The sequence below is a fragment of the Anopheles ziemanni genome, chromosome 3, assembly GCF_943734765.1.
Source record: "Anopheles ziemanni chromosome 3, idAnoZiCoDA_A2_x.2, whole genome shotgun sequence".
Taxonomy (NCBI): Eukaryota; Metazoa; Arthropoda; class Insecta; order Diptera; family Culicidae; genus Anopheles; species Anopheles ziemanni.
This window is the reverse complement of record NC_080706.1, coordinates 43,079,446-43,196,012: the sequence shown is the minus strand read 5'-3', so window position 1 is coordinate 43,196,012 and position 116,567 is coordinate 43,079,446. Positions and strand designations below refer to the sequence as shown.

Below are 116,567 nucleotides of genomic sequence, written 5' to 3'. Positions count from 1 at the left end.
TTTTAAACCCAACGATATTGGCAGGAGCAAAAGTGAAGATCCATTGCGTAACCACATCGGGACGACCAAGCATTGCACAAGACTGTGCAGTCCAGCCGTTAATGTGGAGCTATGTTCCTTTAACGAACGGGATTAAAAAAACTAAGATTCAAAAAGCAACTCGCCTGAAATGAGCTGAAGTTTGTGGCGCGCAAACTCGAGCCCCGTCTTCGAGCGGCGACATTCGTAGTGCGGAATGTCGGAAAGGTTATTTCCTGATTGATTAACCCTCCCGCAATGGAGGTGGCACAAATTTATGCGGTGAGAAAACGAGGTTTGTTCGGCAATGTTTACAAAGATCGTCTTCATAAGGAATTCGTTGCATCCACGGCGTTGCAAATACAACATGAGATATTGTGGAGATCATCATCTCGTTAGAGTTGCTTTGTAGAATTTTTTTGTAAGCATCATTTGGACGTCAAATACGTGGTCTACCTAACATAAAACATAAAATATGATTGTTAGCTCAACGTGCGCAAAATCCACAATTCACCAAAACGCTAACCAATATTGCACGGATATTCTCACGCTAATCATACACATTAAGGTTCAATCCTTCAAGCTTCGATTCATAGACACCGTGGCTAATTTTTGGCCCACCGGTCCGTGCTTTCTTGTGACCCGATTATTGTCCCCTGTACGCTCCAAACCAAGCCGATATCCAATGGGTCATTTTACGGCCCTCGGGCAAATTGTCCCATTGTAAACAGAGGCCCCAAAGCCCCCCTAATTTACGCCCAACCCGAGGGGGCCGTGTGTATGTGTGTGTTGTCCCTTGGACATAACCACCCCCCGTTCGATGAACTCGATACTGGCAGCGATGCTGTAGCGCAACGGTTGGTACTCCAGTTTTGTCGACTCCCCGATTGCTATTCATCAAACTTCCCCACGTCGTAGCTGATTCATGGCGAGAGCGATTTGGAACCTTGGAAGGCCGTCGGCAGCGCGAAAGGTCGGACGGTTCCGTTAATGAAGATGAAAAAGCTAAAGTCTCGTGCCAGATGGGTTGGTGGGTTGGGAAAAACAAACAACCATCGGAGACCCTACAAACAAACGACAGAAAGCAATGATCTTCATGCTGCATCAAATGGTTGATGCTCGAGCATAATTGGGGCAGTTTCATCTTGTTCCAAACAAATCCAGCTTTTTTAATTTAACTCACATTAAGACCAATCATTTCATTAACTTGTTTTCGATCTATGCTATTATTATACCAATTCCATGTTCAGGAAGTAATAATCTTAATCTGTGTAAATTAGTTTATTTTTGCTGAATGTAAACACTCCCCTGGCTCCATGTGTGGCGATCGATAATCGCAATGCACGGGTCGACCTTTACACGGATGACCTTCGTGTGCCCAACACACCTTAAGATGGGGCCACCACCAACAGAGCGCCATGGGCTGTGAACTGACATACGCTCGCAGGAAACCACGTGGAAAACCCATGTACTCCCATGCAGTTATTACTCGTTCAACGACAGTAGCGGCCGTCGTGTAATTGCCTCTTGAACTAAACCGACATCGCGAGCGGTGCATCGATGCATCCGATGCCATGCAGTTCCGCAAGTGAACCGAACCCAGCGGGGGGGGGCAGATTCTTCACCGACACATGAAAGTAATTTGCCCAAGATATTCATCTTGGTGTGTTTCGCGGCAGCAGCCACCGTCATGTTACATAACCGATCGAAGGCGAAACGGGTTGAAGAATGCTGAACTATTAATAAGCTGGGTGAGGATCGCTGAGTGTAAACAATTACAACTGAGTCGGTTCAAATGAATGCTGTAGCAAATATTTCTGGCATGCTATTGGCGCTCATGTAGGTGTGATGGTATCTCATGCATGTCAACCGTTTAACTTCTATTATTTTTTACTTTACTGTTACAAACTAAATATAAACAATAACCGATGAATAACATAATTAAAATGTTAATAACAAGCTCTTGGCTTTTCGACATTTATAAGTCAAGAATTCTAGGGTTGGGTGTGTTCGAGGACACACATCGCCATAATTCTCGAATCTGGCACCACACGATATTACGAACGACTGACCTCCAATGTATAATATACCGTCTTTTGCTGACAACTACTCTCTTCGAAAAGAGGCCTAGCCCCACTAGGAACGTCGTGCCAGTAAAAAGATAAAGATTTCTAAGAAAACTTCATTTTTTTTTAATAGTAAATTAAGTTGATTTCCAATTAAACTTTGTTGTCAATTAAGCTAGGATGAAGTTAAAAGTCAAAGCAGTAGAAACTAATTTTATAACACAGCTTTGAAGATGGAATTTAGTACAAACATGAGTTTTCTCACAAAAAGAGAATGATTAATGCTGTTATAAATAGCATTTAAAAATATGATTTGTCATCTGCATCTGCAAGTGTAGCATATCATGCGGGTTATATATCTTTTTGGCTTTTTCGTTTTACATCTGTTGGTGGAAATCTTCATCATTCAAAAATATGAAGAACTTGGTGTTAAAAATTCAAGCTAATCGGTGAATTACATTTAAATTTACACAACGTTCTTTAGCGTTTTGTTTTAGGCCTTTTCTGAAAGTTTGAGCTCCATATGTTACTTCAGGGTTCATTTAGAATTTGACTTTAACTGTGGGAGATTAAATTTTACTCTCTGATTCATAATTACGAACAAAATCTTTATTTTTCCAAAATGAAACCCTCTCCCAAACACGTCCAAAATACGATAAACTACTCTTGGAGCCCATCAAAAATAAACCGACGCCCAAACGATCCTGCCCCATCAAACGCCCGCCGGGAGAGATGCATATGCTGACATCGGCATAAAAGTCCACCCTCGCGTCAAACGCAAATGGTGCTCCGGGGCTCGTACCGGCTCGGTTCGCGAATGCTGGTGATTAATTAATGGATTACGGCAGGCAATAAAGATTAATAGCTGCGAAACGCCGCCCGAGACCGGACCCGAAGGCAGAAAGGTCACGTTGATTAGCACCGTTTATGGGCTAATCTTTTTTCGTTCAACTCCGGCCAACGGTGGGGGTGCCCCTCGGGGGTGGATTCCGTGCTCGACACGTGTTTTTGAACGGTGTGTGAGTAGGTTTTTTTTTTGCTTTGGTACTTTTCTTCGCATTGGTGAGTCACAGTGTTACGTAAAAATTTCTCCTTCAAAGGAGAAGTGGATCGATCGTGCGGCACATATCAATCAAAATAGAACACGATCTGAAAAAGGGACTTTCGAAGAACCAAAAGACTTCATTTGGTTATTTTATCATTTTTCGCAAACCATATAAATATTACATTTAATTTAAATTCGTATCGAAAAATACACCGTCAAAAGTAAATACACTTGAAAGGTTCGCCAATTGCATGAATGCGGGAGGCAAGAATGTAATGCAAATCATGCTGACCACTCAAAGAATTCCCCCCTGTCGTTTATGCGCACCAGGCGTAACCTAGTTTTAATCAAAGCCCGACAAAGGATCCAATTTGTACCCAAGTTCGAAAGACTTCTCAATTGTTGAATCGCAGCATTGGCCATTCATTGTTGATCGAGAATTTGCTCTAAAAAAACGGCACTCGATCTAGGGCGAATCCTTGCCTTGAGGACATTCCGCGCACGACCGCCAAAGGAGCACGGAATACGCTTTATTTGTCTTTCTTTTCTCCCCTTCTTGTGCAAACTGAGAAGCTTACAGTTTCATTTTGCTGTCAAGTTGACCAACCGTCCAAGATCATGCCATGATCGTCCGTAAATGCAGCAAGCTTTCGCCCGCGATGGCGACCGCATCGGCTAAATAGAGTATCGGTTTTTCACTTCATTGAAGACTACCATTTCCTCCCTTACCCCTTCTTTGCAACAATCTATCAAAGTCAAGCAGTCAGACCTTTGGAAGTCACTGTCGACCTTCCTCGTTATATTGCTATTCAAACGCAAACCGATTCTGATCGTTTGAAGAATGTCCAAGCATAATCATCGTCAATGAATGAAAGTAAATGATGTTCCCGGGTCTAGTTCTATCAAAATGGAGCATTATTCGTTTGATTATTTGTAGGTTAAGTAACACTTCGTTAATGGATGATTAATGGAAGACGATTTAAACGTTGAAACCAGCAACTGACGTACAAAGGGTGAAAGTATAATATACAGGTAAATAAAAAATCGTTTAATAACGTGAAGATATCATTATACTCTCCATTTTGAGTTGCATTCGTTTACTTCCGGTACATTGTACATATGGCAATCTTTAAAAATGTGTATTCATTTTTTTAAGCCAAGGCATGTAACCTAAGCTAAATACTGAAATGGGGATCCTTCCATTTATCCATTTTTATTTCTTCAAACAACTTTTTTAATATTTCTCTCTTATATACTGAAAATAAATCAGCTGTTTTCGGCGGAATCGAAATTGCTACTATTATCCTGTGTTTGAAATCGTGTAAAACAAACAAATCGTGTATAAAAATGCTTGAACAAACAACTAAAATGAGTACACATCCATTTTATTTTTTAACAAGTGAATAAAATAAAGATGAAAGTTTTTTTTTCCACCCATCCCGTTGAGGCGAAGGGAATCTTCATTATGCTACATTTTACTTAATGTTTAACTGTTGCATTTATACTGGCTTTTCTAGCACAAAATAATAGAATAAATAAAAGATGAAAACAAAACCTCCGTTACATAACTGAAAGCGCGGCTTTTAATGCAACCTAGTATAGGCCTAACGCCCGGAAACAGTAATTAACTATGTCGGGCACCTGCAGCTTCTTCGACTTGTTAAAGTCAAGTTCATGCGTTGAATCAATTCAAAGTGGTAATTAACGTAACGTGAGATAGTTTCCATTCGATCGTCGCCGGTTTGCTCTGTAATCCTGGGCAGACACTTGCATCGCAACCTGCGGCATATCATCAACAACATCACGATCTTCATTATGGCACGTTCATCGTCAAAATGTGCAGCCTTCCCTCAAATTGCCTAGTGGGCGCGAGTAAACTCTTCATTATGATATATTGAAAATGATTGCCCGTTTACCTACCGGCAGCACGTTTATGTGTATGACACAGCAGGTTGGCGGGGTTAATTCGATAGCTTTATTTATCAAGGATGTTACCATATCGAAACTACGGGTTTTCGAAGACCCGCAAGATGTCGGAATACCCAGTTCTGCAAGTACAGACTTCCCTTTATTGGCTCGAAAACAACGTGATGGCCGTTGCGTGGTGGTTCGTTCACTTGTCCTTTTTCATTCGTTGCTTTCTTGAATTTGAAGTTCACGAACAACGCCCCGGGGCAGAAGCGCGGACCATAATTATCACAATTATTATGCGTTGCGTGCCAGAAAAATTCAATGCCACACGGAAATCATGGGCTCGACAAATTGTTGGCAAGTGTATCGATTGGTTTGGCTTTCGGAGGAATTTTATATTGATTACCAATTTAATTTATTGTTGTTTCTTGATTTTAAAACACAAATTTCAGACTCCTGCGATACTTCGATTTGAATCAAACTATGTAGTTGCTAGAAAGACCACATCATAGTATCCTTCGCCTCTTTAAGGATGGTCTTATCCTCAAAAACCTTCAGTTCACAAAGCACCGTTATTGTCTCAGCAACCCTAGCAGTAAGTTGGAGCTCATTTATTCAGAAAATTTCAAATTGGAAGCATCCTCTTTTGGTTTATACGAATATGATTCATTTACTTCAGTTGATCGAAAGCATGAACTCCCCAGTACAGTGTGCGTGCAATCCGGTCGAAGCAGCACACCAATTCAATTCGGTTGGCCATATGCAGTTTGGAGATTTTGTAACCGAACCGAAAATTGTCACCGGAGCTGCGGAAAAACCATGCCCCTGCTGCACGATGGCGGAAAGTTCTGTGAGAAATTTACGAAATGTGTTTCAGCCAAAATCAGCAGCGGAAGGACAAGCGACGAACATGTCCAAGACGGCCCCGGTATCGAGACGAGATGTTCCGCCAGCCATCAGAAGTAAAGAACACCTTGAAGGGTAAGTTTGTTCCCGTGAGGGCAACTATGATCTCCTATTTGATTGCTTAAACGGTCGCTAACTAGCAGGTTGCCGGAAGTGGAGACAGAAGGATCAAAATCCGTGCAAGAGCTTCGGCAACTATACGAGGCGAAGATGAAAACGATGGCTGCTTGCTCCGGCAAAGATGGCGCTCCGGACTACACAGCAACGTGTACTTGCTCCAGGCCAACATCTGCCGGAACCGAAGTGCGACAGGACGCCAGGTAAGTACCACGCACACACATACATGCGATACTTGAAGAAAACTTCTAATGAATACCCTTCCTTTCTTCGTACATAGTTCGATGGAAACACCGCATCCAGACGGCAAGTACTTGAGTATGGAAGAGCCGAATGCCTGTAAGCCAACACCATCATGGTATGTGGCTAGCATGAACATCGAGAATATCCAGAATGGACTACAATTAAAATTGATTTTGAAGAACGATCATCTCCGTTGATGACAACAGGAAAAACACAAATGAATTCAAATTGTTTGTAAAAAACTTTTTTGTAATTGTTTAGTTTTGCTATGTTCATTTTTAAAGGAAAAAATGCTAAAAACTAAGTTGCACAAAACTTTTATTTAAGAAGTCTTCAGATCAGTTTACAAAAGGCGTCCAAAAAAGAGGTGAGTAAATTAAAAACGAAAGAGCGTTATCGAACGGAAAGAGTTCCCAACACCGGATTACTTGATCGCAGTATGAAGAACGCGGTGGTTTTATCCGAAAGCTCCGAAAGCTTTACTTGTACTCAACTTGCGCACAAGATCGTCGAAGCCGTTTTATAGGATGTTTTTACAAAATTTTGATTTTCTTAATAATAAAGCAAAAATCTGGAAAATTCATTTCTCTTCGAACTGTTTTGTATAAAGATTTTCACTAATGTTATTGCTTTGCTGATTTAAACTCAAAAATCATATTAAATTTTATCAACTTCAAAAATATCCATATAACTGCAATTTCTGCCCTGTTTAGAAAACTGTGCCTTATGCTTCAAAAGTATAATAAGATTTCTCTTGTTCAATATTTATTTTACATTATTATTTCTGTTTTTACAAAAAATGAAAATTTTCTCAAATATGGCATATCCCTGCATAATAGCATCTTGTCGGTTCAAAATTGTTAGCTTTTGAAGCACTAAAGGTACAGTTCTGAATTATTTTCTTTCGCAACAAATACACAGATCCAGCGTTGGGTTTAATTCTATAGTATCTATTTTTATTAAAAATAAATAATTTATATACACTATCAGCTACGCTCTCTACACGGTACGACTTCCTAGAGTAACAGTACGCCTTCCAATGCCCACTTCAAGCGGACGATTGCTGGAACACAAACATAAACACTAATCCCTTCCTCTGACACGGCACGCTAACTGCTACTCCTTGTCTAAGTGGTATTTTTGGGAGCGTGGGAACATTTCACTATGGCGGCCGCCGGGCCCCTGGCGTTCAGAAGTTCGGATCGTAGTCCCGGTAGTATCGCCGCGAACTGTTGCTAAAGTGGTGACTGTTTGGCGGGGCGGGAGCGTGATGGTACGGCGGGTACATGGCCATCACCGGCGGTGGCGGCGGTTCGTGCATCATGAACGCCGGATCGTGTAACCGGTGGTGTCCGCTCGGCGGATAGTGCGATCCCTTCAGACCGTACTCGTCGTAGAAGTAGTTCTCCGGATGGCGCTGCGATCGCCAGCTGTCGTAGATGTTCGAGGCGCTGCTACCGTGCATCGAGTTTGAGAATCGCTGCAAGGAAATTGGGGAAAAAACAAAACGGTAAGTTTTCGACATTCAGCGATTTTAACCTCCCAGCTCCCTAGCACGCTTTGGTACCTTTGGCTTGACGTCGTGCATACGATCGTCCCAGGCGTCGTCCATGTTGTACAGCTCCTCGGAGCCGAAGTTCTCGATACCGCCCATGTGGTTTTTGTTCAGTTCGTTCAACATGTCGGCCGTAAGAGGCGTGGGAGCCTTCTTCTTGGCTGCCTTTTGGCGGTTGATAAGCTGAGGATAAAAGGAAAGATAAATCACGTTATCGGAGTTGTTAAAAGAAGATCATAACGAACAGCGCATCCCAAAACTTACCACAGTGACGCCGAAGAGAATAACGAATAGAAGTGACGCCAAACCGATCACGATTCCTGCGATCGCCCATTGGGGCAAGAACAAATCATCCTCCATTCCCGGACCGGTAACGATGATTGGTTTCGGGATCACTGCAAGGAAAGCATGGAAATGGAAGAAACATTAGAAACTCGCATACGGAACTCAAAAAATAATCTGTTACCTGAAAAATCAGTGTAGACTGGATCCACCTTGAACTTGCCCAGCTGGAACACTTCCTTCACACGCGGAACCGGTGCCTGCAGGTTTTCGCGCTGCACCTTCTCCCGCGCCGCAGCTCCCTCACCATCGTCACCATCGTAATCGTCCACACTGGCGTCGGTCGTCGTCGTCGTCGTGGTCGGTTCCGGTACGGGCACGAGTGCCTCATGGAACATCTTCCGTATCTCGAGCGTGTTGACATCGCGCGACAAATCACTCAACTCCACGAAGTAATCGACCAGCACGCTGCCCTTGTTGAAGCTGTCGATGCGCACCTTCTTGTACCATTTGCTCAGGTTCTTTGCCTTGCTGTACACTTCGTTCAGCTCCGTCTCGACGTCACGGGCCAGCTTCTTCCACTCGGCCGTGTTGTGGTCGAGCAGTTCCGGCACCCAGGTCACCCCGTCGACGATACGTATCGTGCCCGCCAGGTCGCACTCCGAATGGCACAGGCCTGGTTCGGTTGGTCTAAAAGAACAAGGAAGGAGGTTATATTTGAGTAAAGAAATCGTAGTTTTCTGCGAGCGAACTGTGGCGAACATGGAATCTGAATGCGTGATGAGATATTTTATTATTGCACCGAAAGTGAGTTGCTTCGAATTATAACTCAATCTAACGCTTCAATTATTAAACACAGTTATGTTCAAGAATGGCCACCTTTAGTTTAAGAAAAAAATATCGAAAAAGTTTCATAATAAACGAGGAAATTGGCCATAGTAGAAATGTATCGATCAGAATAAACAATTAAGAGTGCACAAACGGAAGTCCAAGTGAATCCCCCAAAATTGAGGTCGGAAACCATACTATTAAAATTAAAATTGATAAAAAAAAACAAATTATACCAAAATGACTCCTCCCAAATTCCTGCATCGGAATCGTTGGATTAAACTCAAAACACACTGTCGCAACGGAACAGTAGAACAAACATCCATAAAACTAACCCACCGAAACGAAGCCGTAACGACCTTGCCGGGGCCGCGCCAGCTGCAAAGTGCCAGAAATTGCACTGGTAACGCTCTCATAATCCGAGCGCGCGCATGGCTTGAGCTCAATGACCGGAACGTCATAACCTACCTCGGCGTGGTGGTGGTGGTGGTCGTCGTCGTCGTCGTGCTCGTGGTCGTCGACGTGCTGCTCGATGAAGCGGCGAGCAGCTTCTCCAGCAGTTCCTGCTGCTTTTGCTGCTCCAACAGTTTCTCGATCGAGATGGGCGTCGTCGACGGTGTCGGCCAGCCGGTGAACTCGGTAGTAGCACGCGTCGGTGGACCCTTGCGGATGTGTATCTCGGGCACCTTGGGTCCTTCGGCGGCGTGGGCCGGCTTAGCGGTCGTACTCCGACCGGCGGCACCCGGTGCTGGCGGTTTCTTCACTCCGGGACGGCTGGCAAAGATCACACCACGGTTCGGTGCGGCCGTGCTCGTCGCCGCAACCGGTTCTTCCGCCTTGGACGCGTTGAAACCGGGTGGCAACAACGCCGACACGTCCTTAAACTGAATCTTCTTCAGCAGCTCGCTCGGATCGATCACCTCCGCCACGGGCTTTGCGTCGGGCTTCTCGGCCGGTGGCTTATAACCCGGCGGTAGGAATTTACTCAGGTCGTCGCTGAACACCAACTTCGGCTTTTCCGAGACCGTTTCAGTGTTCTCCTTCGGCAGCTTATAGCCCGGCGGAAGTAGCTTACTAATGTCGTCCTTTATCGTCACCGGGCTCGTGTTCGGTTTCTTCGTCGTCTTGAACGTTTTGTAGCCGGGCGGTAGGAACTTGCTCACGTCATCCTCGATCGACACCGGTGCCCTGCTCGTCGTGCTCGTCGCCTCCGGGGGTTTGTAGCCCGGCGGCAGGAACGCACTGACGTCCACCTTCTGCACCTTCTTGAGCACATCGAGCGTCACGTTCGGTTTGTCCGGCCCCCCGTTCACCTTCACCTTGCTGATCAGCTCCTTCAGGTTGTTGGTGCTCTTGATGTCCTCCTCGGTGCGGTTCAGCTTGTAGTCCTTGGGGAGCAGCGAGCTTAGCTCCTGGATCGGCACGTTGCTCTTGTACGAGCGGCTAATGTTGGCGCTACGGAATCGATTGACCAGCTCCGATCGTGCCGGTTCCTCCGCAGGCGTTTCCCGGGTGGTGGTGGTGGTGGTCGTCGTTGCCGGTTCTACGGTGACGTTGGGTTTCTTCAGCTTGAACCCGGCCTTTGCCTTGTAATCGGGCGGCAGCAGGGCCGATATATCGTCGACCGTTTCAAACTTGATCTTCTTCACCAGACCCTCCGTGGACGTTGTCGGTTTGGCCGTCGTCGTGGTCGTCGTGAGTCCGGGTCGTGGTTTCTTCGTCGTCGTAGCGCGTGCGTTCGGTTGGAACTTCCTGATCACCACCGGGGGCAGGGCGGTCGAACCCGGCACCTTCTGATCTTCCACCACGGTGGGATCCTTCAGGACGGGGAACTTCCCAGCGAACAGTCCACTCGATAGCTCCGACTGGACGCGATCCAGCTTATCGATGATGCTCTCGGTGGACTGTGCGAGTATCGTTTTCTCCGTCGTCACCGAATCGGCCACGTCCTGCGTGACGGCAATGACGGGCTCCTGAGGGGCCACCGTCGTCACTCCCTCCTGCTCGTCGTTTATCATCCCACTGGCCGTGGTAGCTTCCACATCGTCACTCTCATTGCTACCCTTGATCTCAAGGTCGGCCAATGGTTGTTTCTTTTCGTCCTGATTAACCTGCGGGAACGGAAGAAACCGGGCGCCGGAAACGCTACGGCTCGTCTGCACGGAAGCGACCACGACCCAGCTCTCCGTCGTCGCGTTGGTGGCACCGTCGAACTCGCTCGAACTCGCCACCCGTTCCGTGGTCGTGGATGGACTGGCCGACGATTCGGTCGACGATTCCGTGCTCACGCTCGAAGTCGGTGGAGCTGGACTGCCGTCGGCAAGCGTTTCTTTCGTGGCTTCCAGCACCCGCGCTTCCTCGACAACATCCTTGGCGTCCTCGTCGGAAAACTGTAGCATGTCGGCGGAATCGTCCTGCGTAACCGGCGGTGGTACCGGCACCGTCTTCACCGGCGTACGTACCGTCGTCGTCACTCCCGGTTCCTCATCCTCGTACACGTACTCCTCGTCGTAAGCCTTTTCCTGCGGATCGGTCGCACCCAGCTCGGCCGTACTGTTGATTTCCCGTTGCAAACTGGCCGGCTCTTCGCCACCTTCCTCTCCCTCCTCGCCCTCATCCTCGAATGTTTCCTCCGAGCCACCGGCCCCACCGGGGAGGTAGAAGTTGTCCGTCAGAATCACCGTATGGTCCTCCACGCCCACCGAATCGCCCGGTGCCGTGCCGGACTCGCGCACCGTATCGTAGTACTCGTTCTCGCTGATATTGTTCAACCGTCCGTCCGGATCTTCCAGCTCGTTCTGCGTGCCGCCGTTCGTCGCCACAGTGGTACTCGCACCCGGCAGCGTCTTTTGCTCATCCGTCGCATCTCCGCTGCCCAACGCGATCGAGTTGTTCTTGGCCACCGACGTCGGCTGGAAGTCGTTGATTTCCTGCTTCTCCCCGCCGAAGCCGGTCGATTCCTTCGACTCCGACTCGTAGTCTTCGTAGTCGTAGATCACCTCGGCCGATTTGGCGGAGCCGTTGTGCGTGATGTTGATGCTGGGGATGATCGGTTTGGCCGGCTGGTGGATGAACCGGGACAGCACGGGCAGCTTGCCGGTGGTCGTCGTGGTGCTGGTCGTGGTCGTAGGAGTGCTCGTGGTCGTCGTCGCTTTCGCCTTCGGGTTACTGTTGACGAAGGAACCGCGCGGCGCGATGGCGCTGTTTGTGGCCGACACACGCTTCGCTTCGAACGTTTGCCGGAAAGCGTTCGGGGCTGGCGTTCTGGAAGATTAAGAGAAGTTGTTGTAAAAGTTATCCAGTCGAGGGCATTCAAATCTATTTCCCTTCCCCAACAACTACACGATGTTTTACCAAAGCAAACGATCTACCTCTTAAGGCAATTAACCTAACCTCCGGTATATGAAGAATGAAAATGTTTAATGCAATCTCGAAGCGCCGATCGAATGGTCATCCGAATCCAATTTAATTACAACCCCTCCTGGCTAGTCCGGCATCCTTTCCAACCTTCCGAAAGGCAGTAAGAAGGGGGAAAGATTCTACCTAACCGATAGCCCACGTTGGTCGAGGGTGGGCCTTCCACATTACCATATTTCAAACCGCCTAGCTATTTGCAACTATTTTAGCCACCTATCATAGTAGCATTGCATTTAGGAATGCAAAAGTCTTGTAACGATCGCGCTTATCGGGATTGGTGGTGATAAGTCGGTTGTACGGCATGAAGAGCTTCAGGATGCTTGTTTGCATCGTTTCAACGATTGAGGTAAAGTAAGTTCTGGAGCTACAGCGTCCGCTTTGTTCTGGAAGCGCTTTGTTGGCGCCCGTCATCGTTTTAACCCTTACATGACATGCATTAAAAGCAGTACGAACAAAAAGTGTCTATTGTCTGGATAACTATTCTTTGTACCCTGTTTTCTTTAAGTCCTTTTATTGAACTTCCGTTTTCTAAATGAATTCCGTTTTCTAAATAAAAACAAATTATAAATCTTTAATAATCAATATAAAACAGGAGTTTCAAATGAACTGCTTTGCAATGGAGAAAGTTGATTTATTCAAGTCAAATGTCAAGTAAAAATAAAAATATTTTTTTATAAACGTAGATGCAATAAAAAAAAGGAAAATACATTTTTCTTCAACTGAAACAGTTTTGTCCAAATAGACAGGCTAAATTCCTAATTACAGTGCGACCTGAACCTTTGATGGTAATTTAAAAAGTAAAATGTCCAGCAAACAGTTTTTAATTTTTGTAAATGCATCCGAAAATGTGCAAGAAGAGTCAACTATTGAAGCGAACAGTCTCCGAACCAAATATAACTCCGCAGATGAGCATGATAAAATTAAATGACCGAACAATTCTTGCATTCTCTTGATTCGAGCTAGAGAACTTTCGAATGTTTCCTGCACTCAGCTGTTTTGCGATCGTGTGCACTTAAGGGTTCGCAACGTCCGAAGATGATGCGATAGAATATGCCGCTAGCCCTCGGGGCAAGAACACAAGGCGTCGTTAACCTACCTTCCACTGAAGCGATTCCGCACGGCAGCAGTATCGATGGCCGCGGTCGTGCGCTCGGTGGCCGCCTCCGTCGTCGTCGTTGTCGGCGTCGATCGATAACGATTCGGCCTCAGCGTGGTCCTACTGTTGCTGCTGCTACCGCTGCTCCCCTGCGTTCCCGTGCCACCGAGCCGGCTGCCGTTCTGAGCCGTGCCGACGTCCCGGCTCGCCGTCTGCCGCTGTCCCGACAACGTGGCCTGCGTGCTATCGGGCTGGCGCGATCGAGAGCTGGAGTAACTGTTCCGCGTGCCACCGGTCACTACCGCCGTGGCGGCCGGGCTTCGTGGGAGCTGCTGGCGGGCGGTGGCGCGCGTTGGCGTGCCGGACTGTTCGCCCCGGTCTTCGCTGGCGAACGGACGCGCCCGGTTCGAGATGTAGGAAAGCTGACGGTCGCGCACGGACGGTCCGTCGGATGCTGGCGCCGGTGGTGCGGCGGCGGGTGGTGGTGGTCGCTGGTGAAATGGAAAGAATAAAAACCGGACCGGATTAGTGTGCAATCGGTAACTCCGTATCATTCCTTCCGCACGCGGATAACCAAGTGAGATTGTTCTAGGAAGCAACGGAAGAAACGGTTAACGTGAACTATACGTGTCCGTGTCGTGTCGAGGCTTACCGGATTCTTCTCTTGAAGAGAAGCCATTCACACCCCTCTTGTTGCCTCTCCAAGAAAACGGTGCAATCCTTTCGCCCAGTTCGGTGGAAAATCGTGATAATCGCATAACCGTAAAAAGCCCTCATAAAAATTGTCCCATTGTCCCCCGCTGGCTGAGTTTTTGTCCCTCGAACGTCTTTTTCTTTGTGTCCTAAGTGCTTCCATTTGTGTGCCACGGAGTTAAGAAGACAAAGCCACAGATCGGAATGGTCTACATTCTCACGCGAAGCCTCGCGTTCGGAACGGATTCGATACCGTTCCGTTCCATGGCGTGACGTCAGCATTCCAACACCCGTTGGGAGTTCGTTGGGAGTGGATGCGGTTCTGACACTAGAAAATCCCCTCTAATGTTTTTTTTTTCTTACCGGTACACTTTACCCTTGAGCAACCGTAACGGATCAAATGGTGCGAAAGGTTCAAGTCTGCTTGAAAAACTTTGTCCTTCTGGCGAATTATGTTACGCGCTTTGGAAGGTGGGTTGTTTCCTTCTCCTTCTTCGCATTCTTCGCTGCACGCCCAAAATGATCTCGTTTCGCTTTGTCAGTGGTGAACTTCAACCCCCCCAAGCGATAGAGGGTGCAGCTGCCCAACCCAAACCCTGGCCAGGATTGATTTATGTCGTGTGGTCGTACTTGACGAATTTCGGGTACTTGAGCTCGCAACCCACTTGACGTATTCGAAACAGCGGTCAACCGAACGGGCGCGTGTGTGTCTCATTGCCTCGACAGAATTTGGAGGATTTCCACACCCCTTCCTTTTGCCGCTCACCCACAACCAAGCACTCGACACTGTAGCCGGCAGACATTTGGAGCATAAAGCTTTCGCTTTCGTGCGTGCTTTCATCGGTGGCCTTCGGTGGGCCACTTTCATTAATCAGAAATCATAAGCTCCAGTATGAGCGATGGGAGTTGAACGAACAACAACAACAACAGCAACCATTGGACACCGGGACCGAATTCGCCCCCGTTTGGAGAAGGTAGGTCTTGTGGCAAACTGGTGATTGAAGTGGAGTGAAATGCAGTGTAGGAGCTCGCGCACCACCACTTGATACCGAATCGTTAATTTTGTTTTGCTTGCACGCTCCACTTATGCCGCCCTTTCCTGCGGTCCAGGGCTCGCGTTACGTCATGCGTTCCTGCGCCAAAAACCGGAGCCGAGGGTTTCCACCGAACGAGGCGGTCAACGATCGTGATCGAACGATTTGCTCGAGGGGAAGTTTCGTTGTGGGAGTTGGACAAATTGAACGGCGCGACCATTTTCTTTGGCGCTTGTTTGTTTTGCCTCAATAACAACTGCCCCGGCAATTATACATTCTAATTTCCTGCGGCGCATAATCTGTCTCTTTGCTTCACCTTCGGCCGCCACGCAGTGCGAACATTCTAACGGAAACGGTCAAATAAAGGGAAATGAACGGGCCTAAAATTGATTGGCCATAATAATAGATTTATTGGTGGCGCAATAAAGCTAGCCAGACGGGAGACCAGAACGCGATCACCTCCCGCACCTGAGTCCTGAGTTGATTGTCCGGACGGAACTTTTGCTACAACACGCAGCGAAGTATCCACCTCGAGAGGTAGATTGAAAAATCATACTCGATCATTATTATTGTTATTGCTCAAGCAAACTCGGCGGCTTCTTGCGTCGCGACACTTTATGATCCCGCGGACGCTATTTACGGCGCTGAAGCGTGCCACAGTACCACCTCCTATTCCCCACCAGACCCACCGGACGGCAATAAACATACACTTAATGTCACTGGAAGCCACCGTTGCAAACCGAAGCCGTTCGCGATTCAGCTGAGCTGAGTCATACGGCCCCGTGCGCGAGTCACACCCGCTCCGCGAGAGTTTCAGAACTTGGCGAACAAAGTATCCTGCGTCTAAAGGAGGGAGGCGGCGTCGAGTACATTCACTTCGGGAATACTTTTGAGTTTAGCCATCTCCGGAGGGTAAGGTCCAGTTCTACGACGAGCGACACATAAAAGGACAAAGGCAATATAAAACCCGCCGATCCTGCGTCATAAACCGGGGCGGTGTTGACCGGTCTGGTCACTTTATGGCCGTGTTTCGCTCCCACACACACGCCCCGATATTGCGCCTATTACAAAATGCCTCCGCATGTTTGCTTTTCTACAGTTTTGCCAAAATGTCAAAATTATTAACAGCCTACTCTGCAACGCGGCCAGCTTGTGGCGTCCATTCTTCTTTGCATTTGTCTTTACCCTCCTTTGGTCTAGGGCTTCGATCGTACAGTTCCTGAAGTTCCAACCCTCTAGAAGTCCGATGACAGGGAAGTCACAGGCCGCAACGACACGCTTTCGATTCGTGGCGAGTTCCCCGTTCGATCCTACAATTAGACCACGGTACACGCCAACCGCGTTGCCCAACAAGCTTTCGATGTATCGCTCCGAGCCCCATTTGTCGTGGAATAGCCGCTTTTACCTGGACCAACGTCTAGCGGCTAACGTGTAAGCGCACATCTGAGTTTCTGGGCCATTTTAAGGTGGACCATTTCTTCACCTTCGTCATGCCGCCGCCACCGCCTACGTTGATCAGTTTCCTGACGCAATGTTTCGTGCGCGATGATTAAGAGTTTGCTCACGTAATCACGCCAGGAGACAGAGTGTGTGAGCCGCCCGTTGATAGAACGATTAGGAACCACACTCTTCTCTGCTGAAGGCTCTCCATCTCTAATGTCTGGGTTCCGTCGATTCGTCTACGGAAAGGAATCCCACAATTGTGAATTGCACCGTGATTAAATTCGAAACACAAATTCCATCCAAGTTCGAATGCAAAGCAAACAAACCCGCCTACTGATCACTCCCAACTGGATGCCCGCAGTAGTGGAGGACAATGTAGTGGTTCCTGGGGCAATATGCATCCCTTGAAGAAAACTATTGAGTTTAAAATGAATTTTACTAGTGATTATTGATATTATCAATTTATTTGGTTCATTCAGCTTCAAACCTATTAGAGAATTCATTTCTATTTTAGATAGATCTGTATTTGGTTGAGGGAAAATCCACTTGTTTTAAAATGCCCCGTAATAAAGGGACAGCACGTACCAAAAACCAAAAAAAACCAAGATTGAAATTATATCGAACGTGTCCTAACCGATGATGTTGTGTTTCATTTTTATTTCGCATTTCTAGCTTTTTTAGGTCACTCTTGCAGGGTGATTACAAAATGCACAACAAAAAATACGTTCATGACAAATTGAAAAAGATGCGTTTTGTCTCAGGGATGTATATTACCCCAGCCACCCCTACAAGCTCTTCTAACTCACAGCATTTAGCCAGCAGACTAACGAATTGATGGACATTTCGATTTGGAATTCGAGCACATTGCAACGTCTCCGAGACGCAACCCCCTTGTAAACGGAGTAATCGATACATTCTTCCATCGCTCTTGGGTGGGTGGGAGTGTTTCCTATATCTGGCTCCTTTCCTTTCGCTACAGAAAACCAAACCGTCCGTTATGTAACTGACCACCAAAAAACACCGTGCCGGAGGAATCGAGAGCTCGTGGGAACAGTCAAAGTCTGTGAGATGTGAAATAAAGAAAGCCCATCCAAGCAACGGACACTCCCTTTAGATGTTTTTCTTGGGATTGATGGAAAGGAAATTAAAATTCTGAAAGCCAACCGTGTCCTGCAGCACCTTGCCGCAATCCTCGTGAGAGCGATCGTGCAAATTGCTCAAGGTAAACAAGCTTTTGCAAACAATCGCTGCTAACATGGGAAATTGTGTGTGAGAGACGTGAGCATAAAGCACACATGTGCAGGGAATGATAAGTGGCTTGGGTTCGATAACAATGTAAAGTTTATTTGTATTGCAGAAACATGTTTCTTTTCCAATTGATTAAGCACATCAACCAGTGGAACTTTCTTGAAAGGATTTATTCAAACGGCGAAAGCTGCGAGGCTAGACACTAACGTCGGCCTGTACAGTTTCGCAAATCGTAATAACCTTATGGTTATACACGAACGGTTATTCCTCAACGTCCGCTACGCGAAAAAATAAACCGGATCGTTACCCAAAACCATGTTTCCTGCGAGCATCGTAACAGAACCCATGTAAAGCCACAACATATAAATCAATCATCCTTTTTTCGATAGGCCTGGTGGCTCGAGCTTGAGCAGGCAAATTTGGTAACCTAACCAAAACCGGCCACCACAGCCGCAAGGAAGTGGCGAAAATATGGAATGTAAACCAAATCGTACGCTTCAATGAACGGCCGGCCGCAAGCAAGGGCTTAGAGCTGGATTTGCATCTGGCCACCGGTTGGAAAACACGTCGCTTGCCGCAAACTAATGACCGCGAACCTAGACCGCCTCAGTAAGCAGTGCCTTGTAGTCGAAGTCGGTTTGGTTCGTAGGCGGATCCGAAAGCCGGCCGTTTCTTCCTTTTGCCAACCGCAGGTGTGCGGTCTAGATTTTGGGACCGAGCGATTCGTAACCTCGTTTCGCCCAACTAAGCACCCAACAGAACTGCCTCGATCGGCCATCGTGGATTGCGGAGTGTTTGTTTTCCTCCTTCCTTGTAGTATGCACTACCGTTGTCGATGTGGTTATCCTTTTCTCGACCGTGGTAGTTTGCGGCTTTGCTAACCTTCTCAAGGCTGTGGATGGGAAGATTTTCTAAATTTCCATCGCCTTACCCTTCGCGGATGGATGGAGCTCCAATGTACACCGTTACACCGCAGTGCTAACAACTCGTTCTACTGACTATGGACACTATGCACAAGACACCCACCAAAGTCCCAAACACCGTCGTGCCGTGAGCGAAACGTTGTGCCCGAAAGCACCGTTGTTCTTAACGATAGACTAACTATACACACGTATACACACCCTCAACCCCCAACTACCCTCCCACTCGCACTTACCTGCGGGGCTTCGGTGGTGCTGGGGTCTGCCGAGAAGCTGCCGAAGGGACTTTTGCGCTGCGAACCGGCGGGCTGGCGGCCCGTGGCCGGGAAGGTCCGGCTGGGCGTGAGTCCATTAGAGAAGAAGTCGCTTCTCAGTGGACTACGCGAGTACTGGAAGCCGGAGTTCGACGATGGCGTTGCGGAAAAGGGTCGCGGAGATATTTCGAAAATATCCGCACTCCGGGGGGTCTGTACATGAGGGGGAGGAAGAGGAATCGGGTGCGGACGCGATCGGGAGTCATTACGGGTACGGGAAACGGGAAAGGCCAGGAGTTCCACGGGATATTTGGAGCATTGTCGGAGGTTGGGAGTTTTAAAATAAGATAAAAGATAAATATCACACAAAATCAAAACACACACACACAAACACTACAAATAATATAGAATGATCTAATAATACTAACGGGAGGAAACGAAATCAAACTACATAAAAAATTACATATATAAAATCTAAAATGTATGATACATTCAAACAAAAACAAAATTACATCTATTTTATTGTAAATAAATAAATAAATAAAATATAAGTTTACTTTTCTGTACCACAACTACGTTCAAACCATTTCGTTACGACAGACTGAAGTGTATGCATCAAGTATGGTAGCACTTTTATAATAGTGTGTATTGTCACTTAAAAAAAATCAATAAGGAAAATACTTTGAAAGAGATAAAAACTTTGGCGCAAATTTAGTAGTAAGATTAACTTCTAAACATTATTATGAAATACTCACTGAAAAACAATAAGTCCATCTGACAATGGTCACCTTAGAACTCATATTAGACTTAAGAAGAGTTTTGGGAAACGTGAGTGGCGAGAAGAATTCTTTAGTATCTAGTATTGAGGTTTGTAGCATAGAATTCAAAACTAACCGACTGACTTTAGATTTCTAAGCAAGTTCAGACGATGACATAATTTTGACTAGTTTTCTCGCCTACAAGTCCTCCCAAATAAGATAATCTCTCCTTCACCATGTCAATATTTTACTATCAGCATGTGTGGCACCAGGATTTGATCCACGACAGCGAAATCGGACAGCTCGAAATCAAACCCTGGTGACCTAACCTTACCGCAAGCGGAGGAAGGCGAACAGAAACAGGCCACCGCCGGCCACTTATGGTATCGTGGCATAGTTCTTCGGTTAGTAATCGAAGGATGGAATGAGAAAAAAACAAATCAAAACGCACTGGACCTCCTACGTGAGTGGAATATCAATCACCCGCGTTAATACGGTTACTCCAAAAGCTCTAACCGTGGACTTGACTTGACCCACTTTGGCGCTACTTGTGACAACCATCGCTGCAGGGGTGTGTGCGTCTTTTGGGGGCGCCTGTTACTAAGGGTCATACCCGATGATGTCGCTCGAAAGCCGCCATCGACGTTCGGGTGCGTTTAATTACTTTCCTCGTAGCCTTTCCAACTGTACAGACCACAATGCAGACATTCGCTTGCACTAAACGATCGGCTGGTGGTAACCCACCCGAACCTCAAACATACCACCACGTCAACGGGGGGGCGCTTAGGAAAAACACAATGCCCGTCATTATGCTCGGATGGGTGTGAATTGATGGAAATAAAAGGGAGGAAAAACAACAACAACAGCTGATCGCCTACGGGAGATATGATCGGCTGTGTCGTCTCCGCGACCGCAATTAACGCCCAGAACGCCTGCTGTGAGCCGCGAAAATCTTTAGCATCGCTTGCATGCATGCCACGACGCGCCGGGCGCTGGGAAACTGCAGCCATGCGTTGAATGAGGCTCATTTTCCAATGAAGAAGATAATGAAGATGATGAACGTGGCATGGCCGATCGCTATCGATGGATTGTGTTGTGAAACATCGTGTGCTCGCGGGTCGTGCTGGGTGTGCGTTGACTTGAAAACCAAGCGGTCCGTCCCTAAATGGCTACAAATTGGTGAGCTTAGGAAATTCTTTGCAGTTTCTTTTTTCTATACGAGGAGCAAAACAAAAGTGAAGGCCACTCCTCCGCTGGTTGTTGTAACCACGGCATTCCATGAATAACGACGCGGTTTTGTTTAGAACTCCAACATATCCACGAACCTACTGAAGACACAACTTCCTGGAGACTCGCCTGTCGCCTGTCTATGTGACCAAGCAGCTGCCAATTAGGCTCCAAACCGGTTCAAATCGTTTGATTCTAATTGATTAGAACCAAAACATTGCCAATTATCGGTCGCGTAGATCGTAGACAAAACATACCCGTACCCGATTCGCTTGCTTCCTGGTGCGCCAAAAACTCCAACGAACAGAACGTCAACGGGTCGGGTGTCTCAATCTGGCGTCACGCTTAACTCCAAGAACAAATAAGCAAACACACTTAGCGTGGCACAATCCAAATGACTACAATTATCCCCATCGTTTGCGCTGGAATGCGTGTATGCAAAGTAATTGAGGCTTCCAATGCGAGAGCGCCCTAGGCAATATTGCGTCCAGTGGCGTCTCAGTGGTGAAGCCCGGGGGTGCGTACTAATCGCGACAAAGGAGGACTCAACGGTGAGGTCTAAAGAGAACGTCATTGATTTTCCAGCGGCCACGCGAATGGCCATCGGCTAATTGGACCGATTGGTGGGATTGGTTCCGAAAGGGTGGATTAAACGAGTACATCTCCTAACCACAACTAATTTGGATCATCCAGATCTCGGTCGATCGAGCGATCGAGACCATTTGCCCTTGGCAATCGGTGATCGTGGGGGTCGTGTATGTGCTTGGTTGGAGTTGTCAATCCGATGCACCTAGGCCCAAAGGATGCCCAAGCCCAAGAAGCCGACCGACAGTGAAGACGTCCGTCTGAACGATCCTTAAAAACCACACACCAGCCCTCTCTTCTGAGTGCTGCTCCGGTGTTTGCGTGGTCAATTGAGGCAAGATCGATCTTAATTCCGCTCGTTTCGCTCTGCGGTTCCACTTCGCGTCGACCGGATTGGATCGTTCGAGATCGTTCGGCCTTGAAATGGCCATCGGTAAACGTATCGACTGCCGGGGTTAAACTCGGCGCACTCGGGTTTGTCGGTAGTGAATGCCGTTTTACCTTCTCCTCGAGTGCGATTGGAGAATGCGAGTCGGTGAAGTAGTTCGAGGGGCACGTACGGGCGGAGCACCATGAGAGGGTGCGGTGGGCAATGGTACACCCCACCCAAATCGAGGCTTTACCGCAGCAAAGTGTAGAAGACGTGGGACAACAAGTTGTCCGGTAATGCCAACCACACAAAAGACACATCCGCCTCGCGGAGCTGATTTTAATCGATCGCCGCCACCTGGACGGCAAACCAGATCCCCTCCCCCTCACCCACGTTTTGGGTTGAACGACGGAAACAGGGAGCGCTTTCGGGGGCATGAAATATGCTCTTCCAACACCTATGCTGGAGCAGCTGCTGGACTCGATGGTTCCCAAGGACACGCCGCACCACGATTGCAGCTCAATTTGACTCGTTCAACAACCCACAATGACGCGTCCGGTAGCGTGGAGTGGCGTTTCTGTGTGTGAGTGTGTGTTTTTCTTAATGAATTCCCTCCGTTTTATATACCTTCGGTTCCATTTTAACTTTTGTCGCAATCAATCGTAAACCGGCGCATTTTATTATGCTGTGTGATTATTATTTTGCCCCACAAAGGAAAAATGAATGAAGAAAAATCTTATTTCGATTATTTATTTTGCTATCTCAGCTTAACATAGCTGCCTGCGTTGCTGTTTTATTGTTATTGTTCGTTGGCTTTCAAGTCGTCCCATAACTTAAGCGATAAGCCTTTCGGTTATTCATATTGAAACTTTTAACCCTTTTAATCAAAGCGAAAAATCAACGCACTAAACAGTGGAATGCAGTTTTATTATTTCTTCGTGCCGTCTTCCTTCTTCGGAGGACGACGTGGCTTATGATTTCAGGTCAAGAACGCTCGTTCGTTTGCGTGTCACTGAAAAAACACACCGATTGGATACACTCATAACTCTTGTCCGAACTCGTGACCCGATTCGGGGAAGGGAATAATTCTTCCCATATCCTGCTATTGGGTGGAAGCTTTTATTGGGTCACCGGTTAAAGGTAACGGGAAACAAGTGGCTTCTGTACGCGAGCAATTTAAATTAAACTCCTTACCGCAGTTCCGAGGGCCATTTCTTTTTGTTGCTCCGTCGACGGGATGTCTTTATTACTTCCCACAGGGGCAAACGCAACCAACTTGATCTCATGCTGTGTAACATAAATCGTTACATATTGTTTCTTGATTTGCTTTTATATTAATTTTTAATTTTACTGGCAGCAGAAAGTTTGCGGTTGCACAAACGAAGAAAATAAATAACCTACCGAGTTAAGTTGTGGTTCTGCCTCAAAACAATTATCCACAGTTGTCCTTGTTTTCTTTGTTACATTCCTTTTTAAATAGGACATGGAGCGATAAAAATAAGCAAAATGTGTTTTGTTAAATATGACTTGTTAAACATGAGCTTCAAAAGGACATACGCGAAAGTTGTTCCGTTAAACTCGTTTTTAATTTGTTCTTTTCGAACTGTTTGGCGCTTATTCCGGTCTGCGATAACAGGTGCGTCTTGGCCGCAGATTGACGCAAAAAGTCAATTAGACTCCACCGAAACCAAACCGTTTGCGTGTTGTTAAGTGCTCACAGTACCAAATAGCGTTGGTGCCTAGTATTCCGGTCTCGAAGAGTCGCCTTAGAAAAGGCTTCAGCCGAAACAGCTTTGACGCAGGAACATTCCGGCCGAGCCTGTTAGGTTCGGTCCCCACCGGAGCTGGCAGAACTCGCAGCGAAAGATCGGAGCCCCAACACCCGTGGGCATGCCCATACTCGCCTTACTAAGCCGTAGGATCGGTCTCTGTTTCCACTCGAATTTCATAATCTAGATCGCATTCCTGCATCTCGGCTGGCTCGGCCGTCACCGGGTCCGCCGTGGCCAGCACAGAACGCGAAACAAGCTGCCGCTGTGTTAAGTTACCAAGCAAAAAAACATAGCGAACAACGTGAGGTGTACTCAAGAATCTGGTAGTGGGAGCAGCCGCAGCGAGAACCGCATTAACCCGGCGAGCGGCACCCATGACTGTGGGGTTTGTCGCTTGTCGGAAATGGCGCGATCGTGTTTGGTAAGTAATAAATTAATCGAAGGGAGAGTGTTGGCAGTGGTGGTGGTGGGTAAAAACGCACCCAACCCTTCACAGGATTGTTCGCGAGCCGAAGTGGACCGCCGTGGGCTCATGGCGCAAGTTATGCCGCTCGATTTCGTTATCCACAAGCCCGACATTGTGGACGACCGATTAAGAGCCTCAGTTAGAGCCTATTTCTTTTTGTTTTCTTTCCATTTTTCTAGCGCAGTTAATCTTTCACCGATTCGTTCTGGTTTTTATGCAAATCATGTCCGATCGACAAGCGGGCAGGATTGACTCCCTGTAATCGATCCGATGCCGAAGGGGAAACGTTTCAATCACACAGGAAGAATGTTTTTCCCCGCATCAGCATAAGCGTCGAGAATTGCGACGTACATGTTTTCATTTTTTAACGCTAGAGTTGAAGCAGAGGTCACGTTCGAAAGCGTTTACTTTGCTCAATCAATGTCGAAAAAATGAGGGGCAAGGCAAAATTAAAGCATGAATTCCAATCAAGCATATGGATTCATATGATTGATCGGTGGAAAGCGAAGCGATCAAAAAAAGTGAACTAAGGCTAGGTGAACTCTAAAAATCGTGGCGCAGAAAAAAAAAACTATCAAAACGGTTGCCATATTGAAAGTGAAAAAAAAACATTATTTAGCTGTAAAACAAAAAGCAAAAGTATAACTGGTAAATAAATATGTGAGACTATAACAGAAGTTTAATATTGTTGTCTCATGTCGTTGATAAAATAACTTTCGAATAATTGATGCATTTCAACAAAATTTAGCTATGTTCCTAAGGTTAGTATTTTTCTAACAGGAAACCGAAGAGTATAAGATAATTTAACGTTAAATTGATCAAAACTAGCTAAAACTATGATATTAACAATCAAATTTACTAACTTATCATAAATTAAATCAACACGTTTCAATTTATTAATAACTTTTCTCCTGTTAGCAATTCAATGAGAAAAATGACGGACTTCTTATAATGGATGAAAAGGCTTAAATGGACGAACAAATATAGCAAATTCTTTATGCTTATATAGTTTCTTGAGTATTAATTAATCAATAAATTATGAAGCAAGCAAAATAAGTACGAGAAAACAGTTTTAGTCTTACAAACATCGATTTTTTTTGAATCACTTGCCCAAAATAGTACAAATTTCACCGACATATTAACAAAAAACATATCACTTCTAAATAAAATTTGATTAACATATTCACATAGGTTTCCTGCAAGCCTGATACGAAAATATTAGATTTCGTAAAAAATATCACAAATATAATGTTTGAAATGTTAAATTAACGATCATCTTTAGTTCCACACCAAACCATTGCTACACGTTCCAAGACATCAAAAACACCTTAAAAGATAAACAACAAATGTGCGCACATAGCAGCAAAAAGATAGTCATGTGCCATGGTGAATCTCGAGGGAGCGAATCGAGCGGCAACGGGTACAATTTCACCCGCAATCCATATCGTACCGAGCGTAAAAACTGCACTAATTGCCGGTGTCGGAAAAATGGTCCCCTCCCCCCTACGAACCGGTCTCGGATGCTGCGCTCGTTCCGTGCCTCTTCGGAACCGGCCGATAGAGAAGCGAATTGGAAATTGTACACCCTCTCGCTAGGCATCAATCAAGGATCATGGCGTTCGATGTTTCAAACCAGAAAAAAAGCCTCCGGAAAAGACAAGCAAAAGCACCCGGCTGGGAGCAGATCGTCTCCCTCACGCGTTCGGTCCCGGAGCGGGAAAATGATTTGGAGAGTTGGGGAAATTGTTCCACCGAGCAATGCTCCAACACCCGCCGCGATTGGCGTACTGCTTCGATCGGCTGCCGATGGTGAAGGCAAAGAAAGTTCATTGAATCACAGCACGGAACAAAGCGGAATGTTCGTCACACTGCACCGTCCCTCTTCCTCCCCCTCTCCCCTGAGGGTCCAACCGAGTATTAGAAGTGCGACGCCACCCTGCGCCAAGTGAGCGGATATCGCGGAAAAGTTTTCGGCCGATCCGCATAAATTGAGATAATGACACGAGGGCTGGAAAAAAAAGAAGGAGGAGAAGGGGTAAGCATGTTCACGTTGGAAAGGCACACGCTGTTCCTTATCTGGCAGGCGGACGGCGCTCTAGTATCTCTAGCAGATCGACCGGCGAAAGCAAACCGCCTCCGCACGAAGGAAAGAAAGTGAAACAGAAACTCGCCGCTGCGCGGTGCAGGGTGCTGCACCCGAGGAAAAAAGCCAATGGAAAAACAAAGGGAAATAAAAGAAAATGGTCAAACTCTGGTGCGCCTTTCCGCTTTCTGCGCGGATGTTTGCGCAGGCAAATTGGTCAAACGGAGATCCTGGGGCAGCACGAGAAACTGAGGAAATGTGAGGTGTGAATGCGAAAAAAGACCAACATTTTGCAACGAATTTCCATATCGAAAGGCCCATTTTCGTAGGCATATTAATGCCAATAGCACGGAATATACAGTCCATCTTGTTTGTAGGTTACTTTTTTCTGCTAACAATTGTTAGAGATTTATGAAAAAAATCAAAATAAGCGAACATTTTTCAAGAATTGAAGATCACACAAAAAGTTGCTTGAAAAGTAGCTAAAAATGCTAAAAAAGTTGGTAAGAAATTACTCATGAATTCTGAATAATGCATTGCAGAACGATTTTCCTCATTCGATTCCCAAATTCGAAAAGTTTCACCAACAAACTGATTCAAATAACCAAGTTGTAAATAACATACAACCAAAACAAAAATCTTGCGAGTTGCGTCTTATATTTTGTACCAAAGCTAGATATTATGTATTGACGCACCATATTGAACACTTTACTTCGAAATACGGTTTACTAGTTTGTTTGTAAACAATAAGCAACTTACTGAAGCTCACCAATAGCTTGCACTTGGAAAAACAAATATTGCAATTTTTTCCATCCACTTTCTCACCCTAAAACGAAACTTTACCATTGCACCTCGCGGTTCAACTTCTCTCCTTCGCGCTCAAAGTTCACCCTTTGGCAAACAGTGACCCGGCGATCGTTTCTGCAACAAACAAACGGACACCAACGACAACCGATCAAGCGTTACTTGGCTGTCTAATTATCCGCCCTTCGAACCGAACCGGTCTTTGTTTTATGAGCCACTCTAAAAGGGGTTGTTCCAAAGCCCGGCAGGGGGCTGACGAAACGATCTACCAGCTGGGCGATACAGCGAAAGGCAAACAAAGTTGGAGAACTTGGTTCTGCTAAGTGTGGTTTAAAAATAGCAAAAGGTAAAGAAGTGTCAGAATGAAATCCATAACATCGTGAAGCTCTCTATCGCTCCCTCATTACGTCAGAATCGATCGGCGCTTCTTCGGATCGGTGAATCACCGCTAACGGTATCCGGCGTGCCGTGTCGATGGAATGTGAAGACTTATTATTTACGTCTCTGATGGTTCGCTCCGTTCTCTGCCGGAATGATTATACGGTTCGAGCCCGCGATCGTTAGCGATTAGACGCGGAAACCTGATGCCGGAGCTGGTCGAAGGCAAACACCAGGTGAACGATAAGTCACGCCGTGACTTGCAGGAGGCGAAATGGAAGGATGATTTCACTTTCATTCTGCCTCTTCGCTGGGGCAGCATCATCTGATGAAGTTTCCGTACCGTTCGAGGGAGGTGTGTGAGTGTGTGTGGGCTTGTCTTTGGAGCCGGAGTTTGTCAGATTTAAAGGCGCGAGGTGGGATACCCAATTAGAGGAATATTTTGACAGGAAAACGGCCACCGAAACTGGCTGCCTAACCCTCAAACCCCACACCGCAAGGGACAAACCCAACCTGAGAGAGGCTGCTGCGACGTAACTGCTTCGCCTCGCAAATCACACAACCATCATCACGGCGGTGACGATTTACGACACCCATTATGGCCCACCCGGAAGCCTCGCCCGGAAATGGGCGGAATGTTTCGGGGCGGCTGCGCTGGCACTTACGCGGGGTCGCTATTTCGACGGTTATAAAACCACCCGGTGCCAGGAAAAATGCGGTCCCCCAGTCGGACCCCGTTTCCTTGTGCGACTTTGGTATGACAACAAAATGGCGACAGGGAACCAACGTCAGGTCCAGAGCCCGCAAGGGAGTAGCAGCCTCTGAAGGCTACACGCTTGAGGGCTACACCTTCGGACCACGCCAAGAAAGGTGTTCGTTGGCCGCGAAGGTCAACGGATGTCGCTAGCCGGCATTAACAGCAGCTGCTTCTCATCTGTCCGCGGCTGAACCTCGGGCGCCGGGCTGCGGAAAAACCCCAACCATTAGGAACGTTACATCCCTTTGTTGGTGGATCGTTTCATTTTCCTCACAAAAAAAAATGTTCAGAGGTCCACCCCAACCCCAGACGGTTCAACTCTTTTATGCGGCTGCATGAAAGCTTCAGCCGAAGTTCAGCGTCTTCCCTTTGAGCGCTGGCGCTTCCGAGCCACGGACAGATACGTCGAAAAAAAAAACGGCGATCATCTTCTATTCGTATGCTGCAAAGTTCAACGACCACCAGTGTCGGCTAAAGGACCGCTAAAGACCGTGCCGGTGGTCATCATCAATTTTCCTATTCAGAGGAGGCTGAAGAGCTCGACCCTCGATGGGTCGTCGGTAGAAGATAAAGCTGATCGGTGAAGCTGTATGCAGCGTACTTTCAATAGCATTGAAGCAATAGAAAGGCAATAAAAGTAGCACTTCTTTGATTGCGTTGCGATGCGCCAAACAGAAGAGTGTGTGCACCACACCAAGTGAAGGAAAAAATCGAAGATATACGCTTCTCTAACTTTATTATCAACAAGATTTATGGGTTCACGCCGATGAAAAGCTTTTCGAATTGATTTTCAATCACTTATTTGATCGTTGCAAGGTGATAAGATCCCAAATTAAATACAGTGCACGAGAGGCATTAAAACGGATCCAAATTAATTACCAACCGAGCTGATAAACTGTGTCTTCGGTGCGAAGAAAAAACTGAAAAAGTGTCTTCACGGTACACAAACTGAAATGATTTTATCTAACCCATTTAAAATACATATTCGATGAACATTAACACATTTACTATCGATCGAGAAAATTTATTTTAAAAAAATCGAAAGCTTGAAAAGACACATTGTATGTTCAATGAATAAGCAATAAATGTATACGGATGCTCGTCAACACTTAACGGACACGACATAAAGCGCAACTAACGCTTCTCGCGGGGAGGGTATCATCGTCCAATGGTTTATCTTCGACTGTAGTCGGTACAAGAAACTGCAAACCACTCGATGGCTAAGGCCACCACGATGAGCATCTTCGACGATGACGTATCTTTCCATCATCCGTCCGACGTTCGCAGTTCGCGAGTTCGCCAAAACGATGGCATGATGAACCCGCATGAAAACAAACACATCGAACCCATCACGAGCCGCGCCGGATCATCGCAATCGCAGCGCCCTCATCCATCAGCGAAAAATGCCGTGAATCACCCCACGGCGAGAGAGAGGGAGAGAAAGGAAGAGTGAGAGACGGAGCCACCCCGCAGCAAGGGGGCCAGTGTCGATGACCGACCTTTATGATCGGTACGTGTGTATTTTTTTTTGTTTACATTTTTCTAATGGTTAAACATAAACTCACCTCTAATTCCAACCTAATGTCCATAATGAACTGAACCGGTGGCATTCTGCCGCCTAACAAGATCGATCAAAACGAAGCACATTCAATAACTGCAGACTTAATTCGTCATTTGACCATCCTTTCTATTGTGCGTGTTACGATAAAAAATCGTTTAGTTCCACAAAAAATGGAAAAGTTCCATTTGAAAAGTAGCTTTTAACTTACATGTTTAGACATGGGAATAGCCGAAGGCGATCAAGTAAGAATAACACACTCACAAGTATGAAACTAACAAGTTACTTTAAAAAGGTTTGATAATACCCTACAGAGTTTAGTTTCTCAATAGTAAAATAATGTAATGAACGATTAACAAATTGGAAGTTCGAGTTCTTAAATATTTGTACATTCATTATAATGATTAGTAAATGGCCAATTATACTTAAATATCAATTTATCAGTGATAAGTAGATTCTTAAACAATAATTGTACAGACATGCGATTTTAATTTTACAAACGATTTCGTAAGCAAATTTGGTGAAAAATGTTATGCTAAATAAAATCGTATGGTTTGCAGCTAAGTTTTCTATTCAAACAAAATTTGTTAAAAATAGCATAAATTATGCAGCAGTTTAAAATTCTAAATTTTCAAAACTTCTCGTGACGTACTGCTTAACGTATTTCCTTATCAGTTATTAGACACATTTTCCTCAGACTTTTATCAATTAGATAGCAGGTTTTAAATAAATTATGCAAAAAACATTAGTATTTGGCATTTAAACCCTAATCCCTTGCGATGCAGAACAGCTTTACTTGACTGCCCAAAGAGATCACACACACCTAAAGACACATGCACGCCCTATCACCTCGATGGTGGAGAGCGGGTGATAAAATGCTTGAGTGCACCCTTTCGGTAGTGCACCGACGCCATTGCAACAAACGGGGCTGCAGCAAACGAACCGGCAAAGGCCTGGTGGGCTGCATTTGCGGCCGTCCGGCCGTATTGGGAAATGTATGACAAGGTCGCCATCTTTCTCTTTCACTGTTTCGTCGTCCTCGGTTGTGTACTTTTCGCGCTACTTCAACTTTCATACTTCTTTCGGTGTGTCGTAACGAATGGTGAACGTATCGCCGGAGTGTCGGTATTACTTGAATAAATAAAGCCAGCTAAAACTCAACAAAAACGGAGGCTACATTTTCACTACAACTACTAAGACTACTATTTCACACAAAGATTACTAAAAAATGCTAGAATCTACAAAGAAACGCAGAAAGCGAACAGCAAATTCGTACATGTCTCGCGAAAGTAGACAATAGAAAGGAGCTGAGGATAACATTTCGGTAAAAGCTACTAGCTAGTCATCTGCACAGGGAAGCTTGTTCGGAAAGGTAAAACCCTTCCGGTTGCACTTACCGTATAGGTAAATTGATAGTAGGACGGCGTTATACCGCGGGACCCGGTCCCTTCGCTGGCTCCGGTGCCCCGGTCCACGTTGTTGTTGTTCACGAAGAGTGTCTGCTCCTGGTAGGAGTCCGGTGGCGGTTGCTGTCGCTGAAGCGCCGAGGGAAAGAAACCATTGCGCGGGCTTTCGAACGAAGGCACAAAACGGCCCTGTGATTGCGCGAAGTAGAAATTGTTATCTGGAACGGAAGCGAAATGATACGAAATGTTATTGCTTGGTAGGTTGAGGTATTAGAAAGTTGATGTCGCTTATAAGAACTTAGGGGCATTTTTTCAATAAAAACCTTTTCAGATCTCAATCCTTCCCTGCTTTAATTCTATATCTACTTGAGACTTATCTTAAAAATGTTGTTAGAATTAACTCAAATCAATTTTGGTTTAATAAATTTCTTATTTTTGGCGAATTCAGTTCAAGCGCTTCTGCTGACAAGTCGTTTATTTCTTGCACCATTCACCTGTTCGGAAACCCCAAACTACCCCCACTATTTTCCCAGTCTCCAACCTAAAAATAACCCCAGCAACACCCCTCTTCCCACACATCAGCACGTTGCATAAATTAAGCTTCATCAAATGCCACCTTCTGATCCGAATGGCATCAGAAATGGATGTGAACTCATCTCCACCTTTTTTTTTCAATTTTTGCAACAAAATGACGGGAAAAATCAAACCCACCAGCATTGCTAAACATTAAAATACTACTTGACACATTCGAGAGGCGCTTTTCGGCAGGCAACAATTAACAGTATGCAGTGTTCGTGCCCGATTCGGCTCTGATTCGGCAGCAGCTGCCAATGCCGCTGAACAATGGTGATGGGATACGAAAAAAGATAACAATTTAATTTCCACATTCACCGAAAATTTTGCATTGCCTTTTTTTGCAGATGGATGGAAAGATGGCATCCGTCTCACGAGCGTGACAAGTAACAGCTAATGAAGCTGGGTAGTTCACTAAGAAGGATAGTTCAACCCACCCCGCCATACGTGATGATAGAATTACTCGTTTAATTAAATGCCATTTAATATAGAAGTGAAGACATTCGTCAAAAGCATATTTAAGGTGTCAAAAAGATTTTGACAAAAGGCTCGATTTGTAAATTAGATCTAAATTTTTTAACATATATATATCATTCCCGGGGATAATGTCGTGAGAAGCAATTTATTCAGAAAATTATAGCTCATTTTAGAAAATGCGCCTGTTTTATTAAAAAAAAATTACACTTGTGCTATTCAAATAAGCTTAAAAAAAGATGCAATTAAATAGAATGACTCTCAGTATATTTACCATTCAAGCTGGGCTTAAGCTTCTTGTCTTGGAAAATGCATAAAAATATATCGCGAAACAAGACGCCATCAGGTGCATACCAATTGCATTCACTCCCCCTCCCGAACCCCCGGACCAGGGTCACAATTTCATGCAACTTTATTCACATGCGCACAGCTTGAGCGGAGAAAAACGACCATTCGCGCACCGCACGACCGGAGGAAAACAAACTCCATTCCATTCTCTCCACCCTTCCAACCCAACCCCGGAGCGGGTGGTGACCCTATGTTTTCCCCCGCCGATCTTGTTGGTAGGAAAGAGCAAGGAACACGCGGCGGTGCGAACGTGCGAAAGCCCTCAGTTTTTCTTGAGCACCGGCTGGATGTGTCGAAATGAGTTCCCATGCCGGGCCCTGCCTTGCCTGCTGGGAATGGATCAGCCAGTCTTAGGCCCCGTCGTGCCCTGCACTCTGATCCCAAAATGTTCGCCGGCGTTGGCATTGCGCAAACATATAAAACGAAACAGAGAGATAGAGAGCAAAAATCCAACCACTATCGTAGTCCACACGGACGGGTTGACGAGTTGGTGGCAACGATCGGAAAAATGGCGACAAACGGCGCGATCGCGACTTTGGCGAAGGTTTTTGGAGCGAAGGGAAAAGCGGTTGGTTGCCAGAAAGCCGCGTGCACTAACGACGACAACGCAGCGGGAGGAAGGCGAATTCAACTGACAGATATGCAATTTCTCAAGACACCCCAAGGCAAGAGATATACGGCATCATTATTCTGCCAGTTCGCCAGTTCGACAACCAAACCGTCCACGCCACGCAAAACGGCCCGGGCTTGGACCGGGACGGGGCGAAAGTGCGTGGGCGCGAGAGGTTCGATGACTGCGATCCAGTAACCCAAGACTCCACACTCCGCCAGGGCGGCGTGTCTGTGTCGATTGTGAATTCTAGAATGTGCACACATGCTGTCGCTACATAAATATTCCTCTTCCGCAAAGCCTTGTTCGGGGGAGAGGGATCGTTCGGATGAAATAAAATTAATTATCCATTCATGCTGCAGAACCTAAACCGACCCTAAGCCCCCGACCGTTTGAAAGGCACCAGAATCCATCGCCGTCAACGGGCGGTGAAAAGGGACCGCAGCAAGAATGCGGCGAATGTCATCAGTTATTCTAATCGTGCGTGGACTTTCTCGGAAAAATGGCCAACCTCTGCGGGACTTCACAGAGATAGCTCCAACACAGACCGCTCCGAGCGTCGGTAGGAGTTGGACTGCACAGCAAAGCCGCCAGAGGGTCACGTTCGATCTTTTAAAGTTCGAGAGCGACGAGTTCATTCACACTTCACCACTTCCAAGACCGTCGCGACTCGTCAGCGCGACTCATCAGAAGTGTGGGCTGTTCCTACTTCCCGCAGAAAAATACCCCTGGTTCGGTATAGAACCGTTACTGTGTAGGTTTCTTCGTCTTATTACTTTTTTGGAGCATCTCAAGTGGGGAACTTTAGGATGCTGAGGCCGGCAACGAAGGAATGTCCAATGACTCACGCAACGTACGGTGGGCATTGCACAAACACCTTCCCTACTCCTGGTGAGCACAAACTTTTCTGAGCCCTCAAACGTACTCGATCCAGACGGTGAGCAACTCGATGTGGCGGCGAAACATAAATAAATAACCAAAGTTAACTCCAGCGAAGTTCAGTTGGGCCGATTCTCGAATCTCTCGCTCGAGGTACGAAAATAAAACGAACCCTCATATATTATCTGCGCGGCGCGGTCGCTTCTGGGCGATCGTTTACATGATGATTAAGGTCGCCGTGCGAACGCACATTCTTGGCGGACTGCGATATATTCTCGCGTGGGTGCGGACAGTTCCTTCTCCGCGATCCCGGATGTTGTGGCGTACCCGGGAGGGATAACATTTCAAGCCGTCCAAGTGCCTTGACCTTAATCGCCGGTGCGAGAGAAGAACGGGCCACACTCCATCAGTTGCTGGTTCTCGGGGTTTCGGCTGCAAAAGCGGGAAATAAACAACCCGGTTTATCTCAAGCAGTTGGTCGTTTGGAACTCTTACAAGCACTTTGGCTGTGATTGCCTGTTGTGTTCACTGCACGACATTTGATGGATAGGTAAAACCAATCTACGTCAACCATCGGACAGTTCGTTATTGCAAGTGCAGCAGGTAGTGAACGTGGTAAGGACGATATCCCGCCGACCTGAAAACGATTAGGATTCAGAATTTATTTATATTCACTTACTGTAGTACCTCACTGAATAACCTTTTTCGTCCGCTAATTGAGTTGTTGTACTGAAAGGATCAACTTGCGTGGCTGCTATTTGTATTAACATGGATGATAGTCATGCTTTTATGTTTTTGTACATTCAATTTTCTTTGGTTGGTATATTTTTCTTACCAAACTTATTTCTTTACTAGAAAGGAATGAAAAGTTTTGATTGTTCTCTCTTCTCGATCTTTCTTAATAGATTTGAGTTTTTTGAGAAATATTACTCTATATGTCAGTATCTTAGCATGTCTTTTAAATAATGATTTGGATCGAATATTTAAGAGTATAATTAGAAAGTTCCAACAAATGGCGGCAAAAAATTCGTAAAAACAAAATTCACGAATTGTTCGTAATTGAAACCAACCAGGGGATTCAAAAAATCATTTGAAAACGACCAACATGAACTATAATTACCAAAAAGGCTATTTAAGACACGACGCCACAAACCATCTCGAGGAAAAATCATACTGACGATAGTGAGAAAATGGCCGCGACAATGAAGAAAATCGTTACGCCACCGACAGACAATAGTTGGCCGGTGTCGATCAAGGATGCAACCTTTGTTCTTAATGCCCGGCCAGCAAACATCGGACCGACTGTCAAGTACGAATCAATTTACCAGTTTCGATTTTCGGCTGTGTGACCGCTGAGGGCAGGCGCATTGTTGTTTCGGACCGTGGGTTCTCCTAACCTTGCGCACTACTTTGGACGAGCCTACTGGTCGATGAAATTAACCGACAATGCCACCGCACGGAACCAAGCGGCGCATCTCGGACCGGAAACCGAACCGGTAGTGACCTTCGATTCGATGCTCGTAAAGAGAAATGATCGTTCCGATCGCACGGCCACTTCCGGCGTGCGAGTAATTTAAAAAAAAATCTACCGAAAGGAAAAAGGTTTAAAAGACTCCGAAAATTGGGTGAAAATCGTGCCGTTTTCGGTGGAAACCCCCCTCCGAATGTCGGTAGCCTCCATGCGATGGGTGAGAAAACCGGCACGTTGAGGCATTAGCGATGATGAGTTGGGCAGATAGGATAGAAACGGCAACGGCGTCGTCGTCCATGTTGAACAAGGCTTGCGTGTTTGGTCAAGATTGTTTCAAGCACCATCGGTCCACCATGAGACGCAGTTGTACCGAATCGATTCGCTTTTGAAGGTGAAAGAATTCCCATTCCGAGATAAAGTAAAGACGATTTTAAAACTGTGAGAGGCAAATGAGCGCCCGGACAAGGTCGCAGGCTTTTCTTCGGCTTCGGCTAAATTTGACAGCTTTTTCTCTCACAACGGAAAAAAGTCTATCATCTTCTGGTCAAGGTCGATCGTGCCAAGTTTCACGTGGAAGGTGTTGTAAACAAAGACGGTCATGATGCAAAGTTTGGAAAGGTCATGTGTAACGGGTAATATATGGAAAATTCCAATCTGATGGCGTTTTGCTGCACTTTCAATAAAGTTTAAGTCAAACTCCAGACAAGTCCCAACGTTCGTACGAAGGAATTCCGAAACGATCAGGTCGTTTTGTTCTGCTTTCAAAAGAATGAACCTCTCAACACTCGGAGCCATTTTTGCTTCCCATCGAACAGGCGCAATAAAATTTACAAAGTATCAACAGACACCCATAAATTCCCAATCGCTTACAAGCACCACGAACACGCCCGAGGCTCTGTCAGCTTCTAATTCGCCTTTAATCGCGAAGCCTATCGGTAAACAATTTTTCCCTTCGATGACCATTACCATAACCGATTGAGATTGTACGCATCCGAGGAATGGTCGAACCGTTTCGCCCACACACTTCCTAGCGACGGAACGCTCGACAGGACATTGCTGGGAAGAGTCGAACGCGAAGATGCGGTCGATGCGTTGCGCATTCCTTTTGCGCAGCACAATCAACATCTTCCCCCGGTCCTCTCCATGGAAAGCGTTTAAAGAGCGAGAGTCCAAAAGCGGATCAGCGATACGAAGCTAGTTTATCATAAATAATGCCAATAATAATAAATAAACTTGCAGCTTGTAGTTGGCGCAAGAAGGGGCCTGCCGATGGTACTCGAAACGCTACGCAACACATCGTTGCTGAGACATCTCTCTATCTTTCCCGTGGACCCTCGGAAACCCGTAAATCGCCACGGGACATCCGCGGGTGACTCGGCAACGAGGTTCTGATGCAATTAACGTTCGACAAGCGCGAGTCCGTGTCGTAGAAAAGAACTTTCCTTCGTTTCCGAAACCTGTACGGGCTGGAGTTTGCTACCTCGAGGCGAACAAGAACATAAAGGAGACGCTTGCTAAGTACATTCCAATTCTAAGCCAACATCGGTCTTGTATTTTCTCCCTCCATGGTGTACTTACATCCTATCGATCGGAAAAGCCATTTGTTATCCGACGCTGTTCGCTTTAAGGCATGCCTTGTTACTTTCATTTTCCTCCTCGAGGCAGTATTCTGCCCTCTTCCCTGTTGTCGCCTATTTGTCATCCATGGAAAATGATTTGTTACGGACCCGGTGCAAGCGTAATTGCGGTTTTATCGAGTTTTACTTTATGCTGAGTTTATTGCAAACCTTGCACGCCACTAACGTTCGCTAGTGAGTGGTGTCGCATTCCGAGCATGAAAAGAAAAACACTTTCCACTGACTTCGTTTTCCATTTTTAATGATTTTGTTTTTAAATCGATTCACTTTTCACTTGTTTCCGAAAAATTGACATTTTTTTTATTTCCCTCTCTTTTTCTGTCTCACGCATTTTTCCTTTGCCTCTCGTGATTTTCCCAGTGTCTTTCATTAGTACTCTATTGTTTGCGGTGAGCTTTTGCTTTTCGGTGGCTGTATGATATTTTTGTTTTTGTTTTGCTTTTCTCTTCGGTTGTTTTTCCAACCACATTCGCATCGATCGCTGCGGTCGAACGCGGAAGTCGGAAAGTTCCGGTGGCGTTTTCCACACCAGTGCGGCCGAAAAAGTTATCGAATTTATTGATTCAAACCTCCATCTCGCATCGGCTGCCGCGGCCGTAATGTAATAAATGTTGATGTTTTTCAAGCTTGTCTGTTGTTGCTTGCGTTTGATTTTCCACCACTTCGGCCCACAGTCACCCACACATGCCGGCACGCGATGGTATTGTTACGTTACGAAAGGTGGCGTTACGGCGCGGAGGGTGGCCTACCACCAGTGCCATCCCTTTACGGTTGCTCGATGGGTTTGGTCGTTTTTTCGTACTTTCTAAATTAGCCTCTTTTTGTGTGTTAGGAAAACCCCTCACCTCATGTCCGCGCGTTGATTGATTTTATTGGCCCATCGACATCGGTGCGCCGTTCCCGAGAGAAAGGGGAAAGGACGACACACGTACCACCACCACGCACCCACACCGACTAATTATGGCAAAATTTAGAGTCACCATTTAAGGAGGATGCTAGCGAAAGGCCACGGCCTAAGGCTTCGCCGTTCGCGGGTGGTCGCCGGCGGTTGGTTTTTGCTATTTTCCGACCTGGCCAAAACCTTGAACGAATGCCAAATGGCACACGCTGACAGACCGGGGGGACCCCAAATGGCTAATTAATGCCCGTGCGGGGTTTGAAGGGTTGCGCAATGCTCGGCGACCCGTTCGCGCGCCTGGGAATGGGCACATTTCTTCAACAATGAGCCCGAAAAAACGCCTCCCCCCGGCCACCCTGGTGCGAGTTGGGCGTAAAGTGCGACAAGTGCGCGCATGTCAAACGCCATCGGCTCGTGGAAACCCCCCACTCGGTTTGGGAAATTACACTTTTTTTTTTCTTAAATAGCAAGGCAAGCCGAGGAAAACCCCCGCGCCAACACGGCAAGGTGTTGATGTAAGGCTTGGTGTGGAAAAATAAATGGTGCAGAAACGGGGGAAAAATATGTGCGAAAAGCGCCCGCCTAAGTGGTTCGAATAAATCGTCCAACGACAAAGTGGGAAAGTTTCGCAAATTTAAAGTTTTATTCAAAACTGTCTACCTTCGCCGGAGTTATTCCTTTTGAACGATTTTTTGTTCAAGCAAATTTTCCAAAGCGAAGAAATTTGTCGTCGAAATGCAAAACCACACCGGGACGACACCAACTGAATCGGAAAATGAAGACAATTGCCACGCTTCGTGCTGCTTCTGCGAGCGTGGCTAAACGATTTCGGTGTCGTTTTAAAGCATTTTAGTGTTTTTGTTTTGTTCGTCACAAAGTTGGCCCTTCGCGACCATACACTCACGCACATTAGCAACGGAGAGGGGTAATGGGCGGGACCACGGTCGTTGCGCCAAACCCATTGTGCATTGTCAATTGTCGAATGCAAGAACTTCGAGAACGTCACAACGGATCCGCGGGTTTCATATTTCGATGCACATGAGAGTTTTTCACTTTTCACTTCGGGCGGGCCAAGGGTGGGTGAGATTTTCCTACCGGAGTGTGAACTAGAAAAACTTTGTCTCCGGTTGGTTTGCAAATTTGTCAAACTTGGGCTGCCGAGATTTACACGACCGAGTGTTCCAAGATGAAAGATAAGTTCGGTGTGGGTGAGTTTTATTTTTCTCATCTTTGAAACGAAAGACTTTGCGTAGAAGATTGATGCTTCGTTGCGTAGCGATCGATGCTATAATAGCAGCTCGGAACGACGGTGCTAGAAGCTTACCGGCAATTATTGTTTGGTTGGTATTGAACTTTAGAGCAATTGAAGGCAAAAGCTAAATATAGACTGGCCCTCTTTGAGCACCCGGTAGTATAATTTTGGACTCGACCTACGATTGTTCTTCTCTATTCTGTCTAATGTAAGTGAACGTCGTGTTCATTAAGAGCCCAGCAAGGTGACCAATATATCATTGAATTAAAATCTATGAAAAGAGGGGAAGGAAAATGATTCAAAATTGCAAACAAGTACACTACTTTGATCAAAGCATATGACGTCTGTGAAAAATAATTAACAACCATTAAAAAACAAATGGATTTATAAAACATTTGTACACTTACACCTAGCCTATAACTAGCCACCGAACACTTTGCTGTGAATCACAACCGCTCGTGAAGAGTTTCTCATCATCCTCTTGGTAAGTTGCATAAATTAATAGCAAAGTGCATCGCGCCGGCGCAACTTAGTCACACATTACCTTCACCTACATTAGCTGCACTCCAGCATCGGAGCGTCGAAAAAACCGGATGTGTTTGAACTTGAACGGCTAACCTATTCGCCTCCGCCACTGGCTTCCACGCTTCTTCATCCCAGCCGCTGACAAATCGCTGCAATCACCAATGATTCACACTCCCAAAGTTCTATGAAATTCCCAAACAAGGTACTTCTTCGCTTGCGAGAGAAGCAGCGGGCGTAGCTGTGACGGCATTACCATTCCTTTGCCGGAGACAATCTTCTCATCAACATCATCATCGCCATCATCATGGGTGTGGCGTGAAAAAAGGAACTGTTCTTTAGAGTTCTGCACATTTGTGTCCATTTTTGGAATGCTGCGGTTTCCGTATTCCGCAACCAGAACAGTCTTACTCGAGGAGTGGTTGCGCATCCGGTTGTGAGATTGTATCGTTCATCAACAGAAGTCAGACTCAGGTTTGTCTTGGAGACGGACAACATCACTGCCGAGCGGAGGTTTGACCTTGGACGCGTAGTTTAATATAAAATTAAATAAAATAAAGAATGCAATTTTATTGTCGCAGGTCACGCAAACAACGAGACAGTTGAACTTTGGAAAAATGCACTTTTACAAACAAAGTATAAAGAGAACCTACCAAACGGAAGGATAGAGCAGGGTTTTCTCACATCAAAAACCAACCCGTTGGCCGCCGTCGAAGTTCCCACAGAAATTAAACATAAAAGGCGCAGAAACCTTACACGAAATGAAGTACACAGCCTCCCATAAAGCTTATTAAAAATGATCTCAAGAACGGTGAGAGAACGCAAAACCCGTTCGTGTGGGTAGATGATCTCGGTTGGGGATTTCATTATTATTTATTTTTTGCTCAACCACGATTAACGCCCCGCTACGACCGCGATTAATGAGCTAAAGAAGCGGGTCCGGCAGCCTCCGGCGGAAGTGTTGATGGCGAAATGGCGGATTTCGTCGATTTTTCGGCACGTTAGTTCTGTCCGACGCCATTTAGCGCGGCCTGGCGCGCCCCGACCGTTCTGTCCCACCTGGTTTTCCATTGTTGAGCCGTTGATGGATCGTTTCGTCCGAACGAAGCTGTGTGGTAGCTTAAAGAGTGTGTGTGTACCTTGCGAAAATTGCAAACTACGACAAGGGTCGCTAGATACGATCATTGCCAAATCCCAGCCCAAACCCGACCGAGCTAGTTTTTAATCGTTTTCTTGTTTATTTATTTATTACGGTGTCATGGAGAGAAACTGAAACCTTTGCCATCCATCTCGGGTAAAGTGTTCGCTCCCGGCACCAAATTGGTCAATCGCTGCTGACGAAGATTGATGACGGCAAATCGGGCAGAAAGGCTGCCGGTTTTCGATACCCAAGCCAAACAAGCCGGTTGCGGTTGCGCAATGCTATGCGGATAACTATCTCATCAACAGCCAGGAACAATTTCCCCAAAACCACGAAACAAACGGCGCCGAAATTTCGAGAAGAGAAAACACGGCACAGGTCAGGTTGAACTCCTCCAAACACACCGGCCACACCAGCATTCGACCGGTGAACTTTCGTGGCAGGCGGATACGGGCGAGGGCAAACCACGCGGTGACACGCAGAAAGGTGCGCCGGTGTTGCATATTCATATCGGTTGCCTGGGAAAACGAGCCACTTCCGCATTGTCGGACACGAAAAACCGTCTCGTATCAAACCGGTTTGCTTGGGTCAAGCCATGGAGCACGGGAGGGGGGGAGGGGAGGGTCGTGGATCGATGGTTTCCTAAATTTCACCCCGAAATGATCCCACCTGAAGGCGATTATTTTTGCCGCTCCTAATTAATAGTCTCGTTCTCTGATAAAACGTTCCCATGCCGAGATGAACGAACTGAACTGGCTGTCCATAAGAAGAGACAACGTTTGGTAGCGATACCACCAAATTTGAAACGATCACAAAAATATGTTTTTATATAAATTAATAAGTCAAAAAAGGTGAGCTAAAAATCAAATGTGTGTAAACAGTAGAAATAAAAGAAAAATCATGCAAAATATTGTTGCACTAAAATAAAAAGATCATTTTACACTACTCTTAAAACACTTGGGTACAATGGTACAATATAAAACAAAAACAATTTCGTCAATATGCATGCATTTTCATGCAACTTAACCTTATGCAGAATCCTTTTGCATAACTTTTCTTGAATGAAAAATCCTTCCCAAAAGCAAAACAAATCTTTCGAATCCAAAATTAGTCCTTCTTCGAAAAATTTTTACTCTCTTTTAAGGAAAACAAATCTTAAAATCACACGCAAAACGTCCAACAAGCCAACATGAAAATACAACATTAAAACATGAACAAACTCAAAAGACTAAACATTTATTTTACAAAAACTACAGTGTTACCGAACATGTTCCGAATGAACAAGGGACAATTTAACCTCACCTTACTTTAGGAGTTTAATAAAATGAACATTTGTTTTGGTTTGCTGTCGTCTCAACAACTTGACATCATTTTCCGCTTTAAGCATCCTCTCTAGGCGGTGCTCTGCTAAGTGTGATCCACTCGCAGCTTCCGGCAACTAATCGCACGCTAATGGCCCGCCACAAACACTCCTCCATCGAGTGTCACAAGAAAGCGTAACATTTTCAACGCCAACAGGAAAAAATATGCGGATGGACAACGCACCAGGACAGGTCTGATCGATTATGCGCAATCGCTTACGCAACGCCTGCCGCCGGCTCGGGTCGGGTGTACGACAAGTTTCCGAACCTCGCATCCATCTGCATAATAAATTGTGACAACACAGCAGAAAGCATCATCCTCGAAAGCTCAAGCCCGGCGAGGTGTGGTCCGGTGTCGCCCGAAAAACTTTCGCTTTCGCCGACGCGTCGACCTTTTTTTGCGGTGCGTGTGCGGTCAGATCGGTCGTCTGTCTCAAGATCACGACGCTTCGTGTTGATAATATCAGGTGAAAAAAGAAAACCAAATTTCGCCAAACGAGATTCGCACGCGTGGGATCCACGGTGGAGGGGGAGGGGGGAGGGGGTCTCATTTTAGTTTTCAACAACCACCTATCGCCACCGGCTACGCTAAACGTCTTCTGAAGTGTCTCCTTGGGGCGAAGAGAAGATGGAAGAACCGGTGGAGAAAGCTTCCGAAAAAAGTGATCGAGAGTTTTCGGGTGAGCCGTTGAGTGTTTTGGGACATTTTTGTTGTTAAAGCCACGCCGGTAAAGATGACATAAGCCCCCCACCCCGTTCGCGGGGCCCTGTCCCCGGTGAAAAACCAAATAAACAACATCCTCTCTCGTTCGTGACCGTGCCTTGGGGCGGACTCGAAAGATTCAGTCATCTTGGGAACGCACTTTGGGTGCTAATGTCAATTGTTTAGATGAAGCACCTTTTGGCGTATTTTTGATGATCTTCCTTAATTGGGTAAATATGGAATGTATAATTAAGCAACGCGGTTCGCTAGGAATGAGCAAGGGTTTGACCATGTCCAAGCGCCTAATATCCCATTTTGGGACCACTTGATGAAGGTTATTATTTTATTGTACCATTCTTTGTTGTTGCGTCGGTTTGGGGCAACGGGTGGCTTCGGGCGAAGTAGTAGACCCTTACTACGCCACATCCTGACGGCGCTTCCGGTGGTTTGGGAGGTCGCGCACATATCGGAATTTTTCTTAGCACATCGGTCCACGAAGCTACCCGATGCACCTTTCTCAAACAAAAATGCACTAAGGGAGATTTATAATTTCCACCAACAATCGATGACTCCCCGCATCGAACAACGGCTCGAGCGGCTGATGATTGGTGGACAGTTAATGATATTTTATTCAAGCACAACAAAAAAAAAAGCGTGATTGATGAAGCACCAACCAACACCTGTATCCCTACCTAACCGAACACTGGTGCCATTTCCATCGTTTTCATCCAAACCGGACGCAACGGTCCCTGGACGGCTTGGTGTCGTAGCCGCCGATAATGTGAACATCGATCCGGAGAACCGCTCGCCACAGGAAGCAGCCCCAGCCCGGCCCGGGCATCATCTTTCATACATACATTTACATATTTACACATTCCGCTCGCTTGTCAACGCGCGGTATATGCGCTTGGAAATGAGCCGTATTATGTCGGCTGAAGCTGGTGGAATGTGTCTTCCCCGGAGCTAGTCGACATGCTCCAATCGAAACAACAAACACACGGTCGAAAACATGATTCCGGATGTGACCTTTGGAGCCCCAGAGCTGCTTGCCTTCCTGGCAAGCGGCTCGACCGAAGAGAAAAGCAGTTCAAGCACAAGAAGTTCTTTACGGGACCGTAATAGCTAAATTCATGGATTGTAATTTCAAAATTTCAAAATGTTCCAAAAGAAGAACCAAATAAGTTTTTTAAAGAAAGTGAAAGATAAACTAATTTGTAAATAAGAAAAATTAGCTATTAATAATCTTTAACACTAATTATTTGACCCTTTTATTGTAATATATCCGTTACGATTCTACAAGAGAAACGATTCAGAAACTATTTCATTTTTTTTTACTCCACTGTTTTTTTTTTCTCTACGCCGAGCGGACGCAATGACGAGTTGAGTATATGGAAAGTGTACCTTTCAAACGATATTTGCAAATTGAAAATTTCTTTATTAGATCAAATATTCAAAAGGGCAGAAAATAGGGGAAACAAATTAACGCTCCTAAATTAATTAGGTTTGCCCTTGTATCGTTATAATTACCGTTAATAGTTTTTCGCATTACATAGCATGTAAAAACCAGCCTCGCAAAGACCAGCAATCTACCTAGGCAAACATAAATAAACTGTTTCCCAATCAGCCATCGTAAAAGTGAATTATTTACACAAGAGAGGTGACACTGAATTTCACAAACCTTTTGCACGGGTGTTACAGGTTTGATGAAATTTACACCGTTCGAGCCGCGTGAAAGATTAACCGCTCTTTCGAAAGACTTCAACGCCCGCAAAGGCGAGATCGTAAACGGGAGGCTCGAGTGGTTTATTTTAGTTTTGTTTTTCCTTTTTATACATGCGTTGGTATTTTTTTCTTTTAATTTTCCTTTTTGCCATAAATCAGCCAGCTATTGCAGGAGGGGATGGTGGCGTTTATAACGAAATTCGAAATTTTCCGAGCATTCCCATCCGCCCATCGGCACCGCGGTTGGCCGAAATCGCGGCCGGTTCGGACGCTCGCAAATTCAAGTCAATATTTATCTACGCATCGTTCCAGATTAATTTAATTTATTACGACCAATTTTCCATCCCACTGGCCACCGTGGGTGCGTGGTGGCGGTGTGCGTGTGCATTGTTCGGTCCCGCAATCGGGGCATTTTCCAATTCGTCACCACATGGCCGATCGACCACGAGTGTGCATTGGGCAAACGTGAACGCCACAACGTTACGCCACGTTATGCCAAACCGCGCACGCCACATTTGAATCGTGAGCGGCCGCTTTGGCCCACAACAACTCGAGCCCCTCATCTGGCTCGAGATCGTCCCCAAGATTCACGACGCATCGGCGTTCCACCGTTTGCAGCTGCACCCGATTTCCCTCGCACGCACCAAATTCACCTTCATTTCTTTATTTCACCAGTTTGCGACGAGACCTGAGAGACCTGAGCGATTGTGAAGCCAAAAAGAAAAGCTAGCGAATGGGAAAAATTAAGCTACCCAAGGCCCATAATGGGCAATAATTGAATCGGCTCCAATTTCACTCCGGAAACATTGCGCTTCGGTTTCGGCTGGCGGTCAATTTTCACCGTGCGATAGAAAATCGACAATTTGGTCGGGTTAAAAGTGAAACTGCAATTTCACATTACGCACCGTTCCCTCCGAGGGTAGCCACCCTGGTCCCTGGTTTTCTCCGCCGAGGCACCCGAAGCCGTATCATTTCGATCGAAAATTGTGGTGATACCGCGATCGGTGGGGAACTTTCTTCGGCGTCCTATCATCCGGATGAGTTGTCGCGAAAGTGCCCACCATTGCACACGGCAGCGGTGCGTTACGGTTACGCAGCGGCGGACAATTGCCGGTGGTCGACCAATCTCGGTTTTGGTTTTAATTAAAAGTCTCCGAACCGAACGACGATTGGCACGAGGAAGCAATCGTTGTTCGCTTTTTGGTTTGATTGGCATTTAATAAAAAAAATTAAAACCCATTCGACTGAGATCTTCTATCTGAGAAGTCGTAACACTTATCGTCTTGTGAATTATGTAAGCGGGAAAAGTTTTGCAAAGGCTCGGGAAGATTCATGAAACATCTACTTGAGCACTTTATTAACATTTGCGCAAATTTTCTCTGCAAACATTTGTTCGATTTAAACTTAGTTCATATGTTACCAATTTTGAAATTTTTGCAATAGCGCAACAAAACCAACGTAAGCAAACGAATGCAAATGTTTGTTTTCTAAAGGTACCGCCTACTTTCTGATCTTAAGCGCCTCATCTGCCCGGCAAAGCGACCTCTTTCGTGTCCACATGTTGTACCACTTTTTGCCCATTCTTCCAGCGACTGCAGTTTTCTCTGACTCTGATGCGGCTAGGTGTAAGATTTCCATTGCTTTTCAGTGCGTGCAGATGTTTACACGCTTCGCTTGCGTCACAATGCGTAAACCAAACTGCATTGGTTTCGCTAGCCTCGGCGCAAATAATTGGTCATTATCTTTCTCGACTGATGTACCGAACCACCGCATGAATAACATCTTAAGATGTGTCTTAACTCTCCGAAGGGCGTTCCCGAAAAGTCACTCCGATCGGTTTACTGCGCCGTTGCATCACGGATGTTAAGTTTTCTGTTTAAAAAACAAGGCCGCCGATTGAATCAACACGCTGCAAATCGTGACCTAATCGTGACACCAGCGTCCTTGTTGAACTTGAAAACCGGAGCTGAAGCACTCGTTCGGCCGTTGACTGCGGCGCGTTGTTATCCTGGCGTTGGAAGGAGGAAACAGCCGGTCAACCTTGGCCACTGATTAGTCACTGATGGTGGCATTCACGCAGGTAGCAAAATGATACCAATTTCACCGGTAATCATCACCTTTTCCCGGAGCAATATCTGTTAACCCACGGCCATGGCCATGATAAGAATGATGAACCCCGACCGGGATCATCGAGCGGGAATAATCGGAACAGGTTGGGGAGAAATCGGAACATACGTATGACGTACGGGCTAGATTCGTCAGATTGGAAAGCTGTCCCCATGACACCAGCCAAGGTTAAGCGAGAACAGTGACACTTGCGATGACGAAGGTGAAAGAATGTCCGGACCAAGAGGGCTTTTCCTTCAACCTTCTTGAGCTGGGGGAATTTCTGCGAATGGGATGTGACAACCTGTCCACTTGCGAGATCTAGTTTCAAGAGCAAGGCTCTAGGATGAGTCACACAACGCAATGAGTTCCAGTTGATCCTCTCTAGCATAGATGGTTGGAATGGTAAAGTAAAGAATTTGATACTTTGATAACTTTAAAGGCAGGATACACAAGATACTGTATTACGAGTCAATTGAACACTATTCAGTTAAATCCACTTAAGAGGAATTAACATTTTATTTCGAATTTGATAAAATATTTCAAAACTTTCCCTCAATTTTTCGAAAATAAACTATATTTATTTTGCTGTGAGCTGAATATAAAATTGTAATATAAAAGTGGTAAGTTATTATAAACATGCATTCAACTTTTTAATCTTCGTGAAAGAAACTTTCATGAATATTAAAATATGAATATTTTAGTTCATCAGTATATGAACACGGTGGTATGGTCTTACTTTAAAACTGAGATAAATTGCTTTTTGTACTTTTTTAGCAAAAGCAACGTTCGGAGAATGATAAAAAGAAAACTTCAATCTTCGTCAATAGCTATGCTTTTATGAATATTTTAATTAGCAACTCAACAAACACATCGTTAAACAAATTCAGGTCTTCCTGTTTCAATAGTGTTACTTCATTGACACAAAACTGATCGCTTCTTTTAAGCAATAAAAATAATCTTTACATATTTGAACTGTTTTTAAAAAATTTAAAATTAAAACGTTCAAGCATATTGGCACAAGCCATACGAAAGTATATCTCTATTTCATCATGCAGTGTTAGCAAACACCAGATTACCAAAACAGTGTGGCAAAACTGGTACACTTGCACGAAGTTATGCAACAGATCCACCAGCAAGTCGAACAGCTCCATCGCTGGACTTCCAAATGCGGTTGCTATAATTTTAATTGACTCGTCTCGCGCGGTAAAAGGAAGGAGACCAGCTGATCTTCGCAACCCTTTAACCTAACACGTTCCGCCGACATTCTTATCTGCATTCGACACTCATCATCATCATCATCATCCTCACAAGTGGTGCTGATCGCTCAATCATCAGCATAGTTTAGCTCCCAACCATCCCCCCTTCGCCAACGCTCGGCACCATCAGCTGAGGCAGAACGAGTTACCCCTTCACCAAGAACGGCCGCCACTTCCTGACCTTTCCGTTCACGCAATCGTTCGCTCCGTCATCATCGTCATCGGTGAAGCGGTGTTCTTCGTCCCACCGAAAGCATATTTCTGGCCTTGAGCCGCAACGATTACGAAGGCCCTCCGCCGTAAGCATCGGAAGAATACCGAATCGCGAAGGGTCTAACGCACCACCAGCTCCGTCTGATGCCACGGCCATCCTCTCCCCCAAGCGCCCCTCTGCGGGCCGTTTCGCTAAGTGCGACCGGTGCTGAAATGTCAAACTAAATGTCACGCTTCATAGGCGCGGAGAGCGCTTCATGCGCGAGTTCGAGCTTGGGCGCTCCGAGAAGTGGTGGAAAAACAAACGAAATCATAACATCATCGCCTCCGGGCGAGGTGGGCAGAAGATGGATTTTTATATTGGTTGAAAATGTGTCGGTACGGAATTTCAACCAACCAATGTTGATGATGGTGGTAGTGGTGTCGAGGGTGTAATCAACAATTTCACACCCGGTAGCGTTTGCCGGAGATTAGGGAACGGTGCAGTTTTAGTGCCCGGGGAGGGTTACGCCCCACGTTCGATTGAATTGGTTTGCTTTGTCGATGCAGACACGACCGAGCACGCGAATTGAATGTTCCACACGATTCCGACACCCTTCCTGAACACCTTACTTCATTTTACTACTTCAACTTTAAACAAACTTGCAGCCAGTGCCTTAGTTAGGAACCCTGTTTTTTACGCAACCAACGCCCGAAAGGGAATTTCGGGTTGATCTAGAAACTCAACCAACGCTTGACCAAGATGGCGCGACCAGCGAAGGCAACATGCGTTAGTCGGGCTGACATTATGCTAATCGTATCACCGACCAACCAGTTTTTGATGGCGCAAATTTTGAACCAGACCACCGACTCCAACGGGGATACCCCGGCCGACCGCAAACGGGGTTTGATTTTTCTTCCAACTTTTTCTTCTAGTTTCCTTTGGCGACGGTTTAGCGAACGACTTTGGCGACCTTTGGCGGGATATTATACAAGCGAAGCCGGGTTCGCTTGTTGCTTTGTGTCGGTTTCAGGACGTGGTTTCTTTATGCTTTTTTCTTGTGACTATTATTGCTTTATTGAGACGAAATGTTACGCTCGATTAGGCCCAGGACCGGCTGCACGCTCGTCCGAAGAACTGGTGCGACTTGATTTTCCTGGTTTGGATATTTTGAAGCAACGTAAAAAAAAACAAGAAACCAACCTAATTTTTCATTCGTTAATAAGGACGGTCGGTTAATGATGTGCGCGCTTTAGTTTTATTGAGCTAAACCAAACCTCGAACTTTACGAAGGAACGCGTGCAATTAAATTAGTAATAAAGAAAAGATGGATAGATCCGATGGTGTTCTGCTTGGAAATAATTAATCCCTGCTCATCCGCCTGCAAATGGTAGGATAATAACATAATGTAGTGTAAATTATTGCCCCACAATCGACATTCTACCTCTCGTGCAAAATAAAATAAAAAAAAACAATATGTAAACGGCTTGAAAGACAAAAGAAACAACCTGACGATCCCTGTGCCGGATCAATTCGGGTCGCTTAAACTGCAATAAAGTGACCGTAAATTTGATCACCCGTAATTTAACACCGAGGATTGCCAAACGAGTTCTATCGCTTCTCGTAGGTTCGTCGCCTAAGACACGGTGGTTTATTTGATTTAACATGCCAGCGCTGATGCCGGTGGAGGGGCCGATAGTGTTGGCTACAATTTCGTCACAAACCACCCCACGTGTGACATTACCCAGCTGTTGATGAAACCGTTGGAGTTAGGATTTTTTTTTATGTTTCATTTTACGATCCGCGTCACCATCTTCAGCCACTTGATAACCGCTTTCTCGCGGAGGGCGACACACGATGAAACGGGTGGAGGGCTGGGTATTGGGCATCGGAACGACTGCAGCAGGTTCCAGTGGTCGGCCCTGGGCCAGAGATGGCGTGCGTGCGCGCCCGGCACGCCGTTCTTGCAGAACGCGTTTCGTTTTCTCTGGCTCCAAGACTGAACGCCCCTTGTCGGAGGCATTATCGGACGGAGGGAGGTAAGGCGAATAAAAACTAGTCCGAAAGCGAAACTGACAGCCTCTGCACCCGCTCCACCGCGCCCCGACTCCCACGGAAAGAAGCCACGGGGACTGGGGATGCAGAAAACAGAAAAAATATCCATCAACCAGAGCGACCGTCGTCACTTCGGTCCAGTTTCAAGCCGCGTGGACAAGCGCGGAACCATACATACACATACATCGTGCGGAAGGAGATGGGGGAAGGGGCTGCGAGGGAAACACGTTCCCTCCCCGTGCGCCAATGTGGTAGACCTTGAGCGACCGGTGGCAGAATCGAAAGCAAATCTGTTGCCATCTTGCTCTTGGCAGCGCTCGGCAAGCGCGAAGCCGGGTTCGTCGCTTGCCGCCGCGCCTTTCGCTTGTATGCAGCCAGTCTCGCGTGCAGAACGCCGCTCAGAGGTGCCCTGATCTTGCATTGAGGTCGCCCCAATCGCTCAGATGCCATTTCCTATAAAACAAGTAAATGTACGCGGGTTTTTTTCCTGTCTTGCTTCTTTATTATTTCCAGCGTGGCAGCTTGTTTCTGCATTATTATTTCTATAATACGCCTCGCCATTGTCGCTCGCTGCTGGGACGTGCAATTAGAAGCTGACTGCCGAGGGAGAGTCAAAGGTGGAGTTAAAGATTCAGAACACTTCAATGCTCGAACGCCAGCCTCCGGAGATGATTGGGGCACAATTAATCATAGCGCTTTGTTTAATTGTCTCACAATGACTCTCCCGCGAGTGCTCTTGTTGTGATGGAGCGCATAATTCGGGTGTTAATTTGATCGATCGTCGAGGACAAGGACGAACCGTAGCTCAGAGGAGAAGAATGAGTAGCGGTCTGTTTGACAAACGTATCCAACCTTGAACAATTCAGGATTATTTTGAATGGCCGTGTTTTAAGAATCATGTTGGACACTACAAATGACGCAACAATTGGTAGTAATTGCATTTCAAAGAAAATATAGATGAAATTCTACCTTAATTAAAAAGTAAACACTCTTAGTTTAACATAAACATAGAAACCCCAATTTTAAATATCGATGTTAGCGTCAAAGAGATTCTTAAGTTAGGGTTCCTAGGGTTCTTCCAAAAAATATTGAACTCATAGCTCTTGAGAATTTGAGCATCATTAAAAAAGATTACTAACCCATATTTAACATGACGAAACATGAAACTTATTCGTATACAATAATATACAAAACATCACATTGATCAATGTCCAAATTTTTCAAGTTGTTAAAGCAAACATAACCTGTGAAAACATCATCTCGATAAACGATTCTTAAGAGCTCGAAACTCAAATAAGAAACTGAACATACACAAACCTACCCCTTTGATGAACTTTCCAAACTCGATGCTGCCAGCTTAAAACAATCCGATTCTCATTACCGTAACCTTAAGCCACGCGCGCCCCAGCAAATGACTGTTGATGGAGAGGAGCCATCAGCTGTTGGTGTCGAAGCTAACTGATCCACTCATTTTCCAGAGCAATAAATCGGTTTAATTTAAACGCAGCCTCGCAGCACGTCCAAGGTTACGCTTCGCGTCTGATCTAATTCGATTTCTTAAGAACGGCGCTTTTCTCGGTCAGAAATTGCGCCTTCGTCACTTCTACGCGGCCTTCGAAGCGGGTGCCATTGAAAGCACGGCCACCCAAAAGGACAAATCAATTAAACCGAGCCAAAATGGCGGCCGGCAAGAGTTGGGGAAAAGAATGCTCCTCCGCGAAAGAAAGCAAACAGAAACCGAACGATGATGCAGCTCTCCGATGGTCCGATGCTCATGGTGGTGTGCAGTTTTCGCGCCAAGATGCACCGATCACCGACGTGGTTGTTCGGAGAAAGGGGGATAATGTGGCAGGTGGATTGTGGAAATCATGCAAACGGGTGAACAAATCAATCAACGAGCCGTGCGTGTGCATACTTATTGCACACCGGTGGAAGAATGCTGCTCTTGAACCGAACGCTCGTTATAGCTCAGAGGGGGGGGGGGTTTTCAATTTTCGGTTGTCTTAATTTGGCATCCCAGAGGCCGAACGGTTGGACGGCTTGAACACGGAGTGCATGGACGAGGAACGATTTGGAAATTCCGCCCAAATGAGACATTCGCTGAGGTCACACAGATCGGGCAGGAGAAAACGGCTGAGGCACAAAGCAAACAAACCCAGCAAACTAAATAAGTGCCGAAGGCAGCAACTTTGCCCGCATCATGCGCCCCCATTCCTTTTCCACGTACTTCAGGACAAGAAGTGTAAACAAATGTTCGTAGCACGAGAGAGTCCATTAGAACACCCATTGGGACTTCTCTTGTTACGTGCGGTAACGGGACATAACACACTCTGTTTTCTAAACACGTATATGGGTCGGCCAACGCCGAAAGTGGGAACCAGTCCTAGTGGGACGGGACTTCATGGTTTCAAGGAACAACCCACAGTTCCAATAAAGAATTTAAAAAAAGAAAATAATATCTTCTTTTCCATGCTTGAAGACAAAAATAATAATACGAAAATAGATACAATATTTTCGTATGCCATGCTTAGAGCATCAAATAATAACAAGAAAACAGATACTATAATTTCGCGTGTATCACACGACACGATTTTCGATCCGTTTTGGTTAAAGAAGTTTTCAGAAAGATTGATGAAATCACTAAGATGTAAATTTAGTTTTATTTTATCATCTTATTTGGTGATTTCGCTTGTGTTATACTTATTGATACTTTTATTGTAATACAATAACAGTTACATGAAGCTTGCTTTTAAGTTCGTCGCTTTTTTGTTTATTATTCATTAAATTGAAACCCGTGTATAACATCACCACAAAGATTCGAAGAAATAATAGAGAACAAACATGATGGTGTTATACATGTGAAAATAATGTCGTTTATTAAATAAGAGAAAGGATAGATTCTATTGGCATAATGACATTTTCAGAGCACACAAAAGTGCTAAGGGTGAACTGATACTTAAATACCAAAAGTTTAATACGTGAAAAGTGAGGCAACATTCCAAAGGCAAGCATACAGATTCCTTCAAAGAGAAGCCATCTAAGATAAGTAAGAATCAAGCTCTCTAACGATGCGGTATACCGTTGGTTCTATTCTTCATGCTCTGGAACGATCATCCTTTCACTGTACAGGTATCAGAGGGGTTTCGAAAAAGGTTGTGCAGCTTAGCTTATCGAACGTTGGGCACGTCGACGAACCGGTTGAACGGTAGCAGCTCCGACTGGCGCCTTATTTGGTCGATCGATTGGCAGCGATCGGTTGCGGTCGAACGTTCCAAGACTAGGATCGTGGCAGAACCAACCCCTTCGGACTCTAGTTTCCAGCCGCCACAACCCCCACTACGACAGCCATTGTTACGGGTGCACTCCTACTCAGCGTAAGATCGGAACGGAATGTAGCGACCTCCAGCAAGCCCCGCTCCCGCTTCGATCGAGGAGTGGTATGCTCGTATTGTGTTCTCGCCGATCGACGAATACATCGAGGTGACACACTCTAAGGGTGATTCTAAAACCAACTGCGAGGGATAGAGAGGGAGACGGAGTGAATGAAGGGGAATTTCAGTGAAGCTCAGCATCAGGCGTCCCATACAGTGTCGCTTGAAGGTTCTCGTCACCCTGGCGACCAGCCAATCCTCTTCACCACGGAGGATCTTCCACGAGAGCCCCCGCGGGAGGCTGGCCTTCCCCAGACGACACACACCGCGGAGGGCCATGCAAATACGTGATAGATCATGTCGTGTTTCGTGGGGGAGCGCATGCAATGTTGAGAATAATGGCCCTCTTCTCCTGCAGAGGGCCGGTGCACATTTCCTTCCCATCGATATCGACAGCGTGGCAGATATCGATGGAGGAGGAAAAAAGGATTGCCAGAATGTGTACCGAAGCTATCGTCTGCCCTTTCTACAGCTCGTCTTCGGTAGTGAAGGCATCTTCTAGGCCACGACATTGCGACACAACCAACTCAAGGGATAGGTTTGCGATCCTCGTCGTTGCAAACGGTGAATGGATGGAAAATTTTAAACCAATCCGAACACAATCAAAACACTGCACCACACTGACGACACGCAAGCCCTGGGCGGGTGTGCGTTTCTTTATAGATTGTTTCAGGAAAAAAACCCCAAACACCAGCCGACCTGTTTCCCTTCACAAATTCACGCCCAATCAACCTCGACGGGTGACTGAACCGTTCGGCATATGTAAGCAGGCTTTGTTAAAGCTATCGCCCGCACGCTAGTTTCCCAAAAATTAAGTGAAAGAATATCATTACTAGCCCTGCTGTTGGTGTTGTATGGTAATTGGGTATGCCCAAACCCCCCTGCCGAAAACGCCAAAAACGCATCGCTCCCGCTTCACGCCATTTGCATGGAGGATTTAATGTGTGCTTTAGTGCCAACGCAACGGGCTGAGATTCGACAGTGGGAGAAAACAAAACAAACAGCACCACATCAACGAACTTTAAACGATGGAAAGCGTGGCTATGGGAGTAGAATGCAGAATTTCCCAACGACACGGGTGGCACGACAACGGCAACGGCGTTCACGCACGCATCACGTGGAATACAAATAAAATCCAGCGAGCCGAAATTCGAAAGCCAAACGCGACAAGGGAACAGGAGGGATATGAAGAAGTCAGAGTAAGCAGATGAGGGAAGGGGAGCAAAAGAAATTACTTTGGGGAGGTATAAACAAAGGAAACGAAACGACGAAGCAATAGATGGAGAGTTTGTTAAAGCTGCCTAAATAATTAGAAGTTTTTCTTAATTAAAATTATTTACAAAGAAAAAGATTCCGATACAAATTTGAATGCCGGAAATTTTCAAATGCACCTACGAAAATTGAAATTCAAATGAACCAACCAGAAACGGAATGATTTTTTGTGTCCACTGACAAATTTTTAGTTTTATCTCAACGCTAATTTCAGGCATAAAAATCGCCATGAAAAGTTTTAATTAAAACTTCATCCAATTCAAACTTCTCACCATTAAGGAGAAACACAAAACATTGCATAGAAAGCGAGTAAGAAATTATCGTCGTCTTCGAGTCGTTGCCCACCCGGTTCGCCGGGAGAGTAGTTGAACCGTTGCATAATTTCTGCTCTTTCGATCGACAGCGTACTTGCACGCGGCACGGCGCAGAAAAATACAAGACACGAAGTACTAATACTGCAAGCAAAGTAACACGATGAACTAATCCAATGGTGCAGAAGAAGAGCTGCACGCACACCGGTATTGGCAATCTTGCGCGACGACACAGTAAGGGCTCGATAAGCTGTGACGAAAAATCAATTAACTCATTGAAAAAAAATCAGAAAAGTAAATCAAAGATTCTTCTAAGCAAATCAACAAATAATGAGACGCTAAGTTGTTAAGACGATAGGAAAATAAAGAACTAATTTCATTATAGACTTCCATGCTCAACCATTCCGCACATTAAAAGAAAAGACTTCATCCAGCGTTAAGCAACGAACCCACTCGCTAAACTTATGAAATATATAGGCTTTACGTTTGGACTGCCCGCTTGCCATTACGGTTAATCTGCTCGATAGAGCGTATTTTTTGGACGAGGGTAATGCTAAAACACACTCGCTAGCATTAAACTTTTATGCCATGATTGAATCATCGGCCGACCGGCGGACAGATGTTCCGCCGGCTATTCCTTTCGCTTCCTCCAGCAGTGATGCAACAATGGACGTACAACAATGTTTCGGAAATGGTCGGCAAACCGGGTAGCCCGTTGGCTCCAGTAGCGGGGCGCATAAAATAGACCAGCTCGATGGTCAGCGAAACTAGCTTCCTCGAGCAGAAACACTGCGTGGATCGTAACGTACTCCGCAATAAGGGAAGAAAGTCGATTGAATAGTTTCGATTAGATTGACTCCCGGAGTTTGGCTAATCTCCGCCCTCGAAAAAATTGAATGGAAGCATCACAGTTAATTAATTTCTCTTTTAAAGCCTCCCGACTAAACTGCAAACTACTCTTTCTACAACATAATCAAATGTAGGTTTTCCTTTTTGCTTAAAAAACACACATAATATAATAAGCGGTTCTCTGTGGGTTTTAGTTTGATTTGATTTCTAAGAAAAAAACAATGCCGTGTAGAATGGAACGTTTCATAAGCGGACGTGTTCGACCTTTTCCTCGATTGTTTTGCCGTTTTTGACATGAACTCTGATCCAATGACGAGTTTTATCACGATAACTCTCCATTTAATGTAAACAATTGAAGCCCTCTAAGAGCTAGTACCTGTTTCACTTCTAAGACAATAAGCAAGTTCGAGAAAATTGCACAAAAGTTGTTGACTAAATCTAAAACAACAAGCATTCCGTACTGAATAAATAAACAAACCTCCTCGGTGGACCTCCGGAGTCGACCGCAAAGGAAAGTTTGTCTAACTTGATTAAAATAAAAGAAAAGCAAATAACACCGGGCTGCGCTACATAAATCAAACGGTGCAGCCAATTTCTCCCCCGATCGTGCAAAAGACGCCAGGGGTTTCGACTTTCTCCCGCGCTGTCGCTTATCGAATCGGACGTTTGTGTCGTCATCGAAATCGTTGCATGTTTGCCGGACAATCCGAGCTCGCCGGCAAGCGGCGACGCTGGTGCCGATTATGTGCAACGACGTTTCGACGATCCGGACGGAATAGCTAAGTGCTGGTACACACAGACAAATTTCCCGAAGTGCCCTGCAATTGCACCGGCTGCATTTGAGCGGCGGATTATGAGAGAAATGAAGTCATACGGGACAGAAGGAAAGACAAACCGCGGATCGAAGCGGAATGGGTAACACACGCGGGGGTGGATTGATTTTAAAACTAACGTGTACTTACTCTGCTGTGCTGCCGATCTGGGCAGCAGCGTGCCAAGCTGGAGCAGCAGCATCGCCAGACACGCGACGACGGTGGCGGACTTTCGCATTTCCATGCTGCCGCCCATCGTGCCGACCTCGGGCATGGGCACCTACCGGATCGAATTTTCCTTCGATTTTCTTTCGCACTCTCCTGTTTATCTGTTTGGATTTTTCTCCCACTCGGCACTTTCCTTTCCGTGAGGTTTTTTCTTCCCTTCTTTCTTTCACACTGCGCAGGGGAAAACAAATAAAATTATTAGAAAATTAATGCACTCGCAGACACACACAAACACACAAACACAAGTGCACTTTCGCCCGGGCGCACGTTTTGTTCTCGGTTCGTTGGGGCTGCTCCCTTTCTTGCTTTCCGGTGGAAAAGGATTGAGATGGAGGGACAGGGTTCAATCAATCACGGTACGATAGTGTGGCAACCATTCTAAAATTCCCTACCATTTTCTGGCACGCTTCAAGACTGCATTTTCATTCGCTCGTGAAGAAAAACGGGAATGAGAAACAGTCACGCTTCCTTTGCCAAACGGATTGCTATGATTTTTCCTACTCAACATTGAACCTCGCGTCTTGAGTCTACTTCGTTTGATCGCTTGTTGACTCGCGCGCTAAGGCTGTTAGACGCAGATGTTTTACTCCTTAGCGGCTAACGTTGGTGACATTTTTATTTCTTGCATCTGTTTTTCATTCCCTTCTCTCTACCTATCTCTCTTTCTGGTTCCCCTGCTCTTCCCCGGTTCCTTTATCCGAGCTAACACCGCCAACGAATTGCACAATATCGATTTCTCCACGCTCGCACGGCCCGCGGATCGGCGAATCGTTAAATGTACAGGTTAGCCCCACTATATCTGGCGGCCCCACGAGTCACATCCGTCTCGCTTGCGCCCCCAGTCACCACCGATGTGTGCACCTTCCGGCTCGCTCGCTCTACCAGCCGTCAGCCCTCCCGTCCCCGGGGGTTGACTGCTTCGCTTTCGCCGTTTGACTGCCGCCAGGCCCTTGGAGGCAACACGGAATTGCAACACCGTCTAATGCGGTGAACGCCGTTCGGGTTTGTCCCTCGCCGCCGTCACGTCCACCCGGCCAACCGGAACTGGTGGTTTTTGGGAGCGGTTTTTCGGGCAAACAGGTCCACCGACGGACGACAGATTTGGATGACCCGTTGCGTCAACGTGTCCCCGGGATCCGTTACGAAGCTGTGGCGGTAGCACTGTGTCTTCTCCCAAGAGGGAATCAACATTCGGACGACATTGAACAGCGAGCAGAGACACCGGAGTGTAGGCTACAACAACGCGCGGGGCACGGTTTAAGCGATCGTCAAAATGCAGCCCTCGATAGTGCACGGAGTGCATGGAAGTTGCACAATGCAACGCGGCCAAAGACACATACACACACACACAATAAAGCACAGAAAATGGCACGGTACTGACTGTTTGGGGTCCGTTTGGGCCCGGTTCGCACTACTCGCACACACAGTTTCTTCAGTTGCTGCACCGAAGAAAAGGGAAACCTTCTCCGCGGAGAGCATGCGGCTCGGGCACAACAAGACGCAAGACGTGATCGTGAGGGTATGGAGCAACAGGTGGGAGACTGCAGAAGGGTGAACCTACACAACAGAAGGCGGCGATCGGACCGCGAACTGCGCGCGTACGAAAGACACACTTCCCGACGGTACGAGCGAAACTTCGGAACTGACTTTGATCGCGCAGCTGGCTGGCCCTCGAAGTGGCGTCTTGGTGGGATTTCTTGCTGGAACCCGCGAGCTTTCGCGATCGCGATCTGGCCCCACACGCACACTAAGCAAGATGGTGGTTTCCATGAAGACAACGCAGTCTGGTTCGAAGATTTTCAGTCAAAGATCATGCACATGCTTACTTCAGCACGGTTCAATGTTTACGTTAAAGCTTCTTGCGCCGAGCTTTCAAGATCAGAAAAATCTACCGAGAAATATTATTTCGCGTTATGAGGCACAAGAAGAAGAAACGAAATCGACAGCTACCATTTAAACTCCAAAAGAAGTTTGTAAGACCAATATGAGAATTAAAAAAGAATTAAGTAAATGTTATATGGCATCAAAATGTTGGCTGTTTCAAAGTTACTTCAAAGAAGATTGAGTACAAACTATATGAAGAGATTGAAGATCACTCGCGTGGGTTCGAATCCCAACCGAGACCGGTGTGATGTATATCTTTAAACTGCTTCGGGTGAATCTTCAGGTGACGAAATAAAAAGACTTCTTCTGATGTGTGACTTCTCGACGACTGAACTGGGACTGAACTCCTTCGTTCGTCGTGATCTTTATTTTATAGTAAAGGTTTCTTTGTTACAATGGTCATCTGTTTAATGTTATCCTTTCTTGAGTTTTCCTGGTTTGCCTGGAGAAAGACCTTTTTCCTGGTTCCGCTCTCCCCTGTACGAGAGGGCTGACTATCCACGTACACATAGGGAAAAAAGTCTCGTAAGCCCTTAACGGGGCAGGCATGACCAACAAGGTCGTTACGCCAAGAAGAAGAAGAAGATCACTCGAAGTTCATATAATGCACTAATTCAATATATTCCCAAAATCGTGGCGACTTCCACAAACATATGTTTCACTACAAACCACTTTTTGCGTCTTCAATCACACCATACGCGAATAATAAAGAAAATGGCTCAAACATTAACATCAACATTTTCTCATTAAAATAATTGTAACTGGTTTTGGCGTGTAATCAAATGGCGAACCATTTCCAAAAAATCCCAAAATAATGATGCCTATTTCCAATCGTCCGTTTTGAACCGTTACCGTTACCGATTAAGCGTAGTAACGTATTCGCTTGGCAGTGGTACCACCACAACAGCACCTAACCAATCAACAGTTGACAACGTGTAACGACTAACGCCTAACTCTAGTGGTGGAAAAATCAGTTCCCACCGTGATTCCAATCTTGCGATTCAAATCCACCGGAGATCCGGATCTCCGAATCCGAATCCAAATCCGTCACATTATGCTTGCACATTGAATAGGCAAGCTCGTTCGTTTTTATAAATTTTGTCTGAATCAAATCAAGAATCAAATCGTTAGAATCTGCCAAATGGGATCCAAATCTTTTAAATCCGTCAAATGGGATTCGAATCTTTGGAATCCGTGTAGGGATCTAGTCTTCAAGTCATCCGAATCCCCATTCTGCCAACACTACTACCGACGCCATTCTCGCGTCTAACTGACCTAAGCGGTAGCGAAAGAGCAGCGGTAGCGAAAAGTGTGTATTTTTAGGCGTTTCTCGGCAGCCAGCGCCGTTCAGTGTAGTGCAAACCGAATCCCGTCCGGTGGTACCAGGTAGGCACGCAAAATGTTGCTCGCTAGGGGGTGAATTTCCACTAGAAAACTTCCATCGGAAAATGGTGTTTTGAAAAGAGACGCGCAGCGCGCCGTTTTTCTGTTGTCTGTAGCAAACACAGTGCGAGAAGAGAATTGCCGCCCAAGCGGCGTATGTGGGAAGTAGGAAGGGGAAAGTACAAGCATTGTTTTCCGCGGGCTAACGTTTGTGCATCCCAATCTCTAACGCGCGGACATGGAAGTCAATCGTTGAGATAGTGGTTTATAAATGCTATCAAACGGCATTCCAATGCGATTATGTTCTGCTTCTCCCCCCTGCTGGGCAATTAGCATAGCGAGTGAGTGAGAGGAGCGTATGGAAGGTGTTTCTAGGTTTATTAATACCTTAAAACGGGACCCGTTGTCGGGTTCGAGAATGTAACCTCGAAAGCAGTATTCGTACAAAAAACGACTGTCCTTTGAAAAATAATAGTTATTTCTACCCACCGCCTGTGGCATCAAAGTAGTAACCTTTGCCATTTCTCCTGCAGATTCACAATCGAATTCGAATAATCGTAGATCAAAAATATGGAAGGCCGAGGTCGTGGAAAAAGGCTGTCAACGGTCGTGACGGCTCCTGCAAGCAGCAGCACTGCTGCCAAAGAAGCACCAGCAGCAGCAGCAGTGGTGGAAAAGAAGAAACCCGGTCGAAAGCCACTCGCTGCCACGGCACGTAAGCGATCCCCGTCTCCCGTTGCCCCGAAACGAAGACAATCTCCGGCCCGCAAAGCATCGCCTGCTCGTCGAGCGTCCCCCGCACGTAAGGCCTCTCCAGCGCGAAGGGCGTCGCCGGCCCGCAAAGCATCACCGAGCCGCAAACCGAAAACAACCACTAATGCCGCCCCTGCTGCTAAAGCCGTTGAAACGGTTAAAGCGTCCCCGGAAGAGCCACGCCGCTCGGAACGAATCCGCGCATCGGAGGAAAAGGTCGATCAAGTGTTGTCGTCCATGACGAAAAAGAATCCCGTCGACAAACGTCTCTCGGTGATTTTGGATGACATGGAAGTCAGTGGGTACATGACCGGAGAGAAGCAAAGTTCGCCTGCGAAGAGTCTAACGCCCAACACGAGCCGACGCTCGAACGCTATCACGCCGACGACGACGGAGCGTAGCCGTGCCACGCTGTCCCGTTCGCTCAGCGTCGTCCTGGACGACTACTCGGATCAGGAAGAGGATGATGGCGACTTTCAGAGCTTCCGCCGGACCGCGGATAACAACGGTGTGGGTGACGGCAAGTCATTCGCCCAGCAGAGCGTCCCAAAAATGGTCGTTAAACAACGACTGGTCGAATTCGGAGGACCGCTCGGTGCTGCCGCTTTGGTGGTGTTGATTCCGCTTTTCATCTTCACCAACAATCACTTCTGCTCCGGTGCCGTCCACCGGGATTGCCGATTCGTGCTGCCGAAGAACTGGGACGAATTCCGGACGCTTTCAACATACATGAACCGAGAGATCGGCATGCTCTACGGGCTGTTCGTCGCTGGCGTTGCCCTGCTGACAGCGCTTCCGATTGGCAAGCAGGTGAAACTCGCTAACGACACGTATACCAAGCGTACGCACATCTTCAACGGCCTGTTGGTTGCTATGCTGACCGGGCTGGGTGTGTTTGTTGCAGAATACTGCTACAAGTACCCACTCCTGTCCGTCGTCAGTCGTGGCTACAATCAGCTGCTGGTGCTAAGTCTCCTAACGGCTCTGGTTGGCGCATTGTTTTCCTTCCTCATGTCTCGCTCAGTCGACGATGAGCACTTGAACCCGTACGCCAAGACCGGAAACGTTCTCTACGATTACTTCGCCGGCCGCGATACGCACCCGGTCGTGATGAACGTGTTCAATCTGAAGCTCGTCACCTATCACGTGGCCGTGGTGCTTGCGCTGCTCTTTAACTCGATCATTCTCTACCGCAATCTGCACTTTGCCACCCTGCCGGAAACTCTCCTGGAAGCGCCCGTTCACGAGCGCCTTCTCTTCGCCGTGAAGAATCTAACCTGCGAAACGGTCCCTGTAGCTGCGGCTGGTCTGACCGTCCTCTATCTGCTAGATCTGCTCGCCTACGAGCATCATTTGGCCGCTTCGTTTGAACTGCAGGCCCAAGGATTCGGTGCCGAAATGTTGCTCCGGTACGCCGTCTTCCCGTTCGCATTGACGCAGCTACCGAAGTACGTGGCCGCGCACAAATTCACCGACGTTCCGCTGTGGGCGGTGCTGGGCTGTGTCGTGGTCGCCCTCGTTGGGCTGTACGTTAAACGTTCGTCGATGCGGCTGAAGTATCTCTACCGTTTGGACCCACTGGGAGAGTTGGCATGTAAGTATTTGAAGCATAACTCAGGCCCTTGAACCGAGGTCATTTAACGCCATTGAACCGAATGTTGAAAATTTAATACTATTTTTGTTACTTTTCCAGGTCTGGAAACCTACCCAACGTACCAAGGACGTCGGCTGCTTGTGGCGAAATTGTGGCGCTTCGTGCGTCAACCGAACTACCTCGGAGACATTCTGCAGAACCTGGCCCTTCTTCCCCTCTTGTACTGGCGCTTCGCATGGCCACCACTGCTATCGGTTCTGTTCATCGTAAGCATCCTGGTGCACCGGGCCAAACGATTGACTGAACGCAACGCCCGGAAGTACGACACGACCTGGCACCGCTATTGTCTAACCGTCCCGCGTATGATTGTCCCACGCGTCTACTAACCTTGAAACTTGTCGTTCTTTTATTTAAATGTTTTATTTTTTACTTCGTACGCTCACCCAATTTGTATGTGCTTCTTTAGGGTATGGTAATTATTTCGTTTTAATTTGCAAATAGAAAACGACCCATTAATCCGTACTACTCCGTGCATGTGAAACCACCTGTAAAAAGTCTGCTCTCTTATATCTACCCATACACACACGTCCCACCGGATGTCCGCGATAGAAAATGATTTCCTTTTAATTTGTAATTCCTTGCAAAGATTCCACATCGTTCGAGTAACATTTCATATTCTTCAGATTTCCGATGAGCGTACCCATTTCGTTCAATGTGTGTTTGTGTGTAGAAAATATTTTTTTTTTTTTACAATTCGTTTGTTCTTATTCGTTCGTAAAGAAAATTCTCCTTTATGTATCTTTAGTAAACGATTGTTAGATACAAAGGAGTGGAGTGTAGATGATTTAAAAAAAATAGGCAATAAGATTACTGTACAACACGTACTTTTAAGAAAAGGTAATCCATAAGAAAGTAGAACGTAAGGAAACGTGCTATGTAGGCGGAAGTAGATGGGAATCATTTAGCAATACAAATACACTAAGGGAAGCGTTGAACCTTTTAACATGGATAGGTTAAGGATATACAAGCGATCAACTCAAGGCACGCACATCTCAAAGCATTTTTAGATTTCAATTATTAAAAAAATACTTCACGGTCCGTTTAACACATTGACATTGCAGTAAAACTTCAGTCTGCTAAAGCCTCGGGTCATGTCTACTCATTAAAGGCTTACTAGACTTTCTTCGTACGTGGATAGTCTGTCCCCTCTCGTACAGGGGAATCGAACGCAGGCCAGCACGGTATGGCCCAATTGACTAACCGCTTCTGTTGCTTTAGAACTAAAGACCAATCCACACTCAAATAGTTTTTCAGATTAAATTTGATTTTACAAATAATCTCATCAGCTCTGACTCTTAAACCATCAAACTCCCGAAGGGGGCCGGAAATCACAATACAAGCAGGCAGGCAGAGGCCATATTGGGAGGGAAAATGTTGCATTTTTTCATTGGGGAAACTTTTCTCAACTCATTTTTTTTTTTAATTTGCTCTGTACAAAGCGGAACGGAAGAGCATAAACAAAATAGCTTATAAATTTTAAACATTGAAATGAAATAGGAGAGTTGTATATTTATAAATTAAAGGAGGGAGAAACTCGTGTCTGCACAATGCTCTTGTAGAAAACGAATCAAAAACTCTCTCTTTGCCAATAGAATTAGGTAATTTTAAGTGATAGCAAATAAAATAGGCTCAATGCCAGGAGTGAAGATTTTAGATAATAAAAGAAAAATATACAATTCCGTTTTGCAAATTCTGTTTGTAGTTACCGAATCTTCTGTTTTTTTTTTTTCTTTCTAGGTTCCTTCAGCAAAAACATCAACTATTTTTATTATCTTATTGTTATTCAACTCGCTTTACTTCAGTCATTCGAGTGTTAAGGAGACGAAAAATGTTAAACGTAATTAGGGGGGTTTTAATGGTCGAGAATACATTTGTCGCGTTCGATAGAAACAATACGTTGCATGCATATCGTCGGAATGTGGTTTTAAATTCGTTTCGGCAACGATCCGGCATTAAACTGAAGTGTGTTCAATTGAACGAGTTTCGATGCAGTAAATTTTTGTTTTCTTAAGTTAGTTGTTAAAATTACGACCTACAACTAAGTTACGGTGAGTTCATGCTTGCCATCCTTCTTTGTTAATGCATGCAGTTCAAGCCTGTACGCTTATTGTCTCGGTATCATTGTCAATGGGTAGAGTGTTAGTGTTTTCTCATGCTACACTGCCTTTCGTTTCGTTTTGGTTCGTTTGGGTTTTTTTGTTGTTACATAAAGAGAGGCTTTGAATGTCTGGTGAAACCTTTCAATGCTCGTACGGGTTACTAAGTTGGCAACACATCTGCCCAGCTTTCTGAGCATTGTTTAACCAGCTATATTTCACCCGGCAGCTTTGATGGCCTTATGACGCGCACTAAAGGTAAATCCGGCGTAAATCGATCGGCGAGGTGATCATGCTACACTGCGGACAGAGCTTTTTCGCTCCCAGCGTGTGCAGCCAGCACTCCTCGCAGTACACATGCCAGCAGCAAACGGACACGACCGGTTTCCGGAAATCGTCCATACAGATGAGACACTTTGGCCGGTTTCGAAAGTATCCCTCGTACTCGCGTATTTTCGCCTTCAGCGATTCAACCACTCGACTCTCCGTGGGCTCAACCCCCGGTCTCAGCGGTTCGTCCATAGCTTCGTCCAGTGGCGGACGAACGGCCGGGAACGGTGCTGTCTGCAGTTTACTCGTTCCCTCGCCGGGGTTATCGTCGGCCGGTCGCTTGACCGTCGGTGGTTCGTTGCCAATCACCAGTTCCCGAAGCGTTTCCGAAGATTTGCTGTCACCCGAAACGACCACGTCCCGCACCGAGTACTGCGGGGGTCCGTACACTTGGCTTTCGTCACCGTCCACGTTCAGCTCATCGTCCGTATCGTCGGCATTTGTGATACGCACACCGAGACTCGCGTGTGCTCCCGCCCCAAGCAGGCTGGTGACACGGGTGCGCTTCTGTCCTGCCCATTCGTACGTGTCGAAGGATTCTCCCTCGACGTCGATACTGGCGTCATCATCATCGTCATCGTCGTCATCGTCGTCCCCACTGCCATGGTTCCCCGTTGTTCTGGTGCCATTGCGCACACTTTCCGACTTTCTTAGGCATGCCTCGACGTGTAGCGTTATGTCGTCGAGGGTTGCTTTGTTACAGATTGGGCATATGTTGTCCTCCGGTTTACGCTTTCTCGATTTCATCTGTTGAATAGTAGTAAGAAAATTATGTGTTTCCATTTGCGGTATAACATTACACTTACTACCTTTAATCTTGCTTGGCGATTGTTCTTGATCTTCTGGTACGTTCCCCAACATTCCTCGGGGCCGACAATTCGTGTCGCTTCTTCGCTACCGTGCCCATTCGAATGGGAAACCGACGGGTTGCTGCTAGCGTGACTAGGTCCCTCGCCATTGCTGTAGCTTGTGCTAGGATAGGTCGCATCTTCACCGGCACCCCCGTATGCGGTCTGTTTCTTCGGCTTCAAAATCCTCTCCAGTCGGTCCACTTCAACCGCAAAATGATGGTCTATTTCATTAGCACGCAGCGTCACGCCGCAAATGGGGCAGCACATTGGATTGGCTTTAGATTTGCGCTGCCGAAAACCCCGACCGGAATGTTCGGGCGATTCACCGACTTCCATTTTTGTTTTTTTGTTCGGTGCCACAACTCTACCACAGCCACGCCGAGCGCATACTGGAGCTTGAAGAGATACTCGTCACAGGAAGCTCTGGTGCGGAAAGTAAGGTGTTTTTGCTGGTGGAAAAATGTAACACGATATTCTTTTTCCTGCCCCGCCGCGCGTAACAATCGTGTGTTTACATCGGCTAAATGGTCCTATTTGTTGTCATCGATCAACATGTATTTTTGCTCGACGAGGCGAACTATAGTGACGTCAGATGTTCGCCTTCCAGTGTTGCCAGACTAGACTACGTAGATACCAAACATGTGCAATTAAACAAAACAAACCCTAATGTTGCTTATTATCTATTTAGCACTCATATTTGTAAATAAAGCAAAATGTGATAAAGAAAATTAGATTTATCTGCAAACAATAAAAGTTTATTTTGTAATTTCAATTTCGTTTCACTGTCACCTTTTGTATCGACCAACTGTCAAATAGTTCACAATTCAGTCTATCTTCAAAACATACGCTCGCTACTCGCATTTCGTGCTTCACTCCCGGCACATTCGTACGTAAAGAATCACATACTCGTAAAAGGCCAAGTACAATAGTTTTCTCGTATAAAAAGGCTCATGTTCGGAGCTCTTCAGTCATTTGGGAAGCTAGTGTCCACAACTGCTTATTACTGCTCCGCCGGTAGCGCCTTACGCCTCAACGGAAAACAGCTGATCTTCCCCAACAACAGGGCAAAGTACACCCCCAGAATGTCGTCAGGGACAGCAACTACGAAAGAAGCAGGGACGACCACGACGACGACGACCACGGAATATTCCATAGCGTTCGTCACAACGCCGGACATCAACGCGTCGAACAAGCTTGCCCGGGGGCTGGTGGAGAAGAAACTGGTCGCATGCGTGAACATCATCCCCGGGCTGACGTCAATCTACGAATGGGAAGGAAAGATAAACGAGGATCCCGAGTACCTGTTGATGCTAAAAACACGCACCTGTCGTATGGAGGAGGTGATACGCTTTGTGCGGGAAAATCATCCGTACAGCGTGGCGGAAGTGATATCGGTCCCGATAGCGAGCGGAAATGCACCGTACCTGGAGTGGATAGGGAAGATCGTTCCACAGTCGGGCCATCCAAACTAGCTGAATCATTAAAAAAAATCTTTTATAATGGGTTTTTTAAACGGTTTAGAAACTTATCCAAGGGATTTGGTGAAGCTCTCTGGGAAAATGAAATAATACTATTCAAAATGATTTCTTGTGGTGTATGCACTATGGTTCGTAAATCTCATAGACAGAGAGGGATTAATAGTGAATGGGTTTTTGTTTTTGAATTGAAATAAAATGTTAAGTTTATTAAAAAAATGGTTGTTCCGTATACTATAAATTTAAATATTGTTGTTCGACAATACTTTCGACACAACTGACTATGGTAGCGTAGAAAAACAAATTCCTTGAATTGAGAATGTCATTTATTCTACACTTTTTACATATTCATCAGAAATATGTTTCCGTTCGTTAGGATCGGCGAAGAACGTAGGATCAGAACAGAGAAGCGCATTTCTGACCAGCAGGATTTGTTTGATTGAACAACAACACTGAATATAAACCCGTTTACTGACGGTTCTATTCATCCCCATCCGGTTCTTCGGTCGAACGGTTCTCCGCTGATTGTTCTGAACGATTGCCGTCGTTCTGTGCTTCATTTTCCACCGGAACCGCAGCTTGTTGGCGCATTCGTCGGAGCACGATGCGACCCTCGTTCTGCTCACCCGGTGGCGGACGATTTCGCAGCGAATGCAGACAGGCCAGCATCCGGATCATAAACGATGCCGGCACCGTTATTGTATCCCTCGTTTCCTCCAGCATCACAGCATTTCGTTTGATGAGCTAGCAAAACAAAAACAAAAATAACAAGTAGATGCACGATGAAGACTCTGGGTTGGGTGGGAAAAGGGTTACTAATGTTTACCCAATCATACTTACATCATTCGCTGCGTCTTCATCGAAGCAGCTTTCCTCGGCAATCGGAGCCCACAGTTTCACGTCGTAATCGATACCCGAGGAGGCCAGCAGCGGAAGTGTCGGGTGTGGCTGAACACAGTTCACGACATGATTGTCCGCTTCCATCAGCATCACCAGGCGGCCGGAATCGCGCTCCCAGGTGAATATACCACCGCAGTCGGACCCGGACATGACGTAGTTGTCACCCCAGAAAGTAGCCTCTTTGATCATTGTCCTGAAAACAAACAGAAGGAATTGTTTCAAAAAGAAATTTAAATAATGGAATAGGACATTGGCAGTACTTACCGGGCATTACGGTGTCCGGTATACTTCTGTACGACATAGTCGTACGACTCTTGCTGTAGCTGCACCTCCGAATTATCCTCATAATCATTGTCCTCCGCATCCTCCTCCGTTTGTGCGGTACAATCATCCAGACCGCCAAGTGCTCTATCCTTCCGTTGGTCATCGGTGGCACCGTTTTCAGTTTCATCCTCATCGTCATCATCATCATCATCATCGTCTTCATCGTCATCGGAGTGGAGCAACCGACGGGCCATCCCACTTCGACGGGAGCTTCTTGTGCCCGAAGTCGAAGGTTGCGGTTCGGATGGATCTGGCTGCACTCGCCACTGGAACGAACTGGAAACGCCTTCTGCTCTAAATCCTCCTTCCTCAAGTGAATCCTCCGGCAGAGCCCCAGCATCCTCCCCTCCTGTTTGCAAGTTACCACCATCAGCAGCCCGTTCACCCGTAACATCATCTGTTAGTGCTGCTTGTTCGTTCGAAACCGGAACGTGCCCTGCTAGGCCAATGCGTGTACGAGGATCGGCCAACATGCGCGACAGAACCTCGGTCATCCGGTGCATGATGGTCGCCTGTAGCTGCGGTCGAGCTTGGCCTGCCCCAAGGATACGGGTAGCCATCTCACGAGCCGGCCTTGCCTCCGGACCAGTATCGGACCAATCACCACGCAACCGCAAACGACGTACTGGGGGTGAACCGTCACCCAGATGTGGTGGCTTCTTCTTAGATCCTGCTCCCTGCGACCGCTTGTCCTTGTCGTTGGCTGTGGTGCACGCACTGGCCTGAGACGCACCCGGCTTGCAAAGCTTTACATCGCTAATGCCGGCATGTGTCACATCAAACAGGTACAGATGGTCGGAGGAATAATTTACCAGCAGCTGCCGTTCGTACCGATCGTACTCGAGGGAAGTGACGCGGAATGGACGTTTCTCGCGCGACGGATTCGTATAGGTCTTCACCGGAATAGAGTATCGATCACCGTTTGATCCCCCGCCGATCTGTCCCACTGCCAAAAAGCGTCGATCGTATATGCGCACGTGACTGTCCGAGCTGCCGGTTGCGATGTAGTTGAGTGAAATCGGCGCAAGGGACATGGCCATCACGGCAGCCGGGCTCTTGATCAGCACGTTATCGGTGCAGTTGGTCTTGAAGCACTGCGTGGTACGGCGTAAGTCGTACAGGCGCACTGTGCCATCCTCACCGCAGCTCATAAACGAACGTGGCTCCGTCGGTACCGTCATCACCTCGTAGGTCGTGCCGTTGTTGTGGCAGCTGAAGAAATTCATATTCCGCTTGCCGGTCTCACAGTCGTACGACTTGTGTAGATGGGTGTGCAGTACGACACCGTCCCCCGAGCACGAGACCACCTCGCTGTTTTGCGATTGCGGCAAAAACCGTGCACTAAAAATGTTCGCCCTGTGCGTCGTCTTCGTACGATACAGCTGTTTTCCCAGAAACGGATTGCTAACGGCGATGTGCTGATCATCCGAACCGGACAGCAACAGCTGACCGTCGTCACTCCACACGATCGTATTGACGCAGCCATTGTGGGCCGGCAGTACCTTCCACCGTTTGAAGCGACGCAGCAGATCCACGGAATCCTTCGTGTGTGCCCTCAGCCGGTCTCTGTAATGTTCGCCATGTACCGCCCCTCCCTCGAACAGATCGTAGAAAACACTTCGCTTTCTCGAGCTTGGCATGTCTGGGACCGAAATGAAGCTGTCCCTGTGACGATTTTCAGATGTTAAAGATTTTAAACCAACACTTTTGTTGTAACGCCGAGCATCCTTTCCATTACACCTTTGCTAATCGATTAAAATACAACGTCTCGCTACTTCTTCGACGTGTTGTTATGGTAACGGATAGTTCAACGTAGGCAGTCCTAGTCACTTCGGCTACTGTATATCACTTATTATTTGCGTTCGTGCGTTAGACAAATCTTTTTCGTCGGTTGGATTTGGGTACAGTGACGGCACTAATCATGAAGCAAACGGGACGGTAGTCGAGCACTGCAACCATCATAACGAGGAATTCTTCATACTAATTTCAGCACACTGCGAAATGATCTGAAATGGGAAAGAAAAAACAAATTAATGCATGCATATCCATACACTAAGAGAAACCCATCAAAACTAAAACCAATTATATTTTCGGTCAGCGAGTGATGGTCACTAAAATAAAAAACAACAAAATAAAATTTTAAAAATATTGTTTTCGAGCAATGCATTCGTGGCAATCATCTTTCATGGCCTGTGATCCGAAGCATTCTAAATTGCGCGAGAACACAACATATGCTAATATTAGAACACTTTTACTTATTTTTTGAGCCACTGATGTCCTCGCTTGCTTATATTTTTAGAGACAGGCAGTCTTTTTTCCCTTCAAGTTTATGTTTGATTTTCGGCCTAGAGTTATACCACTTTTCTTCACATACTTAATGTACATCTCCTTTCATTTATGAATCGAAATAGTTTGATTACTCTTTTAACCTCCCTTTTGTTAGAGACACTGCTTGTGTATCGCAACTGAGCTATTGATCACCCCGGAAAATTGTGCACTTTATCGATTTTATGAAGTAACAGTAAAAGGTTGGGAAGGAAAAAGTGTTACGTACCTGGCTATACCGTTTCGCTTAGACATTCAGCTCAAACGAATCCGAATTATCCATCTTTAAGCAACACGTAATTCTGATCTGATTTGTTGAGGTGGCCGGACGGCGCACACAGCAAGTGAAAAAACTTTTTGCGTCGAGGATTGTTGTGCATTGACAGCTACACCATCATCAGCTGATTCCAAAGTGCTAAACATCCAAAGACCGTACGCCAAGCGAAACCTCTGTGTTATGACGGCCAACAAACATACGCACACACGCACATCGCATCGGGCTTCGTCGATTTATGATCTACGTATTCATTGCAACCGGAATGGTTTATGGAAGAATTTATTTCTGAATATGGCGTGTGGTGCAGTTTTGAGTCAATAAATTGCATACTGCTTGATGGATTTCATGGCAAGTTAAGTGCAAGCTGGACGTTGTTTTCATTGAACACTTGTCGAGTATGGGACACGGTAGTGTACGTGATCTTCGATTTTGAATGTTCTTTTTCGCCCTGGAGGGTTGCCAACTATAGTTTGACCGTTTGTTCCAAACCCTGTAAACCTTTAAATTTGATCCATCGTCAAATTATCAAGCGCGATGATAATTTTATTGTTCATAAAATGATTTTTCCACAAGTTATTCAGCTAAAGTACGTGCAGAAAACAAATTTGAATTTAAAATGTGTAAAGTTCTTTACTGGCAGCACTGCCGGCCGTTATAACGGGCTCTGTTTGAAATCGATTCGAGAAAATGACAGTAACCATGTTGTACGGCAGGACAGTTGGCGTCCATGGTGTAAAAACCATAGTTGGCCGAAAATCCATACGTTCGCTTCGCAACCGTAAATCGTTAAAAGCTTTGTGCAAAGTGAAACATCCGTCGCGTCCCACGATGAGCAAAAAGGCTGTGGTCAAGCGTACCATAAGCCTGACCAACGTAAGCCAGACAACGAATGCGCAGGCGAGCCGGTGTGAGGAGCAGCTAGATGAAGCGATCTACCGGTGTCTACATTCCCTCACCAAACGGCATGAACCGACGAAGGAATTTAAGGCCCAGTTTAGCCGCGGGGCGTTCCTGAAACCGAATACGAAAGCCTTCATCCAGGTGATGCACTATCTATTCAACATCTACGATGCCCGCGAGTTCCAGAAGCGGTTCTACTGGCCGATCTTCGATAAGGCAGCGGAGAATGCATTCCGCACCGCAACCGTCGAGTACGCGAACTGCCTGATCGAGCAGGGAAAGCTGACCGGGATCACGAAAATCAAAGCCCATGTCGTGGTGCTGCCGGGGGGAATGAAATTCATGAAATTTCTCCTTTGTGTTATTCGTTTGGTGCTGCAGGAGGAGTTACGGAAGGCGAAAGGTTCTACGGCGGACGGAGAAGTCCTTACAAAGCAGAGCATTGCGCAAATGATCGATAGACACAAACGCTGGACCCAGGCAAGTAATCAGATTCATGCGATTGTAAAAGAAGAGGTCGCCCTGCTGACCAAGAGAACGGAGCAAATTGAGCGGCTCATCGATACGATGCTTATGGACAGTGAGCTGGCAAAAACGATTACTTACGATAAACTGATCCAACTGTGGGCAGTGCTTATACAATCCCAATTTAAAGAACGACAAAGTCTTCAGCAAAGAACACGGATCGTAGCAAAGGAGTTTGAAGCTATAATCGAAAAAGCGGAGGCAAAAATGAAGAAAAACGAACTACCACTCCCATTCGCCAAGGAACAGCTGCAGGCTACTCTGAACAAGGTGGTTCAGCAAAAGCCTGACTGGGACCCCGTCGCCCAGCAGGTGTTCGATGAGAATGGGGCGCTTCATCCGATTAAACTTATCCAGTTGTTCGAACTGGCGTTGCCGTCGGTTGAGCAGTTTTTAAGTAATTTTTGCTTCAAAGAACAGGAAGTTATAAAATTTGAACAGAAAGAGTTGTCCAAGGTGGTCGTAAAATTGGACGGTGTACGCCAACAGATGGACGTTCTGCAGCGCAGCCTGCCCATTCTAGACGATTTTCTGACGTTGGATCTCCACCGTAACGAGGAAAGTCCGGAAGTGGCAAAATGTGATAACTTTGCTATTAAAAATAAGCTTTTCTGCACACCACCGATTGTTATCGATTTCGATGGTCACTCGGATGGTGCGTTTCCGGTGGCGGGCAAGACAAGTCAACGATTGGCACTGTTGAACAAGGAAGATGTACAGTTGATGAATGCAAGAATGAAATTGCTATCCACGAGCCTATATCAACCAAGAAGCCCTAGAACACAGCAGCATACATTGCCAATTAAAACATCGTCCGAAGCTAATCCGCATCAGTTGGTCAGCCCGAATGCGTTCGCTGTACCCCGGGTGGCACGAAAGGAAAAGCTAAACCCGTTAACGATGTTCAACCGTATTAAAGCTCAAAGCCAGAAGCATCCCGGAGGGAAACCGGTATATTCAAATCCTTCCGCTCCGGTTAACAGTACAATGAACATATCTGCCCTGAGCGATATTACTATGAGGCCCGAGTTTTCTTCTACACTACTTGGAACCCCGGAAAAACCGGCCCCCACTTCGGACGCCCATAAGGAAGCCAACCTGGAGATTGGTTCGTCTACCCATCTGCAAGTCCCGACGCAAATCGCATATCAGCATCCACAAATGCCGCGTCTGGCTAACTCGCCAAACGTTCACTCAAGTCCCCGATTGATGGCTTTTTACGTAGGGGCTACGGGGACACCGAAAACGAGTCGCACATCGAATTCTCTCCTTCTCGCTGGAACCGGAGGTCGTAGAACGTCGTCGGCAAATCGTGACTCGTTTGTGGACAACATAGCGGTGCACACTTCTCCGTCCGGTCGGTTAGAGTCGTTGGTCAAACAGAACGAGCTGATACCTCCTTGCGGCGAGATTCAAGCGGGTCCAGAAAACAAAAGCCCTCCCACAGACGGGGGAACCGTGGATACATCCGAGGAAAAAACGCTCAGTCCTATGGTATGTAATCAGAATCCATTTTTCACGTTTATTTTCCAAAAGCTAATTTTCTGTTTATACATCGTAGAATGGAGGCCAACTGGTAGATCTCTCCCGTACGCTACTGGCCACGAGTTTGGACAATCAGGCCACGATGCTTCCTGCTTTCCATCACCGTGAAGAGGCTCAGTTAACTGAGACAATAAAGAAAACGAACGAAACAGGCTTTAGTGAAAAGCAGGATCAAGCTCACGGTGGCGAGGAAGTTGAGGAAGATGATCTGTTCAATGAAAGTGATGGAATTCTTACAGATATTGTGTGATCGAGATGATAGGATAAATTATATGCGAGATCATTTGAGATCGATCGTCGAGCGCCGCTTCAGTTTTTGCCTATAATGTGATCATGTTTCAGTTATTATATTTTAGTATTGCTATGGATATAACTCAAGTTGCACGAAATGAGAGCTTTTAAAACATAACGTTTATATTTAAAAACAAATTTCCTTTTTAGCGGCGTATTTACGTATAGTTTGTCATGTCATTCATAAGGATTGATATTGTTCCTTACCAATTAAAAGCGTTCACGAAACTTCAAAAATATATTATTTGATCTCTACTAACCTGGTAACCAATAAAAATAATCCATGAATTTGTTTTGTTTCATTAGTTTCCGCACTTTACACTCGTACTACCATTGATGGCTTTTCACGTAAGGTCTACAGGAACACCGAAATCGAGTTTTATGAATATGAATTACTTTATTTCGATTTTGAGATTCATTAATCAATGATTGAGATATTTCTTTGAATCTTTGAATAACAAATCCATGAAGCCCAGTCACAAAAAGGCTAGAAGACCGCTTTTTTTGGTCACTCGATGGTCACCAAAGAATCGTGAAGATGAATGAATCTCGAATTAGATAGAGATTTGTAATGCATAGTTCGTAGTGCAAACATAATATAAAACCTAGTTTGTTAAGATGTGATTGAAATAAACGTTGGAGTTAAAGCAGCTAGAAGAGAAGTGAAAACTCGTTTAAAACTTTTATCAAAAATTTGTATTTATTTTAAGTTTTATTTGTGTCTTCTCAGTCGATTTGTTTCACCTCCACAGCGCAGGCGCGGGAGAGTTCTTTTAAACTATATTCACTTAGGAACAATAGAATGGCCTAGGCATAACCTACCTAATCAGGCACACACCGCAGAACAGGTGGTGCCGAATTCGCTGTGTAACTCATTCAAAGAGAACATTCCTATCCTATCACTAAAAAGAGTCCATGTGTTTGTGTGTGAGAAGAGGTGATGATGTAGCGAAACTAAACTCAAAAGAAAATACTTTTTAAGAAATATAATTTCCGTTTTTGGAAAAGCAAACCATTGATGACGATATCGAGCCCGGTATAAGGACAAGACAGTGATGATATGGGATGCATCTATTAATTATACGATGGATCAGAAAGAGCCGCAATTCGCTAATATAGCTAACCCCTGTGTTTGGGGTTAGCAATTGGTTTGATAACTGGAAAATAGGACGCAAAAACAAACGAGTTTAGGAAAGGGGGGAAAATAACGAGAAACAAGAACGAAACATTACTACAGAATAAGTGTGGCGGTTTAACGATAGACCGTGTAAAATCGGCTCGCACGCGGCTTGTGTGTACCGGTATCGTTGAATAATTTTTACATTCAACAAAATCCATTTAAAAACATATTGATAAATTACGTGTACCACTTGGTGATCATACTGGAAACGATCATCTTTCAACAATGAACGAGGAAAAACGAACGGTGGCTTCACCGTAGTCGAATAATGTTTCTGAGGCTTAAATGCCCTATCATTGTAGTTTTCGTTTCCGTCCACCACCACCTCCACCACCAGCACCGGTACCACCGTTGCTTGTCGTAGCTACAGCTGTCGCGACATCGTCACCCGTTTTAGGCGCATCCGTGCTGTCACCATTCGTCGTTGATTCGGCCGGAGCAGTAGTTGTCGCTTTTTTCGTCGTTTGTTTAGCTGCTGCCTTCGGCGGGGCCGTTGGTTGCTACGACGAAAGAGAAAATATATTAGTCAAAACCGTTACTGTTTAGCGTTGGATATTTCTGATTCATGCATCGGAGTAAGTCTTAGTATCGATTTTGAGATTCATGAATCTTTGAGAACCTAATTGAGATTCAAATATCCATGAATCGATCCAAATGAATCTTGGATAAAAGATTCATATGAAAGAATCTCACCAAAAGGTTCATTAGAAACACATTTATTTGGGTTAATGGGTTTCTTTAAGCTCACTTACCTTCGCTGTGGCTTCCTGCACCAGGAACAAGCTATGCTGTCCTCCACTGGAGACCTGCAGTACAACTTTGCCCTGTACCTGCTTACTCGCTATCAGTACCGGGCTGGTCACGTCGTCCTCGTTGCCGGTGCCAAGCTGTTGGCTCGAGCCTATACCCCACGAGTACACCTCGCCGGCGTCCGTCACGGCGAAGGACGTACTTTCGCCACAGCACACGGACACCACCTTCTTGCCGGCCAGTGCACCCTCGACCGGTTGCAGCGTCTTGGCGTCCTCTTGTACCTCTCCCAGCCCTAGCCGACCGTACTCTTTTCGACCGATCGCGTACACCTTATGGTCCTCCTTCAGGACCAGCGTGTGATGCTGGCCACCCGCGATCTGTTGCACCTCGCTGAAGCTGGTCGGCTCAGGCACGAACACCGGTTTGACGACGTTCTCGCTGGGATTCGGGATGCCCAGCTGGCAGTAATTGTTAAGCCCGAAGGCGAATATCCGGCCGCTCGGTCGGTCCTTGTAGAAGGTGCAGTACGTGGAGGCCCAGATCGCATCGGCTACGACGATTCTACCACGCCGCGTCACCATGCCCGGCTGGAGGAGCTGTGTTTTGCCGCGTCGCGACTCGCCCGAAGCCGCCCGAATCGAAACACGCCCTAGCTGTCCCTGCTCGGCGCAACCGACCGTATAGATGTGTCCGGTGTCCAACAGCATTACAAGGTGATCGCAACCAGACGCAATGTCGACCCACCGATTGCCTGGAAGTACCTCAATAGGCAGCCGTTTGTTGCCTTCCAGCGTGAGACCCATGTTCCCGTGGGAATCCTTGTTGTGGAATAGATGACAGTAATCGTAAATTTGCGTCAATAACCATAGTCGAAATAACATATAGAAAAGGGGCAGTTTCGCTTCGACTGCGATCAGAGGCTCGACTCAGTACTGGTTGTCAGTGCGATACTGCTCCCGCACAAAAGAAGCTAGTGATAGATTAGTCTGAATTGAGTTCTACCCGTGTAGTTGGTAGCTCGCAAATTTGACTTAAATTGCTGGCAATCCGCCTTTTCCAAGCGGTTACCCAGAAACACGTTCCGGGCAACCGCATCATCCACAACTGATGGATTGCTGGTAACGGACGCCCCTTTCAAGAGGCTACCTTGCTGAGGTATATTCGCATGCCTTTTCTCAGACCTTCCCGAAGCAAACAAATGAGAGTAACCGGGTACTCGTACGGGTGCTCCATGTGCGAGATTACCACTAGCTTTGGCGGGTGCAAATATCGTTTGGTCACATCATAGTCGAGCGGGGCTGATCGTAGCGAAAACAACGTTACGGATAAAGGAAAATGAGGACAGAGGAAAATAAGACTCTCGAAAGAAGAAACGAGGAAAGTAAAACCCAGGAATGGCAATTAACGAGAAGACTTAAAACAGACACGGGTACGGTACGGGGGACTTTGCCGTGGGAAAAATCGAACAGGCTGCAAAACGAAGAATGGAAGATAATTTGGAAACAGGATTCTTTAAATTTCCCCTTTAAGCGCCAGACGACAAGACTTGACAGCTGCCTCCTTTTCTTCCTTTTTTTTGTTCGTCATAAAAGTAGCAAGGACCCTCGTATACCCGAAATTCTAATACATAAAGGATCGTAGTAGGGGACTTGTAAGAATGCGGAAGAACGCAGCAGGTAAACCTGCCACACTTTGGCGGGTAAAAATAGGGGCAAGGAAACTTTCCACGCTACCGTGAGGCACAACAGCTGGTACATTTTTTTTAATTGCCAACGGTTTTTCTTATCGTCTGGGACTTACCCGAAAAGAGCCCCACGCAAAGACGCGTCCATCGTTCAGCAGGCAGGCGGAGTGTGAGTCACCGGCGGAAATTTTGACGCATGATCCGGGCAGCTCGATCAGCTTCGGCTCGAACTCGGAACCCTCGTCGGATGTGTCGCGGCCAAGGGCACCTTCGTCGTTGCAGCCAAAGGAGTACACTTTACCGTCCCGTGTTAGGCAGAGATTGTGCATGCCGCCGGCCGAAATCAGCACCACATCGCTCAGCCCGTTGATAAGCGCCGGCCGGCTCTTCTCCATCACGTCCTCACCAAGCCCGAGCTGGCCGAACTCGCCCTGTCCGCAGGAAAGCACATTTCCCGACGCGGTTGGAATCGTCGCCAAGGGAAGTTCCACTGTAGGGGCAAACGAAAGCGGCTGTATTATGCATGTTTGGCTTCCTTGTTTCGGAAGTTTATTTAACCTCTATCTTCACTGTATATCGATTGTGAACTTACATTTCTTTGTGCGCTGTATCTTTGCTGCTGGACCATCGCCGGTTTCGGCTGGATTTTCACGTCTTGGTCTGCCACGTCCCATTTTTTTTTTTCTTCTGTAATCGGCGGAATGCGGGGTGTCCGTCCCAGCTCTAACTGATATCTTCACACCGCTTCAGAAGCGGCCACTTTAAGGAGTATTTTACCGACGGACCACACCGTTCACACTGAGCACAATATTTGAGGTTAGAAGCTACTGCTCGCCTTTTGCTGCATCACATCAAGCCCTTTTTTCAGACGAACGGAACACTTTCGTGCGCCTGCTTCGACCGCTGTAATGAAACTGTTCTATTTCACCTCGAGTGAGCTCCGGTTTTGTAACTAGTTCAGGTAGGAAGTTGATGATGAAATTCACATTTTACCAATTGCAGTACTACCTGATACGATCGGTCAAAGAGGAATGAGGCGGACGAAAACGCTTCTTCATCCGGCTTTAGGTAAGTGAGGTAATGAAACGTTTTGCGTAGTGTTGGCAGAATCGGGATTCGGAAGATTTGAAGATTCGATCCCTAGAGGGATTCCAAAGATTCGAATCCCATTTGACGGATTTTAAAGATTTGGATCCCATTTGGCAGATTCTAACGATTTGATTCAGACAAAATTTATAAAAACGAACGAACTTGCCTATTCAATGTGCAAGCATAATGTGACGGTTTTGGATTCGGATTCGGAGATCCGGATCTCCGGATGGATTTTAATCGAAAGATTCGAATCCCTGTAGGGATTCAGTTTTCTCATCACTAGTTTTGCGGCAAGATGCCATTTTTAACTTTGACTTTCGAGGCTTTTTTCAGTTGGTAGCAGTGTTTCATGGTGCTTTGAATTGTCCGTTGAAAAATGAACTAAATTGTTCCATTTTAAAATCTTTCTTTTATCGAATTTGTTAGTTAAATCTATTGTAAACAAACTAAAGCAAATCGATTTTTTACTCGATACTACACGATCGATACTACACAATTTAACAAAACGAAATTTTGAAAATTTTTAAATTTTCGTGCTCAAAAACCAACGTACGTACCAAGGTTTATACATGAATTGCAAGTTAAACCCCAATCTGTCAAACGTGGAAAGGATATTTTGGTAAACAAACAAAAAGGCGACCGAAAGTTTTTTTTCCTGCCGGTTCCTGCATTCAAAACAAGCTAATTTTATCATACAATAAATACCACATGGTTGTACCATGAATGGTGAACCAAATCACAAGAATTCTCCCCCCAGAAGCAGCGTAGATCATCACGTTCGTCAAAAATATTGCCAAAATCGTCCACTCTATCGCCGGTCGCGCCAGCTGACCGCGGTGCGTGCATATTCGGTAGCGAACGAATCACGCCACCTGCTTGTGTTCGGTGTACCCCAGATCGATTTGCTTCGCGAACTCCGCCAAGAGTTTGCCCGTTTCGGACCGATTGAAAGTATTCAAAATATCACAAACGCCTGGCTGCAAGAGAACGACGGTGCGGACGCGGACATTTGCATACGGCCGGAACCATTCACCGACGTATTCCATGTGTGCCTCGTAAAGCTGGAAAAAGCGAGGCAAGCGAAAAAATTTCTTGACGCACGAAATTTTTACGGCGGAATACTGCACATATCGTACGCACCGGAGCGTGAAAGTGTCGCGGACGTGCGGGCGAAGCTGGCACAGCGAAAGTCCGAGGTGCGCTATCGATTGAAGCTGGCTCGCGACACATCGAAGCAAATCCCTCAGCATTACTCCAATTCTGCCGGTGTATTGGTGACCGAGCAGGACTCACAGGCTCCCGACCGGGACCGAACAGCAGGACACCGCAGCAGTAGTGTGCACAGACCGGCGAAGAAGCTCAAAAGGGTATGAGTACCTGCGCCTCGGTCAGGCTCGCTTTTCAAACACAACAAGAGAACATAAGTCGATATGATTATCCCGAAAGAGGTAAGCCGAACAATAATTAATAGGTAACAATTGTCGAATCAAATGTGTGTTTTTCTTCAAACCGACTCAAACGACAGGTCCAGTGCCGTACTTGCGAACAGGTGTTCTGTTGTGCCAAGTGCCGCCAGCGACACGAAGATGGCAGCCATCAGGAAGCCACCATGATACGTAAAATTTGCTACATCTGCAACAACCGGCCATTTCCCCTGCGGAGGGATACCAAAATAACGCCAAACAATTTATTGATCGTTCATATACTGAAAGATCATCTACCGCTGCGTTGCAATCGTTGTGAGAAGGTAAAGTTTGTGCTACTAACTAAAAGCTTTTCTATAGCGTGTTAAATTGTCTATCTTGTGAGGTTATGGAAAGGGTAATTTTTCCTTTTTCATTTTTAGGTTTTCTATACCCTCGAGGATTTCAAGAATGTCAACAAGTGTTTCATGGTTTGCGCGAGCAATGAACCCGGCAAGGAAAGCGAATGTCATTTGGAAAGTAGCAAGCCGATTTGTGCGGAACCGGTAACACATACGGACGAGGTTGAAAATAAGGAGAACTTTGCAACTGCTCAAACCCTCGCGAACGATGATGGTGGCCCGGTGGTGAACCGGCACCAACCGCCGAATACGAGTGGTCGTCGCAAGAGTAGCATTTTGCCCGGCGATTTGCAACCTTTCGCCGACCCGGAAAACAAAATCGAGGAAGTGGACGAAGCGCTGTTGACGCCCCTGACCAAGATCAACCTTCGGTGGAAGCGCAAGAGTCGTCAAAGTTTCGACAGTATACTCTCGGTGACGAACAACACGTCGGAGGCGAACGCGTCTGGTATGCTGCGGGTCGATGCACCCGGTGGAGGACCGGCAGGAAATAGGCGCAAGTTGGTCCGCACCACCTCGACACCGATGTACCAGTGGCAGATAATGCCATCGATCATGGCGCTAAAGCACCCGAATGAATCCTATTCGGCCACGATGGGACAGATGTCGAGCATACACTGTAGCAGCGGCAGCGAAACCGATAGCCGCACGGAAGAGCTCGAAAGTCCCCCACAACCGCAACCGGTACCGCCTCCTCCACCACCGCCCAGTAGTATGCCGGACGAGCTGAATAAGGTACGGGCGGCGATCATTCGCACGAACCGATCGAAGGCGGCTGCGACCCCGCTGAGGCAGGTGATGTCGAAGAGTATCCAGCGGGCCATCGCACAGCACACCGGTGCGTACTCTAAGATGCTACTGCCCGGCACTCAGCGTAAGATGAGCTTCAATTCGACGATGAGCAGCGGAGTGAACAGTATGATCGCGTCGCCGGTACGTGACCCGCTCGACCTGCGCACCACACCGGTGCTGAAGCGGCGGGGTGGAAGCGTCACATCGAACGGAACGGACCATTCCCAGCAAACGCGTCGTGAAAACTCCGTCCGCATGCTGACCAAGACCGCATCCGTGGACAGTGGGCGAATGAGAATGTTCCAGGAATCGGAATCTACCAACAACTCTTCGGAACCCTCAGAGTATTACGAGACCCACCGGGACATGGACACCCTGTGGAGCTCGACTGAAGACGAGCCGGCTGATCGAGAAAATCGCAACAATTTCCGGAAGCAGGACGAACCGGCCTATCCTCGCACCCCAAAACAAGCGACTGTTAAAAAGACGATCAATTTTGACGAACCGTCTTCAAAGCACAACCTGACGGATGAGAAGAGCATCGAAGGGGACGATGTCTGGGGCACGCCATCGTCGACGCTTCCCGTGCGCAGCTTCAGCTGTTCGGCGGTCGGTCTTGGCGATACATTCAAAGCGTATGACGCGTCGGTTGAAGAAACCGATGAGCAGGATTCCACATTGGATGAAGTGTTCTATCCGCCGCCACGAAGCTCGAAGCTCCCTGCGATGGAAGACAAGGACCAGTGGAAGAAGAAATCTCAAACGGCCGTTGGAGCGGCAAAAACGCAAAATGGTGGCCGACTGTGGTCGATCGTTTCGAACGTCATTCGGCTGGCGTCACGGGGTGACGTACAGGAAGAACTTGCGGCTGGAAGCCGTGCCAACGTGGAGGTGTCTCAAGCTGCAAGAGGAAGTGGAGGTGGTGGAGGAGGTGTAGGGCTGGTGCAAAGAGCTGTTTCGTTTGCGGACTATCTGAAGAGTCGCTACAAAGGTTCCGATGGGGCAGGGTCTTCGGTTCGCACGTCCTCGTCCGGCTCGGACGAATATCGAATACTGTCGGGCACGAACGGAAAGAAGCGTCGGCGTGCAGTCACGACGGTCTACTCGCGGACGTTCGCCCCGGCTACGATGGCTGTTCCGAAAGTGCAATGCAACAGTCCGGTAGCGAAGCGGAAACGTATCCAGGCACGGCAACCGATTCAGCGCCTCCGCAATACGAGCAGTGGCAGCGGCAGCAGCTCTAACGGTATGATAGGTTAGGCAACTTTCTTAGATCTTCCGACCACCGAATGCTTCCTGGGAAGTTTGTGTTTATATTTTAGTATGTTATATGCTTTAGGGAAGAATGTTACTTATTTGCCATTCACTGGAATTTGAACGATGAAAATATATGTTTTTGAATTGTTTGAAACAGCAACAATCGGGTGCGTTCTATTCTACGATTTTATTGGTGAGATATTCTTTTCTTTAGGGTGCTTCTTGTAAACCACCAATAGACGAGCAATGTGAATACTGTAAAAGTAGCAAACCAATAGTTGTATCTGTTGGCAAACGACGACTAGAAACGAACGGAAGACATCGAAACGAGACGAGAGACCCCTACCCTAGGTCTAGATAAGATGCGGTGGGGGTCCACATGCCAGGCTCTCCGATGAGCCCAACGCCAGCGAAGTCAGTATGGTACGCCGACCGGGATGAACGCCAAGATTTTCCCAATTGATCCACGACAGTCGCGCGGTGAGATCTGTAAAACGGGAAAGGAAACCAAGCGGTTTTTATTTACACAATTCGCTACCTCGGTCGTTTATCAGTCGTAGACATTACCGCTCGTGTTCCAGTGCGCTCGATCAGCCTTGATTTCGCCACGGAGGCACTTTTCGACGTACGTCAGTGGATCGTAGTCCGCTTCCAGGACCTCACGCAACAACGCTATGTACGCAATCGCTAGCCGGAGCGTGTCGATTTTGCTGAGCCGTTTCTCGTACGGGAACGTGGGCACGTGCACGCGCAGCTCATCGAACGCTGAGTTAATGCTGCTATTGGGAAGAACGCGAGAGAATTGTACCATTAGTGGGGGGAACCCTGGAATGACGGTCATTAGTCTCTCGGGAAGGCCCAAGCGGAACATACCCATTCGGGGCGGAGCGCATCATACGCTTCCGTTCGCGGACATTGGTCTGCTGACGTTGCATCTTGTACGGGGCCGGATTGTACGGATGGCTCATGTTGGTCGACAGCGAAGGACTCGGCGGCGTCGAAGAGTCTAGACATTCTGTAAACGAGAAACGTCGGTGGGCAACGAGATAAACTCATTTGTACAGAGCGTCTATTGAAACACATCATGAAATTGTGGATGACTGTAAAAGCCGAAGGTACTTCCGCGTCCTCGATGGACATGGGCAGCGTTAATAATCATGCCCCATGATGGTATATCGCTATCAATCTCACTTCGAATCAAATTCATTCCTCCAGGTCACTCTGGCCAAGGTGAACGCAAAAGAGTATGCAATAAAATTAGTTCCAGTCGGTATCATCGGTATCGACGGTGTGCGTTTACGTAACGCCGTTTCGATCGAATGGGCATAATTGCTCAAAAGTGTTATGGCACGGAAGTAACACACAAAATGGCAAGGATTTGGTTCATGTTGCAATTTGCCTGATAACAGAGTATAGAAATGTAACACAACAAGTCTAAGTTATTGGTTCTGCTTGCATGTAAACGTTGCTTTTTTATATTAGTAGAAATTAAATCAATTTTCAAAGCATTTATGTTCATTCGGGTTGCAAAGTCATTCACAATAAACCACTATGAATCAGGACGAACCTTGAAGCGGAATAATTTTAGATAATTAAAAATAACTCGCAATATTACGAGAGCGATTTTGGCGCTAAAAACACTTTCTTACATATGGCTACTTCTTGGCTTTTGATTTTTTTTTCGAACAAATAAATAAATAGAAACATAATTTATTATTCGTGAAATGATTTGATTAGTTTTTTGGCTTCAGTAATTAAATATTTGTGAATAGTGTGTCTAGACATTGCATTATTTTAATTTCAATTGTCTGTCGCATCCATTTTGCTAAATTTTCATTTCGTTTAATTAATTTCTTCGGTCCTTGCACGACACGAAGTTCGTCTTGTTGAACTCACATTTCTTGGCCATCGATGCCGTAAATATTTAACATCCATTTATCAGGGAGACTGATGTCGCCGGTTTTGTAACTCATGAGTACGTACCCAAATACGGTAATTTTGTCGTACCTTTGTAGCGCACCTTTCTGCCAGATACATATGTGCTTCATTACAAAATTTAACACGTGCTTCGTCTGGTTTCGGTTTACAGACAAGCAAGTGCCATACATTTTTGGATCAGAAATGTATACAAGAAAAACAAAAGACGTGAACACAAATGATTAACAGTTGAAATGTGAAACATTCATACTATGAGATTTTGGGTCAGAAATTCGGTCCTTAATTCACACAATCAACGGAAAATGAGAAAAGATTGCTAATAATTCAAAACAAGCAGTATAACAAATTTAACATATTTTTACCACCCTTCTGTCGGAATCAAACACGTGCTTGTTTCATGTGACAACAATGTTTAAAGATAACTTTCAATTTTTGCAATTATTTTAAAGTTATTGATTGATTTTGGTCGCTTTTGATTCGCCTTGAGAATGTAAATAATGTGTGGATCACCAAAGGCAATGGTTTTCACTTTTTTGTTTGGTGGATAGTTTTACGAATCCCACTTAATTAGATGTGCTTAAGGATATCCGGTTTTAAAACACCGCTACTATCCGATTTATTCGACTGCACTTGGCAGGGTTAAAGATATCACCACAATTAAAATCTTAATTCTTAAAGCCCCTAAAACAGTTCGCAAAAAGCACACAGCAACCTATCTTACCCGTGTGGTGCAAATACTGGTGCTGCATTTGACGCAGGCTGTTCGGGTTCAGCCGTAGGTTGCCGGAGTTGTTCAGGTTCAGGTTGTGGCCCGGTCCGCCGGTGTTGCTACTGTGGCCCGCAACGGAACCATTGCCATTGCTGCTGCCCGCCCCAAGCTGATGATGGTTGGCGTACACGCAGGACGGCAGGTCGGCAATCAGCTCGTCATCAAAGCTGTGGAAGCCGATTCCGCTGTAGGCCGTGGCCGGGTTGTTGTAACACGTCGTCAGCACATCCATCGCGCAGCAGAGAGGGAAGAAAGCGAGAACAATCGAGTGGACCAGTTTTAGCGCCGGCTGGCTTGACACCAAGACACCAACAACGCACAGAAACACGACAATATTTTGGCTCCTAACGGGACAACTAAAGCAAGGCGCGATTTTTGCCGGGTCCGTCGGCTAGGATACTAGGGGACATGCACGGTTCCGCGGGTCGGTCTTATATTCATTGAATATTTTCAGAGAACGGAAAATGGTTGCATAAGCTACACGGGAATGCACGGGCCTTTTCCACGACAGATTACAACCTCAGTGGCGGCGATGACGACGAGTCCGGAAGCTGAGTGCGGCAGATTTTATCCATTGCTCGCAAGAATCTTCAAATCCAACACTTTCGAGCAGCACACAGTTTGAGCTTCACGAATGTCCTCACTTTTCCACACGAATCCTTGTCTTTTGCCAATTTTCCCTTTAATCCAGTAACTTCTAGGCGCTTTCCCTGATTGCAACGAATCGAATGCAAACGTCCTTCGATGGAACAGAGCCTTTTATAGGTTGCCCAGGCGCGTGTGCGATCGTCCTGTCGGTCCCGTGTTTGCGCATGTGCGCCCCTTTGCTCGGTAACTCCTCCCATTGCATAAGCATCAAGTCCAAGGACCAAGTGCAATGGCTGCCGTTGACGTATAGACGCGACATTAAGGGAACATTAGCTCGCTAGGGTGGACAATTCAAGGAGGGTAGACTTTGCAGTAAAACTGTATTACTGTTTCCTGATAGTTTACTTTCACGAAAGTATGGCTTTGTATTTCCAGCAGAAATTTGATTAAACAAATACCAGCGATTTATTTCATCATTTGAATAAGTTTTAATCTTAAATAATACAATAATTCCAAACACCCCTATTGCCGTTTGTTTCTCCGTAATAGCTAACTTGCATTATCGAACCAACCTTGTCAACAACTGATATCAGTTGCTTCTCATAGCTCTTTAATAATAACGCCTAGTGACCTGATCATTTTTAAGAAAAGACAAAAGACTTTTACACTTTTTTATTCTGTTGAAATGAAGGTTCCTATACTGTTTTGTAGTTAAATTTGGGTTTAATTTGAGCCACTCTGTGATGTATTTTTTCCCAAAAATAACTTTACATTAGAATAGTTAGATGATTTTAAGATTTAAGTATTCTGAACTCAGAACCAATTTTCTTTAATGTGAAATGATTTATCAATCATAAATTTAACCTGTTTGAACATATTTATTAAGATGTCTTGAAGTCAGAATCCAATTCTTCCCCTACACCATAATATTTAGTTTATGAATGTTTATGTATGTCTAAAGCTGCAAAGTTTAATATAAAAACTTGGTTTTTGTGTTGCAAAAATGAACGAAGCATTTTAGCCATTTTTTGTTCAAGAAAATTCATCTTCAGAATAACTTTGACCGCAATATTCACAATGTCTTTGGTAAGCGTGCCTTTTAGTTTATACTGCACATTAAGTGACACATTCAATTCTTCCTGCTTGGGTTGGATTGATAAATGAGAAAGGAAAACCCACGGCAATCTTAATTAAACGGATTCTTACACCATTAAACTATTAACCAATCATCATGTTTCATGAATGCCCCATCGAAATCCACAGGGGTGTGAGTCACGCGGAAGAGTCCCTTTAAAGACACACCTCGTTTGTTTTTCCCGCCCCCCAAAAACTGCGCACCCTTCTTAGTGTTGGGGGTTTCCCCGTTCTAACAGGTCGAGCCTTCAGAACCCCCACAAGAATACCCCAAACGTCACCGAGCGCGCCGAGATTAAAGCGTCGAGCTGGTAAACATGCCGTCGGCGGCGCAGCATCGCGAGCGAACCGAAGCGTGAGAGCGCCAAAGTATGCGCGGCTACGTGCATGACGTCACGAGGCAGACGCAGGTGCATTAATAAAGCGCTCGGCCGCGTCGATCGTTCGCTCAGTCGATCGCGCGCGCTCCATGAGTATCGCAGGTTTCGCGACCAGATAAGCGCCAAAGAGGACGTGCTTAGGCTGCGATAACGTGTGTGATATTGCAATTTGCATCCAGGCAGTGGATAGTTTCGGTGGAAAAGTTAAAAAAAGTTTTCGCTGCCAGAAAGCCCTTGAGTGAGTTAAATCAGTGTCGATGGAAATTATCTTCAAATTGCTCTGACTTGATGTGACTTGTTGGTGGTTACAAGTGTTCAATATCATCTACCTCCAGCAGATAAAACAACATACCCGAGAAGCCGCTGTTAAAGGGCGTGTAAACAAGTGAAAATCTGTGTGCTCAGATTGCCGTGACACGACTCATCCGTAGATAGCGCTATCCTTTAAGAGCGAGGAGATAATTATTCGATGGAAACAGAGAGTTCCGTAAGGAATTGACGATAGTGAAGCTCAAACCTTCTGCTTTATTTAGTGGTTGACAAGAAGACGAATTGGTTCCACGGAGAAAAATTTGTTCCCGATTGTGTCGGTGTTCCAAGCGCTTCTGCCACTTACGGTAACAGAGCGCAGCTCCTTAACCGTCCTTATCCATCGTGGATTAGTTTATACAGTGATAGCTCAAGTGTAGCTAGCAAGTGGAACTTATCTCGAGTTTAAGTGTTCACTATTTTCTAAGGTAAGATTCAAGCATATTGGTTAGGAATGTATGTATTTGAAATGACACACATTTTTTTTATTTTGATTTGTTCTATCTCCCTTCTGATCGTGTGAATTCCTTTTTGGTATCGGCGGCACGTACGTTAACGACACACGCCTTCAAACAGTCTTTATGCTTAACAATGTGATGTTACTTTTCTTTCTGCAAATGTTCTGTTTTTCTATGCATGTTATAAAAGTGTTCTTCAATGTCTAAAAATGTCTGCAATTCCATTAAACAGGTGTTCATTCAATCATTTACTCATTAATTCGTTCGTTGAGACTATGCTTATCGAATCGTGACAAGCAATAAGGAAGTTATTCGGCCAAGAAACAGGCGTCGTGAAATCCTGAACCATTTGAATAGCAACAAAAAGCCTTTTAATGTCTTCGCTAATCAATTCCTATAGTAATGAGTGCAACAATGCTAATTTATATCTATTAATGTGTGGATATGTTTTATGCATCTATTGTTTAATGCTTTCAAGTTTTTTACTACTCCATCCTCAAGAAGCTAGTTTAACATTAGCTTTAGTCGACTTGTTTGAACCGACTTGTTTCAAGTGTTGAAATTGGTTCAACATCGGCATTGTTTAAAAATGCTAATTAAACAAAATACAATCCATATTTACAATACTGAGCTATTCTTTGCCTCAACAATTTGGAGAAAAAAAAACGAACAATGTTAGAAGTCTGAAGCCATTTAAAATGCCGCTAGCAACAGGATTGAGCATAAAAACTTTGTAGCAAAAAATAATTCGTTCATCTGCTTTAAGCGTGTTTAGTTTGGTGGCAAACAGGTAAACATAAACGTCAAATAGTGCACCTTGAATCGAGTAAACAAAAGATATGTTTCCAAATGCGTTCCATCGTTGGAAAGTGAGTGGTAAAGCCGCACAATGGCTATCAATTGATGAAGGTTATTGGGAGAAGTCTGTGTGTTTTTTTTTAAACTACCAGAGGTCGTTAGCGATACCTCGAAAAAATATAACCTTTTTGTGTGTTGCGACCATCCAGGCATAGATATTTTAAGTTAAATTTAAACACCTATCAAGTGTTTAAGGGATCACGTCTTGATAGGAAATACTCCGCCACAGTATTGAAATAATACTGTGTAAAATAATCCCAAATTCACTTATGGCACGAAAAAAGAAGCAAAACCCAATGTAAACTAGCTTGTGCCCGTCAACTGCTGGCCAAGGTTGGGAAGGTAGTTATCATTACAATGATTACGATAAACAGCGTTATTACTCCCGTCCAAGGTTTTTAAAATCCATACTACCGTGCGCCAGAGCGCCAAAAATGTGGGTGTATTACTTTTATGAGCCTGTTTAGCTGGTTTCCCGAACACTTTAGTTCCGAGAAAATGCACCCCTTGTTTTCGACATATGATCCCCGGCATCCCGTATTGACCAAAAATGGAATTAAGAGCATGGAAACCGATCGACCTAATGTGTGTCGTCACGCTGCGGCGCTTGATCGGGCGAGTAATATGCGACAGGGCTTCAGATGCCATGCTGCTGCTGTCCCCAGATCATCTTTGGGCGCTCGGTGGAGTTCACCGGCTGCTTTGTACACCGGTGGTAAGCAACTGTCTTCTCATACCTACCTACTTTCAGCACTAGGTCAAGTGTCCCGAGAAGGCTAGCGTCAGCTCGTTATGTAATCTTATGTAATTGTGTGTCAAATCGCACGTATCATGTTGGTGCTACGGCCGCTAGTGTGAAATCATTTGCGGTAGGAAGCGGAGCGCGTTAGGAAATAGGTTCCAGAAGGTCAGTGCGCCGAACGGAAGGTCACCATACTGTACGTGCAATGAATGAAAGGAAAATAATTTTAATTCGTAAGATAAACTTTGAAAAATAATCTAAATTTGATTGATAAACTTCTCGAGAATATTTTGTTCGCACAAAACATTTCAATCAATTTAAAAAAATGAGGAAACCGAAGACTAGTTGCAAATAGGATTAGTTTCCCCAACTCAAATCATTAAAAAATGCGTTAATTATTTGAAAATGATGCAAATGATGATATTCAATATGTAAAATTGATAATGTTTTGTAAAATGGTGGTTAATACTGTGGAAATAATTTTAATTGGTGATTGCGAAAACATTAACTAATGTGCACAATACATTGTCATATTTATATTGATTGATATTGCAATATGGTTTCTGACCGAAGAATGATTGATTTATTTTCCATAAAATAATAACTCCATTCTGTTTCGTGGGAATACAGAGATTGAAAAAATCCAAAGATGTTTTTGAATATTATTTTACTTCTTGGGTCCATAACCAGCTTGATCATCACTATAAGAAAATATGAATTCAATTCGTTCTTACAAAACGTTTCTTTTAATAACGATGATACAAAGATGTGCGCTAGATCTCGATGACGTTCTGCAATTTAAAAGGAAGATTTTGTAGTAATAAAAACTAACAATCATTCCATGCAAGAAATTTCCGACGTCAACCGCAACGCACGGCGCTTACCTTTTCGCTATTTTCCTTGATCTCTGTTTCCACACAGATTGTCTCTAAGCTGAGTACAATCATTATAGCACGTCTCGCATCGTCGGCAGAAGATAAAAAAAATCTGCCTATCTCCCAGTACACATCGCCGATTCTTATCACGCTATCACGTGTGAATAATCTCCACGCTGCGTGGACCGAGTCCACCCCCGTAGGCGGGCAACATATGCAAAGGGCAGTTAGGGAGAGGGAGAAGCAAAAACCACCCCGATCTGTGTTAATGGATTTGTAACGGGAAGGCGAAAGTAAAACGCACATTTAAGTCGTGTTCCGTTTGATAATGGAAATGATGCTATCGACCTGAGCGTCCATCGAGGGAGGGAGAGAGGATTGGGATTCATCACGTTGGGGTGTGATTTTATGCACAATCCAGATGCTGTCGAAAGACACACCGATTTTTCAGTTTTCATTAACACCCACGGGAGATCGGCGATGCGAAAGGGGTTTTACCACAAACATATTGTTGCTAAAACTGTGCTGCGAGTGTCGTGTTGGTCAAATTGATGGTTGCTGTTATCTAACTAGACTGTTGTTTTTCTTGGTGACTATTTGAAAACAGGTAGCTGGAGCTGGAGGACCAGCAGGAAGGGTAAAGCAGTGGCGGAGGAGATGATGTGACAGTTTCTGTTTTTTGGGATCTGTGAAGAAATCTACCACCAGCCACCTCGAAGGCCGGCCCATCTCGAACAAGGAGGGGAGATAGCTTTATCAAAGCACAATTCACTGGCCGCACACGCAAATAGCCGCACAACATGTCTCAGCAGCAGCATCAGCAACAACTACGGCAGCCCTTCGCAGCCCTAGCAACGGCCACCATCTTGGTGCTGGCGATGGCCGGAACCGGTCGCAGTCAATCGGTCATCTCAGGTAGGTGCACGAACTAACGGTTTTTATTTTTTCTTAGTCAGTAAACGGCGAGATAAAAAGCTCGCAATAGTTCCAAATCTGCATATCTCGCTCATTCCGGGGCCATTTGAGAATGGAACAGATGCTTACAGTCGTTGTCACCTATCTTTTCTTCTAACCCGCTCATGATTGAAATAGACACTTTCTAACGCACCTGTATCTCTAATTCATCAGTTTTTGTCTTGTGTTCATCTAAATTTGTCTCTTGATTTCAATGTTTCTCTATCTAAAAAAAATGTGTATTTGTAGATATGAAGGTTGTTGTTTGTATTAAAAATTATTTTGAGAAGCTTCCACAAAACGGAAATGAGGTAAAATAATTATTAAAATAAAAATTTGGTATTGAACAAAAATTAGACCAATAGCGGTAGAAAACAAACGAAACAATTTCTGTGCGGTTTTTGAAATGTTTAAACAAAAATTTACGAGGAAAATCGGTAAAAAATCATAATAATTGGCACAAGTTAGTTTTAATTTATTAATGAATTAATGTATATAACTGTTGTAGTATAATTATTTTGGAAAATCACAAATACCCTGTTTATTTTCATATTTTCGGCAAGAGACAAAACTGATGAGTTAGCTACAAAGTCAGATGAGTTAGAAACCGAATCTGATGAGCTATTTTAAATCTTGGTGCCTTAGAGACAACACCACCTGCTTCCAAGCTAAAGTTTAGTGGCAACGGCTGTATCCTACCGGTGGAAGGTGTAATCTTGTTGAGTCGCTACGGAAGAGATTGTGCTAATGCATCTCACCTTCGTTTCTGGTTCGTTCATTTGACCGTTCAGTGCCCTTTTTTCCTATCTTTTGGGGGATTTACCAGCTGTTCTTCAGCCGCCTGACGTCACCATTTCAGAAGTCCACAAAAAACCTACTCCGGGACATCTCCGGCGGGATGAAACTGGTTTCATCCACAAAAGGCGTAAATGGAGTTGACGATCCCCCGAAAAAATCCCACTCCTTTTCGTTCGCAAGATGAGCCACGGCGCAGCGAAGATCACGGAAGATTGTTTATCATTCAACGTTAAACGAATGGGGGTGCAGTATAACACCCCTGGTCCTATTGCTCTTTCTCCGTTTCCGTGACTTGTGCCATTCCTAAATAGGGAATTTTTTCCTGGGACTTCTTCTGTAAAAGGAAGAGGGGGATTCCTTACGATTTATATGTACAGTCACCAGATCTGCTGATCTCCTTTATTAGCATGTTTGATGAGCAATCGATTTTTAATGCACTACGGTTGTTTGTTTAAACGTGGTTCAGGGTGATTCGGCTTAGCGACAATTTGAGATAGACGTGGATAAACAAAACTTTTGTTTCATTTATTCCTTTGAGTTTTTAACAGCTGTGCAAATGCAAAACGACTCAAATCACAGAAAGAGAAATAAGAATCTTGAAAGAAGAGATCAGCAAACACACAAACGGAAATCATTCGTTACGTTAAAATTTAAACTAAAGCATTCTTTATAAAATGTAGTAAAAACGAACTGTTATAAAATCTCAATAACGTGTACAGTTTCAAACTACTCAATCGAAGATTCATTTTCACGTTGCTTCAGCAAAACTTATATGAAAATAAAATAAAATGATAATGAAAAGCTAACTTCCTGGTAGGAAGCCCTTCTCAAACCAGGAACAAATAACATCCCCTTTGTGGGGAGGAAATTCCAAACGGCAAGTGTCATCCACCTATCGTTCACTTCTGACGATTCGAGCAGAACAACTTTCACCCGTCATTGACACACACACACACATATTGGCTAACACGTGCTCCTAGACGCGTTCTAAGCGTTCGAGCGGCGCAGGCACAACGTGAGTCGCGAACGGTCACAGATCGTTGCATTTGGGTCCTCGCGCAGCACATGTCGGTGAACCACCTCCCTTTTCCGGACAACCCCACTCTCCACGAAACATTCGGAAGCTTCCAACATTTCCCTTCGTGCAGGCCTTGGGCAGGCAAAGGTGGTGGTGATGGTGCGCGATCGATTATGGATGGCAATTAATTTGGAAATCTACGCGCGCGAGCAGCCATATTAATCGATCGAAAAGCACTCGCTCCAATTAGAACTCTCAAATCGGCACCGCGCCCCAGTAAGCTTTGATTTAAGCAGGCTGTCGCCTCGAGACGCCATGCGAGCCGCGAGCAGACGTTACTATGTAACGATTTATTTGAACTTTTTCTTCACGTGCGACACGACACTGGAACAACGCGCTGTTGGTCACCGGCTAGAGCTATTCTGAGGTGTTTGCTCCACCGTCACCGGAATGTGTAACGATTCCGGATATCCTGTTTGCGCGAACTAGAGTCTATCCGTTGACGCTGGCGCCCCGTTCACTTCTGGAGTGGGAGAATGCGTTCTACGAAAAGGAAAAAGCGGCGACTACCCCGAGGACGATGGATATGCATTTTTAATTCGCTTCTAGGAACGCCATGCCAAGCGAGTTTTCTCGTCGGTATCCGAACCCAACCGGAACCGTACGTTCTATTTTGGGGCCTTTGGGAGAAGCAAGCCCCATTGTCGGAAAGATGTTGTGCTTATTTATGCGCAAAGATTGGCAATTAAAAGTGCGAATAAAAAAACATTCGCTTAGCAACGAGCCTCGCGGCAGCAGGTCGGAAAACCACTTCTGATGCTCCGATGAGCTCATCTCGTCCGGCCAAGAGCCCACAAGATTTCAGCATCAAAGTAAATGTTCGTCGCTTTGGCGGAGGGCCAGAAGTGGTCTGTTCCAGCCTTGCGAGCCATCAACGGTGTTTATGATTAATGGACGGGCCTGTCAATGGTACAATTCACAGCGGATGCCTCATTAGCAACTGGATATAGGGGGGGAAAAAACAAAACAAACGAAGAAGCTTATAGAATTCCACTTACCAGCGATTAATCGAGCTCGTCGTAGAGTGGCGAAGGCTAGGATTTATCTTCAGACCTCGATCCAATGCTTGGCTATTCGATCGCTGTGGCGTTAAGACAAAAATGGCGACTTCCTCACGGTCAAGGTCACTACCGCTCGGAGGAAGGTGCAGACGACAAACTTCATCACACCGGCATCGGTACGTACCGGCTCGGAAACCTCCCCATGCAAGAAGCGAATGCCCTGTGCGCAATTCGAACGACGTGCGTTTTACAGTCATTCACACGCAACATCGTGCGATCCTCATCTCAAAAAGGGCCTCCGGTCGTACGTGTGACCCGTTGCATAACATCGAGAGTTAATTCTGCCCGAGAACTGCCCTCTCCTAAGGTTATCCGATAAGACAAAAAGTAGCTAGTGTGTATGAGTAACCCTCTTCCTCCCATAAACCGCCCGTTGAACCGGCGAGGGTGTGCCTCGGTGGAGATATGAGCATACCAAACACTCTGGAACCTAGTTCCGTAATCTTCGATCACTCATGGGATAGGACTTTCGAGTATCCCGCGGTAGAGAATGTGAATGAAAATTAATCGCACGATAAATGCGTGGTTGGGATGAATGGGAAGTAATGATTGGCTGCAATTAGGCCGGCATATGGGGAGTTCAGCCTCATTTTGATCGCTAGCCATAACCGGTTTTTGCGATATCCGAGAGCCCGAGGTTCCACGTTTATCCGGCTTATCTAATGGCGGTATAAGGCGGAACAAGCACCGGGTCAAGCAAAATAGAACCATCTGAATATGGCGAAACGGACTAGATGAGTTTGTAAATAATTCGCAACGAGCGTGATACAACAACAGATGATTGACGAGCTCGAAACTCCGTACTTTGTAGTCATCTCGGATGCCACCAAGGGACGCTACCGTTGCCGTGTGGGCGTGTGTTTAAAGTGTCAGATGAAAAGCTCGGCCATAAAAGGCGGCAATCGTCCCACGTCACGTCGGCGGCGCGTGCGATGCTTCTCCAAAGAATTATGCAAATATCGACAGCCAGTTATTAAAGGACCAGTAGCTATTCGTCACCTAGTGATTAACGTGAGACATGATTAGTTTTCAGTACGTGTCATTGGAATTGATTGGACACTGTGGAATGGAATGGTGAAGCAATTTACACCTGCACCTGTGGATCAGCTGATGCTTGCTGACTTCGGTGCGTCCCCCTTTTGGGGTTACAGAACGAAATGCGTTCGATGCACCTCCACGTGGCCTTCGAAGAGCTTTCGATGCAATGGTGCATCGATGCGGGCTTGCAATTAATTGGTTGCATTTCTGCATTTCATTGGATTAAGGTGCATCGTTTTTCGTGGGGATTAATCGCACGAAGAAGCACCTTGGAAAAAAGATCAGCAATTTTCATTGGCTTTTCGCACATCGTTTGGAAGTTCACAACATTGTACCGTGTTAACCAGCTAGCAGACATAGACCGGGCTGCAGTGGCTGAAGGAATCACCTCGTTCGGCAAAGGTTATACGACCCGGAAGAAACGTCATACACCTACGCTGGAAGTGGCAGTGGCAAACCGTACTATTACGATTGTAACCACATCAACCCGATGTTAGTTTATCATCACGTCGCGGCGCATGAAGGTTTTCGGATTATTAATTTTATGGCGATCAACGCGACTCACATACCCAAAGGCACACACATACAACTGTAAAGGTCACCAGGTAGCACGCAAGGCAGCGTGTTAAACATAGCTTGTACTCGAAGTGCCGCCACTTGGGGAGGTCATCTTATGTGTACCGATGCGCATCGGTGCTTCTTACTGTCTATTCGTCGGACGTTGGCGCAAAACGATTGACAGTGAGTGGTGAATTTTCGCACATGACATACAGTGGACACTTGCATATCTTCATCTGCGCTCTTGGAGCTACCGGTATCTGTTGTGAATATCAATTAGATAGCATTGATGCAGACATAAACATAAATGGTTCTTGAAAAGTATACGTACGCAAAACATCACGGGAAATGCTTTTGCAATATTTGATTTGACACTGTTGGATTGTTCGGAACTTTATGATCTCTTTTTCACTGACTGGAATCTTTGATGATTTGGGTTGCTGCTTTTCGATTAAACGTTTTTAAAATGTATTTACACAGATTCAAAAATGTTTGTTCGTTACACCAAATCATTTTGAGCCTAATAAACTTTTGTCTTGTTTTCACGAGATATTTTCTATAGATCATATAATAAGATCAAGTTATTAGGAAATTGATTGCTGATGCCGAAACACCTCATCTATGTCTGATTTTTTTCAAGCTATGAATAACAAGATATTTTAAAAAAGAAATGCAACCAAAAAAAATTTAAAACTTAAACTAACACCAACGAAAATGTAAACTTTTCTGCCTATCACAAAACATCACTGTAGGTTGAGGAGGACACAATTTATTGAACTAGAACATTCTAGATGTTGCATCTTGACATGATTTAACACATCTAACAAGTCGTTTGAATTGCTTCTATATTCCTTTAGATTGCGACACAAGCAAATGTCCCCCGTTGTCCAACATTTCGGAGGCATCGCTTGAACCAGGCCAGAGAGTTCGTCGAGAGCTGGATCCGTGCTGTGAGGTGTTAAGACTTTACTGCGACCCCACTGCCTGTCCGCCAACGATAGAGTTCTGCGATGTCGAGCGCACGGTACGTCCCCGAGCCGTCCCTGGGCGTTGCTGTACACTGCAGCGTTGTGGTAAGTAAGGTGGTTCAGGATCCACTTTGAAAACCAAACGACGATTGGAAGGAATTAACGGAGTTGTGTGGGGTTCGTTTTGTAGATAACTTCTGTGAGACCTACACCAATGGAGAGGTCAGGATGAGGGACGTCGGAGAAAAATGGTTCAACATGGTCAACGCCAGTACCTGCGTGAACTACGAATGTCTGCGGAATGAAGCGAACGAGACTTTTATCAACTCCATCGGGATCGAGTGTAATACCACCTGTCCGGAGGTAAGACGATACTCTTCAGAAGGACGTACAAGGACAAAGTGTGTAATGATGTTGTGATTTCCTTTTCTGTTAGGGTTTCGAACCGCAACTCTCCGGCAATCACTGTTGTCCGCAGTGTGTTCCAGCTCGGTGCAAGTTTGACGAGCGGTTCTATCGAGCGGGAGATTCGTGGGAGAGTCCCGACGGGTGTCTGGTGTATCGGTGCAACAGGGAGGATGGCTTCTTCGCGATCAGCTCGAGTCGCAAACAGTGTCCTCCGGTTGATAACTGTCCAACGCAAGACCTCGTAGATAGTGGCTGTTGCAAGGTGTGCAATCGTACCGACCCGAGAGCAGAGACCTCCCGAACCACACCCCTCGAAGAGGACGTGGAAGGAGTGGACTTCTTCGACGAGCAGAGCTACCGGGATCATCCATGCCGACGGGAATGTACGCTAGGTCGACGACCGGAAACGTGCTATTATCGATTCCGGCTGGAATGGTACCGGACGCTAAGCAAGGCGTGCTACAACTGCCCACAGAACCGGACCGACTGTGACCGTCCCCATTGTATCGCGGGTGATGGCGTGCGGCGTAACGTGGCCGTCATCAACCGTATGATGCCCGGTCCGGCGATCGAGGTGTGCGAAAACGACATCATAGTGGTGGACGTGGAGAACCATTTGATGGGTGAAAGCACGACCATCCACTGGCATGGACTGCACCAGCGCCGGACGCCTTACATGGACGGCGTGCCACACGTCTCCCAGTGTCCGATCAGTCCCGGCACGACATTCCGGTACACGTTCCGGGCGGACAACCCGGGCACGCACTTCTGGCACTCGCACACCGGTATGCAGCGGGGCGATGGAGCATTCGGGGCGCTTATTATCCGCCGGGACAACGACATCCAGCAGCTGTTGTACGATGAGGATCTATCGGAGCACGTGATCACCGTGCAGGATTGGGGCCACGAGCAGGGCGTTTCGCTGTTCGCCGCCCATCACCACTCGACCGGGGATAATAAGCCACCGAACTTGCTGATTAATGGCCGCGGGAAGTACTTCCAGCGGTTTGCGAAGCTTCCGATCCCTCTGACGCCGTTGAGTACTTCTACGAGTCAGCCGGAGCTTGACGAAACTGGGGAGGATCTTCCAACGACGGAACGGTTTAATCAGGCGGAAGAGAACACCCAGAGAACCGAAGCACCCACGACGGAACCACAAGATGTGCAGACTGAGGTAGACATCGACACGACAACGGTACCATCGAACCGCGGAGAATCGGATGACGTGGAGCTACTGCAGGCAAGTAGCAACAACGGTCTGAAGATGGTGCTTCGGTCGCAGGACGTACGCCACCGTATGAAACGACAGTCCCGCACGGTCAACTTCAACGCGGTCGTTGTACCGGAGTCACGGCACATCCCACTGAAGGTGTTCCACGTGGACAAGGGGCGCCGCTATCGGTTCCGGCTGATCAACGCCGAATTCCTGAACTGCCCCGTTGAGCTATCGATCGAGAACCACAACCTAACGGTGATCGCTTCCGATGGATTTGGGATCCAACCGGTGGACGATTTAGGATCGTTCGTGAGCTACGCCGGCGAGCGGTTCGATTTCGTGGTGAAGGCAAACCAACCGGTTGGAAACTATCTGATGCGCTTCCGAGGGCTGATGGATTGCGATGAGCGGTTCACCTCGGCGTACCAGTTCGCCGTGCTGCGCTACCGGGGAGCGCCCGATGACGTGGAGTACGAGTCGTGGCCACCGTACGACTACGAGGCACCCGGTCGTCAGCTGAACTCGCTCAACCGGGGTCCGGGGGCGGAGGACGTGATAACCATCGCCGAGACGAACTCGCTCGACCAGGAAGATCTATTGCTACTGCGCAACGAGACGGACTACAAGTTCTACGTGTACTACGACTTCTATGGCAAGGATAACCCGCACTTCCACGTACCGAACCTGTACGGGTTTGGGCAGGTCATCAACAACACCAACCGGTTGTATACGCCCCAGCTGAACCACATCTCGATGCGAATGCCACCGGTTCCGTTCCTACCCGGCAAGGATCTGCTGGATGAGAGTCAGTTCTGCAATGAGACGACGGTGCGGGATCGGAACTGCCGCAGCGAGTTCTGTGAGTGTAGCCACGTGATACAGATACCGCTGCACGCGACCGTGGAGATGGTGATGATCGACGAGGGCTACACGTTCGATGCGAACCATCCGTTCCACCTGCACGGACATGCGTTCCGTGTGGTGGGAATGGATCGGATTAGCCGGAACACTACCGTCGAGGACATACGCGCCATGGACGAGGCGGGTCTGCTGAAGCGTAGGTTCAAACGAGCCCCTATCAAAGACACGGTTACCATTCCAGACGGTGGTTACACCATCATTCGCTTCATCGCAAACAATCCTGGTAAGAAACGTGGACAAGATATCCAAATGTAATTAGAATTAGAAACAAAAAGAATCTACTTCTAACTCCCAACTGTTTGGTCTTTGCCTATAGGTTACTGGTTGTTCCACTGCCACATCGAGTTTCACGCCGAGATCGGAATGTCACTCGTGCTCAAGGTGGGCGACCGATCGGAGATGCTACCGACACCTGCCAACTTTCCGACCTGCTACGACTACAAACCCGAGCTTGGCCAGCTCGGTAGTGCGGCTCCAATGGACGTCCCCCGCTGGAGTTTCACAATTCTCTTACTTCTCTGCACCATCCTTGCCCGGGCCCTTGCATAACATCCTCCCTCACCGGAACATTTGCTACGAACAAATTTGTGATATTAAACGCCGCCGGAAGGAAGAAAATAGCTTGTGCGATACGTTCTATTCGGTGGAGTATTTTTGTTTGTCCGTCTTCAAGTATTACCGTGCCCGGCAAGACAGCCGGGAACAGCCCGAAAGATGTCATCCTCCCGTTAATTTAACACTCATCCTCTAGCCGTAAGCCACGTGTTTAGTTTGTAAGAACAATATGACGTCCCGGCGTCCCGAAGACACATCCGTACAAACTTAAAGTGCTCTTAGATTCCGAAGAAAAATAAGCGGATCGATAATAAAGTCCCAAGGAAAATGTACCGATGAATCGATTTTGTGTTTGTCTCTACCGTTTGCCGTATGGAAGGAAAGTATGTCTGGTTTTGACACGCCCATCGCTTGGAGTGTCCCTTACCACCAGGTTGTTGAGGACGAGCTGGAAAAGGGGTGCTTTTGCGTAGTTATTCGTAGACATTTGTTCCAGGATCCAAATGAACAATTGAACCTGACCTGAAAGGCAAGTGCGGGCAGGAGCTACGCATAGACCCCGCATGGAATAAAACGTTTATAAGGGAAAATGTGGCAAGATGCCCCGGTCAAATGAACCGGCACTTTATAACTGAATATATCCTTTGTGAATTTCATGGCTGAATAATGAGATTTCACAGAACAAACAGGACTAAGCTCAGTATGCCTGAAGTATGTAAGAATTCTCTGTTAAAATAAAATATTTCAATCAAGTAGATATTCATCAAGTATTTCAACATGGTACTTAGAAAATGCTGAACAAATTTCGATTTATATTCCTTGCATTCATTTTGTGAAGTAAAAATAAAAACATTCTCATCAGAGGACAATATACAATTATGAAAAAATGTTTTATTGAATTGGTATAAGATTTAACTGTTTTTTTGCATAGTATGACGTGTAATTCCATCATATGTGATACTAAAAAAATTAAATAGCAATAAGTTAAAAATATACGAACGAGAGAGCAAAATGGTCATCATAGTAGGCTATTCGACATTTTGCTCCACAAGCTAGAATGACGCCTGGAAAAGAATGGTCTTAAAAATGTTCGTTTGGATAATAAGCTGAGAACATTAATGTAGTCGAAGAGAGGATATAACATCAATCTGTGGAAAATTTTGGGGTATTTTTCTTGATTTTACAGCAATAAATTAATGTTGTTTGCACAAGGGGTGCATCTTGCCTCACATTACCTTCAAAAAACGACTGTCCTGTTTGCTTGCCAAACAGTTTTCCCATTTTGCACGGAGTCGGCGCACAACGGACGGATTTCCCCCTCGATTGGCCCCCGCTGCGATGGAAACAAAGAGTCTGAAGGGGGTGTTGGCCAGCCTCCCACAATATTGTTGGAAACGATGGTGGCTGCAACTGATGGATAAATCGATCGCAAACAGAACTGTACGGCCACTTCAAACAAACCGTTGGGGGACGAGATGGCCCGCATGCGCCGTGCAAACTGCTTTCGCCAAAGGCAATAAAGTTAAATGTGGCGATAAAAAAATTAGCTGCAGGTGCGATTAGGCAGAGGCACATACACACAGACTAGACGTCTGGGGAATGGACAATAGAGTGCAGTTTCTGTGTTTTTGCATACGAAACAGATGAACGAGATGGATTTCATGTTTTGCAACAACCATCAGCGTAAGGATGTGGCGCTATGAAACAGGGATCGTGGTAAGACATGAGGGATATGGGAATTAAATAGCATTTTTTCACAGTTTCCTAGATAACTAGTTTTCATAGAGAACGTTGTACGTTAATACAACGCAAATGTGTAATTGGTTATTTTTGCTGAGATGAAACTAAGCAATAACATTGCACCGCAAACTAAAATAACTATCAAAAATAAAAGGAAAATTACGTTCGGCATTTTTTTTGACTTTTCGATGTGAATATTAAAAATTTCTCTTCTTCTAGAATCCTAACAATATGGAGTTGCACTGTTCTTAAATAATGGATACACAATCTTAAAACATTGCGAAGTTTCTGTGTCAATACACGGTTTTTTCTTATTATTTTACATAATCTACACATCGATTTGAACGACAACACACAATATTCCTTGACAATTGTATCCTGATGGTAGAAACAGAGAGCAACATAAGCTCCTAATATTATATAGATATTGCAGTTAAAATATAAGTCGCTAAAGTTAGTCTTTTACCTGTGCTGAAATTAGTTCTTTTTTATTAGAGTAATAAAATAAGTAAATAGCATTAGATGTTATTTTGTTACTATTTGCTTAGTTTAGCAAATAAAAGAACTTTTTTATTAGAAGCATTTTTTTATAGAATATAGATTATAGAAACCAAACTAATTTTTTTCTGTTTGAGTAGAAAAAATTGAGAAAAATTTTTGATTCAAACTAGTAAATTAAATTGGGTATTAAATGTTCAAATCAGGCTACTCTAAATACTCAGAATAATGATTGAACCGGTTACAACATATCAAAATTGTCTCATAGATGAAAATCAATCATTTGTAATAAGTTCACCATGAACCAAACTGATGTATGCTCCCTTTATCCAATGAAAACACAATTTCTTCACCAGCAAGTTAATTTCTTTTCCCACGACTTGCCTGCCCCAAACCACGTCCCGTGTCGCGCCAAGCCAATCACAACTCAATCCGACAGCTCACCCGCGCTCTCATTTACATTCGAATGAAAAACCTCAACCAAACGCAACACCCGGAAAAGTTTGGGCCACAGCAGCGGCTAATTTTTCTCTCCATAAGTACCGTGTGTAGGTTTTACAAATTTCACCAAGAAGCTAATCCACCGCCAAAGCACTTTTATCCCCGAGGTCTGTAAGTCTCAGCTCGAGGCTTGCCATCGGACCAAATCGGCGCGAACATCATTATCAGTGGATTGAATGGTGCCGGGAGAGAGAACCGGAAACTGGGTGGGGTGAACGGTTGAACAATTAAAACCACGAAAACATATTGTCAAAAGGGTAAGCAAAGGGAGAGAGCAAAATAGAGAAAAAGAAAAGAACCGGAAACATTTTCCCCTAGCCTTAGGGTCGCCCTTGGAAAAGCCATAATTTTCCTGGACGATTGTGAAACTGTGAGCGAGGGGGGAGAAGAGGAGAGAAAAACATTATAAATATAATATTAAATGCAAATAAAAATAAATCCTAATCCAATTGAAGCTGGTCGGCGCTCGGTTCGGTGCAACCCGCCAGCGGACGGATGTCCATTTTCCACCCCTTTTTTCCACCCTCCGTAAGGCTCAAAACGCTGTCCGGAAATTGATTTCACACAATCCAAACACACACAACCTCAGAGTGGTTGGTGGCACCTACAGGTACTGCATCCGGAGAGCGAGCCCAAAGGGAAAACCGGCCCTCGGAGGATGTGGCATCGTAACGTTAGATTTGTATCGCCTCGAGCGGATAAATACAGCAATTTTCCTCCGCTCGCCGGTCGGCCGGCGTTCCGACACGCAGTCGCGTGTTTCCCACGTGCCGTCCGACAATTGCATCCGTGGCGCAGGGATGTTTGGTTTTCTGCTGATCCGTTTGCTTGTCATGTTCGCTTCGACTTGTTCGGGCACTTCAGAGACGATCGCTGTCGTTGTCACTCGCTGCGAGTGGGTTTGTGAAGTGGTGAAAGTGTCCCTGGGGGTGGAAGACACCGTCGAAAACCGGTAAAGAACGCTTTTCAATGGGAGCGATTAGAATTCAAGTATAACCATACAGTGCGATAAGATAGAGATAAAGATCTTCTCCAATCCTTAACAATGCTGATGTTTGAGGAGTGATTTACTGGTTGAAGTTGAGAACTTATTTAGCATTTGCAAATCACAAACCTGACGTATTTTAGATAATCTTTCAAGGTATACATTTAACACAGCAAACACAAGTGATATTCATGTGGATAGAGTCATCTTATTAGATTTAACATAAGTTCGTGAAACAATACTGTTTTTTCAACTTGGACAATCATTCAAAAAAGGTTAAGACTGTTTTACGTATATGTGTGATACGGTTATAACAGTTTAATCAACAATTTTTCAAATAGACTTTATCCTCGGATGAATATATTTGTGAAGATTTCTCAATATTATTCAAATTATCTGCCATTTTTTCAGTTGCATTTTTTACTTCCTAAAATTTCGTTTTAAAAAAGCATATTTTGCCCACAGCTTGTCTTAAAAAAATCGGTTCTGAATCGTTTTAAAATAAAATTTTCGAAACATTTCTACTTACAGCCGGAAATTATAAATTGTACTGATTATAAATTTTGTTCTGAACGTCGAAGTATTACGATTAATTTTGGATCTAGAAATCTAAATAAATAGTGTAGGCAAGTCAGAAGAAACGGATTCCGGAAAATTAATACTTCTGTCAACAAAGACCAATGGTTCCGATGCCTTCCGGCGGAACCGAAGCGTGCCTCCGTGCCTGGCAAACCCATGAATCGCAATGCACACGTCCTGGCCCCGTGCTATTGACATTGCTAATTTTTTCAAGTACCCTATAATTTATCGGTCATCTCCCGGCGGCCCCCGCGCCTGTGCTCTCCTTCCTGCTAAACAGAAGTTTTCCGTCCGATCCTGGTTTCCCGTGAAGGAGGAAAAATGCCTGTCCCTCGCAATCCTCGCTTTCCGCAACGCAAACGCAGACCCGTCGTCGGTGAGGCGTGCCGCACGTTGTTCTGGAAGTGGCGGTTTCACGTTTAGATGCCACCAGGCCGACAAAGGGTGACCTGCTTTTCCGGGTCGTCCACGGATCGCCCCGATCGATCGAACGTACGCTCGTCGAGGGCACGAGGGTGATGACAGATTTCGATACGGCTGTAATCTGCTTTTTTTATTTTTGTTATGATGACTTCAATTAGTTCGGGTCGATGTGACAAATGATAATAATGTGTGGGAAAGCGTACGAAGCAAAGGGTGACAATTGTTAGAGTGCCGAAGGGAGCGGAGATTTTGTAGTTTAAGTTTTGCCGCTCAACTCAAATGGAAAGGATTTATCAAATCCTTTTGTTTCGCTATTCAACTCACTACAAGTTGGTAAAGAAACTAAACGACTAAAGAAAACAGTTCTGAAACGTTTTTTCTCACTTAAATTTAAAAAAAAAATAGTTGTTGTTAGAAACTCAAAACAATGCTTAAGTTTTAGGACAATACTGAAAGTTGACTAAATAAATGGGCGTACTAATCCAAATGGTATAAATTGTTCGAAATAAATTTAATTTAGCCCTTTAGAACACTAGTGCTAAAGCTTCTTAAAAATATTTTTATTAATATTAGAGATCTTCGTGACATTCTTTGAACAAAACAACAACAAACACAACAGTAAATCTGTGATCCCTTGTAAAATTCTATACAAAAAAAAAAAGATTTATTTACAAAATCCACAAAATAAAAATGGTTATACTTTTGATCTTAACAAAGATTGTAGCAATATAACAAGCTAAATCTAGCTCCTTGTTGTTATTATTGAGAATCTCAGATAGATTTAAAAACAGTTATCAAGGGGCTCCTGGCCGGTATCGAATTGTGTCCGAAATCTAATGAGTCACCAACCAGGGCGAGCCCAATCGGTGCCGACAAATCAAATGCTGGGCCCATTAATGTCACTCCGAAGCATCGATTGGGCCGCGTGGCGTGTGAATTGTTGGCGCACCGCATGTCACTGTGCGTAACAAACGTGCGTACGCAGCCTGCAAGCATGTGCCGACGCGACAAACAATTAATCACAATTACCCACCGCAAACATCCGGATGCACCAAACACCAGCACCTTCTCTAAAGGTATAAGCATTTCCCGGAAGTGGGAAAACACACAGCCAATGGCGCATCTTACATCATCATCACCATCACGGTTCAGGATGTTCACAAGCAACGCACAAGGGGAAGAGCCAAAATAGACCAAATCGATGGTGCGGAGCAAGGATAGGGTGCGAATGCTTCCGTCCCATCAAATGCCAATAAAACATATTTTTCCTTTCAAGCGACGAACCACAGACTCCTGATGGACAACGCCGGATCGCTCCTGAGGGATGACACAACGCGGGTTTGTGGTTTTTCCCTCCTCACTTGTTTGGTTGAATCTTTGTCTTTGACCCTTCGGTTGGGGTGGATAGTTTAAAGTAAGTGGATAATGTTTATCTTTCCCATGGCTTTCCTATCGCTCGGTGTGTGTGATTATTGTTTTGCTTATAATCTGTTTGCCTAGCGGAAAATGGACCAACATGAAAAAAGACTGGATTTTTCTACGAACTATAGGATTAGGATTTTAACATTGGGAAATGTTTTCATTTCAAATTAGAATCTTGCATGGATGAATCAATTTCAATCATAGGTGTAAGTGAATTTTGAACCATGCTAAATTAATTTAGAAAAGTTAATTGATTTCCATTTAGTTCATAAACAATTAATGCCGTTTAAATTTTATTTAGTTGGGTTAATAATCAAAGGCCATAAATTTATCAAAAGCATCCTTGCACCACAATTTAAAAAAGTAAACTGTTGGTGAGCTTTTGGTCTTCCCAGTAGAGCAACGGTACTTGATACAGTCATTGTTATGTTTGGGATTTTACTAATATTCTTGCATGAGTTCGATTGTTCTCGCATTTCTAAAAGATATTTAACCTTTCTAATTTTGGACGGGACAGTATACTTTAGTTTTAGGTATGCAATTTTAGGTATGCAGTCATCAGTAAATTAGTGACGAAAAAAATCATTGTTTGAATGGTCATCATTGAGGAGAATGCTCTGAACTTCACAAACAATTGATACGTTTCTCAATAGCACCGTATTTTTAACACTAGAATACATTGCTTTGGAAACTTGCCCGAATGCTTTTTAGGGGTCATTTTGACCCCTATTTTGAAAACGCTTTCTGGAGTCATTTGTAATGGCAAAAATATTAATTTATTTTTTAAATGTTGCTCAACATACTAACTTTTTAGCGCACACTTTTTTTCTAGATTTACATTAGAGGTTTTGAATGAATAAAAGCTGAAAAAAACGCAATTTCGACCGTTTTTGCTATACACCGAGCTAGCGGAATTATGAAGAAATGCATCGAAAAACCAAAAACGTCAAAAGATAGTCAACAAATATACTAAAAAGTAACAGTTTACGGATTTAAAAATTTTTCAAAAATAGTGAAGTTATAGCGTTTTACAAGTAGGGGTCAAAATGACCCCTAAAAAGCATTCTAGGTATAGTCAAGTTGGTTCTCGGAACTGGTCAAACAGAAAAATCTGAAATTTTTGTTTTAGATATAGCTCTGGATTTTAAGAAAAGCCTTATTTTTTTATGAAAAAATATTCAGCCGTTTTCGAGATATTAAAATCGAAAACTGCGTTGGGGTCAAAATGACCCCAATTTCTAGTGTTAAAAATGTATTTTCTTACTGGAAAATCATAAGGGCAGCGCCATCTATCGACCTTTTAGAGTGCCATAAACCGTTGCCTAGCTCTTTAGCGCCATCTGTTGTCCGGAAACGTCTTTTAGTACAATGTTTGCTATAAGAATTTTGTTGTTTTCTATGAAATGAAATCATTAAATTTGAGATGCATGCACACAACATGTCTATATTTGCTTTTCGTTTTTAGAAATTTTAAGGAATTTGTTTTGAAAAAAAATAAAATGTTCTGAATTATCTTCCCACTTTCGTTTGCGCCATCTATTGTTCGCGACCAGTTTGTTTTGCTATAAAATGTACGATGGTTTGTACTAAATTCAAAACATCGAAATGCGGTGAATTCAGTCGCCACACCCAAGCCATGAAATCGTCTGATTTTTCGAATTTTTGGTTGAGTCCGTATATTTTCCACATATCAGCTTAGGTCAATCAACTAACATTTAGAATATAGCTGAGTTTATTTTAGTGGTTTCAGTTTGAAAGCATACCTTGCATAGCTTGATAGTGAATAATTGTATCGATACCCAACCATGGATATCATTCAATACGATATGCGAAATCATCTTCATACCTCAAGTGCAGTTATGTAATTTAATTTAACATGCCAGGATATATCCAATTCATGTCCAGTTGTAACAAAATATGACAGAAATCGAAAAGTTTCTTTCCATGAAGTATTTAATATCCCAGACAACTGTTTTCTGCAACAACACTGTCGTATGACACAAATTAGAAAAGTAAATATTGCCTTTGAATCCCAAGCATTGAAACTTGTGAGTCATCAGCTGTTCCCTCGTCATGTGTTACCTACAACACACGTTTCGACTGCGTTCTCAATCGTGTGCGTTTTTCGTAACGAATTTTCCACTGCCGCGAGAACTAATTTGCAAAATCTTTGCCCCTTCCAACCATCCGAATGGCCTTGGAGGAGCGGAAAGCTGCAGTTGCGTCGTTTTCTCGTCGCCCCCTCAAATCCGAGGGAAGCGGGGGCATTGTGGGAACCGCACGGCCAACGCCAACGTCGTCGTGGCGAATTATACGGAAATTGAAAATGTTTAAAAATAGCACAATCACCGAGTTCGGCTATATTGGTTATCTTCTAGCGTCTGGGAGGTTGTTTCTTTCTCCACTTTTCGTGTGGCGTTCGATCTGCTCTGGCTGGCCGTTCAGACGATGCAGACCAGCATTATTACGCAAGTCTGGCCGGTCTGTATCACTTTCGACGTGTTTTAAGGGAAGGAACTTCGTTCTTGACTGAATAATCATCGTGCGTATGTGGAACTCGGGCCATTTCACATCGGTGGTAACGCGTCGAACTGAGCCTAACGTACCGATCGTGCGGTTGGCCCAGATCGATGGAAATGCGACCGTTTTCCTACCAAGACGCTGACATCATGCACCCAGTGATGATCGCAGAAAAAGATCGTCGGTCACAATGACGCCACCTGTGACGGGCGGTGAAGGAGTTTTGCATAAATTCGCCTCAGCAAAATGACGAATCGATTCGATTTTATCGCTTTTTTACATTCATGTTAATTGACCAACCATTGTGGGATTGATTTTCTGAGTAACGTTCAATTCAAACCATGGATCCACATACTAATATTAGCGGTTTTTTAGATGATGATTCAACACGGATTTCATACTTGTTTTGGACAATGTTTTCTTACAAAAATGTGTTTTTGAGGATTATCAAGTATTTGTAACAAATCATGTCGTGATTTCAATGAACAGATTATATTATTTAAATCAACCGAACCATAATTGTTTCGATATAATTATTGTCAAAATAGTGATTGTGTAGTGTTTTGGTAAAGAATTCATAAATGCTTCAGATTTTTCCTATAATGTATTTTGCAAGATAAACTCAAAATTTCAAGTTTGAACCTTTTAAAATATGTTTCCCATTTGTATGGAGTCTACAGCGCTCCTTCTGTCACGAGAGTTCAATTGTATTAAAAATTTAAAACCAATCAAAATGACACCAAGGACATAATGTTTGAGAAAAAAAATATTAAAATATGATTCAAAATGTATTTTAAGTAAATTACAGGCTACTTTCAACCTCCTTAAGCTGTTGCCAGCAGATTTGAGGCTCGAACGCATCAGACTAACGTGGCTCCTAGAAAGATTTTATAGGCTTGTTTGTCACACAGTTAAGCGCATATTTGTGGAGCATAATATTTTTACAATGCCTATTATTACCATGTCAATGTGAAACTAAGTGTTAATGCACATTCAAAAGTCGACGAAACGACACACCGCCTTAGGCAAACCTCCAACGACGAAAGCAATTGAGAAAAAGAAGATAAACAATAAAAAAACCCACACTCTTACTATTGCCCAACAAGGGCCACCCACCCCCAACATAGTATGGCTGTGTGTGTGTGTGTGTGTGTGTGTAGCAAGATCATTGCTCCAACGCGTGTTCCAAGACACCAACCATGCCCGGCCGGTTGCCGGAACCTCGGTCCGTTCCTCTTCCCGGGTTCCCGGCCCGAAGGGGTCGACATCCGGATCGGACATTTTCGACTTTGAACAACCTGAAACGCTTAGCGCTGTACGCTTTTAGGTTCTGGTTTTGTCAGCCATCCCTTTTCACCGCCTTTTTTTTTTCTAAGATTGTTTCGCTCGATTTAGAATTTTTGAAGCCAAACGAAGCGAAAACGTACAATAGATGTGATTTGCCTTCCTCGTTCCGCTGTGCGAAACGCACAGAACGTGCGACTTTTAAAATTGCCAAACGTCGTGGTGGAGCAAGGAAAGAAGAAGACAAGCTAAAATACCCTCCCGCAACCCTCGCCTATAGCAGACCATATCAAAAATAAATACACCACAAACCGCGCTGATGATCATTTGCGTCCTCCTTCGTTCGAGTTTTCCATCCCGTGGCCCGATCGCTGCGGGAGAAATGTAGCAAGTTTTCGTAATTTTGATTTTCGCTTCGTCCGCAACTTGTTCTCAAGGCGATGATGATCCGGGGCCGCGCGCGGTCGATGACTTGTCCGGTTTGGTAGACTGCGAGCGGTGGTAGCTTCCGTCGGAAGTCGGGCGGGAAGTACCGGACCGGTATCACCGTCTGCTATCAACAAAGTATTTTCCTCGTTCGACTGCCAGAAGTCGCCGGGCATTTGACACAGTTTCAGTGGTAAGCTCGGAAAATAATCTCTGGCCAGAAATAACAAACAAACGAAAAAAAAACCCAAAGATCGTTCTAACATTATTGCTTTGACTACGACTGATCGTCTGCTCTCTCTGTTTTCAAATAGGAGAGAGTAAGGTTATAAGCACCCTTAACGAGAGAAAATAACTCACGTAACCTAGTTAGGACATTAAATAGCTTAAAAAGAAGAACAAGGTAAATAAAATAAAACCAAATCAATTTTTGAAGATATTAAAATTTTTAAATTTAAATGACTACCTTCCATTTATTGTCAAAGCCAAATTTGGATGTTTAACATTATGTTGAGGGATACAACTTGGTTGGCTAGATGTTCATATTAACACTTTGACGTCCGCACAATTCACGATGTCGCAACGATTTGCGACCGGCGCGTTTTCTCCATTTTCTCCGTATCTGGCCGCCCTGTTCGATCGTTCTTTTTCAATCTTTATTAGAATTTCCATACGAACAGCAACGCACTCTGTGAAATTTGTTTACTTTCCATTTGATATTTGTTTACATCCAGTAGTCTGTGGTGCATGTTAGAAGACAGCGTTAACAGCACACCAAAATGATGTAATCGGATGGAAAATGAAACGGGGCCATTATATCTATGCGTGTATCCGGACGTCAGATTGTTAATCAGTTTATGAAAGTTAATACTCAAAACGAAGCAAATATGATTTTCAATTTATCTTGCTATGTATAAAAAGTCAGCAAGCAGCATATGAACAAAGGAGATATTTTGACGGTACATATTTCCGTCCGGCTTTGGTTTTTCATTGCCAAAGCAAAGAATCGTATAATCAAATTCATATAAATACCGCTCAACTCACGTATGATCGATGAAACGTGTGCAAATAGAATAGCATTTCCTCAATTCATCTATTTTTAACCTGAAGAAGTATGGGTCAAAAACGAAGGTGCATATTACACCATTCTCCCCTTTCTCTACCTTCGCCCCATGTTCCCGTTTACGCATTTATTATCTCTCTGGCTGGCAATACTGGTTGCGTAATTAAAAAATTGTCATTCAACGCACGCCTGACCGTTTTGGGTGGGAGAAGGAGGCGGAGGAGCGCTAAATTAGAACCGGAACTAGCCGCACTCCAAGCCCCCTCCCTCCAGACAGGAAGCGCAGGCCCGCTGGTCCGCAGCATGGAGCGAAGAGTCATTGCGCTTTTTGCACTCGCCGATTCCTATCGCTCCGGTATGTCGCTTGACCATCGTGGTGGGCTCGAGGCGCAACAGTAGATAATTATTAGAACCTAGATTCTGCGCAAGACCGGTTGGACCGATGGTCAGGCCACTCGTTTGTGTGGTTGTATGTGCTTGTTCCAGCACTTCCGGAAGTTCGTCTCTTCCGCTCCGTCCGTAAAGGGCCGACCGGATCGACTCGGTACGGACCGGATTCATCAGCGGAGGACAGAAATAAAAGGGAAGAGACAGTTTACGGCGCTCGAAGCGCTGGAATGAAAAACGATAAATAATAACGACCAGAGCCCGATGAGCCGGGGAAAGTATGTATGTATGTATGTCAGCTTGCGGAACTTTTCCGCAACGAGCGCGTAAGATGTGCGCACGCAGATGCAGGTCGCGACGTACGTTAATCACAATCGCGCTAAAGGCGCTCAGATCGGAAATGAGCTCCGCTGGCCGGAGCGGAAACCCGTCTTTTCCGCTCCGGCAGCAGGGGGAAAACACTGCCAGCTGTACTGCAGGATGCTGTAACTCTATACTTTCCTACCTGGGTGTAATGGGAAGGATGTGCCTGCGCGCCGCTTCCTTCGGGCTGTATGTAGCATTAATGATTGTGATTGACATGGGTGGATGGGAGGAAAATTCCCGTTTTGATGCTTGATGGAATCGCCGTAAGGAAAACTGGATATAGAGTATGCAGTGTGTGATTTAATCTGATATCAGAACATCTAGAAATTGCCATGTATAAAATATTAACAAGCAGATGGAAATCGTCACAATGTTGTCGATATTTACATGTCTATCTATTTTGTATTGATCCAACCATTACTAACATTTTGAACTCAAGTGTTTGTTTTTCTAGTCGCTAAGCATTCGATTTGACTGATGTGATATGGGAATGTGGCGTACGATTTAAGGTGATACTCTCAAACTCTCAACAAATTGAACAATTTTTTTTTTTTCGTTTTTTTCGGTTGGCCCGAAATAGTTCTTATATGAAAGCCAGAGGCGTGTTAAACGTTCTAAGTGCGCAAAGCAGAAATAACTTTGAGATCCTAACAACATGAGCTACCTTACTATTCCATCATTATTTTTTAACTAAATTGTATAAAATTTCAGTTAACATTTATCCACAAATTTCAAATAAACAACCAAATTTATATTACTTACCTTAAGTTTATTCTGTTAAATATTTTTGTTTACAAATTAACATTACATTTAACAATCTCAATCGGAAATATAAAACAAAAACTTTGCTCAAAATTGGTAAGTAGCATTTTAAAATCGTTTCAAAATTGAAAAAGAGCTGTCTTGTGATTTTTTTTAAATAGGTAAAGTCAATACTATTTAAAGCAAGTTTTTTTCTGTTTCCATGTATTCTACAACTAATTAGTTAGAGAATTTTCTTTAATTCGCTTTCTTTAATACTAATTAATTTTGAGCACTTTTTATCTTTTCCCAAAACAAAGGCGAAGTTTGGTGACCTTTTCTTCATTAAAACATAATTCAGACATATCAGTTGCGTAAAACTTGTCACGCAGTTAATGAGAAAGGTAACTTTTTGGCAAAATAGTCCAAAGAAAGTCTAAATTATTAATATTAAAAAAAATGGGCAAAAATACATCAAAGTAGTTTTGACTGTTTAATTTTAGTTTCTTTGCTTTTGCTATTCCTTGTTCCGGCGAGGGGCATATAAAATCCGAGTTCCGAAAGAAAAGTCACTGCGGAAGGAGCCGTCTGGGCCGATTAGGGAGATTGCACGCCTGATGAGGAAGTTCCCGACGCTTGCTGGCTTGCAAATCTGCGTCCACAACTACCCACGGCCGTCGTAGCAGTGTGTGGCGTAGTCGAAAGGCCGAAAAACCGCGACGACATCCGGCCGATTACTTCATCCATTCGGGCTCGTAATTCTTTTCGTTTTCCGCTGCGGGACCGTTGGAGTTTATTGCTCCCTTATGTGTCTCAAAAATAAACATGTGTCGCGTCGCTGTGCCGCATGCCGCATGTGTGCGTTGCGGGGGTTGCGACAGGCCGACTGGCGACCGGGAACTCGGAGCCGATCCTTTTGCGGACGCCGGAGGTCGCGGTTCCCTGCTCCTCCTGCGGGGAGGGTGGCGCAGGTTTTTGGTCGGCCTTAAGTAGCTTTGGCCGCGTCGGTGTCGGTGGTCTGCGTCTTTGGCTCTCCCGCGCGTTGCACGGACGGGGCCTTTTAATTTTTCAACGCAGACTAACTTAAAATCAGCTGCGAAGGTCTTCCTAAAACTGTCACTCTTGCGATAGGCGAGCGTTTGATTCGGGGTTTCGATTCGGGCAGCGTGCCTAGAATGAAAATGTATTTCACCGATCTGTGGAAACCCACGGTTTTTGTCCTTTTTAGGAAATTCTTGATCGATTGATAAAAGTAGAAACATGAAATGAGTATGGCGTCGAACCGAGTAAGAAACTAGAACTTACAAACAAACCAGCACCACCAACACTTTCCTATTTGCATTTATGAAGTTGTATAAAAAGAAATCTAGTTTTATCTACAAACCGTTACAGAAAAAGACATTTTGACCTGTTTCATCCAACAGGTTCTATAACTCTATAAAGCATTTTATCAAACAATATCTACATCGATTTTTCCCAAACAGTGAAACAGTTGTTCGTCAACGTCAAAGATAAAAATGGTTCAATATAGAGAATTAATTAGGAGAACAAAGGTGAAAAGTTCAAACTAACTTGGTAGCTTTAGTGTTGATTTACTCTACTGTGAACTATTCATATGGATAGTACACTTGTAAGTTTCAATTGCAAATTAACATATTACTATAAATACGAGTGTCCATCAAATGTATCAGAATGTGCAGTTACAGTTTTTCTTCTTTATGATAACTATCGCTAGCTTTAAAATTTCAAGTTTCCCCTTCATACAATCAGCAGTGCTGCGTATGCTTCTAATTTACAAATTTCAAAATCCCCTTTCGCATACAAACGGGATCGATTCAAAACGGAACTTCAACCAAGCGCCGCAAAGCCACTGCCAAAGGGTTACGAGATTCAAGGTTACACTTTCCAGATGTGTTCCTGCCATCGCTGCCGGAGCATATTTTATTTAAAACACATTCGCACACACCTTTGCCTCGGCTCTGCCCAGCATCGAAACGAAACTCATCCGGGAAACGATCAGTTAGGGCACGGGGTTGTGATGGTTTCGTGCGATGGCCGCGATGCTCTTGCCTTGTTTTTTTCTCAATGTAGGTTTCGTGGTTTTGATAACAGATGATGAGATAGAAGGAAGCGAAAAAAAGTGAAGTGAATTACTTCCACCAACACCACTGGCGCAGGGAAGAAGGTTAGCTGAAGAACGTAGAGCTTCTTTAGGGTCGATAGTGTGTGGCAGCAGCTGAGCCGTTGGTTTTGCGACACGGCAAAAAGGCCAATGGTCAAAGGATCAGCACGGGAGGAAGATGGATTAATATCAACTGTTCTAGTGTTCTTCTCTGCCAGTGACGTCAGACATGCGTACGCAGCTGAAATCCAACCCAAGGTGGGGCCAATTGGACTGACCTCAGGTGGAATAGAAGGAGGAGGAGGAGGAGGCTGTCAATCGTTAATTTACGACACAGACCTAACGCCAAACGGCGTACACAAACACATGCATTTGGACGGATTTTGACAAGAAATGAAAACCTAATACCGTTCTAACGCACAATCGTCCACTGTGTGTGTGTGTGCGTGTCGTTCACGCAA

At 45.4% G+C, this 116,567-nt stretch overlaps 11 protein-coding genes across 11 annotated transcripts; 6 read left to right on the top strand and 5 right to left on the bottom strand.

The window, feature by feature from the left end:
• Positions 1 to 7,495: 7,495 nt before the first annotated feature.
• On the bottom strand, positions 7,496 to 57,393 carry LOC131284789 (mucin-5AC). The gene is made up of 9 exons (XM_058313648.1): positions 57,270 to 57,393; positions 31,232 to 31,458; positions 19,059 to 19,289; positions 13,485 to 13,975; positions 9,440 to 12,235; positions 8,328 to 8,833; positions 8,126 to 8,256; positions 7,874 to 8,044; positions 7,496 to 7,786 (listed from the first exon to the last, which is right to left on the bottom strand). Exons 1-9 carry the CDS (start codon positions 57,391 to 57,393, stop codon positions 7,496 to 7,498), a joined length of 4,968 nt encoding a protein of 1,655 aa, XP_058169631.1.
• A 3,791-nt stretch (positions 57,394 to 61,184) lies between these two features.
• LOC131286424 (lamin-B receptor) lies at positions 61,185 to 63,931 on the top strand. The gene is made up of 2 exons (XM_058315371.1): positions 61,185 to 62,961; positions 63,061 to 63,931. Exons 1-2 carry the CDS (start codon positions 61,185 to 61,187, stop codon positions 63,345 to 63,347), a joined length of 2,064 nt encoding a protein of 687 aa, XP_058171354.1. The 3' UTR covers positions 63,348 to 63,931.
• A 1,405-nt stretch (positions 63,932 to 65,336) lies between these two features.
• On the bottom strand, positions 65,337 to 66,639 carry LOC131287495 (E3 ubiquitin-protein ligase RNF220). Its single transcript, XM_058316548.1, has 2 exons — positions 66,257 to 66,639; positions 65,337 to 66,194 (listed from the first exon to the last, which is right to left on the bottom strand). Exons 1-2 carry the CDS (start codon positions 66,632 to 66,634, stop codon positions 65,370 to 65,372), a joined length of 1,203 nt encoding a protein of 400 aa, XP_058172531.1. The 5' UTR covers positions 66,635 to 66,639; the 3' UTR covers positions 65,337 to 65,369.
• A 556-nt stretch (positions 66,640 to 67,195) lies between these two features.
• LOC131287888 (protein CutA homolog) lies at positions 67,196 to 67,770 on the top strand. The gene has a single exon (XM_058316979.1). The coding sequence runs from the start codon at positions 67,249 to 67,251 to the stop codon at positions 67,768 to 67,770; it is 522 nt and encodes a 173-aa protein (XP_058172962.1). The 5' UTR covers positions 67,196 to 67,248.
• Positions 67,771 to 68,155: 385 nt separating this feature from the next.
• On the bottom strand, positions 68,156 to 70,906 carry LOC131286856 (DDB1- and CUL4-associated factor 6-like). The gene is made up of 3 exons (XM_058315859.1): positions 68,938 to 70,906; positions 68,614 to 68,866; positions 68,156 to 68,517 (listed from the first exon to the last, which is right to left on the bottom strand). Exons 1-3 carry the CDS (start codon positions 70,635 to 70,637, stop codon positions 68,254 to 68,256), a joined length of 2,217 nt encoding a protein of 738 aa, XP_058171842.1. The 5' UTR covers positions 70,638 to 70,906; the 3' UTR covers positions 68,156 to 68,253.
• A 1,411-nt stretch (positions 70,907 to 72,317) lies between these two features.
• On the top strand, positions 72,318 to 75,114 carry LOC131286400 (augmin complex subunit dgt6). The gene is made up of 3 exons (XM_058315347.1): positions 72,318 to 74,518; positions 74,586 to 74,645; positions 74,736 to 75,114. The coding sequence occupies exons 1-3, from the start codon at positions 72,428 to 72,430 to the stop codon at positions 74,817 to 74,819; spliced, it is 2,235 nt and encodes a 744-aa protein (XP_058171330.1). The 5' UTR covers positions 72,318 to 72,427; the 3' UTR covers positions 74,820 to 75,114.
• A 1,219-nt stretch (positions 75,115 to 76,333) lies between these two features.
• LOC131284788 (regulator of chromosome condensation) lies at positions 76,334 to 79,151 on the bottom strand. The gene is made up of 4 exons (XM_058313647.1): positions 79,070 to 79,151; positions 78,594 to 78,967; positions 76,793 to 77,611; positions 76,334 to 76,540 (listed from the first exon to the last, which is right to left on the bottom strand). The coding sequence occupies exons 1-4, from the start codon at positions 79,149 to 79,151 to the stop codon at positions 76,334 to 76,336; spliced, it is 1,482 nt and encodes a 493-aa protein (XP_058169630.1).
• Positions 79,152 to 80,270: 1,119 nt separating this feature from the next.
• Positions 80,271 to 80,942, top strand: LOC131284787 (RNA-binding protein 48). The gene has a single exon (XM_058313646.1). The coding sequence runs from the start codon at positions 80,289 to 80,291 to the stop codon at positions 80,940 to 80,942; it is 654 nt and encodes a 217-aa protein (XP_058169629.1). The 5' UTR covers positions 80,271 to 80,288.
• Positions 80,943 to 80,984: 42 nt separating this feature from the next.
• On the top strand, positions 80,985 to 83,491 carry LOC131286165 (mitosis initiation protein fs(1)Ya). The gene is made up of 3 exons (XM_058315060.1): positions 80,985 to 81,017; positions 81,095 to 81,316; positions 81,416 to 83,491. Exons 1-3 carry the CDS (start codon positions 81,000 to 81,002, stop codon positions 83,444 to 83,446), a joined length of 2,271 nt encoding a protein of 756 aa, XP_058171043.1. The 5' UTR covers positions 80,985 to 80,999; the 3' UTR covers positions 83,447 to 83,491.
• Positions 83,492 to 83,788: 297 nt separating this feature from the next.
• LOC131287919 (uncharacterized) lies at positions 83,789 to 86,725 on the bottom strand. Its single transcript, XM_058317013.1, has 5 exons — positions 86,670 to 86,725; positions 86,103 to 86,335; positions 84,317 to 84,458; positions 84,011 to 84,222; positions 83,789 to 83,930 (listed from the first exon to the last, which is right to left on the bottom strand). Exons 1-5 carry the CDS (start codon positions 86,723 to 86,725, stop codon positions 83,797 to 83,799), a joined length of 777 nt encoding a protein of 258 aa, XP_058172996.1. The 3' UTR covers positions 83,789 to 83,796.
• Positions 86,726 to 92,294: 5,569 nt separating this feature from the next.
• Positions 92,295 to 107,690, top strand: LOC131284786 (uncharacterized). The gene is given in 6 exon segments (XM_058313645.1): positions 92,295 to 92,409; positions 97,839 to 98,054; positions 98,140 to 98,312; positions 98,386 to 100,717; positions 100,811 to 100,957; positions 107,593 to 107,690. Coding segments are annotated over 6 exon segments (3,081 nt in total).
• Positions 107,691 to 116,567: the final 8,877 nt, after the last annotated feature.

What these genes read in the sequence shown, in the direction of transcription:
- LOC131284787 (XM_058313646.1), top strand. Translation starts at nt 80,289, where the DNA reads ATGAATGGTGAACCAAATCACAAGAATTCTCCCCCCAGAAGCAGCGTA.
- LOC131286424 (XM_058315371.1), top strand. Translation starts at nt 61,185, where the DNA reads ATGGAAGGCCGAGGTCGTGGAAAAAGGCTGTCAACGGTCGTGACGGCT. An exon ending in CCCACTGGGAGAGTTGGCAT is followed by an intron (nt 62,962 to 63,060) that starts GTAAGTATTTGA and finishes TTACTTTTCCAG; the next exon opens with GTCTGGAAACCTACCCAACG.
- LOC131287495 (XM_058316548.1), bottom strand. Translation starts at nt 66,634, where the DNA reads ATGGAAGTCGGTGAATCGCCCGAACATTCCGGTCGGGGTTTTCGGCAG. An exon ending in ATCGCCAAGCAAGATTAAAG is followed by an intron (nt 66,195 to 66,256) that starts GTAGTAAGTGTA and finishes ACTATTCAACAG; the next exon opens with ATGAAATCGAGAAAGCGTAA.
- LOC131284788 (XM_058313647.1), bottom strand. Translation starts at nt 79,151, where the DNA reads ATGGGACGTGGCAGACCAAGACGTGAAAATCCAGCCGAAACCGGCGAT. An exon ending in TTGCGTGGGGCTCTTTTCGG is followed by an intron (nt 77,612 to 78,593) that starts GTAAGTCCCAGA and finishes TTCCACAACAAG; the next exon opens with GATTCCCACGGGAACATGGG. An exon ending in TGCAGGAAGCCACAGCGAAG is followed by an intron (nt 76,541 to 76,792) that starts GTAAGTGAGCTT and finishes CTTTCGTCGTAG; the next exon opens with CAACCAACGGCCCCGCCGAA.
- LOC131286856 (XM_058315859.1), bottom strand. Translation starts at nt 70,637, where the DNA reads ATGCCAAGCTCGAGAAAGCGAAGTGTTTTCTACGATCTGTTCGAGGGA. An exon ending in ACCGGACACCGTAATGCCCG is followed by an intron (nt 68,867 to 68,937) that starts GTAAGTACTGCC and finishes GTTTGTTTTCAG; the next exon opens with GACAATGATCAAAGAGGCTA. An exon ending in ATGAAGACGCAGCGAATGAT is followed by an intron (nt 68,518 to 68,613) that starts GTAAGTATGATT and finishes TTGTTTTGCTAG; the next exon opens with CTCATCAAACGAAATGCTGT.
- LOC131286165 (XM_058315060.1), top strand. An exon ending in GTTGCAATCGTTGTGAGAAG is followed by an intron (nt 81,317 to 81,415) that starts GTAAAGTTTGTG and finishes TTTCATTTTTAG; the next exon opens with GTTTTCTATACCCTCGAGGA.
- LOC131286400 (XM_058315347.1), top strand. Translation starts at nt 72,428, where the DNA reads ATGAGCAAAAAGGCTGTGGTCAAGCGTACCATAAGCCTGACCAACGTA. An exon ending in AAAAAACGCTCAGTCCTATG is followed by an intron (nt 74,519 to 74,585) that starts GTATGTAATCAG and finishes TATACATCGTAG; the next exon opens with AATGGAGGCCAACTGGTAGA. An exon ending in CCACGAGTTTGGACAATCAG is followed by an intron (nt 74,646 to 74,735) that starts GCCACGATGCTT and finishes TTTAGTGAAAAG; the next exon opens with CAGGATCAAGCTCACGGTGG.
- LOC131284789 (XM_058313648.1), bottom strand. Translation starts at nt 57,393, where the DNA reads ATGCCCGAGGTCGGCACGATGGGCGGCAGCATGGAAATGCGAAAGTCC. An exon ending in CGGAATCGCTTCAGTGGAAG is followed by an intron (nt 12,236 to 13,484) that starts GTAGGTTAACGA and finishes TTAATCTTCCAG; the next exon opens with AACGCCAGCCCCGAACGCTT. An exon ending in TTCTCTTCGGCGTCACTGTG is followed by an intron (nt 8,045 to 8,125) that starts GTAAGTTTTGGG and finishes TTTTATCCTCAG; the next exon opens with CTTATCAACCGCCAAAAGGC.
- LOC131287919 (XM_058317013.1), bottom strand. Translation starts at nt 86,725, where the DNA reads ATGGATAAAATCTGCCGCACTCAGCTTCCGGACTCGTCGTCATCGCCG. An exon ending in CCAGTATTTGCACCACACGG is followed by an intron (nt 84,459 to 86,102) that starts GTAAGATAGGTT and finishes TCTCGTTTACAG; the next exon opens with AATGTCTAGACTCTTCGACG. An exon ending in ATGCGCTCCGCCCCGAATGG is followed by an intron (nt 84,223 to 84,316) that starts GTATGTTCCGCT and finishes TCTTCCCAATAG; the next exon opens with CAGCATTAACTCAGCGTTCG.
- LOC131287888 (XM_058316979.1), top strand. Translation starts at nt 67,249, where the DNA reads ATGTTCGGAGCTCTTCAGTCATTTGGGAAGCTAGTGTCCACAACTGCT.